General features: G+C 31.6%; 2 protein-coding genes across 8 annotated transcripts in view; one reads left to right on the forward strand and one right to left on the reverse strand.

Moving 5' to 3' along the window:
- The window catches only part of LOC124367045 (zinc finger protein 708-like), a 15,128-nt gene extending 12,674 nt beyond the window's left edge, over positions 1-2,454 (reverse strand). The window contains exon 1 of the mRNA XM_046823716.1: positions 2,197-2,454. Coding sequence (XP_046679672.1) covers positions 2,197-2,294 — 98 coding nt within the window. The 5' untranslated portion in view covers positions 2,295-2,454. The remainder of the gene's footprint in view (positions 1-2,196) is intronic.
- Positions 2,455-23,619: 21,165 nt separating this feature from the next.
- LOC124367061 (oxysterol-binding protein-related protein 6-like) lies at positions 23,620-98,471 on the forward strand. Of its 7 annotated transcripts, none has more exons than XM_046823717.1 (19): positions 23,620-23,772; positions 23,925-24,109; positions 43,559-43,640; positions 45,448-45,590; positions 49,005-49,172; positions 56,906-57,062; positions 57,758-57,930; positions 67,658-67,813; positions 68,218-68,422; positions 71,288-71,505; positions 72,304-72,553; positions 77,082-77,254; positions 77,925-78,137; positions 82,395-82,512; positions 85,295-85,467; positions 91,961-92,108; positions 94,126-94,252; positions 97,006-97,137; positions 98,071-98,471. In XM_046823717.1, exons 2-19 carry the CDS (start codon positions 23,975-23,977, stop codon positions 98,177-98,179), a joined length of 2,880 nt encoding a protein of 959 aa, XP_046679673.1. In that variant the 5' UTR covers positions 23,620-23,772; positions 23,925-23,974; the 3' UTR covers positions 98,180-98,471. The 7 variants fall into 7 exon arrangements, with proteins under 7 accessions (XP_046679673.1, XP_046679674.1, XP_046679682.1 ...); XM_046823718.1 differs by having other exon boundaries at positions 97,006-97,128; XM_046823726.1 differs by having other exon boundaries at positions 72,322-72,553.
- The last annotated feature ends 15,950 nt before the right edge of the window (positions 98,472-114,421 follow it).

Raw genomic sequence — 114,421 nt, forward strand, 5'->3', positions numbered from 1 at the left:
GGGTGACTGTAGATGGGCCACTCTGGCAGTTATTAAAAACTAAATAACAAGGGAATAAATACTAAATAACAGAACAACAAAAATGAAAACATTACTACCGGCATGGCTGTAAATGGGCCATACTGGTAATACCTGTACATCTCAATTTTCTTTTGATATTTTATTTGATGGTGTGAGTAGCCAAATTGAAAACTGCTTTGTTTAGGTGATGTTTTACTAGTTTACAGTAGTCAAAATATTGTTATTATCTCATTACATTTTACTGTTTAACCTAATTTCTAGTGATATTTAATCTTCTTCAAATGGAATTACCCCAAATGCATTTCTGGAGCTACTAGGCTGTATTCATTTGTCTGCTTTGTCACGGAAGAAAACTTTCATATTTTTACTATTTTAACAACTCTTAGGACAACAAAACTGTTACTTTTTTACGTTGTTGTAAAGATTATTAAATTCTACATCCTATGGAGGTTTTTAAAAAATTCACTATTGTGCAAACACAGACTTGAACCTGCCATCTTAATTATAAAGAATGAATAAATTAACCTGTGAAAATAATGTTTTAACAATATGATGCCAGTAAAAAAGTTTATTTGCTAGTTTCAATAATTTTGTAAAGTATCAGCGCAGTTAGGGACAATCGTGATGTTGAAAAACCAACTAAATCATGGTCAATAAAGAAATAAAAACGGATGGGGCCCGGTCAAATATTTTTCCTGGAGCCCACCAAAGCTGAGTACAGCCCTGATGGCGATGGCCATGAGTTATTCGTGTCACTAGCTTATACTTCAAAATAGTAAGGAGTAAGTAAATTTTACATTGTTTTATTTGCTACGTATTTAATAAATACACAGATTATATAGTTTAAAATTAATCATTACAGTTATTACTCTTCTACATAAAAAAGCATTACAGTACTATTGTGATTTGAGACAATTATAACATAATTCGATTCAACATTTTGGTTTTGTTTAATTCGAAGTTTAGATAATCAATGATATTGATGATTTGATTGTCGTGATGGCCGCTTAAATTTTACAGTTTTATTTGTTACGTCAACCAAAGTAACCAGCAATGTTAACCCTTTGAACCCCAGGCGACGAAATATCGTCGCCGAGAAGATATGCGAAGATCCCCGCGGCGACGATGTATCGTCGCCAATGAAGTTGCGAGAATCCCCGGGCGACGTAATATCGTCGCCATGGTATATGCGTTTAATACATATTTATTTGAAGTCGTAAAATACTTATTTTATGAGTATTAATACATATTTATATGTATTTTATTAAAATACTAATTTTTTTATTTATTTTTTTACTAATTTATTTTTTTAGGTAATATCAGTGATTTTTGTGTTGTACGCTTAGAGGTTTTTTACAAGTCACATACTTTTATTAAAAAAATTCAAAAAAAGTTTATTTTTAGAGATATCAATATAATTTTTTTTGTACATACACAAAACTAAATTTAGAAAAATAAAATGTGGGTGCCCATGATAAAAATATTTCTTATTTTTTAATTAAAAAATCTTAAAATCAATTTTTTTGCCTAAAAATTTATATACATATATTTTAAAATTATTTTAATGCTGTTAAACATTTTTTTATACTTCAGACTAATCTTTTTCTGTGTATACAATTTCATTCTGGACATTTTGGTGTGTAATACAAGACAATAGCATAAAAAATAGCAAAAGTATTAATTTTTTACAAACAGTATGCAAAACAGCTGTTTCTGCTCCGGGGATTCTCGGTAGTTCTTAGGTCAAATGATTTTGGTACGTTTTTTCCACCATCAATATTTTGGTCTGGGGTTCAAAGGGTTAACTCAGCTATTCTCGCCATTACATATTACTCTTACTGCAATGTCCGATACTATATCAGAGGTTGTCACTAACCTAGTCATCACACAATGACAGAGTTAGGGTTAGAAATGAAATAAAGGATGAGAGGAAATCAAAACTATCAAGCCATGGCACAATTCAGGAACAGTTACAAATATTGTTTCACTTTATGTAATAGTCAAGGACACATATCAAACTTTGATCAGGATGAAACTTTGGTGTTTGTTGGTTAAGTTATATACTTTAACCTCAAATTATAGTTGGCTCAACAATAGAATTTCAAGCTAATGTTGATAACTTTATAAAACTTTTAAAGATTAGCCTACATAGAATGAATGATATGCAAAACTTACGGTAGTAACAATGAATCTCGGTTTGGGCTATCCGTACATAACAAATCATTTTCCTTCTTAACTTCACTATTTTCAGGGCTCTTATTTGTTATATCCATATTAATTTTATAACAAAAACTAAATAAATAAATATTACGCTAACAAAAAACAGCACATGTTATAATGTAAATTAAAACAACTGATAATACATCTCAACTTTACCAAACTAACATAACCTGAAACGACCTAGACTAAACTCTGATATCTGATTTGACTCTATAGACAGAGTTTAGTTAGTAGTACATAATATGCTAATTGAGATGGCCTTGACGAATGCGGTAAATTAGACTTAGAAGGCATTGGCGAATGCTGCCAAAGAGGAAAACGACGCGACGCTCACACCCACACATTGAACTACATTAACGAACTCTTCCGTATCTTGAAATTCCGAAACATTCGTATTTTATTAAAATAGACAACTCTACAGAATGCCTAAAAGAGCATCAGTTGAAAGATATTGCTTACCCTTTAGTAAGCTACCTATATACAAATTAGTATTGGTTTTTAAACCTAAAATACGTGTGACGCAGCATCCCATTTTAAAAGGCCAACATTTAATATAGATTGGTGAGTGGGGTATTGAATTTAGAACATTGATATTTTGTGTCCGAAATGCAGTATGAATATAAACTTCAGTACAAGTCCGATTAACATATCTTTTGATTCTAAATACTTATACAGCCGCATGTGTAACTATCTGATTCAGTCACTCACTCACTGATATGTAGATACAAATTCTAACATACTTCTAGATGTGCTAGAAACTTAAAATTTGTCATACATGTGCCTTTTGCCGTATAACCAACAGAAAACTTCTGAAAACCGAAAAATTGTACGTTTATCCCCTTTCAACATTTGCGATATTTCGTACATGTATCGTTCCTGTAGGCCTTTTTGTTAAGCCCGATAGCGGGTGAACCGTTAGAGCTAGTTCGAATCGGACGAAAAATCGTTAATGGGGAATGAAATGAACTACAAAAAATGGTCCAGTGACCTTTTGTCCTATCTCTTGTTGTTAAGCGATAAAACGCTCGCATTGTTAAAATTCCGTAGATTTTCGTTTATAATAATGAATTGAGCCAGATAGCGGCCAAACAGTTGGTCGTAGCTCAAATCTACTTTACTCATCAAATAATAAAATGATATTATCTACAGAAAAGGCGCAATAACTTTTTCCCCTATCTCATCAAAACGAGTTTAAATTCCAAAATATATTTTTGTACATTAGAAGTTTGTTTCCGGACGTGAATACGGCCGAACTGATCGCCAAAGTTGAAATCTAAATGACTATAATAGGCATGATGATCCATTAGGCATTCTTGTGCTAAATTTTAACTTTCTGAGATATCGGAAGTCGACGAATTAGTGATGAGTGAGTGAAGGCTTTGTCTTGTATAATATATAAATAGCTAGTAATCCGACTTATTAGCGAAATTCATAATAAATATTCGAACATGACACAACGAATTATTTTTAATAATGTCACATAATGTTGCAAATCTAATTTTATACACGTTTATTATGATATGTATGTTTTCTCAAATATATTTTTTAAACGTAATATAAATGTTCCAGGATATTTGTGCATGGACAAGTACCATTTGAAAGTTATCAACACTAATCCAAAAGGCCATATTTTGAGTTTTGAATTTGCCATTCGATCTATATAGAACAAAAAAAGGTTAAGAAGTAACAAAAATGTACAAAATATTCGATTTTGTAATATTCTTATCAGTTTAAAATGTTAACACATTCTTACAGCAAATCGACACGACGCGAAAACATTTTAATTAGTGACATTAGCAATTAGGGACGGACGTGCAACGCAGAATTTGTATTCGGAAACAAACACATCGGAGCGCTCTAGTGGCATTTTATATAAGTAAAAATCCCCAAGGTACGAATTGTTCAATTTTGTTTTACTTTCATTTAGTAAATGGCAACGTTTCGTCTACAGTTAACGAGTAAATTAATATCAAAGATATTCGAGTGGTCGTTAAAAATAAACGTAATTTTGCCTGTGAAGTTCATCCCGAATGTTCCTAACATATCTCATATTTCACCGACATACTATATTCCAGACTAACTGTATAACTTTGTAAAAACCCAAGAAAAATTATGTAAAGATTGATTTATTCAAATTTGTTTAGACAATTTAAAAAATTCCTCTTCTACTGATGACAGTAGAGGAAATTGTAATACATGAATTATTTGTAACACGTGATGGCAGCATTATATTTTATAACCTATACATTATAAGAAAGTGTTTACCTTGTGTGTGGTGTTGAAGGAAAGGCCGTCTCACCTCTGCTGGGTCTAGGCTGCTGGCTGCTGCAATATAAAATTCAAACTCAGATCGACAGTCACTGCCGCACGCACACTGCCATGTCACACGCACCCTTTCGCACACGCACGTCACCGCTCACGCACGCTGTTTCTCTCTCTAGGTCTTCTAAAGTGGAAAACTCTTTTTGTCAGCAGTTTTGTGTTGCTAACAAGCAACACAAAATAGTTCAATAGCTTAAAAATAATATGACTGTCGATGTAACAACATGTGCAATTATAATTTTAAATAATAATTTGCGTTTATTGAATTCAACAAACCTTTAAAAAAAACATTAATTATGAATTTTTGCTAATTACTGTACCTATTTGAAACATAATAATTACAATACCTTTGTCAGTTATATGTATTCAAATTGTTTTATTATACACCCTTCTAAAACTTAATGAATTCAACAGACCTTTTTAAAATCTCAAAAGCATTATTATGAATTTTTGTTAATTACAGTACCTATTTATTTTAAACAGTTTGATTTAAATTACACTACCTTTGTCTGTTGTATGTATTTAAATTGTATTTATTACACACACATTTTAATACCCAATATTTATATGTACTACAATTAAAAGACTTAGTTTAGTTTGTTTTATTCAAAACATTATTTTTCTCACGTCTTGGCAACTGTTCGTTAGCGATCAATACTACTTAAATTTAAATGTGTAAAATTCAATAAATGTACAGGTATTCTTTATATAACTAACTACATCTATATTGCGCTTACTGTACAGATAGAAAAAATTGAAAATGAAAAATAAAATAAAAAATAAAATATCTTATGAAACAACTTTTAAAAAGGCAATCAAATTAAATATAGTACTGTTACTTGATTAAATTTGTTTTCAAATGTTTTTCCAAGTCCTGTAAGTTAAATATAATCTTTGTGAGGTACATTAAAATAGAGAGGTTAAAGTTGGAAAGGAGTGCTGCAGAAAACAGTATTCTAGAAATATTTAAAGTGATATGCTAAACCAACTAAATTTCAGAAATATATACAATCTGCCTCCCAAGAAGCTACCCCAGACTGAAACAAAAGTGTAACATAGCTTTCAAATAATGTACCAAGCTTGTTGCTATTGTTTGTATGCCCTATCCTCCTGAGTCCTAAGTACCTTGTCTGAGGTACTATTTTTGTACTCATTGAGTCCTGAGAATATTTGTCACAAGTTGGAGATAAGACCTAAATGCCTTGTACAAGGCACATCATGTTGACCACCCTTGAGTCCTGAGAAAAAATAGTGCTACTTTAGAATTTTTGAACTTGTAATGAGTGTTCTAAATACCAATGGTTAACACAAAAAAATAGTTTAAAAAATATTGACACCTGTTTTAACCCGCTTTCTAGATGTCCTTGTACAAGGCACTTCGGTCTCTACTCAGGTAAATGTCAATAATTATAAGACTCCACAAAAAGAAAACTTCCTTTTTATTTATATAAATTATTTATAGTTATAAATATAGTTTTTGAATTCTTAGTTCTAAAAATTACTAAGCAGAAATGATATTTTATAAGACAATTTCTACCTTCAATAAGACATAAGAAAACATTGCACTGAGTACAGTACACATGTGACTTCATTTTGCAGTTTTTCTGAGCACATCGTTTCTGTACACTTGCTACCTCTGGGAGATGATCAGCTCCTTGAGTTCGACGCCGAAAAGATGGATCTTCAACGGTTCTACGATCAGTTAAATGACTGAAAGTTAAGGGATGGCTTTCTCCATGCTCTCCATGGTTTTCGATTTGAACTCCAGCCTTAGTACAAGTACCATCGTTATTTTCAATCAGTGTCTGTCCGAATTCAAGTTTAAAAAGGTACTGTGGAATTAACCTAGTAAGAGTATTGAGCATCTGTTTCGTTTGACGCATTTTGAAGCCAAGCATTAGACATTGGTAAATCAAAAAAATGTAAAAAATACATCGAAACTGTCCACTTTTTGGTCCTAGCTCGAGAGGGGCAGTATGCCATCATACAGTCAGCTAGATCGACTCCTCCTATATTCCGATTTGTATGAATGTATAACCTTGAGCTGATCAATATTTATAAACTGCTTTTGGCTTTTAGACCATGCAGTGCGTGGCTGGCAGTCAATGAGTAAACATCTATTCTCCTGTAGTGTTCCATTATCGTTTTGCATTTGAGTTTCTTACTGAATTCTATCATGAGTGTAAAGTGTGCTTCTTGTTCTGAAGAAATTATGGATGACAATTTTGTGTCCTGCACGTCAGTAAGAAAATGTAAGTTGCATTTTAATTGTGCTAAAAATTGCTGAAAATACATATAAGCAAATGGGGTACTAGAAGGAAAACTTATATATGTATTTTATGTAGAGATGAGCAGGATGAGTTGAGAAATCTAAATCAATTTTTGTCTGATTCTCAGTTTTCTAAACTTGAAAATGTTATTGACAAGATAGTGCAAAAAAGCCTTTTCAGTTCATGTAGAAAAAAATGAGCAAACAAATAGATACAAAAAATTTTCAGAAATGCAAAAAATTAATTGATTTTTTTTCAGAAAAATATGATGAAATGATTAAAAAGTCAAATGAGCTTGTGATGGCAGTTAAAGATGTGTAGTTAATGAAAATGAAAATTTGAAGCTAAAGAATGTTGCTCTGGAAAAACAAATATCGTTCCTTAAAACACAATGTGAGAATTTTGAACAATACAGCAAGTTGGAAAACATCCAGATAGATGGAATACCTGAAGTTAAGGGTGAAAATGTAATGAACATTGTAAATAAACTGTCTATTGCTGTGGATGAGCCAGTTGTTTTTAAATATGGATGTGCAGGCGGCTCATAGAATCCCGACAAAAAAAGGAATCTGCTATTAGACCAATTGTAATTAGATTTAGCAATCGACAAAAGAAGGAAGCCATTCTGAATAAGGCCAAAAAAGGCTGGTTTAAACACATCACATTTTGTTGAAGGGTTTCCGTTAACAAGAGTTTATGTAAATAACCACCTAACAGCATACACAAAAAATTTGCTGTTTAGAAGCTAAAAAACTCAAGTTGGATAAGATGTGTGAATATGTTTGGGGTTAGCAACTGCAAAGTATTTGTAAGAAAAGTCAAGGGGAGCCTGCTGTTCGTATTTCATCCAGCCAGGATATTGAAAAATTAAAAAAAAGTGGAAATGTGTAATGTGCACAATTTGACTTGTATTGAGATTGACTTTGTTCGGATAAGTAAATGTTAATGGATGATAAAAATGATAATTTGAACATTTTTTATGTGAACATTCAGAGTGTAAGGAAACATTTTGATGACTTGCAGATATTCATTGATAGTTGCAGCATGAAATATAAGATTATTATTTTAAGTGAAGTTTGGATCTTTCCTGAAGAGACAAACAAGTTTCAGTTGTCAGGTTATGACATGATACTACAGCCCCAGGATAACTGACAGCTCAGGTGGAGTGATTGCGTATGTGGACCAGAACTTGCAGTACACTTATCAGCAGCTACCACTGATAAACAGCCCAGGCCGTTCAAGTTGTTCTGTCTGTGTGTCTGGGTGGCACCACTATACAAATGTCAATCTATGGGATTTATCGAGATTATAGAATAAATTTTTTGGATTTTTTAAAAGAATTGGAAATTGTATTAGGTAATAAGTATGATCCTTCACTTATAGTTGGGGATATAAATCATAATTTATTGAATGAATATGATAGAAATACGATATTGTATAAAAATTTAATATCATCGTTTGGAATTTAAAGTAATATTAATGAGCCTACGAGGGTAACTACTCATAGTAGCACTTGTATTGACCATGCACTTGTGAGAAATTCTAAAAATATTGAGATTAAATGTAAAGTAGTCCATTGTAACTTTACAAGCCATTTTGGCATTGACGTGGTTTGCAATATAAAGCCAAAATGTGAATTAAGAGCACAGTATGGTACATATGTTGATGAGATGTTATTAAGTAGACAATTATTAATTACAGATTGGTCAGATTTATTAAACTCACAGGATGTAAATAGGGCTTTGTTGATTTTTTATGATCTGTATAATGAATGTGTGTAAATAAAGCAACTAAACTAGTTAAGTATACAAGTAAAAATAGAAGCCGTAATCCATGGGTAACAAATAAGTTAATTGTAAAGATAAATGAAAAAAAAATAGATTGTACAAGTTGTGGTTGGTAAATAGGCAGGATTTTGAAATTTTTAATATTTACAGAGACTTGTCTTGAGAGATTTTCCAGGGATATAAGACAGTTAAAATTAGAGTACTACTCTAGAGAAATTGAAAAAGTAAGTAAAGACTCAAAGAAATACTGGCAAGTTGTGAGGAGAATTATAAAGAAAAAAAACAGAAAATATCTCTTGTATTAAGATTGATGGGTCTTACAGTTCAAGCATGTGATAATCCTAAATTAATTGCTAACGAGTTCAATAGATATTTCACAGAATACATTGCTTATTTGAAGCATGAAAAATTTTTGGTGAGGATGTAATGTTGCCCCCCAGGCTACCGGATGTAAATTGTGAAATGAGCTCAATTAACATAACACCTGCACATGTTTGTAATATTATTAGAAGTATGAAAAATAAAAAGTCAAGTGGTATTGATAGAATAAATATTATTACTATAAAAAAGAATATAGATATTTTTGTACCATTGTTGTGTCATATTTTTTAATTTGTCATTGCAGACAGGTGCTTTTTCCAGGCTAAACTTAAGGACTGCTGTTGTTATTCCTGTGCATAAGGCAGGAGACAAACAAGAAATTTCGAAACTATCGTCCAATTTCGCTCTTGAGCTGTTTGTCAAAAATATTAGAGACCCATGTAAAAAACAACCTTATGGAATATTTTATGAACAATAAATTATTTTTCTCAAAATCAATTTGGATTCATACCTGGAAAGGGAAACTGACCTAGCTATATATCAGCATGTAAGTGAAATTACTAAAGGAATTGAAAAAAATCAGTTATTGTTGGAGTGTATTTAGATTTGGCTCGTGCATTTGATTTTGTTGACCCATATATTTTGGTTGAAAAATTTAAAGGCTATGGTCTGAAGGGCATTCTCTTGAAATGGTTGGCTTCTTTTTCATGTGATAGAAGGCAGGTTGTAAGGATTAATGGAACTATGAGTAATGATTGTGATTTAAAAATATGGTATAGCGCAGGAGGAGTACTTGGTTCCTCTCATGTTCGTTGTATATATTAATGATCTCCTAAAATTGAGGATACATTCAAATATTTACTCATTTGCTGATGATACTGCTATAGTTTGTACAGGATGTAGTTTTGATGTGTGTTAAAGTTCCGATTACAAAAAGACTTAGACAGTATTAGTCATTGGTTAGCAAATAATAAGTTATTGATTAATGTAAACAAAACAAAATGTATAAATTTTTCATATAGGAAACTTGCTTCTACAGATGTTTTAAAGTTGATATGTCATAAGCATAGCTGTGTTTATTACTGTAAATGTGATGCAATTGAGTTGGTAACCAACATTAAATACTTAGGTTTGATAATTGATAGCAAACTGAAATGGGATTTAAACATTCAAAGCTTAAATACCAAACTAAGAAAAATAAATTATCTGTTATATTTCACACAAAAAAATATAAAGTCAGAGTATCTTAAAATGTTGTACATATCGTGGTTTGAGTCATCTCTGAGGTATGGTATTGTGCACTGGGGTGGAACTTATCTGCTATTATGATGCCCTTACAATTAATGCAGAGATTTGCTGTTAGGAATGTATGTAATATGATGACTAGATATGAAAGTGTATCACATATGTTTTATGGAAATAGGCATCTTAAATTTACAGCAACTCTATGTTTTTTCTGTATTAATGTTTACAGTGAAGAATAGAGAAATGTTTGAAAATAAGGTTTTTCTCAGAAATACTCGAGCATCCGTTACAAATACTCTGGTTATGCCATTCTATATAAACGGGGAAATTTCCAGAAAACAACTGAAATTATAAATTGTTAGAAATATTTAATAAATATTCAAATGTTCTGAATGTTGTCGGGGGCGGTGGTACCTTGCCAATTCTGAAGAGGACAATCAAAGCCATGGTTTGCAATGCATAATGATATTTTGTTGTTATTTAACTACACCCATTGCTTGTTTGGTTTACTAATGTTTATTTATTTAAAGTTGCTGTGAAATGTAAAAAAATATTTATTATAATGTTATTAAAATTAAATTCTATGATTGTTGACATATTTAAGTTTATTTGTTATGTATTAATTGTTATTGTTATGTTACTTATATTGTTGATTTGGCTTGTTTGTTTATTAACACTTTTACCGTATCATGAAATTACAATCACTTACAGTATCATCCGGTCTCACAGACCTGAGGAAGGTTTTTGGGCTATTCTTGTTTTTTAGTTCAGATTTAAACACAAAATATATTTACAATTCTTCCCTGTTGATAACAAAACTACAATTAATATTTTTTTAAATTTTTATAATTGCAAAAAATTATAAAATTTAATAATTTGGGGAATTTAGGATGGAAAATAATATTCTAGAATACTTATATAGTATAAAGCTGTTATTTACAAGTATCGGAAATACACATACATTTTTACCAGAGCAATTAAAACTTAAAAAGGCATAAGTAAATACAAAAAAAGTATCCACAGATTTTAGATATTTCTGAACACATGAAATGCACAACTTTCTGCTGCACTCCAACAAGATGGGTTGTCAGCATTTGATACATTTGTAATTGGTTTTTCTTTCCTTAGCAGCTGGGCACTTGGAAACATGTCTTCCGTTTTTTTCCAGTTTGTCACTAGGAACACATTCATTAGGATTTGCAACTTCTGTTTCTCCAACGTACTCCGTGATGACGTGTCTAATGTCTCTTGGCCAATTTTGAATTTCTAGGCGTTCTTGTCATGTGAGGCTTTATAAGTTTTAAGGTCAGACGTTTTATGAATTCAAATCTTGTAAACGAATGGATTTGTTACCTAAGGCTCTTGATCTTGCAGTAGGCCCGGGTAATGGTCCCCTCAAAATGTTATGTTGACGTGTTCTGCGCTGCTTGGGTGGCTCCTTTCTGCACCATACGCTACCATCTTTCCCCCCAAAAAAGATTCCTTGAACCAATTAATTTTCGACACTATAGTGGACGTCATCTTCTTCTTCCAGTTGGGGTTCATCAACAGCAAAACTATCATCACTTTCACTTTGATTTAGTTCGTTATCAGCCACTACATAGTTTGGATCTTCATCCGAATCGTCAACAGGTTCATCGTAACTATCATCGCCTTCAACGTTAAGTAGGAGTTGTAAAAAGTCGCCCGTTAAATCTTTCATCGTTCACTCTTAAAATTTCTGAGTCACTCATGATTATAACAAGTTATAATAAAACATAAAAAACTAATATATACAAACACGTAATAACTATTCTCACACTTTAACCGTATCACCCGGTATGACAGACCGGTTAAAATAGTTACAGTAACCGTATCATCGGTACAGTAGACCGTAGCGCTCACAAAATAACTGGACTGATTCAAGGTTAAAACGCCCTAGACAAACTAAAACCAATCAAAAACGGCTCAGGAGAGACCGGTTAACAGCTACTGAGCGTTGAGGGGGCAATCCGAACACCAGTAGTGCCAATTTCAGAAACATAAAATTCCCCTCCGGTCTCACAGACCGGTGATACGGTAAAAGTGTTAATGCTTATATATTGAAGGGTTGCAATAAAATATTATAAATATTTATTAGAATGTATAAAATTGAGTTCTATGATAGTTGAGTTATAAATTAGTTTATTTGTTATGTATTAATATTGTTATTGTTATGTTAGTTATATTGTTAATTTTTTTGTTATTCCTTCTTGTAAGTTATTATATATGTATAGTTTGTTGTTATAAAGTTATATTGCTTATAAAATACAGGGGGATGGTGGTACAACAAAGACTGCATATATAGCCATATAGAATGAGGTGTATAATAATTAAATTATAATAACCCCGCACGTGCGAGTGCACATGGGGAATGATAAAATGTTAAAAAAATGTTTTTGTTGAATAAAGTTTTTTTGAACTGAAACTGAACTGAACCATCTCTCGTACTTCAAAAATTGGATCTTTGCCTCTTCAGTGGACAGCATTGTTACAGTATTGTTATCCAATCATTTAGTTATAGCCATGACTCCGTCTTGTCTCACAGTCACTACGCTTTCACCTCTAGAATTGTTCTTCTTAAAAGATTTATCATCAGGGAGATCTGATCAGCCAGTCTGACTGTAGTAAAAAATCTATCAATGTACACCACATGTCCTGGAACGAGTGATCTAGTCAGGTGTAGCACTGGTTTTTCACACTGCCAAAATTCGTTCAATGATTCATCAGTGGTATATGTCTTAGGCCCTGCATATACTGTAAAGTCACATACAGTTCCATTAGGATTTGCTAAAACATATACTTTTAGACCAACAGGGTTTGGCTTGTTTGGTACGTATTGCTTTGAAAGGCAAAAACCTGTAAAAGGTACCATCATTTCATCAACACAAACTTCTCGTTCCCTTTTTTGTTTTATACATCCTTCAAGAATTCTATCAAGGAAAGGTTTCACCTTCCAAAGCCTGTCACCTTTTTTTTTGTTCCTCAGAAAACATCATTGTCAAAAAACCACTTTAAATGAGCATCGAATTTAAAAAAAAATCTGTCTCTGGTCATGGCATCAGCAACTAGAGGCAATCTCCACATGTTTTCCCCAATACATTCTAATCTTAGGCAACTGGAAGAGCTGACATCACAACATTTAATCCCTAACCATACTTTAAGCTCTGAAAGTTTCAATTTCAATTCTTTACCTGTTTTTAAAAGGTAGTTTTGGTTACTTTTCTCAACAATGATGGACAGTATTTCATCATCATAGTATTGCTGTACATACTTCTCTGCATCCCAAATCTGTAGAATCTATGGGCAAGTACGCAGGATGTTTCAGGAGGAGCGAACACTTGCATTGCCCAAGGTAAACCAGGCTGAACATATTTCTTCTCTTTCTTTTGCAGTATCTTCTTACGTGAGTCGGTTTTAGATTTCTTCTTTGCCTAAAAAAATCACATTAGCATATTAATCACCCAATAAAAAACATTTAGGAGTTTTTTTAATATATTTTGATTCTATTTAATTTTCAATCTTTTTATGCAGTAAATTAAGCTATGATGAAGCATCAATAAAATATCTGCCCTTTATTTCTTGTCTGACAGTTTTCATTAATAATTTTTACAGTAAGTCTATTTTAAATAACACTGGTTTTACTAAACTGATTCAGACCATTAAGTGTACAAAATATACTTACCACTTCCCTTGTTGTTGAGGTTGAGGGAACAGCTAACAGCTCATGCTCGTCGTCGTCATCACTTCCTTCGGATGGTATGTAGGGCGGATCTACGTCTGAGTCATCGCCAAACAGATCATCAAAATTGTAGTAGTCGGACTCTGGATTTAACAGTGATTCTTCCCCATCATCGTCTCTTAGATAGTCATCTATATCAGAATCATCTAGGTTGAAGTCTTCAAACCTCTTTCTCTTCACTGAAAAAAAGCAAAACATAAAATTTGTGCTGTAATTGGGATAGATAGATATTTTGTACTTGATTATTTTCTTAAATTTAAGGTCAAATTTTTATTTTATTAATCTACTGTAAAAATAAATCAAAATATCAAATTTCTTGCTCCACAGCATGCAACAGTTGTAGTTATTGACAGAAGTAAGTAAAACCCAAGTGGCTTGGTCAAGCCACTGAAGAAAATGGTGATTTTAGTTTGTAGACCTAAGTGCCTCAGTCAAGGTACTCTAAGATTGCCTCACTCTAAGCCATGTGAAACATAAAGCTAACACCATTATAATAACTTTAATAGATAGATTGGTCCTTAAACATGTAATTTGTGAAAGAAATATCAATTAAATAATTATGAATACTGTCTTACCTGAGCGTGTAACACGAGCAGTTTTTTCTGGAAGGGGTGTCCATCTTTGAGACTGCATGGATAAGAAACAAGTAGTGCCATCTATCGCAACTTTAGCAAACTATTAGGATAGTTTGAAACACAATCCATCCAGTGCTGCTATCTTGTGTTGAGTTAATGAACTATTAGAGTGACGAGGTTTTTTCTTGTTTTCGTGACTTGAACAAGGCACTCCGGTCTTGGCTCTATAGGAGGACAAAAACTGTTCAGGTCTCAAAGTCTAATGCATACATGTACTTGTACAAGGCACTTCGGTCTTAGCTATCAAATTCACCCAGGACTCAGGAGGATACCAAAGAAACTATACACAAGAAGCTTTAGTAATTTATAACTTACAAAAAAGAAGAATAATTTTAAACAAAACCTGAGAAAAACTATACTAACTAATGGAGACAGCTTATAATACTAACTAATATCAGAAGTATTACAACTCTGTGAGAAAACAACATTATCTAAAACCACTTTTAAGTTGGTCTATAAGCGTGATGTAATGCAAATTATTTGTTGTGGAAAAATTTTGTTAAAAAACCAAATGAATGATAGGAACAGAAAGAAGAGAGAACCCTGGCCTATTGAGTGGAAAACTCACAGTTCCCTAGCTTTTCAGAAAAAATTACTGATGCAATAGAGCCAACCCCAAAAGAAAACTTAATCTTCAGTAAATGTAGTCATCCATCCTCTTGAAGTAGACAAGAATATGTCACACTACTGCAGACCATCTCCTGGATTAGATGAAGATTTGTTTTTAAAATCTTTAGAAGAGAGATGGAAACAGTGGACTGATATAGAAAGTAAACACTATTGCAAATTACCTGTATGTCATATGAGTTGCACAGTAATAGTTTCAGACAGAAAATGTGTAGTGTGTGTGCTTACAAAAATTGAGTGTACCGGTATATCAACTGTAATGAATTGTGAAAATAGAAATAAATATTTAAATACTGTATACAAATATAATATACTGTAGTATCCGATAAATAGTCCAGGTTTTTTCATCTTTGATCTGTAAGAAAAATAAATTATTGCTTTTCTCTTACGCTAAAAGTAATTTGCTATAAAGCATTTATGATATACAAGGAGCAAACGTTTCTAGAAGACCAGTCTATTTATGTCATCTACCGTTTATGTATGTCCAGTTATAAAATGTTATTTGAAACAATGTACAAAAATATTAATATTATTCTTTTTTTCTTACTATGTCCTCCATTTGTGTTTTTATTACTTAACTTTGAATATAATTTTAACGGTTGAATGAAATTATCTCACTCCTAACTTTTTTGTAAAAAACCATGCTATTTTGGGGTTTGTTATACTACTTATAGTTTGTTTTTAAGTATTTAAAAACTTATTCCCTTAAAATTTAAGTGCATGCGCTAGATATAATCAATTAGACATTTTCAAATGAGAATCTCTATCTTGTGACACATCCAAAAACCAAAATCAATATCTCCAGCAGCATTTGAGTTCAATTTAATCATATAAAACATTAAAGGGTGTTACATTACAACTTATATACGGATTATATACTGCAAATTGTTTGCTGCAGGACAATCAGACTCTGTGAAACTCCTAATATAGTAACTGCAGTGTGAATTTTTCTATCTATAGAATACATGATTTATTCAATCACTTATAAGATTACATTTGAACATTTTAATTTTGGTTTTTATTGGTATCGTATTCAAAAATATTCCAAATTTTAATATGATAATGGACTTCTAATATCTTTATTATCATTATTAGGATCAAGAAGATAAAATAGAATACTTAAGATCAATAATTGGTTTTAATTAATATATTGATAGTTAACGTAACATTTAATTTATGTTTTCTTAAAATTGATGACAAATCAAGATTTTGGTAAATACATATTTTCTCTTGTTTTACCAAAATTGTCCAAATATTACTTATTTAATCTGAGAGCTTTAGTCATCTTAGGTATCTGAAATAACATTTACTTACAATATGCCTACTTCTCTTTCAAAATTATCACTAGTCTCTGTTATATTACACCATAAGTGCTTTCACAAAGAAAGCTATGAATTCTGACTTTAGGATTTCTCTACACTGACCTAAAATAGTTCAGGTTTAGCTGAAATCATTGGAGCTATTCAGTAAAATATCACGGTATGTTGCATATAAATACAAATTGTATCATAGGTGATTATATAAAATGTTTCAGTCTCATCTGACTTCTGGGTCCCAAAACACTGACTGTTCTTTAAACTTAAAGTCTAATTATTTTAAATTGGGTCAGATTATTTAAATATCTTTCAGTGACCATCACTTATCTCAGGAGTGTTTTGTTTGCAATTAAAAAAATGTCTATGATGACTCTGTTATTCAACAGGAAATTGCATATGAAGCTATGGCTAATTTTTGCTGTACAAGATATGGGTAAGCCACACCATGTGTTAGAAAACAGGCTTCGCTGAGATTGCATGCAAAATTTGAAATCTAAAGCTCAATTCATTTTCAAAATATCCTGTGGATAGATAGACAGACAGTCATCAAACACAGAAGAGACAATTTGACATCCCTTGGCAGACAAAAGAGAAATTGTGTCAGCCTACTGAGTGATAGACTTCAATACGTTCAGCCAAATTCCATGGTTTGACATGCATCAATACGTATATGTAGAAATGAAGTTTCAAACAAAATTTATAGTCTATAGATGAAATTTTTCTTGAGGTATCTTGCCACATGATACATTCACATATTTGTTCATTGAGTTAGGTTTCATAGCATTTTGTCTCAAAATTATAACATTCACTTTCCTCTCTATTATTCTTTTACTGTGTGAATAAGCTACATGTGTTAATATGTTACAGGTTAAAATCTCAAATGATTGTACTCATAGTTTACAAATTTATTTATTCTACTATTCCTCGTTGTCATTATGGTTATCATAAGACCAATGTAAAATTATTAACTAATGCTCAGCCAAATTTCATACAGTGTCATGGGCCACCATCAAACTCAATGTTACCTGTATACAAATAAAGCTTCATGCAAAATTTCAAGTACACAGGTCACAAATAGCATAGCTATGGTAGGAAGGATTCATTCAATTTGAATTTTGAGTTGAGCTCCAGTTCACCTTCCATTTATTGCAGTGTCTGGTATCTAACACATTCAATTGTGCACCTGATGAATCAATGAGACTGTCACTTCACCGTCTATGATGTCAAAATAATGTAAAGGTTCATTTTGAGCTTCTTCGTCGCCAACTTTCTTTGGATTTCTTTAGACGAACATGACTCCAGATTCAAGGAGTCAAGTCAGAGATAGCGTCAGATACTAGATGCTGCAATAAATAGAAAGTGAACTGGAGCTAAATTCAAATCTTCTAAGAATCCTGTCACAAGCGATGGGTATGAACTTTCAAGGTGTCTGTCATTCTCAGTAGATTAGTGGTCAACATTGGTGTTTCATAGCATAGTATGATGATAGTCAGATTTCACATACTCAGTTGATTCTCTTGTATAGGAAAGAGAACTGTTCAGATGTGATAATGGTATGTAAGTACTGGGCTTTGTGCTTGTAGTCTAGTGTCAAAAAATGTTTCATACTGAAATTGCGTATTGGTGCTAGGAGAATCTCAATGACTTGTAGGCACCAGACTGCAAGGACATCTTTGCTCTCTAGGTGAAGATAGCCAAGATAGAAGCAAACAAAATTTACTGGCTATTAGCAATGCCACATTGGAGGAGGGATTCAGGGATGAGAACCTGAATAGCTGATTTACTTAGAGCTCTGTCAGAAATTTGTTGGCTTTGGTTCAATTGTACCCATGATGAAATATCTACCTTACTTAGCTCTTGACTTGACATTGATATTGTGGCACATATTCGTACTGCTTGCTTCATCAACTTGCAGATAGAATTGAAGTATACAATATGCAACACATTGTTTTACATGTGATTATTTTGAAATTCAGAGATTGGTACTTCATGTTAAGATTTGAAGTTTCAATCCCAATAGTGTGGGAACCAAGATTTAAGTAATATATTTAAAGTCACACTACACAAGCCGTCAAGCTCTTTCTAATCTTACATAACTTATAATAAACTGAACATGAAAATAACTATGTTAAGAAACACAGGAATTTTGACAACAGTTTTTACAGGATAAATAAATAAATTTCATTAATAAGATAATGGGGAATTAAATAAAGTAAAACACAGTTTCTGCAATCATGATACTAATTCTGAAAATAGGGATATAAAATGGTTTTTCACACTGTTATATCTTTCTAAATCTGATGTGTTGAGAGGAGAGAGCCTAAATTGGCTTGGAAGCTACAGCTCAGGAAGTAACTTCAGCAACAAAACTCTAGACAGTCTTGGGGAAATTTGAAAAACATCGAGTATTCTCTTTCCTGTTGGAAATTGTGGACCTATCACAAAGCCAGTGGTACACCCACACTGTCAGGGTATGGAAACACCCCTCAGATCAGTAGGGCAGCTCCCAGGAAATTTTTGATATATTATGTCATAAAATGGTTATTTTATAGTGCTTTTGGACTAATAAAAGGAGGGCAAAGTGGTGGGTCGGAGTGTATAAAGTTTGCAGTAAGATCACTCTACCACCAATCACCAGTAGCTTATTATACTGGGATAATTAAAATCTTCTGCAACAAATTCAGTTTATATGAAGTTTGTTTGAGGAGAGTCTGTTGTCTCATTTAACTTAATGTTACATTTTTTATATATCGGAACCAATTATTTAAAATCTACTGTAGCCAGGAAAACCAAGCTTCTTGACATGTTGTTATAACTCTCTAACTAGCTGTTATACTTCAAATTTAAGATTTTATACATTTAGAGTTTTGTTATAATATATAGTAAATTCAGGTATACCATACAAAGGAGGTTGAATATCTATTCATTCAACCTCCTTTGTATGGTATACCTGAATTTACTTAATAATAACCACTAAAAAAGTATAATTTCAAAAATATTTAAGATTTAATGTTATTTTTATTCATAACACAAACACACATATACGTTTAACACAGATTAATCTGAGCACGTTTTGTTAATTTACCGCAACCAAGAACTGCTTGTTTTAACGTGTAAATTGTCACACTGCTCAGAGTGGTGATGCCTTGTAATGACAACGAATGACAACAAACTAGTATAGTTCAGAACTGCTTAGAACTTGGTAGCATACTCACTACTGTGACAACTGATCATATCAGAACTATTCCAAAAAATACTTTGTACATGATACTCGTCGTCCTAAGAGTACAAGTCATCGCAAACCGAAAGTACTCTGTACAGGTTACTTTTGCAATACAGATACTATACACATTTACCACCGTTCTTGGTACAAAATATTTGGACTAGTTTAGCAGTAACAATAACTAGAAGCTTTTAGAGGAGTACTCTGTAACGTATGATTTTAAATCAGCAAGTACATTATGAACTCGGTTACTGAAAGTTCCAAGTACAAGGAGAAGCAACAAGAAATAGTAAGAACTAACCTTACTTTCCTAGATGCTGCATGAAGGTGAAATATTTAGCGTTTTGAACTAAATTGAGTATGTGCAGTGTTGTGTATTTCATGAATTAAAATAGCTATAAAGATTGAATTTATATATTTTATTATAATTGATTACAAAGTTCTAACATAAATGTTATTTTTAGTCCTAAATAAACTAATAATGGATTGATTTCTGAAATAAAAAGCTCTTGGGGGTGACTGAACCAGTTCGTCCCCCCTGTCAGTGCGCCCCTGATGATGTCTCAATAAACACAGTGTTTCCTCGTTTCCTCTTTTGGCTTGATTTCCCAAAAATTCAAACTTTCAACTTTAGCTACAGTTTTTCAAAAAATGCTTAATTTTCAACACATAAATTTTTCAACCTCATTTGTATGATATAGCTGAATGTATAGTAACCATTTAAACAGTATAATTTCAAAAGTATTCAAGTTTTAATGTTTTATATATATATATATATATATATATATATATATATATAAAACAATTATTGGAAAGAGGTATAATAAAAAATAATAAAATATTATTATATTTTTTATTATACCTTTTTGAAAACGGCAAAGCCGAAATATTAAAGGAAATTTATACCAAGAAGTCCAATAACTGTTATAATAAAGCAATTCTGCATTTATACACCCAAAGTAAATATATATATATATATATATATATATATATATATATATATGTGTGTGTGTGTGTGTGTGTGTGTGTGTGTGTGTGTGTGCGCACGCACACGCATGTGTATTAAAAATAAAAATCACACACATATATGTTTATTTATTTATTCATTCTGAAAGTAAAAAAGAACTTAAATTTGATATAAAACAGTTATTTAAAAAGTCATTACAACAAATTTAGCTTTCCTAACTATAGCAGTTTTTAAAAACTGGTACTGATATACTACAAATTTAACATTAGGTTAAATGAGACAACAGATTTCCCATTAACAAATTTAATATAAACTGAATTTGCTGCAGAAGATTTTAATTATTCCAGTATAAGTTTACTGGTGATTGATTGGTGGCAGAGTGATTTTACTGCAAACTGTATACACTCTGACCCTCCACTTTTCTCTCCTTTTATTATGTACTTCAAAAGTACCTTCTATAAAATAACCATTTTAGGACCTAATATTTCAAAGATTTCCTAGGGGAGTGCCCCCTTACTGGTTTGGGGATGTTTGCATACCCCCGACTCAATGGTATACCCCTCAGAGATTTCTGGGTGCACCATTGCGTTATGTTGCCGGATTTTGTAACCAGACAACATGTGACCTGTTCGTCTTAGATCATGAGACAGCATCAACACAAATGAAAGTGCCTTCTGTTACAGCTCTCGCATCCCGTTGTTGCTGTCATCTGTTGAGTGCACCATGGAGCACTGTAGAGGCACACTGTTTTGACATCTGTTGCATCACCGACAGATTTTTCATCACTCAGCTAGGACGGGGCCTTAATGAACTTCAGAGTGGGCGAAGGATAAAGAAATAAATAGCAAAGTAAAAATTTTAACTGATAATAATGTTTAATTTAATCGAACAGTACAAGAAGGTGAAAAACACAAAAGGATGATTGGTGAAGACTTAACTGAAAAAAAAAAAAAAAACACTCAATAGGTGATTGTAAAAATGTTGTTTAAAAGGTAAGACATGAAAACAAAATCTAGTGATATACTTCTAAAATATCAGAACAATATGCAATATAAATTTATACTACAGTACTTAATTTAAAATATTTTTTTAATATAAGGGCAGTCACAGAGTTAGTGCAGGCTTGAATTTCTCATTGTGGCTGAAACTAAGGTATCAGTGTATGATTGATGCCACTCACAACTTCATAGCAAGAAAAACAAGAAAAATACGGACTGAAAGCTGCATTGGGCAATTCAATAAATTTAAGCCCTGACAAATTGCTGTTCTTTGTGAGTAAACTCAGTGTTATAATACTTACATTTTATATGGTCAACTTATGTTTCACTAAAAACTCATAACTAGAAGTGCATTACATTATACTTTTGAATGACATTTTTGTGGGTTTATAAAATGTATACAAACATGCATTTTAAAATTTTAAAATTCAAGTAGGTTAAAATTATCCACATTTCTACTAGATTCTAGGACCATTTTCTATCAGTATTTTCATATAATAGTAGTACTGTATACAGAATAAACATAATAATGTAGAACTATCTACACTTAAATATAATTTTTATAAATCTGAAAAAATAAACGTTTAGTACATACAATTTGTGAATCTCTGTAATAGATTACATTAGATTAATTCAGTTTTTTTATTATATTATCAAATTTATTTCTCCAAGTATAGTTAATCCGTTAATCACACAAGTTTGCAACAAAATTATACTTTCTTATATTTTTAACTTCAGTGTGTTTTAACTTCAGATTGTTTATAATGGAGAGTGTTATTTAAGATGTTCCTGGACTAACAACACAAACTTTCCAGATGATTTGGTAAGCCAATACCCATTGGTTTGAAGAAATGAACACGCAACATTTTCAAACTATTATATTACCAGTAACTAAAAAATCTTCAGATGTATTGAAATTACTACAGTTGCAAAGTCATTGTAAAATGATTGACTATTAAAATTCAAGCCCTCAAACAGTTTTGAGTTATTAATTTTATTGTAAAATAAATAAAAAGTGACTTAATAAAGGACATTGATAGTAAAATGGAGGGATGGACTAAATGGTCTCTTATTTTTGTCCTTGAAAAGTACTAAAATTCATCTCATTTAACATTGTCTTTGAAGATACCTCAGAATCATATCTTATTCAATAATACCTATCACAATTTAGGTTAGTGTTTTAACTTTATATATTAGCTTCCTGTAAAATTTAAAATATCGGGTAAGATATCTTTATGTTCTACTTTTTTTATGATCATATTTTTTCATAATTCCCTCATATACATATATCGTTACTATATCTGGTGGGTTAAATCACTTCATTTGAGTGTATAGCAGATATTTAGTTTCACCGTTTACAATAGTACGTAATTTTTAATTCTATTATTATAAATCAATAGTCAGTTTCATAACTACAGACAAATTCAAATTTACCGCCAACACGAATGAAACATCTGGCACATGTTTTCATCATGACATTCTTGCGCTCTTCTTTGATTACGTAATCCTTATTTTGTGTTGCAAAGAGAACCTATGCTCAGTGTACAATGTGAAAATAAAATAAATTTATGTATTTTATTTTATACAATCCAGCACAGAGTTAAAAGCTACGTTATGAAAACACTTCATATTTTGGGACATAATTTCACAATGAAATGAGAAAAATATATTTTTATATACGTACTTTATTATCGTATTATTATCCATATTGTTGTATCATAATAAAAATAAGTTTAGTTGAAATAGTTTATCACTACAAAAACAATAGTGGATAAATATTAATCTCAATTCAAATTTGAATTACATGATACCACTCGGTAATATTTATCTGCAATGCAGACTACAATCAGTGACAACTTGTTGGTATGTTGCGGTCTATTGACACCTTAGAGCCAATCAAATTACGCGAAAATGCAAAGAGGTAACTCCAAGTCATTCTATTTCAGTGAATCATGCAATGACCTAGTAGTGATGTCGAACTTTGCAATAATTTTGATTTTAAATTTTTGTTTTACCATTTAACATCATTTATTGGTGTTAGTTTAGAGCAGGTGTTTCAGGTTAGTCATTTTGTGATAGTACTATTAATTTTAAATAACAATGTTTCAAGGTTGTAATCAACAGTTAAGCTGAGGGACTAGGGTAACCCATTTTTTATTAGGCCTTGAAGCTTTGAGCTGTCAGATTAATCTAATTTTTAATATTATTTTAGAGTGAAGACTGTGCATTGTGGCGCGTGTAATACTAGCTGTGGTTCATAAGATGACCACAGGGCTCCGTCACATCGCAACTGAACCTGCTAACCTAAATCAAAAACCATTTACTGCTATGGATAGAAAACGAAGTCCTCAACTGCGCAACAAAATGAAGTCAGTCGCTGGAACTGCATCTGATTCGGTAAGTCAGTCTGTTATCACAAATCCGCTTTATCGCTTAGAATATAATAGGCTATATGGTATCGATAACAAAATTCCTCGTTTTAACCCTCAAACTAGGCATATAGTATCTCCTGGACTGGCAAGTCCATTTTTGCTGATTTGCAAAGAGATTTTCTAAACTGTTAAGTTAGCCTATGAAATGTGTACACTTGATGCAACGTATTAAAAGACCTACCGTATCTTTCGAAATAGTACCTATCAGGCACCAGAAAGGAATTCAGAGGATTTAATGGTAATGCCTCTGACCATCAGTGTGAGCTTCAGCAGTACACTACAGCTAAAATTGCACAGAGACAACAAAAAAAAACTAAATATGTGGTAATATGAGTTACCGTACTAATGATATAGGCTACATTTAATCATTTTGTTGGTCTATAAAATGAATTCTTAGATATTGTAGAGGATATTTATTTTTGTTATAATATGTTGGGTTTAGTCAACTTAAAATCATAATTCTTTATTTTGCCTAATTTAATTTTTGTTGCGTTTCTCAAATTTAAATTTTACCAATACGAGTTTGTAGGTTTGTAAAGATTTTCTTGCTTGTGCTGAACAACCGAGTTATTATATTTAGTTGTAGTTTCTTTACATAACATTTTTTTTATAATAAAAAAATGTCAACTATAACATTGAAATATACAGTACTAAGTTGTAACAATAAAAAAGAAAAAAATATTCATCAGAAGTATTCAGTTGTAAGTTACAAATACACAATAGCCTACTCACTTGAGATATAAAAAATTGTATTAATAATTATTGTTTTTTAGCCAATATAGCACCAGAGGTTTTCTTTCTCTTGTTAATCCTATTTTTATAGCTAGTAAGAGCTCAATTTAAAGTTTTCTATGGCTTAATCATTTTTAACCCTGTTTTAGTTGCGCTCAGCCTGAAACACTAATTGTTGTGCACAGTGTAAAAGACCAGGTTTGAATAACTTGCATTAAATACTGTTTAAATTAAAAACCAATTGTATTGGATAGAAAAACTTTATTTACAACCGTTTAAAAACATAAAAATAAGTTCAATAGTATGAAAATTATTTAAAAAAATATTGTGTAAAATTATTATAACAAGCTAAATTTTTACTCTGCCTCAGGATACTGAATAATAATTTAAAATAATAACCAATACTAATTAACAAAAACACTCCTTCAATTAAAAAAAGTAACAAAAGAAAACACCCTGAAGTTTACCCAGTTAAAATAAACTAAGCTTACAGCTAATAAAAATAAAATTATAAGTTATAACAATAACGGATATAATTTTACATAACATTAGGCAATGGTATAAACGTATGCTTAGCATGTTCAGAAAGTTCATTGGGTTGATGAATCATCATAAAACTGATCTAATCTGATTCATCAGTTTCTATAATTTCCAGTTCATCTAATGGGTAGTTGACACAAATGAGTCCAGTGTGCTCACCCCAGATATAAATTTTACAATGTGCACTCCTCGCCCTTATGTTCCTGTTCTGTTTCCATGAACATAACGAACATCGTCCACGACTGGTTTCTTCTTTGGTGGCTTCTTCTTGACTTGGAGTAGATACCATAGTTAGAGATCTAATTTGTGTGTGGAACTGTGATGGGAGGTTGCTCATAGAAGCTCTGACTTTCAAGTAATCCAAACACAATTTACGGCTGTTTTTTCAAATACGATCTTCTTGCCAATTCATTTTGTGTATTTGTTCGCCAAACAGTAAAATTATTAATCCCTCCACTGTTCAGTTTTGCAAAAGTAACTATGAGAGGCCACCGATTTGTTATTCTAACTAATGAATAAGACACCATTATTTCATGAAGGGTACCTTCAGTGAACTTATTAAAGAGACAGAATTAAAACAAGTTATCAACAGTATCATTTCTCCCTGTCCTAGAGATTGGCTGTACTAGCCATAGAACAACTTCAGATGGAGAATTGTTCACTTGATATGGGTCTGGAGGTTGTTTTGCACCATATATGTCCATGTTCAGAGTATAGCGTACTCTAGCATCTGTCAAAAGCATATATCTTTATACCATACCTAACTGGCTTAGACTTTATGTACTGCTTAAAGCCACATATGCCTTTAAATGGCTCTAACATTTCATCAATCGTTGTATAAGCATCAGCACTAGTGGGCATTGCAGCACTCATTGAACTTCCGAAAAACTTCTCTGATAACAACTAATTTATCTAGACTTATATATGTTCTTCTCTGCTCCTGTTGTTATCAAATCTTAAGGCTAGTACTTTAAACCTTTTATAGGTCATTTCATTTGTGAAAAAGTCAATACCAGTTCGATCTGTAGTATACATGTCTTCTAGATTTAAATGTGAGGAGTGCAGAACTCCCACCATATACAATAGTCCTAAAACAGCTTTTATTTCTGCCAAATTTTCCAAAAGAGCATCTTCTTTCTCGAGAAAAATTATCCTTGTGGTTCTCAATCTATTGATTACAATGGTAAGTTACCATGCATTCAATCTTACTATCAGGGAAAAACCAACTCATAATTTTATTTGAGTATCAGCATTGCAAGCAACAAAGCAAATAATAGTATTCTGTCATATAGGATGTGAGTACCAGATAGTAGCATTATCCTTTCCTAAAATACCTAGTCTCTTCTTGGATGAGGTATGGTAGCTCCAGGAAGAGGACATTGTGATGGTGGGGTTGTACCATCCTGGTGTTGTGAATGGAGGGGAGGGGGCTGCTCCTTGGTCCACAGCATGATAACAATGGAGTTCGTCTTGAGTGACTTCATCTCCATTCTCTAACTCTCTTTATTTTAGAAGTTGCAAAATTCATTCCTCTTCATTAAAATTTATTTTTAATAATTGTAACCCATACCAGTAAGAGTAAAATCACATATATATATATATAGGTAGTCATGCACTGTCCAAGATTCTGGGATTTTACTGACACGAATAGTCCCAGTCCCATATCGTCTTCGACACTGGGGCAGCAGCCACACAGATAGTTGTGCCGGAATAACAGACCAGGCCATAAACAAACATTTATATTGTGCTCAAGGTCATGACAACTACTGCTTTTAATCAAAATGGTGGATAAGGGGGTTCTAGAATTCAGCTAAACAGGAAGTGAGTGCAGATTGCCAACTCCAATGAAAATAACACTATAAATTCCCTCCTCCCAGAATTACAGACTGTGTGCGATGAACACAGGGCTAATTAAAACATTAAATATGTACATATTTTTAATACTAATTGAAGTTTTTTAAAATTGGTTGTGAGAAATTAAAGGTTGTACATAATTACAGTATTTACTTATTGTAATTACCATTTTTATGTTTATGTAATTGTGGTTAACATCATGTTGATAACAAGTGAAATTATATAGAGAAGTTTACTGCATTGATAAGAGAAAAGTCAAGAAAATTGATGGCTCATATTGTGATGAAATTATGGCTATGAGTATAAAATGACAATGCAATACCTCACTGTAAATCACTGGCTTTTCAGTGTATGCAAGATGTTCAATGTTTTAGTGTATGGAGAATATACACTGATGTAACCAATTAATACATCAATCTGGTTAATGTGCATTATAATTGTATGCAGAATATTTGTATGTTTCCAGTCTGAGCTTTCCACTACCACTTCAATAACAGTGATCAAAGCCAGTTTCTCAAGCCAAATATTATTTTAAGTAGGTAGTTGGTTGAGTGGGGCTAATGAGAAGGCAGGGTAGGCCAAGGTCATGAACGAGGTTGTTTGTGATCAGTCCAACATGACAAGTGCGTTTGTAGACTTATGTCGCCTGTGTTGTTGCAACTGAACCTTAGTAATAAAAACAACCCCGGATGTAACCCAATTAAGACAGTAAGGAGTGCTCTTTGATGTCATTAATAATTGTTGCTCGTGACCATGATAACTCTGATGCCTTCTGACCTGAAGGATCTTGTGTCTGGAGATTATCAGCTGGAGAGGCAGTCACCTATATTTTGAGTGAATGTGGTAAAATAAAGTTTTAATATTATTTCTAGTCATATTTTGAACTGCTTCGACAGAATTATTCTTCCTGAACATACAGTTTGAAATGGTTGTACTGGTAAGTTTGTAATTAAACAGAAGTTTAATTTTGAATAATTAAAAATATTAATGCTACTTATTGAAAGTTTTCATAAAGTTCATTATTGATGTGAAGTTAGTTTCTAAATAAAATTAATTTGAAACTGTCAAAAAGAGAATCCTGCTATAAAAGTTATTAATATTTACATTATATTAATAATGTTTTATGTTAATATATTTAAATTTCAAGAAATCATACGTATAAGAAATCAAATGGTTTTTTTTTATTTAGGCATCATGAGAGCGTATCCTACACTTTTATATAATGATACATACCACGTTTTCATACTGTACAGTCTACCTATGTATATACAGTAGTTAAAAATACTAACAGTTTAAATAAGTTTTATATGGATTAACTTATAAAAGTGAATCTCTTAAAATAAACATTAGGCACTAAGAAACAATAAGTTTAACCTTCCTTGGAGAAGGGCTTATAAAATAAAACATTTCTAAATACATTGGAGTATTTAATATTTAAATTTAGTAATATTTTTACATTATAGCCTCCATAGCAATAATCATAAACCTATTGAAAACCTAACACTTCTCATCAGTGACTTCCATAGTTCTTTTTTAAGTTTGTCATTGGGAATGGATAATTAGAAAGGATAACATGACCATTAAGATAATTTTTATCATAGTCACTGTTCTCTACATACTTCCTTATTAGCTTATTAACTTTAAATAGAAAAAAAACTACATAAATTTAATTTAATATCACTGATAAAACATTTTGTGAAGTTGCCTGATGATTTAATCATTGATTCCGAAAGGCCTTGGATGAATAAAATTAATATTGGAAAGTTTGTATTCAATTACCAGTGATATTAAGTTAAACTTTTTCCAATGCTCCAAGATTCTTCGTACACAAATTTATATCAAAATTACTATTACTACAGAACAGTTAGTTGAAATAAAAACAGGAAAAAGTGCTATTGTAACATTTATGTCTGAAAGTGAGAGAAATAAAACAAAACACTAATTTCAAGTGTTGTACATAATTATATTGATTCTAATATTTATTGACTACAGGTAATTTTTGTATCTACTGTCTTGTCCTCTTAGAAAATCTTTATAGTTCCAATTTTTTTTAACAGGATCAGGATAGTAACTTATTTTAAGTTTAAGGAAGAGATTGAAATCCTAAAATAAAAAATGCCAATGTTAAAATAAAAATAATATCTCTATATGTGTACAAAATACAGTATATTGAGTAATTTCAAGTGTTACACTAGTAATGCACTATCGTTGTATTAACCAATGATAAAAACTATATTGTATTTCATTGTTAAAGTAATATTTTTGTACTGTACACAATGTTATTAAAATTCATTTACAGAATACAAGGAGAATTTGAATATATATATATATATATATATATATATATATATATATATATATATATATATAATATATTTATGGGTTTTTTCAAAAAGAAATTCTCTAACTTTGTTGTACATCATTAACATTGTTGTTATAGGGAGAATCTCAAGGTCATTTACCTCAATCTCAACCATCTATTAATCTCCTTATATGCACATAATGCACAATCCATATGCTGTGTGTGAGATCAAAATGTATATTTTTCAAAGCAAAGTGAACCATATTTTAAATTTAATATGGTTCTCTCTTCAAAATGAATTAAGTCCAATTTTGATTTATTTAACAAATCTTTCATTAACATGTTAATCCTATCTAAGAATAATCTAAAATCAATCCTCGTAATGTTAGTTTTCTATTATTGAATTATGTTATTATTACAGTGTCTAAATTTATTAGACATTTCTGAATACTTTGTGCTTGGAAGAAATGTGCTATTGCTCAGCTTTGAAGAAAGGGATATAACTTGAAGTAGTCTAGTATATTTTATACACTAGACAGGGTGGGTTACTATGAAACTGCTCTTACACCCTTTAGATCTGAGGGAGAGGGGAGGTGATGAGTGCTCTTGTCTCAGCAGATAATCTGTCACCAGTGGTGTTGAAGGGCTTCTCTACTTTGCAGTCCACTTGTTGGCTTGTTTAATGGCTTGTATGAAACAATGTTTATTATAAGTATTTTATTTTTGTGTGTATTTAATAATTAGGCCTATTTTTACCCTAAAGATTTTAAAAGTTAAGTTTAGAAAAATGTCCAAATTTTAAACCTAAAAATAACATATTTTCAATTTATAGAAATAAAAAGTGTTTGGTTGCCATAAATATTTTTGTCATATTTTATAACATAAAATTGTCTTTCACTCCTTAAGAATACGTGGAAATGACAAAAAAGAGTAAAGGTGTCATAGAATGTCTTTTAGGAAAATGTTGAAATAAGCAGGGATGACATGTGACGTCTTTTGTAGTGGCTTCATAAAAACACACTGCATAATAAGCTAACTTTTGCTCTTTAATAACTTGATGAACATCTACATCACAGATAGTTTACTCTAAGGACTAAGTTTCCTACTCTACTTGTAATCTCAAACTGACCAAGTGCATTGGAGTGAGGCCGAACGTGACAGCTGTCAAATCATTTCACACGCATGCTTACATCTCCTTTCCATCACAGCTTGTATTCTAAACGAAGAGTCATGTGAGCTCCAACACACCTTAACGTCTTATGGATAAAAAAACTAAAGGACACGTCTAGTGAGTGCTCAAGATGTTTTATTCCTCTTTCTTTATGCCATGTTATACATAAATGTTTACTCCTCATGGGGGTGAACTTGGGGACATTATATTCTAGGCCACCTTTAGGCTTAGTTACATTACACTACATATTGTGTATATATATCTTCTCTTACAATGTAATTTCATCTATCTGGTGGTTGATGTATATCAGTTAACCAGTTTCTGACCTAATTGACTTTTTTTTATTCTCCACTTCACAGAAGACTTTCCATTTTTAATGGAGTACTCTAGTTATAAAGAACTTTAGTAACATTACGTATAGAGTTATTTGTTTAAATGGTTGCCTTTGTTATAAAAATGATTATATTTTGTAAATTTGTTCAGATTTGTATCTTTAAATATATGTAAAATTATAAGCATACTATAACATTAACAGTGAGTTATTTACTAGTTTTTCTTAAAAAAAAAAAAAAAAAAAAAAAAAAAAAAAAAAAAAAAAAAAAAAAAAAAAAAAAAACGGAATAAACATATAGTTTATCAAAAGAAGTCTTTACAATTTGAACTAATGTAATCTGTGAATAAAATTTGAATAAATTATACTGGTCTTGTTTTGATTAGAATGACCACAGTGAATAATTAGTATTAATAATACTATTTCAATGATCATTAGTATATAGATTTTGGCTTTTTGTACATACACAAATAAAGTCACTTGATGTCTAAGAAAACTAACTTCCACAGACCCAAATAAGTAAATTTAAAATTGAATAAAAATGTGTGAGAAGATCATTGAAACAAAAGAAAAATGAGACTACCAACAGAAATGTTATTTTTCTATGCAATAGCATGTAATTCATAATCAAAGAACATCCCCTACAAATAAAAAGAGTCTTAATACTTACATGGGGCAGAAAAATATAAAGTGTGGAACATATGGTATAATCGTGATATTCATCATTTCGAATGAATATAGTTTTTTGGCTTATCATAACACTCCAATAAATAATCAAAATTACCTCATAAAAACTCCAATGAACTCACATAGGACAAATATTTAATTTGTACGATACAACATGCTTGGAATCCTAAGGATAACACGTGTTATTACAAACTTGATTTCATTTTGGTCAGCATAATTCTGTTTTTGTTGAAATAATGAAAAGTATCCCGTAAGAACTAAAACAATGTATATAATATAGAACCAACGTAGTGTGAAAAGTTTATATTTAAGGGCCACTGGTGTTCTATATGTCATTAAATAGCAATATTCCCACAAATTTCATGTTATATTTTCTAGTGAATTCATGTTATAAATGATAAAAAAATAGTCTTTCCAATATCCAAAAAAGTGTTCTTAGACCAATTTAAAGCAAAATTCCAACATATAGGACACAGGATACTTTTAAGGATGAAGTTTATAGCATAGATGTAATTGTTATTCAGCTAAACTATGTAATAAATGAGCTAGTGCAAAATCTCTAAATGTCTATGTATAAATCTTGTGATAAAAAAATTGGAAACTGTGTTCCGATCAGTTTATCAATTCAGCCTTTAGTAAGGCTTTTCATGTAAAAGTAAAAAAAAGTAAAGTAAAAATATCTTATTTTATCAGGCGAAGTTAGAACTAAGAAACCCTCTCTAACACTTAAGCTGGGTACAATGGCTTAAATGTGACTTCTGAACCACCACATACGGATATGAATTGGTATTTTAAAATTCTGTTGTAGAAACAAAAGATTTTTATGAAATTTAGATAGTAATTGACATACTTCTATACCCAAGCATGTGGGGTAACACCTTAGGCTATATTGTAGGCAAACACTTAATAAAATAGTAAGAATTAAAAGTAATATTAATGATACAAATGAACAGCAGCTTTCATCTCCTGCATGAAACGTTCATTGATTCATTAATTAAAAATTGTTTTTACTATTGAATTAATTATTTTGTAAATCATGCATCTCAAAGTGTAGGGGCTTGTAGATGTTTGCTAAATTCTGAAGACTGATATTGGGAGTGTCATAAGTATTATGTGCGAACAGTTAGACAGACAGACAGCTGATTGTAAGCTGGGTGTGTTATCTATAGTGTCTGCAAGTGCACAATCTATCCTCAGTTATCTGCTCTCATAGTCTCAGATCACATCACTTGCTCTTCAGCTCTTCAATCGTTTATGTCCATGGTGAGATTCTGTTTTGTAAGTTGCAAACAAGCTTATTGTAATGTTAGAGTAGCAAGATTTTTTTTCACTTTACCCTATATATTCACAAAGGGCCCTTACTTAATTGTTTGTATTCTGAAAGAATTATAGTGTTTTGTGAGTAAAAAGTAGTGATAGTGTTAAGTTGAGTTCATCACTTAAGATTACTGTACACTTCTGCAATTGGTCCGTTTATACCAGGAACAATATACATCTCTAATTAGTTTTCACTCCATTCAGTTGTGAATGTATCTTTATGGTTTAATATTATTTTTAACCAACAGTACAAGTAAATTATATTGTTATGTTTCAGTAGTGTCTCCTTCAAAGTACAATTACCTACACATTGAGTGGTTAAAAGAATATAATAGTGAGTGTCCAACTTGTATTTTCGCCAGGTTTATTTGTTTGGATATTTATCGACACTCGATATACACCCTACTGGCCATTGAAGCCATATATTATTAATTTAATATGAACCCTCTTATTTACTTTGCCTTGGATTTCCTTATATGCACCAGACTAGTAGGAGTGGGGCTCAAAATATCTCTAAGAGACTAGTAGCTTATACTGCTTAGCAATACTGACATGGTACTGATGTGTATATAAGGCTCACTTAATGATGTAGACAAGCTGGTAATTGCTACTTGTCTGTTAATTCAGAGTTAATGTTAACCTGTCTGGAATTGGGGGACATCTACAGGGTTAGACAGTTCATCCATCCAATGGATCTCGTGGTGAATTAAGAGGAATATTATGGATATCATCACTCTTCCTATAATTTCTATCCTCTCCTATTATCAATTTTCTTGTGTTTTGTTTGTTTTACGTTGTTGGTAATGTCAAACAAAGATTGAATTTGAGAGGCTTGTATCAGAAATAAAACATCGATTTCTGATCTAATGAATGATGAAATAAACATTTATTATCAAAAGAATTGCTGCATAAGAATTTTGTTGAACCAAGTACAAATAATATTCATTTCTTTAATAACCTTCTATAAAATTACAATTACTAACAATTATTTTATAAAAACCTTGTAATAGGCTTTAAAAATGTGTGTTAAGTGATGCCTTGATTATTAAAGATAATAGACCTCACGTATATATGAGGACTGTGCGGCAAAAAATATTGTGCAGTGACAGGTGAGGTGTTGCAGTATTTTGTTGAGGGCAATGCTGTTCTAAACTTTTCGTTACTCCTTTTTGTTTTTTCTAATGTATAATTCTGATGAACTGAATTGAATTACATTATAAGTTTGTGCTATTATCATACGTGTACTGAAAATAAAATATTTATACTATTGTGTAATATAATTACAATTGTTTCCTTTGTTTGTTGTTAGATAGCTTACAGACGGAAAGTTTCAGTGCGATAACAGTTTACCATTGGATGTCATATCTCTTTTCATAAAAATTTGACATTCAAATGAGATTGAATTTGTCACATTGTGTATAAACAGCTGTTATATACAAACAACTGTTCACGTACCTCAGCTGTGGTTAACCTACAATAATGATATTAACATTTTCTATCCCAATTTTCTCATGACCTGTTATGACTTATATGCACATGATCCAACATTCTATGTTTAGGATTTCACATCAGCATTTCCGTATGATCCCAATTATCTACTTTTAGAATGTTTACAAAATACAGTTTAAATAGAAATATACAGATTGTTGGCTAAGCATAAGTGAGGTGTATCACTAAGGAGGTATGGAAAAATGTTGCTTCTGCCAATCAAGACTGTCTACATGACATTTTGAGAAAAAAATTGCCTACAGACTTAAAATTTTGTATGTTTCTACGCAGGCAACATCCAGTTCGACAATGGTGTTTATCCCCTTACAAAATTAATTCTGCTGAGCGTTAGTAAATATATCCACAGGTATCTTGAGAATGAATTGAGCAATGGACTTATAACTCTTGATATATATACACACCTAGTGACTTAAAGCTTGGTACATTCTTCATAGTTTTAGGAGAAACTCTATTTATTTTTTTATAACAAACAGTTAAACAAACTGATTAACACTTACATTTGACACATTTTATCATGTAGCATAGTAATACTTATAATGCATTTACTTTGTTGGTATGACTTTTGTTGTGTTCTGTCGGGTCCTACCATATACTCTGTTGTAGTGGTCTTTTTGTATATAGATGATAGAGTTCATTGATGTTGCAAGTTCTTTCATTATTTGGCTGAGCACTAGCAAAACCTATAACGAGTGATATCTCGAGAATGGATTAAGCTATAAAAATGTAATTTTGTATATTTTATTATTAGTAAGGGTTATGGGAAAATTCGTCTTCTATCTGTATGTCAGTTTCGGCTAAATATCTCATAAACAAATTAAAATATGGACTTGTTAATTTGCATGTAACTTAATTTCTAATGAGATAAGATTGAGTATGATGGTGGTGCATGTCCCTCCATAAGATTTGGCTGTATGTCATTGAAGAATATCACTCAGTAAGCTGGTAAAGATTCCCTGCTGTATGGCTTGGGGCTGTTGAAATTTCTTTTCTGTCTGACTGAAGAACATCATGACATTTTTCTACAACTTGAGCGAAGCCTATTAAGCGACGTGTGGTCTAGCATACTCCTACCTTGTATATATTAGAGTATTTGTATATAAAACAGAGAGTTGGATACTTTTGATTTGACATGTTTTTAATATTTTAGTTTTACTTAGCATGATTGAAGAGCAAAGTGAAGGAGGTCTGATAGATTATCAATCAAAAATAAAAAGCTAAAAATTGCTGCAGATACCTTGCAGACAACACCAAAATGTAAAAAAATATCAAGTGATATACAAAAAAATGCTAACACACAAAGAGCTACTTGCTTTTTAAGTGTTAATGCATGTGTACCACAAGTTTTATATAAGGCCATTAGACGTGATAAAACCATTACATGTAAAGAATATTTAAATTAAGTCTCTTTCAGTATTTTTTTGTAGTTATTTTCACAAAAATACAGTATTATGTTACCTTTTGGTAAATTTTTGTTTTGTTTTTGCTATGTTCTTCCCACATAACAAAATTCATATTTGTGTAACTTTATTTTTATCTTAGCTATTTGTACAGTCAATTATTTTTAACTGTTGGTTCAAAATTATGTTTAAGTTTCCTAACAACAATAATTTTGTTTTAGATTTGAACTTTGTTTTTGTCTTCTTATTCCTAACCTTTAAAAAATTCGGAAAATTTAATTATGGCTAAGTAAAAATTTCCTCATAATTTATATTGTGTAATTGGCTGGTCATCAATTAAAAAAGAGATATATTTCATTTAATAAATTATAGAATAAAAATTGGTAGATATTTTGAAAATAAAGTGTTCTTTTAAAAATTCCATCATCAATAAAATATGCTATACAATTTTTAGCCAACTTGGAAATGTACAGTGAAATGTGAAGAGGACACAAGCATCTATCTCACAAGCAGACACTGGGGCTTCAGATTCTAGAAAGGAAAGGGTTAATAAAATTCTTGATAATATAGTTTATGGTTTTATCAAGCTAGTTATTCTGTATAGAACAGTTAAGCCTTGTACATTATGGCTGTCGTGTAAACAACTATTCAAAAGGAGAAACAAATTTATGTATGTTTTTCTTAGAGGTAAAGGTAACTCAGATGTTTGGATAAAAAGTGTATCTTTTAATATATTAAAAAGATTTTAAATCTGAAGAACTCTAATGGAAAAGTAAATGAATTCTGTTGTTAGCTTTAGGTTAATGTTTGGTGGTTACATACATTAATTAACTGATAAGACTGTATATGTGAGCCAAGTTACATGCTTAAGGCTTGCACAGTTATCTTAATCTATTCAACACTTGATATAGGAGTCGTAAGGAAGTATGACTACCAAAGTTCATTGTTGAGAAATAAGAAGTCATCAGATCTGACATCGGCCTTTATGAAGGACAATAAAAACTGAATTAATCCAATCACATCCATTCCAGTGGACCTTCTAGGTACTGAACGCTGCCACTCTAGTATTGAAGTTCTCCTTTTATAATAATGCAATTTACTACAAAGAAGTATGAGAAATGAGAACTCAGTTGTAGTGTGTGTTCAAAGTAATTATTTCTGTTCTTGCAACGTTCAGCATTACATATTGCTTAAAATATACAAAGATATACCTATACAAAAGACATATATAACATATACATATACATGATAGGAGTATTTAAAATGTCTGATGACGTAATTGTTTATTAGAAATTGTATAAATCTTTACACATTGTATTGTAAAGAATCATTAAGCTAGAAATGTTAAATTCAGAATTTTTCTTTATCTTTAAAGCAGAAGTCTGTAAACTCGTTCATGACATCAGTGTTTTTCTTGACTTTTTTATTTGCCTTCGAATTTTTCAATAATAGTAGCAAAAAACCTTAATCGGTTTTTCTGCGTCAAATGTATAAATGAGAAAGGTATGTAGGCTTCGCAATTTTTGCACAAAACAATTATTTCATTATGTTGTTTCAATTTTTTTGGATGTACTCCAAGAGGTACCTAAAAATATTAATTTACCTTAAAAATTAAGCAATAGTGCACCCGATGGGGTATACAATAGTCTGAGGTATTTATTTAAGCACAGGATCAAATTTAAAAAACCACAAAGACAGGTAAACATAAAATGGCAATAATGAAATGCATAGGAACGTGTACCCTATCGGACACACAATGCACTTTACAAATCCCCCGGTGTGTACCTGATCGAGTACACGATAGCAGTTGTGAAAGATCGCGTGAACCCAATCGTCGGCGTGAATGTGTTAATAATGTATTAAGATCTCACATAATCAAGGAGTCCAATAAGAGTCAGAGAAAAACCCTGATATAAACACAGATAAAGTAATTTCATCTATACTTTTAAATTTATAAATGACACAAAATCAATAATTCAAGAACAAATGTATACGGGTGACCCTTATAAAAATAGTAGGGTCACCCTTTGACACTAGTCATTAGATGCTAGTGTCCCATGCAGGTTCAGTTTGGTTACTACAGAGTCAATATTTTCTGTGATATAGAACTAGAATATAGATGCTACAATAATCTTCATTTATTCTTTTTTTTTAGTTCTGGTTAGATTAAAAGTCATGAATATAAACCCCAAAATACAGCTATCCCTATATTACTAGGCAATCTCTTGATGTCCCCTCTTTTTCCCTACCAAAAAGTGTTGTTAATTTAACCAGAAGCTCAGTTTTGGATCTATTTTTTCAATTTACTCTTAACTAAATAAATTTTCATTAGTGTTAGATGATTTGGTTCATTTTTTTCATTTATGTTATTCTGCGAAATAATTTTTTTCAAGTAGTCTAAAATAAATACCTTTCCTAAAGGCATTTTTTCAGTTGAAATTATTTTTAAAAAGTTACTTGGTAATTTTTTTGCTGCTATTCATCTTTTTTATAAGAACAGGTCACTAGCATAAATTAAATGTCTGAACAACATATACAATTGCACCCTGAAGTAATTATAAGCCTAGTGAAAAAACCATGTGATCTACAGTTAGGGATTGTTTTATATACTTAAATAATTGACAGGCTAATTTTCCATTTTTGAACTTCCTTACTTAAACTTAAACATAACTGACATTTCTTGTAGAAACATGTTTGACTAGAAACATATAGCTGTCAATCCCAATGGTTAATCAAATAATATCCAACAGTATTGTAATTATGTTGAAAGAGTTATACAATTTGGGACAAAAAGATAGCATTTCCAAAAAATAAGGAAAAAGTTTAAAATATTTGGCTTTGTTAGAGGTGCGGTGTGGTGGCAGTGAGGTGTGAAAAGACACATAATTGTCCTGCTGTCTGGAGACAGGCCAAGGAGGCCAAGTTGGCTGTGTTTCTCGTTACTACTAATGCAGGCTACTGGTTCATGCTTGCTATATTTGTCTATGACAGTTACAAGCCTTGTCGCGTCATTTGCATTAGCTTACTGTTCCATTGTGATGTGCCAAACCTACAAGGTTTAGATAATTCAATTGGATAAAGATCAATCTACTTATAATTGATAAACATACATTTTTAAGGTTGTGCTGTTCAAAGATATTGTTTGGAAGCATTTTTGGAAATTGTAATTATTATAATATAATTTTCACTGATGTAGTGAGTGGGCGTTTATGTCATACTGAAGGTCTTGAGGAGCCTAGATGTATATCTTCAAGTCGGTTTCAAGCTCTTATTGTCATAGAGTCGTCATTGTACGAGTCGTGTGTTTAGTTCAACATTTATACATGGAAAAGGCCATTCATTATATTTGCCAAGATGGTTCTATTTATATTTTATAATCAAACTGTTATTAACTCATGGTTAATCTTTGAAATAATGTCTTTGATGTAAACTTACATTCAATATTTCCTAGCAAAAATTCTTCATGGACCATTCCTCTAACTAGATAATGAGTTACTAGTGACATAAAAAATGTGTAGGTCATATGTTATTATGTAGAGTTTCAACATGGAACCAATAACAGCTATCCAGCCATCCCAAAACTCTTGCATGCAATTCTTTATATGATTGGTGTGAATACAATTGAAGGCTAAAATACAAACTAGGGCACCACATTACAAAATAATTTGATTAACAAAACAACCGAACAGTGATCTTATTTGAACAGGGACTGCCTTAAATTTGTTTATTACTTTAAAACATAACTAATTTTTTAATTTTATTTGGGAATACATTATAATATGGGAATACATTATGATATTTAGTTTCAAAATGTTAAACATGGTTTACTACTTTAATTTTCATTTTTATTATTTCTCTGGTAGTAAGGATTTTAAGCTGTATTGGTTTGTTCAAGGACATTTTTTTCAGCTTCCGATCTCACGCTATGACAGTCAAATATGTGGCAGGTCCGCTGTGTGCAAAGTATAATATTTCCCTGCTACAACATTTGTCACTGCCATGTTCAAGTAGCTCGTTTGCACTGAGCTGCAGTTACAAAAATGGCTGCCTCTACTTATTTTCCTGCTAAATGTGAATTGAGGATTTATTTTTCTGCCAAATGTGAATTTAGGATTTACTTTTCCTGCCAAGTGTGAATTAAGGAGTGTTATTCATTTCCTGCAAGCAGAAGGGAATAATGCAGCAGATATGCATCAGAGAATGTGTGTTTACAGGGAAAACATTATGAGTGACGGTGTTGTACATGAGTGGTGTAGAAAGTTTAAAGATTGCCAAACTGACATGCGTGATGAAGGAGGTCAAGGACCCAAGTCTATCACTATATATGGCCCTGTTTAACAAATTGACAAAGTGCATAGAGAAAACCATAGAATCACACTAAGTGATGTGTTTTAGGCATTTTTTAAAGTGTCAAAATCTTCTCTTTACCTTATTGCCACAGAACATTTAGGGTAAAAACGATTTGTGCTCGCTGAGTGCCCAAAATTTTGACTGACATCCACAAAACTCGCCGAATGGCTTCAGCTTTAACGTTCCTTAAATTTTCCTTGAATTTGACTCGGCTATCTTTTAAACTTTTGATGCACTTTATACACAACACCGTCACTCACCATCACTGATGTTTTCTCAGCAGGGCATGAATTTCTGTAGCACCATTCCCTTCTGCTTACAGAAAAGGAATAACACTCCTCATCAATTGGGGCGGCCAAATTTATGTGACTGCAGCTCAGCGCAAACTGACTACTTTAACTCGGCAGTGACAAATGTTGTAGTGGTGAAGATGCGATCAACTACTGCGCACACCTTGGAACTGCCACATGTCTGGCTGTCATGGCGTGAGATCGGAGGTTGAAAAATACACACCCCTCATATTTTTTATTTATTTTAATATGAGAAATTACAAAAAATTACTTTTGTTGTTTGGAATACAAGTACTTAGTCAAGTAATACTATAAATGTAGAAAATAGCGCAAAACAGATTTTGAAGGTCTTTACTTCTTTTCTACCGCTCACAAGTATATGACACATAAAAAAATTTTGAAACTTTGAATTTAAGCAACTGGTTATTAGAATGAGAATAAACTGATACAACAGAGTGTCAAAGAATCCAACAGAAGGTACCGAAATGATAAATACATGGTAAACATTTTTTTCTTGGACCAAGATAAAACAAGGATGTATTATGTTTCAAGTCTCTAGGGCATTGGCACAATTTTAAGAAGAATTTATCTGGTAGTTAATAAATAATGCTCATGCTAATAACGTAAGATACATCATCTAAACAAATCAGATTGTTTTCCTTAGCAAAAAACTACCATATTGGCATTTCAGATGTGTGCTTATGTTTCAAAGACTAAGTCAACCTTATGTTTGTTGTAAACTTTGTATAGTTCCTTTGAGGAAATAAACCATGTGTGTAAAAGAATAAAACAACATGTATTTGCTCTTATTTATGTATAAGGGGGGGGGGGCGACTCAAGAGTTAAAATATTACAAAAGTAAGATTTGTAACATCAACCATGAAAAGGTAGTAAAACAAAAAATAAACACTGGTTGTAACCTACCTAACAGTTCAGAGCATGGAAACAAGCTAATTGTGACAGTTGTGTTTTCAACATATAATATCTACAACATATAATATGTAGACTTTAAACTGACATTGCATAAACTCTTTCCAGTTGTGCAGCCCTATTTATTCTCATAACTTGGTATAAGAGCCAATAAATCTAAAACTGATAAGGTGTTTTCTATTCTGTTTTTTTCAATGTAAGAGCTAGAAATTTCATACTTGGAATAATATTTTTAGAAATAGATATTTCCATCTTGACAAAATAAGGTTTTTATTTATAATATGAAATATACGTAGTGTGTAAATAAAATACACACTTTCTTCTGGAATTCGTTTGTGAATATTGCTAGAATTATTTTATTGTATTTTTAATGTTTTCAAATTTAAGTGAAAAAGAACTAAAAGTTATTGAAGTTGATTGACAATAAACAATTTCTTTTTGTGTTTTACCTCCTCTACAAATATAAATTTTTCTTTAACTTTGTAGGAAGAGAAATATAAATTATGCTAACTAAAGATAAATGAAATGAAAAGAAAAGTGTAACAAATAAAGTCTCCTTAAATTTTATTACTCGCACTGCAGAGAGTTATTGTATCTTAGTACATTGATTGTGGCAGAGCAAATATCAGTGTTAATATGTTATAAAGTGTATCATGCTTCAGTGGTGTAAATAAGATCTGTACTAAACTGATATTTGTCACTTTTACTGATCATACTCGATGGTACCATCAAAACTAAGCTATATTTTGAGATATGTCTCAGTGAGTTGGAGAGGTTGATGTATAAGCTGAAGGAGAGGTTGATAAGCTACAATCATTTTACTACTGCCTTAAACATTAACTTCAAGTTAACTGTTTATTTTAAATATTGCTCTGGTAGTAAAGTTTTGAAGGTGCAATATCTCATTGTGTTGAAATGTACTAGACATCACAATATACATTTATTCCTTAAATGATGTTGATTAGTTTTAAAAAGATAAACTGTTTTGTAGTAACTGTATTACTATACTGTGACCAGCTTGCAAATGTTCACACACTTAATCTTTGATGTTTATTTATTTTGTAACTAAAATTACTGATATACTATTGAACTATTGAGTTTATTTAGGTTTACTATTCCTAATAAATTCAATGTATTTGTCACAATAATCACACAGTATTTTGTTGGAACTTCTTTGGAACATTTTAAAACTAAAAGTAAAGGTTTTTTTGTATTAGTTTCGAGTTTATATAGTAAGGAGGTGGCAATTTATGTCATTGTTCTACCATTTAATTCACTTATATGACAAAGCTTATTGTAACTTGTATGTTATTTAACAGCAATAAACTAATTGAATTTAATAGTAGTGTTGAACAGTTGACTATTTTTATGTGGTTTTTGCCTAAGCCCTGCCAAAAATCTTGCTCATGCTTCCAAAATACTTGGAAGAATCCATTTCAACAGTCATACTCCATAGTAAACTAGACCTGTCAATCAGCCCTTTCAAATGAATATCTCTACATTTTTGGTTGGTGATGTATCACTCCTGGATGTAACATAATTGTTTTTGTTATTCTCAGTGTAAATTCTACTGGCAGGGGAAGTGATCCTCCTGGGAGATCAGTAGGCCTAAGTGTTTCAACATAATTGACAAAAAATTTCTGTCATTATTGATCTAAACCAAGTTTAGTTGCCAGTGACTTTTACTCATTCAATATTTCATTTTGTTAATAATAAGAAAAGAAAATAGGTAACCTGCTTTTGGTATAAATCTCACTTCTATCCAAGAAACTATATATCTAAAATTTATATGGCTATACATTTATAAAACATGGTTTTAAAACTTGTAGTTTCTAGTTCCACTCTACAATAATATGTCAGTGTTTCTTTTAAGTTAGAATATCTTGACATAATAATGAGCTTTTATATAACAATGTGAAATTAATGCTTTGTACTATTCTAATTTGTAATGAAAGTCCACACAAATATGTTAATTGGTTTGTAACTGGAACTGTTCTCTTCTAGGATGGAAGTGCAGAAAGCAACAGTCTGTCTGTTGATTCAAACAATGACCAAGTTTCTAAAATTCCTTCATCAAAGGAACCAGGTAATCGGAGATATTTATTTTAGTTTTGCTTTAAATATTGATTCTAATAAATATATTAATTCTGTATATTTATTTATATACATTTATTATATATTTTATGTATATTATGTATTGTCTGCATTTTAAACATGCAAGAATTATTGAAAAATTGTTGAAAAAAGTGCTGATTACTGGAAGAAAACAAATTGAACTATTTTCTAATTACAATATACACACTATCACATATTTTGCAAGTTTATTTTTTCTTGGAGAAATCATATTGCGATTGTTGCAGTTAATGTTGGTATTAATATTGATGCATTTGGTACTGAGAATATAACTATCTGGTTGACACTGCTCAAGGACAGTTGGAGAGTGAAATGTGATTCTCTAGCTGTGGTGTTATTTTAGTTTCATTAACAAGGTATAAAAGAGATAGTGAATTGTGTTCTGGTTTCAAAAGTTTACTGTGATTCTGTCTCTGAATAAAGTACATTACACCATTCAATGTCTATTTGCCATTGTAGAGCCAGCATTAGGAGTTGAGTGGAATTGTTAACACATTTTTAACCATGACTCCATTTTGTTTTAAATCTCAACCTGTTTAATGTTACTTGTTAATATTAAATTATAATAGTAATACTATTTACAATTTCCAGTTTAATACAGTCAAATGGCCATTTTAATTCTGCCTCTAGAGACATCACAGATACACAAAATATCATTGGTTTTGTGTTCAATCAGATAATCATTTGGAATAGATTTTTTATACAATAACATTAGATTCAACAAACGAATTTTATCAAATTAATTTGTATTTCTTCTTTATTCTCAAAAGGGTTAATTTTAACCACTAAAGTATGGTGTTTATCATATTAAAAGTCAAGCATAAAAAAAATTTGAGTTTGAGTTTTACCCTGTAAGATGAAATTCAAACTTTTCCCGAAAAATCATGAGTAAAATTTAATTTTGCACTAATACCTACATTATATCAACCTATTGAACTGATAAGTAGTATACATTTAAAATTATATTTTTAACAGAAAGATGAACTCGTGGGCAATAACTTAATCCCACAACTTTGACTAATTTAATTCAATTTTAAATCTACAGTTAACCTTCTTCAATCCAGTGATGACTCCCCTATTCTATTTGGGGTAAATAAGATATAATTTATTTACTTATTAATTTACTTTATTACTATTTATTTATTTTCTTAAAGATTTTATTTTTACTTTTCAGAAAAATTTTTTGGCCACTGCAACATAAAAACTGCACTTAATATATCACAATACAGTAGTGTAAAATATCTTATACTACATGATTAGTCAATTAAATGTATTGAAGTTAAATATACATATAATATAATTAAAGCACACTATACAACAGATTGCAAGATGCAGTGGAAATAGTTGCAACTGAAATTCGATGAAGCAGTGACTCTCTACTAAGACATCAAGATGTAAGGACTTCAAGACAGTCAATTAAGTCACTTTACATACTCACCATTAGGGACTATTCATACTGACATCCTATTAAAAATAGAGCTTTGCTACATAGTTTAGATGAATGTTATGTCACTGCTGTGTAAAGTAAATTTTGTTTTTATTTTGCTAGCACAGCATTGAAGGCTAACAGAAACTAACAGTTTAAAGGGTGGTGGTTAGAAGGTTTTACTTTAATATACATCAGTATATACAGAGAATAAATATGTGTCACATAATTGAGGCCAGAAACTTGTTTACTAAATAATAATAAAACTGTGATATTATTAACATGATGTTAATTTAGTTGATATTTAAAAATGATATGCAAATTATATTCACAGTTCTAAAGCGGATAAACCGCAGAGGATCAGAGTGGGAGATTGTTGAAGGCCTGAAGGATGGCCAGAGATTTGACAAAAAACCAGAGGTCTTCACGGGATACTTGCACAAGAAGCGGAAATGGCCTCTCAAGGGTTGGCATAAGGTACGATGTTTGCAAATACAGATAATTCTTTTTAAGATTATTTGACCACCCATATTATTTGGCTTAGCCAACTATGAGGAGGAAAAAATAGTGCATTACATTGGGTGTTTCAACTACAATAGTGCTTCTTTTTGGTAACTCCACTTCATCATGATTGATGATAAATGTCTTCATGATAAATTGTTTGTTGAACTAGCTGTTAGCAATGATGTGAACTTCCAATATGTAACTTGCATATATAGGAAATGAAAAGTCCTGACTCAGCTGGTTTCATTATAATTTTGTAATGATTTAACTTTAAAAATTTAAACTTTTAGGATGGGGACATTATAGGATCATTAAAACATTGAACATAAAACAATAATTTTTATCTACCACTCCCTACCGTCACCTCCTATAACCAATATATTCTTCCTTTTCATGGAGATGGTTGGACGAGGTGAATGAAATCTAAGAAAGTCAGTTGCAATCTTAAATTTAAATATCATTTAAGTTAAATAATTTTTTATTGCCTTCTATATTTTCATAATAAAATATTAATAATGATTGAAAAATTAAAATTTGGTAAATTCTGCAAAAATTGGGTATAAAAGATTGGATTTGCTAAATTTGTTGCACAATTTTTATAGCGAGGTTAAGAAACTAAAAGATGAAATTAGTATAAAGATAGTTAATCCATCTTATGCCTATGTCTCTTCAATGGAGGGCCCTAAAAAATATTTTCGTACTTAAAAAATTTGTTTTTAAGACATTTATTTGTGATTTATTTGAATAATTTGTAACTTTATTTATCTTAATTAAGTTGTAATTTTCATTTATAATATGCATTTATTCTGTTGAAAATGGTACAGAACGTTTAGTATCCTTCTTAAACTTTTTATACATGTCCACTATATTTTCAGATTTGTTCAAGTTTGATTTTTCTATTTAATTGTTGTTATCTCACAATAATGTGTAGTACACAATTTGACCTATATTCCCATTTAATATTTTTCACTGTCTCCTTGTGTGTTAACCTCCCCTGAAGAAACAGTGGTGGTCTATATGTTGATGTGGACAGTTTAAATTTCAAAACTTACACTAGTAATCCCATTACTTTCTGGCATGGTCTTCATCTCTGTTTGTTTCATAAGCTTTCCATTTAGGTGCAATCTTATTTTACGAGCACTAAAAACAACCAGAGATAAGATGTAGATATACATACTTGTTTGAGACCTTGACAGCAATTTTGTTTCAAGGAAATATTGATTGTTTTTTAACATTTTTCTGTAGAAAAATAAATAATTTTTTTTATATACCACTATTAAAATAACAAAAATACAATTAATAACTTTTTATAAAAATATTAAATGTTAATTCTAATCACAACGATAAAAAAGGTAGGTTTTTTAAACTTATGTCAGTTTTTCTTGTTATCAGTAATATAAATGATAATTTTAAAGGAATGAAGCAATGAAGAAGTTTCAATTCTGACACCACTTATGCACCTCTCTTTGAGTAATGGAGCTCAGATTTACAAGGCTTTGAGAATTTTTCTATGTCTGGTGTTATTTCATGTCAAAGTTTTTGAACTTAAGTAGAGATTTTTCAGAAAGTTCTTTAACCCTTTTAGCCCCGGCGTCCGATATATCGGACAGAGGTGGTCTAGCTAAAATGCCCAACGTCCGATATACCGGATGTCTCGAGAATTTAATGTAGCTGGCTAATAATATGTCCAAATGCCATCAGTTTCGGTATAGTAGTCGGTGAAGAAACGGGCTACATGAAAAAACAATAAACCTTCCAATTGGCATCGTATTTCGTCGTCATTGAGCGTAGTTTATTTGTCGATGTCAGTTGTCAGACGACTTCAGTTGCATTGTTGTTGTATGCTGACTTATAACCTCAATTAGTTTGCGTGATTGAAAGCGGTTGTTTTTCGTGTGATTTATTGTATTATTAGTAAAAAAACATGAGTAAACGTCGTAGAGAAAAGTTACCAGTGAGTGAAAACACTTTGATAAACACTGGTACTTTGGGATTATACCGGCCACACCCATACATGAATCGTTATTTGACATTTTGCTTCTACTGATTACTAGATTAGCGTAGAACAATATTTCGTCAATATAAAACAGGAATTGTCTTATCGTAAACCCCTCCCCATCATCAGACAGAGGTCAAAGTCGAGCGGTCTAGTAGATAAGTGATTGCAGAGTCCCGCCGCGCGGCCTGCCGTAATCGGGATTCTCGAGAAAGATAAGATAACAGCGACAAAAATACCGATCACGATACCTGGAAATGCTTGTTGATTAATGGAATGTTAGTTCTGTTACTCAACTACATCGTTTTATAACGTTCTAAGTTCATTGAAAAAGGTTTAAGCGTTGGGGGCATATAACGGAATCTGACCCCATTCCCAAAGTACCATAAAATGTATATATTGTAAATATTATTTCTTTTACTTTTTTGCAAAATTAAACAAGTTTTAGGTCTTACAAACCATTACAATCAGTTTGTGTTATTTTACAATTGTTATTATTTCAAAAGTGCAAAAACAAGTAAACATATCTGTATACTTCTACTGACGTGTATGGGGAAATATATGAAGAAGTGCTTATGCAGCAATACAATTAATTGGATATATCTCCTGCATTTATCAAGGAAAGTTCTTAAAATTTTGTGTGTGTAGTAAGAAATATGTGTACAACAAAATTGCTTCATTTTTCAGGGGCTACAATTTTTTTTTTCTACCGTTTATGTATGTCCAAACTATAAAAAATAAAAAAAATTTTATGTATAAATACGCTAAAAAAAAACAAATCATTCTGCAAAAGTACTTTTTAACTATTACATCTAAGAGTACACTTATTTGTGAACAATTTAAAACAAAAACCTAAAAATTATCTTCAAAAATAAGAAAACTAGATGAATTTTCCCTCAATTCTGCACTACGGTCCGTTATCGCCATGGGCTTTCTGGCAAGTCCATGGAAAAATGGCTGGGGTTAAAAGGGTTAAACTAAGAAGGTTTAGTGGAAATAATATCAATTTACCAAAATATATGCACAAACCTTTCTTCAAAGTCAAACCTTACAGATTAGTTTTGATTTTGATATATGATCAAAGCTTGTTTAAATGACTAGAATAATTAGAACTTTAATGATTAGAACATTTTGTATAAACAAGTACTTGGTATGATATTAATATTATATAAATTGAGTTGAAAAAAAATCTTTATTCATCAAAGTACAAGAATTGTGTCAAGTTCTTTTGTCCAATATCCGTTTTTAAGAAACTATAGAACATATATAAATATAGTAGGTAACATAACATATATATCTTAGTAGGTAAAAAAACTCATGACTAAATAATCTCTCTCTATATCATGTTGATTGCTGTAAATACCACTGACAAAGTTTGGGTGATTGGACAGAGGTATTTTGTGCTGGACAAGGGGATTCTGGTATACGGCAAGAGTCCGGGAGATGTGGCCAGAGGCAAGATCCACGGCTCAGTTGACATCGGCCTGTCTGTAATATCCACAAAGAGCAAACGGAAACGGCTAGACATTGACGCAGAAGAGTTCATACATCACCTCAAAGTAAGTATCTGTAAATAATTGATTTGAAAATGGATAAATAATTTTTAAATAAATGGATTTAAATTTTGTAACACCAACAATAAAGTGAAATATATTTGAGAGGCCAGAAAACCACACAGATTTTTCCAAATTAGATAATAAAAGTGTTATATTATTTGTTTACTTTACACTCATCCAGTGACATCCTTAATCATCAATTAAATAATTGTTGTTAAGCCTTGTCAACATTTACTGACTTGTGCAGAAACATTGTCGGCCGACATTCTCCATAGTGTTTCATTTTGCATCTGGCGATGTTTGCAGTCTACCAACATGTATGTGTTTATTTGAATACAAAATACAATGTTTTCTGTTTTCTAAACAAATGAGGAACACGAATACAAGATACAAGTATTTTATCTCATGTATGCATGTGTGGAGGTGTTGGTTAACAAGAAACCGGATACAACCTGCAACTGTCCTGCACAGCACAGATGTCATTTGTCAGTAGGAACGAACATTGTACGCATTTTGTTTTATGATCTGTCAGTTGGTGATTAATTTGCACTGTAATCAGCTTTTTTAAATTCACTAGTTTTATTTGTTAAAATTACCATATGAAATCAAGACTTGACGATGAAACCGATTGATGAATTGCATTCCCATCTATTGTGGGATGTAACCCTTTCAGAATACAATAATCAAAATAAAAAACGCGACGTGTTACACTTATTTGTTATCTTTGGCCCAACAAACCGTAACAGAAGCTCAAAATCTGTAGGGATCAGTCTTGTAAATATTCTGAAATCTGCACCACCTTCTAATCGTAGGTCCAATAGTACGTTTTTACAATAGTGCGAACTTCAAGAAACTTGCGGGTCCACCATCGCCTCTTTCACAGTTTAATAGCCACATGGTTTAGGAAGATAAAGCATGCACAAGCTAATAAAACCACATCATTTTCAGTCATTATATTGTCAAACACTGGTTGTCTAGTGTGGACGCAAAACAAGTCAGAAACTTGAATCAAAAACTGTGTTGGCAGACAATCTGCAGACATATCTGGACAACTGGCAGACAATCTGCAAGTGTGGATGAAGATTAATATTACACTGTTCAGTCAAATATTCACTTTGTAAATATTGGCAGAAGTGTCTATCTGAATCCATAGATCTTTGTACGAATAATTATACAATTTGTATACTTTATCATGCTAAAGGACGGTTCTGGGGATTAAAAATTTTGAGTTCTTTAGCCCAAGAACTGGCAACTAAATTAACTCTATTGGCAGACCACTTTTCTAGGTTTTGCAAGGGTATTAAAAAATATGTATAAGAAATACTAAAAGTTACTTGATTATGCATTGTTTCATTTTTTCCATTAAAATGACCATATTTTACTATGCATACTTATATAAGTAAAATTATTTTTGATTTATTTGAAACTTTTTACCTTTTCTTATACGAGGTCTGTCCGACCAGCAGGCGGCCGCGGTGTAACCGACTGGCTCAAACCGGTTATTGGAGGGGAGGGGCGAGCCTACTCCTTCCCATATTAGGCATTGAATACGATCCGGTCACTCAGTGAGTCATAGCGCTCTGTTCCATACAGTACTGCCGTGTGTGTGCGTTGCATTTCAATATGACTGAACGTGTTGAGCAGCGCATTAAATTTTGACAAAAACTTGGCCATTCAGCATCAGAGACGATTACTATGATACAGAAAGTTTATGGTGACGTGTCTATGGGCGATACACAAATAAAAGAGTGATTTAGGCGGTTTAAAAATGGCCACATATCAGTGGAGAGTGATGACCGATCTGGCAGGTCTTCAACGGCCAGAAACACTGAAAATGTTGAACGTGTTTCGTGCAGCAATTAATGAAAACCGTCGATTGACTGTCCAAGAGCTGGAAGAAGATTTAGGAATACCAAAATCGTCAGTTTGTAACATCTTACACGAATATTTAAAAGTGAACCGTGTTTCGGCAAAATTTCTTCCTCGGCTGCTGACAGAAGACCAAAAGAACTGTCTTGAAATAGCACAGGACAATCTGGATTTGATGAAAAGTGACCCATGGCTATTTAAAAAAGTTATTACAGGTGATGAGTCATGGGTTTATGGCTACGACCCTGAAACAAAGGCTCAATCTTCACAGTGGAAAACTCGCGAAGAGCAACGGCCGAAAAAAGCAAGACAAAGTCGAAGCAATGTCAAAACAATGCTGGCAGTTTTTTTTTACCAGGACGGTGTTGTTCATCACGAATATGCTCCAAGAGGCCAGACAGTGAATAAGGGGTATTATCTTGAGGTCCTAAGGCGGCTACAAGATGCAGTGCGAAGGAAACGACCTGAACTGTGGACTGGATCCTGGACCACGACAACGCGCCAGCTCATTCCTCAAATCTTATTCAGCGTTTTATGGTCAAACAAGACATCAACCAACTACGACAGCCTCCCTACAGTCCTGACATAGCTCCTTATGACCTCTGGCTATTTCCGAAATTAAAAATTCCTAGTTTCAGTTGGTGCACTGAGATTTTACACTAGGCTTAATCAGTTTCACCACCACAGTCATGGTTTACTGGTTCACTTTTTAACAACTCTTTTATATCACTAGATCACTCTAAATAATTCCTATCCATTTCAAGTGCATATAATGTTAGTAAAATTCAACATATAAAATAAATAAAACTTGGTAAAATACAAACTTGACACTGTTAACCTAGGGCTACATAGATTATGAAACTTGGATTAGTTTGAAACAAAACACTAATTATTTGTTTCATTACATCACTCCCTTGAAAAAGAAACACTTTTCAAAACATGTTTATAACATTTAACTAAATAATAATTTAAAATAATACATACTAGCAACAATAAAGATAAAAAAAAACTAACCAATACATAAAAAACAGCAAAGAAATGACAAGAGTGGAAATTAAATACAATATCCTTTTTCTCTCCAACTGGTATAAAAGATCGAAAAGTATCAAACTTCATATTAATCGATACATTTAATTATCTGATATTGAATGCTCCTATTACTTTCGTCGAAAAGTATTATAGTTACTTTATAAAGTGGTTTTTTCGCTGCGATGTTTGACCGTCGCTACAGCAACAGTCACCAGTTATTGAGATTGTTAGACCATCGCTGCAGCGATTGTCACTAGTACCTGGGTTAGTTTTTCTGAATTTATCTATTTGATTTTATTTACTTGCCATGATTTAGTAGTTAATCAAGTCTAGTAAAAACATCAAAACCAAAGCCTCAGATTGGTCAGAATAGCACATCCTAACCTTATCAGCCACCCAAGGTTAGAAATTATATTTTTTAGTAAAAACTAGTGGTCTACAAAAATGTAAAATAGTACACCCAGTGGATTTCCCAAAAATTATATTAAACAAAGTTTTTGTCAAGACTAATTAATTTACAAAATTATCAAAGTTAAAAAGTTTACCAAACCCAATTCAAGAGAGCAGTAAAAAGATAAATAAACTTTCCCTGTTAAATACCTAAATGTTTTAATATAATCAAATAATATTTAAATTTAAAATCAAATATTTTTTTACTAAAAAAGAGCAATATATAGAATTTAGTTTGTATTTTTTATATTTCTGTTGTGCATGTTAAATACTTTGTATATTTTTATTTTACAAATAGGAAAATTAAGCAAATATGTATAATATCAGGAACATTTTTTGTTGTGAATAATGTATCTTGCTTAGTAAAACATGTGCAAACCTCTGAAAAATAAAAGTGAATGGCATAGGATGAGCCTTGTAATGTAAAGGCCTTTTGTGCCTTAGAATGACCCTCAGCAGTCTGTTGGGTTAGATTGAGTTATGAATATTTAATGGGACACTTCATCGTTTAATTTTTTGTCTGCCTATTAGAGACTGCGCCAACTAGAAAGGCATATCTGCCAAACTTGTTTCACTGTCTATGTCAAGTGATATACTTATAAATTTGGTGTGAAAATCTAGTGTTATTATACAGGGTATTGAATTTTTGTGTGTGTAGCTTTTGACATATCAGAATAAATAGGAAATGGAAATTGAACATTTAGAATATTATTTATTCTCTTACTTATCATTACTATGGTATCAATGTTTCTCAATATAATCATTACGATGGGGAGGGGGATGTTATCCCTAAAGACTCTTCTTATAAATTTTGTTTGCATTAATTTTATTTTTATAATTTAGAGCATTCAAAATAGTTACTGCATTCAAATGATTTTCTTTTCAATTACATTTGACCTTTATTTCTAATATATACTTCTGTTTACTATGATTACTGAATATATAAATAGTGATAAATACAGATTAACAGAATATTCTTAAAATAGCCTATAAATATTGATTGGTTAACAATTTTCTTGCCTTGACCATTAAAATTTTAGAGGTGAAATTATCCAATGAAATATCACTCTGTTAATTTTATTTTATACCAAAAAATACTTCCGTTAATACTTGTTTTAATATGTTTTGACAAATAGTTGAAAATAGTTCTATTCAGAACTTAGAATACCTATAATTAACTCTCCAAAGGGCTCCTTGTATGGACACAATTTCTTAATCAGTGTTTTTTTTTTTTTTAAACATTGTTATATATCACTGAAAATTCAACTACTACATGACTTATTTTATCATGTTATTTTCAAAAATCTCGTCATATTATTATCCTAATCATTGATTTTTAGTTGAAAAGTTGATTGTTAATATGCTTGATGAGGGTATATTATAACTTTCGCCATCTTCATAGGATACATTTGTTAAAGATTTATATAATAAAAAAAATGTACAAAAAAGCAGACTTTTGTATTGGTAAAAATATATTTAGATTAAGTGTGATATAATATTTCTTTTTATTACCAATTTTGTATTTTTGAAAAAAAAGGTATTGATTAGCATATAAAAAGAGCATTGTGTATGTAATGTATATGGTAATTACTACAAAAAATAAATTTACATAAAATAATTACTTTGAACAAAAGATTTGTACAAAAAGTATTTGTTCTATCGAAAATATTTGTAATTGATAAAGTGGTTACATTTGATATTTATCACAAAATTACAACACATTGTTTTAGATTAGAAATTAGGAATATTGAAAGTGTCCAAGGGGAGTAAAATAAAATAACTAAAAACAAACAGCTATGTCAAGGTCATTATTATTATACAAACTTTAAAATTAATAAAGGTAATTTATCTCAAAACAAAATCAAACTTTAAAAGCTTGTAAATAAAGTTAGCCTGAACCTGGGCGGTTTGATCAATCTAACATTGTTGTCCAAACAGTTAAATAACTTACAACAAGATACAAGATACAAGTCTAACACAAGGTCAGCAAAACTAATTCTCACTTGAAAGAAATTAACTTTCAAATCAGTTATAAATAATTTTTTAACTTTTATTTTGCATTGTAAATGCCTTGTGTAAAAATGCATTGCACACTTCTAATTGAGGATGTTAATTTAGTAATTTAAAATATACAAGAAGATTACATTTTTTTTTGGACATTTATTACTGTAGTCTTGAATGTTATGTTTAGTAAACATATTCAAAATATGAAGACTTTTCTCTGATAGTTGAAGTATCTTTTCAAATAAATTTACTTGACATGGTTTAGTTTTATTTTGCTAAGTTATTTAAAGCAAGTGATCTACTTGTATGTGTGTAAGAAATCAATCATATTTTTTGATTATTTTAGATAATAACCTGTATAGTATATTATTGAATTGATTATTTACCTTTGTACAAAGTAGAAAGTGTTTTTATGGTTAGTCGAAGAAATTGTTTAGTATTGATAAATTAATATAAATCAAAAATGTGTTATAGTGGAATCTTTATAATCCAAGCTAATTAGAATTCAGGTTAGTTCAAAAGTGACCACCAAACCATTTTTATACTGTGTTTTCATTCAAATTAATTTTAGAAATGCATCCTGAAAGGATATTAAAATACCTTTAAGGTGGTGTATTGGTAGTTAAATAGTACTTCTGGAGATTTGGATAACGCCAACATATCAACCTGCAATTTTCAAAACTAGTCAGCTGCAGGGCAATTTAGCAAGAGGGTTGTGGGGAGAGTCTATGTCCTAACAATGTTCGAGGGTGCTTGGACCTTGCTAACTGTTCAGCAGTCAATATAAGCTCATCTCAAAACATAAACGAGATAGTGATAATTTAAATTGAATGGATTGATTATTCCTTGGTAGCTCAACCATCATGGTAACTCATATATGGTAGTATGGTGAGTACAAACAGAGGTGTTGTAATAATAAAATGTTCCTTTTCTTTTGTTATGCTTCTCAGTTTTTGTTAAACTAAAAATGAAAGTTAGACTGTTAGTCAATAATGAAGAGGTGAATTTAGAACAAAGTAATATAATGACTGAATCTCCAAGTGAATTAGATGATTCCATTGACTCTGGCATTGCTCCTGGAAACTGATTCTTTGTACAGTATTTGTACAAATCAATTAATAAACTAGTTAAGACAAGCTTTTTCAAATTGTAAATTTGTTTGAAACCACTAATTTTGGATGTAATTGTGGTGATCTGTCCATTACATAAATAATTCAACATAATCCAGTATCAAATATTCAATCTATAATAATACATAAGATAACAACTGTTTTTTTATTTTTCTTTCAGTAGCAAATGAGTATTGCAAACCCTCTAATTCACTAATAGAAAATACGATCTAAAAAGTTAGTTTTTCATTAACAAGACTACAAAACTTACAATAGATATTGTGTCTAAAACATTGTAGCTAAGTATATATATATATATATATATATGTAGACTTAGCTGCGGCTACAGTGAATCAAATTATAATTTCTTCCACAGGTGTTGGTTGGAATGGGGTAACTAACCAGGGCATATACCATATCCAGAGTCATGCTAATCCATCAAAGCGAGATATCATTCCTCTAATTTCGCTCCTATGCTAGAGCCTTGCTTGTGAACGCTTCTAGCTACTCAACACTGAAAGTTTTCAACTTTTCATTGGCATAAGACATGGTCACATATTCACACCTTTCTGTTTACATATTCATCGACATGGATTTGAGGCTTCATAATTTCCACATGAATACAATCCAACGCTCCTAACACAGTAGGTATACAAAAATGATGTTGACAAAGAACATTTGCCTCATTTATTTCTTGCACTGTTGATGGAAAAGGATCCACCAATGAGCCCTGCCAATAATTTTTCCATAACATATTTCACACATAACGTAACTATTATAGGAAGGATTGAATCAATGTTATACAGTAAGCACTCACAAGATGCTTCAACTTAGGATCAGAAAGTCAAACTAACAATATGTAAGAATTTGGTGAAGTCCAGTAAAGACGGATAATTTTAATGCTGGTCTAAATAACACAGACAAATCCAACTTGTGCAAAGTTGAATAACGTAATAACTAGGTATAATGTGTTAAGTGGTTAATACATTTTAAGATTCAAGATTTAAACAAAAATAACATTTTCATTAACTAGTAAACAGTGTGAAAAGTATGTTTTCAATCTTTAATTAATTGCAAGTGTTTGGCTGTGTAATCAATCCATTCAATTTAAATTATCAGTATCTCGTTTATGTTCTCATTCATGTTTTGAGATGAGCTTATATTGACTGTTGAATTGAAATACAATTATTCGTGCTAGAATAATTTTGCCTTTAAATTTGATAAATGTGAATGTGGACAGTTTTCAAATGAATCTTTGTGTGCTATGTTCTGTAGGCGAAGCAATATGACGTATTCCAACAATGGGTACAGCAGCTTAAGCAGCACCGTCTGTATCGGCAGCACCTGCTGACCTATGGTACTCGGGAGGCATTGCTGAGGAACACAGATGACGAAAAGAATACCCCCAATAATGTCCACCGCAACAATCACAGTTAGTATCTCATATTAGGTCATAAGTAGATAAACCGAACATATAGATCGTGCGTGATACACCGAGCATACATTTACATGACTTCAATTCATATTCATGGCCTGTGTCAAGTAGCATATTTGTATATATGTCATGTTATTTTGTTTTCATACCCTGTTTGTTCCGTGTCAAGACTAATAAGAACCAAATACTGATACTTCCACATATTTTTCAAATAAAGCCAATTGCAAAATAAATTAACATTATATCAATCAGATGTAATGTTGATGAAAAGATAATAATATGTGATTATTGCGTACCTCAACTAGAGTAATGTTTTATTTATTGCATTTCACAGCTATCAAGTTACAGTGAATTTCAACAGTTCCTCTAATTTAAGTGTTAATTTATTGAAACATTGTTATTGTAAATCAATGACTGTTTCAACATTTTTAGTCGACCGCAATCCTATAGAAGCCACAGTTAAGCATGATTTAATACGATTTCGGTATACCTTTATTTTGATGAATTTAGTTTTTAATTATTTCATTATAAGATATATTGGTAACCAATAAATACTCTTAACATTTTTTAAAATCATGATTTTCTATTCAACATCAAATTATCATCCAAGTTATATTAAATGCAATAATTGTCATGTCAAAGGTCTGATAGATGCAGCAGTAATAAAATCATGTATATGTTTGTCATGGCAGAATCTTCGGAAGTGCGCACACCTCCACCATTGCCACGCCTGGCTGCTTGGTTACTTGAAGCCAGTCCACCCCTGGAGCTGGCTGCACGAGACCTCACACAGGCACAGCAGACTCTCGCGCAGCTCACAAGACTGTTAGAGCAACTAGAGACCAGTTCCCAACCGGACTCAGAGGTAGAATTTTTCTATATGCTATATATATATATAAATATATAAATATATATATAATGTGTATTATATATATATATATATATATATATATATATATATATTTATTTATGTTTTTTAAGAAGGTTTAAAGTAGGTGTATTTAAATAACAGACCTTTCAACTATCGACAATAAAGAGTTATTATATAACATTCACTTATTAATTTAAACTCTTTTTCAATTCACTGATTAATTTTAACTCTTTCATTTATTCACGCATTATTTATTAATATCCGTTTCTTTCAATTGGAGTGTTAATTTTCCTGAAGAAGCTTATTGAAAACACAAGACCAAGACATGTTATTATACTTCTGAGCAGTTAATAATATTGTTATAGTTTTTCAGTCATGTTAAAGCTTACAAAATTCCAATGTAGTAGATTTTGATCTATTTCCAAAGAGTTAAAACAGTTGAGAGTAAAAACACAAATTTTTAGAGACAAAATAACCATGCTCATAATATATATTATAGTACTGTACTTTATATTTATATTCCATGAATTATTTTGTATTGACATTTATTTTAGAAGGTGCTTGTATTTTTAACCTACAGACTTCAAGTTACATGATATTAGACCTTTTTATCGTTCCAAAAATGAAACAGATACAATGCAGTTAAGGATCATTTTTATGATGGTTTTTCCAAAAATATTGTCATAGAGGCAAACTGTTCCTTTTGCAGTAATCTAATCAAACTTGTCTGATTGTCCGAGGATTACCAAGTTAGTACTCAACAGCATTATGGGTATATCAGTTTACCTGTGTTGTCAGTGTGCTAATTTCAAAGTCATGAATTTCTTAAGAAAGTATCACAAGAAGAGTACATAAAACATTTCAGTCAGTCTGTGGGTGTTGAGACAAGATTGTGGGAAACTATTTTGGTAGTATTCTGAATTTTATAATTCATATAGGTTGCATTTTGCCATTAATCAGGAACATGTGGATTGTGTCCAAACTATGATTTAAGAGAACAGAAACTGCACTTACACTATATTCAAAGCTTCAGTAAGCATTAAATCCACAGCAGTAAACAAATATTGCAGAACATTCAAGAATGCTGGTGTCATCTGACCATTTCTAAAATTTTCATAGACGATAAGACCCACGTACATATGATATTATACGGTTTTCTTCGAGAACTGGACTAATGAAGGCTATAAAGTTGGAAAAAAATTAGATCATTGCAAGGTACTACACTCAATAAGTGTTAACTCTAATTATTTTGTAAAGTTTTAACATTCCTCATTGAGCATTCATATTCCAATACAAAATTTGAGATATTTTCGGAAAAGTGGCATCAGTAATAGAAAATACTGATCTGGCTGTATGGTGTGACAGGCATTGTGGCAGTGAGACCATGCACAGCTGATGGTCCCTATGGGTTCCCTTATTCCACAGTTTTTCAGGCGAAAGTCACAGTCATTATGAAATGTGCTCGTAAGAATCTTCGTCTGCAGTATAGGAGTAAGATGATTAGCATTTTCTTCACAGACAGCCAGGGAGCATTTAAGGTATTGGACTCTTGTGTGTTCAACTCTGGGATTGCTATAAAATAATTTCTTCCCTTGGCAGAATCAACAGTGTAATGATTTTTTGTGTTCCTGGTCATGAGGGGGTCTATGGGAACGAAAAAGCTGATGCCCTGATCAAATTTGGCTCAGCGTCCAGCATGATGGGGCCTCAGCCGTTCTGTGGTATTTCTAGGGGGTTGCTAATCCTTTGGGGCTGTCTCGAAGCGGGTTCATGCTAAACATGAGAGAAGGTGGAGACTGCGTCCGGGTCTGAGGATGAGCAGAGTGATCCTACAGTCGCCTTTATCCAGAGTAGTCTGACCTTCTCTGTTTAAGTAGTTTGTTGTCTTTTCAGGTTGTGGGTCTAATTATGGGACATGGTCACCTGAAAAAGTATCTTCCCAGAGTCGTCAGCATTATGTACTGAATTGTATTATCGCTCTGTAGAATGTGTGATGGGCAGGAGGAAATTACTGAACACTCTTTGACTGTCCCGTAATAGCATAGGAGCACCAAGCCTTCTTTGGTTGTCTGGACAAAGGTGGTGAATTCCCGAACAGGACCTGATTTTTTTGTTTCCAGTGGTTTATGGAATTGCTGAAATCATAAATTGGTTGGTCTCATGGTATTCTTCCGGGTCATGCAAATGGCCCTTGGAACTTAAGTGCATGGCAATAAGCCGCCCCTTAGAAGAAGAAGAAAATTTGAACACTATCATCTCACATTCCTGCAAAAAATTACTCTGCAGGATCTGGTTTTCGTTTACTCTTCAACTTTAAAACAAAACACTTGTGTGGGTTTTGCTTTTCTTCCTGCTTTTTATTGCCATGGAATTAATATTTATACAATTACTAGATATTATGATTCAACAAAAGAAATGTGACTGGGTGCTTACAGTACATGCATTATTCTATTTCATAATTATTTATTTATTGTAGATGATTACTCTGAGCACTTATGAAATTTCATGTATCTAGTAAAAGCGTTATTCTTGTACTTAAAAACTCTACGTAGTATTACTGTGGTGTACTCTTGTACTGATTTGTACTTTTTAGCTTACTATCCTTGTTACACCTACTCTTGTCAGTAGGTTGTGGGGAAAAGGCAAAGCAAGATAGAGAAGGAGATCATAGATTCTACAAGATATGAAATTAAGAAAATACAATAAGAGATATAGTTCAGCATTTTGGACATTTTGATTAGCTGGATATTAAAGAAAAGAATAAAACTACTAATTTTAGCATTTCTCCTGGTAATAAAATGCTATATGCATATTATTTCTTATTTAAAACACTGGACTTTGAATTTAAAAGTTGTAATCTCATTCCAATTCAGATGCCATTTAATTTAATTTTCTTTGCTTATTTTGGTATTAACCCTTAAAACGTGGAATATGTCCATACCATTGAAATTGCACTAAACTTACATATGGGAATCATCCATGTTGTCTTTTTTTGGTTTATTCTGTACATTATTATTATAACTCATGAAAGTGCCACTGATATGTAGGAATGCGAAAATCTGATAGATCTATGACCATCAGGAAGGAAATTTGATGCGTGTCACACCAAAAATAAATACATTTTTAGTACCGATAGAGCTTTTAATAAATAAACAATTTTGCTTAATAGTTCTCCTTTTAAGAGACAGAAAAAAAATGAACGTAAGCAAAAACAGACTTAATTTAAAGAAATCTCTAAATTTGCGCTAATTGAACCCAAGTCAAATTTTCTTCAGCACTTTAAGGGTTAAGAATTTACTAACATTGTGCAACAGTAATATCTTCATAGGTAATTAATATATATATATATATATATATATATATATATATATATATATATTATATAATATATAATAATTAATACAGTAGTAATTATCGACAGCCAAACATATCAAGAAAAAGATTGAAACATTCATTGACAGCAAACAATCTTAAAAAATTAAAAAAGGACCCAACCCAAGAATACACAAAGCTTATAAATTCCACAATAACTAAATGCAAAAGTTTAACAAAAGCAGAGCAATACCAACTCAAAATGACAAATCCAAAAGCTCCTACACTAAAAGGTCAACCAAAGACTCATAAACCGGATATTCCAATTAGACCAGTAGTCAACTTTCGTAACGCTCCTACTTACAAGGTATGTAAATTTTTTAAATAACAAAATAAAAACCAACATGCAATTTGAAGACAATTACAGTATATTAAATTCAAGTAATCTGGCAAATCAAATTAAAGACATTCAAATTCCCATTAAACTCGTTCTTCATTTCCTTTGATGTTAACAACATGTACTCGAACATTCCAAAACAAGAAACAATGCAAATTCTAAAAGATAATCTAATAAAATACAGTCAACTTGAAATGAATGAAATTGACGATATTTTATCATTGACAAAGTCTACTGTTTAATCAAAATTATTTTCAATACAAAAAAGACTTTTACAAACAAGAAGATGGGTTGGCAATGGGATCTCCTCTTTCAGGCCTTCTTGCAAATATATATATGCAACATTTAGAAAACAACAAAATAATGGAGTGTTACTAATCCATTTAAAGATAAAATAATTTACTGGTTTAGATATGTTGATGATATCTTATGTCTTTTCAAAGGAGATGAGAAGCAAGCAGACCAGTTTTTAACATTCCTCAATTCTATATCCCCAACAATTAAGTTTTCAAAAGAAATCCAAAAAGTCAAAATTAACTTTCTTGATATAAGCCCCCCCCCATTTCTAATCTTAATGGAAACCACTCATTTGAAATTTATAGAAAAACAACCCAAACAGATCTTCTAATACCATCAACCTCTAACCATCCATGGAACACAAATTAGCAGCATTTCACTCAATGATAAACAGAATGTTAAATATACCAATGAGTGATGAAAAATAAAACTAAGGAAATGGAAATCATAAAATATCTAGCTGTCAAAAATGGATATCAACCCCATATTGTAGACAAAATGATTCAGAAAAAAACAAGAAAAAATCAATAAAAACCAATACAATACGGCCTAATCCTAATAATAATGAAATTCAGAAATATATATGTGTACCTTTCAATACTAAAATAAACAAAGCTATTCGAAAAACCTTTCAAAATTTCAAAAATTTTCCATCAGTTACCAAACAAGAAATAATACGTTTAAACTAATTGAAAACAAAATAAGCCAAAAAGATGACAAACAAGATTTATACAAACAATGTGGAGTATACAAAATTAACTGTAGTGACTGTGAAAGCTACTATATTGGACAAACTGGCAGAAATTTTAATAAAAGGTTTAAAGAACATATACAAGCTTTGAAAACAAACAACATGTCTACAATAAAATCAAATTTCGCTGGTGAACATTTATTAGAAACTGGACATAACTACAAAAATATTGAAAAGAACATGGAAATTTTTGGATATCGAAAGGAAAGGAGAAAAATTAAACACTAAAGAAGAATTACACATTTATCTAAATTATAAAAAAGATCCTCACAACATATTAAATAGCAATTTAAAAAATAAAACAAATCCTATCTTTGAAAAAATATCAAACACAGAATCTTAATCAAAATTACAACTGTGTCATATAAGTTTAACATCTGTTTAAATAGTCGACAGGTGTATAATTTATTTGTTTTGTTTATAATTTAATTAGAGATTATTGTTCACAACTGAAGATGTTTATACCGAAAACACGTGTCTGAAATAAAAGAATTTAAAAGGGTTTTAGTTTACGATTTATTATTCTAACATAAAGATAACCCTATAATGTGGAGTTCATAATATAACAGATATGACTAACAATCAATCCATTGTCCACAAATACAAATACCTCTCACTTAAGTTGGCAAAGGTAAGAGAAGATATCCAGTTTAATAAAGATATGCTCTGAGTGAAAATATTATTCCAAATTATGTTCAATTAAAAACTAAATCTACATCAAGAGCTGCGCTAAAAAGCATTAAAAAGAGGGAAAATAATATGGATAAAAGAAGAAATTAACAGTTTATATGCAAAAATGAATCTAATAGTCAGATCAATTGAAGATATTAAAACAGAAATCAAATTAACGTTTCACCAAGAGAGCATTGAAGAAATTGATATTAATACACAGCAATGGATCAAACCTATTATTTTAAAGAAAAAAAACAGGTTCATCTTAATAAGATTAATAAATTGATTAACTTACAGGAAGACAATAATTCAAAACACTATACATTGGATGGTAATCCAGATTTCTGCCCAAGAATTAAAAACTTATCATCTATTTCAATTTAATGATGATGAGATGGCACTATTAGATAAAATCCCTCAAATATAATATAAATCTGGATCATAAAATACCAATAATCAAAGATGACCTAATTAATTTAGAAACAGCCATAAAGAAAACAGACTCAGAACTCCAAGAACCTTTCCCGATATAATCTTGTCCATGAACTAAACAAAAGTAATTTAAAAGTACAAATTCCCAAATTAATTAAAACGTCAAATAATGATATGAAATTAGTATCGTCCATCTCAAGAAAACTAAAAGATAATAACTGTATAATATCAAAAAGCCGACAAAGGGAATACAGTAGTAATTATCGACAGCCAAACATATCAAGAAAAGATTGAAACATTCATTGACAGCAACAATCTTAAAAAATTAAAAAAGGACCCAACCCCAAGAATACACAAAGCTTATAAATTCCACAATAACTAAATGCAAAAGTTTAACAAAAGCAGAGCAATACCAACTCAAAATGAACAAATCCAAAAGCTCCTACACTAAAAGGTCAACCAAAGACTCATAAACGGATATTCCAATTAGACCAGTAGTAGTCAACTTTCGTAACGCTCCTACTTACAAGGTATGTAAATTTTTAAATAACAAAATAAAAACCAACATGCAATTTGAAGACAATTACAGTATATTAAATTCAAGTAATCCTGGCAAATCAAATTAAAGACATTCAAATTCCATTAAACTCGTTCTTCATTTCCTTTGATGTTAACAACATGTACTCGAACATTCCAAAACAAGAAACAATGCAAATTCTAAAAGATAATCTAATAAAATACAGTCAACTTGAAATGAATGAAATTGACGATATTTTATCATTGACAAAGTCTACTGTTAATCAAAATTATTTTCAATACAAAAAAGACTTTTACAAACAAGAAGATGGGTTGGCAATGGGATCTCCTCTTTCAGGCCTTCTTGCAAATATATATATGCAACATTTAGAAAACAACAAAAATAATGAGTGTTTACTAATCCATTTAAAGATAAAATAATTTACTGGTTTAGATATGTTGATGATATCTTATGTCTTTTCAAAGGAGATGAGAAGCAAGCAGACCAGTTTTTTAACATTCCTCAATTCTATATCCCCAACAATTAAGTTTTCAATAAAGAAATCCAAAAAGTCAAAATAACTTTCTTGATATAAGCATTTCTAATCTTAATGGAAACCACTCATTTGGAAATTTATAGAAAAACAACCCAAACAGATCTTCTAATACCATCAACCTCTAACCATCCATGGAAAACACAAAATTAGCAGCATTTCACTCAATGATAAACAGAATGTTAAATATACCAATGAGTGATGAAAATAAAACTAAGGAAATGGAAATCATAAAATATCTAGCTGTCAAAAATGGATATCAACCCCATATTGTAGACAAAATGATTCAGAAAAAAACAAGAAAAATCAATAAAACCAATACAATACGGCCTAATCCTAATAATAATGAAATTCAGAAATATATATGTGTACCTTTCAATACTAAAATAAACAAAGCTATTCGAAAAAACCTTTCAAAATTCAAAATTTTCCATCAGTTACCAAACAAGAAATAATACGTTTAAACTAATTGAAAACAAAATAAGCCAAAAAGATGACAAAACAAACAAGATTTATACAAACAATGTGGAGTATACAAAATTAACTGTAGTGACTGTGAAAGCTACTATATTGGACAAAAACTGGCAGAAATTTTAATAAAAGGTTTAAAGAACATATACAAGCTTTGAAAACAAACAACATGTCTACAATAAAATCAAATTTCGCTGAACATTTATTAGAAAACTGGACATAACTACAAAAATATTGAAAAGAACATGGAAATTTTGGATATCGAAAGGAAAGGAGAAAAATTAAACACTAAAGAAGAATTACACTATTTATCTAAATTATAAAAAAGAATCCTCACAACATATTAAATAGCAATTTAAAAAATAAAACAAATCCTATCTTTGAAAAAATATCAAACACAGAATCTTAATCAAAATTACAACTGTGTCATATAAGTTTAACATCTGTTTTAAATAGTCGACAGTGTATATTTATTTGTTTTGTTTATAATTTAATTAGAGATTATTGTTCACACTGAAGATGGTTTATACCGAAACACGTGTCCTGAAATAAAAGAATTTAAAAGGGTTTTAGTTTTACGATTTATTATTCTAATATATATATACCTATGAAGTTTACCAGAGGTGTAATTATTGCTTATTTGAAAACTTTTACTAACTAGGCAACTTTTATCATAATGCACTTATTATGAATAGTGTAAACACAACAAAGTAATTGGTAGTTTTCCAAATTTCAACAGTATTAAAAAAATTAATAGTGTTTAATTGTGATGCAGCATAAAACACATTTGCCACGAGCTTTCAACAGTTTCCGAGTCGAGGCTTGGAGCAGAGTGTCGGGTGGCTTCCGTTCCACCAAGCGTAAGGCATGAACCTCCCGAGCAGAGTGATTTCCCAACCCTGTTGCTAAAGTAACATACCGGTACTTTTACCAAATATGTTACTTTTTCACTTACACCAAATCGTTTCTGAATTTATTTTGTTTGGTTTTGGTTTTTCTGTATGACAGTGGCTTTTTCAACTCATAACAGTCTCAGAGTGTAAATTATTATTATTCCTTTTTTTTTAAAATATGTGTTTGTATTTTCTAAGTCTTGTTTGAAGTAATATTGAGATGTAAAAATAATAATTGTGTTTTGTGATTTGTTATTGTGGGCTTCTTGTTGACTTATATAGTTAAAACTTGCTCGGTGTGTAGACGTGTCATTGGATTGTAAAGTAAAATATAGTTTTTACAGGATTTTAATTTTGAAAGAAATTTTTATATTATGTTAAGATAAGAAAGTTTCAATTCCTGATCTATAACAACAATATGCTGTATAAGTTTGTGTTTAATATTTTTTAATATTATATCTGAAATAATATAACAGCTTGAAATTCAGACTTGTTACTAAGCTGAGACATTACTTTATTTTCCACTAAATAATTAGATTTTATTATAAGCAAATAGCTTAAATTAAATGAAAGTTCCCTCTCCGAACTGTCATATTTTTACATAAAAAATACCATTAAGAGGCTTAGGTAGAAACTTACATTTTCTTTCCAAAAAAGTTTTCCTTTTAATCAATTATAAAAACAAGCTTGTTGTATCATGGTCTGTTGGCAAGAATCCAGTCCGGTAATCCGTTAATCTTAGATTTAATTATGCTTTTATATATTTTTTCACTGCTCTTTTTTAATTTTATTTCTGTACAATAGTATTATTATTACAATTGAGTATTTTTTGTGTGTCTTCTGTTTCTTTCTCTCTGCAGGATTGTTTTGTTTATTTGACATTTTATTAAACCATTTGTAATGAATGTAAATGATTTGATTACAAAAGCTGTGTTTGTTGTAGGGGAGGAGGGGAGAGAGGAGTTTTGACAAACATTGGCAGTTTTGAAACTAAAGAATGCTTTTAACAGTCATTACCGTTATATAATTAAAACATATACTAAATGTTTGTACTCATCCACAGTTAACCAGTTTTAGGCTAAACCGCAGATCAATTTGTTCTAAATTATGGTGATTGATCTTCCTACATAAAAAAAATGAATAATGGATTGAATTCTCATAACTTCAAACCCTTTATGGATACAGCGGTTACCTTCCAAACAGTCCTCAAATTTATAACTACAAATTTAATCATAGTACAGTTATTGAAAAATAAATATACTTTCAATATCCTCAAAAGCAGTAGTGCCTTTAAATTTGGTTTTTTTAAATTTGACTCTAAAGGGTCAATTACAATTTACTACTTTACAATACTATAAAACACTTCAAATGCTTTAGAACTGGTAAGAAGATGAGGGCGGGATGTAATGGTCAGTTCTTTCTGCAGATGTCTGTGGCTGATGGGTTCTCTCCTAATGTGAAGAAGGATCGTAGGAAGTTCGGACTACGGAAGAAGAAGAGTGGGAAGGGTAGTTCGGTAGACCTCAACGCCAGCAGCAGCCCCAACAAGACTGTGGATAACGAGTCCTCATCACCTCTCTCTGTAAGTGTAAAATAAATTTAGAATTTGTATAAAATATGCAACTCTTTTATACTTTACAATTTTTGTACTAGATTACATCTTTCCACTTTATCAAACCAGCACATAGTGTACTACCTACTATACTTTTTATTTTTGTCTTCTTTCTCCCATTTTACACATGCTCCACATCCTCTTGTTTTTCTTTTCTCTTGTTCGTCTCTCATATTTAAAAAAACATTCAATGCATTAATCCTTAAATCTTTTTATATGTCCAAATCATGTATCCCATATCTTTATTTATTAAGTTATAGTGGCTCTTTGTTCAGTTTAGGTTGTACTTCCTTATTTTGAAAAAAATACTTTTACTTTATATCTCAACTTAATTTAATATAGTTTTAAAAGTTAAAATGAATATGTTGTGGCAGACTTGTTCGTTCAGCGGTGGTCTGTCCATTTCACCTGCTAGTGCTGTGCTGAGCTGTAGTAACCCCTCACTGCCCACTGCGGGGGTAGCTCGGCCACAGTCTCTACCTGCGGGAGACCACTTGTTCCCTCCTCTGGCCCCCACAACCTCTGCTCCCCCGCCTGACAACCAGCTCCATTCTGACTTCACTGTGCTTGCCAGAGAAAGTGAGTGTGTTTTGTTTACAAGAGAAATTAAGTTTATGCAAGTTAACTGTAAAATAACAATAAGACATTGTTGGGTTCTGTGGTCTTTTTGTATGAGATAAAATGGTAAAGGATTGTTTATAATTAATTGTTATACTTAAACTACTTATTCTCAAGTCATACTTGACATACTTTTGTCCTCTGTTCATAATCCTATAATTTTTTCTGTTTTATAATGTTGGATTGTAGTTTCACTTATTATATATCAGTTTAACTAAAAATATCCTTTTCTCGAGAATGTGTTACTAAAACAATGTTTGTTAGAAGTGTTGCTAAATATTTAAACTTATTTTAAAACATTATAATTATATTTAATAGATTTTACAGTATATCATTAAAGTGCCAAAGAAAAATCAACAACTACTAATAATTGAAATTTTAAGTTGGTGATTGATTGATTAGTAAAAACATTAATTAACATAGTTTATTATTAGTTATTTTATGAGAGTAAAAGTCAACTCAGCATTGTTACAGGTGTAAATAGTACATAACATTATAAAGCTTAATTTTATAAAACTCATGTTGAAATTAATTAGTTGTAACAAGGTATTTTAAAATTGATAGTAATCTCTATGTGAGGATTGATCATTATAGATTTTGTGTCGTAAAATATTATAGAAATTATCAAGAAAATTGGGTTCATAAATTTGTCAGGAAAGAGATTATTTGAGAATCAATTGAAGATATTCAACAGTCAAATCTGCCGAGATACAGAGTCATTAATTATTGGCTGATAGGGAATACACAAATTACTGATCGCTAAAACATGTTTTGTTATATCTTGTGTATGTAAAGGAGGACGATAGATAACCAAATTAACAAAATGTTGTAGTTTTATATTTTATTTTTATGTTCATGTATTGCTATGCATCTGCTGTGTCTTTGTGTCATCTGCTCATCGGTAAACAAAAGATGGTTAATTTTGGTTTATGTTGTTTTAATTGTTGTGTTGTATATATGTTTTCTCAGAATATTAGTATATAATAACAGAATATTAAAATATAAGCATACATATATTTTATTAATATATTTTTATCATAAATAGAATTGGTTTGACTTTTTTTCTAATTAAAAAAATTCAAAATGTGTTTTTTGTTAATACAAATTTATGTCTTCATTTTTAGTAATTAAGGAAGATATATTCTGGAAGCCCACTTTATAATTTATTAAATTACAGTAGAAGAAGGTAGAGGGTATGATATAATTGTTAATATATGCAAGGTGTCACAAACTTCTGCGGGTGATAGTATTCATCATTTCAAGTAAAAAATGTCCTTTAAATATAGATCTCAAAATGTGTCGTTTAGTCACTAGCCGCCATAAAAAACTAATATCTCTAGATCTAGTTAACCTAAAGAAACCAAATTTGGCACATATGTTTGAATAAATAATTGGAAAGTAAAAACAAATAATTGTGTTATTTTCTGTAGTATTAACAAAATGGTGACTTGTAACAATTTGGTGGCCTCATAAAAAATGTACACCTTATTGCTGTACTTAGCCACCTATTAAATAATTACTATTGTAATAGAATAAATAGTGCCAGTGAACGCCAATCAAAGCCAAATTTAAAAGAATACTTATGACATGTCGTAGCCTTAAAATGAAACAATCTTTAATACTGTTGTTGTGGAAACAATTGTTAATATTTTATTATTTGATAGAAAACTCTTAACGATGCAATAAATAAAAAAAATATTTAGGATTGAAAAATATTCTTTCCACATGTAAGAAAGCATAAACACTAACCAGTTAAAATTAATGTAATTATCAACCAATTTTAGCAATGTTGGTATTGTTAGCTTTGTAATTAAATTTACAATAAATAATTATTCTTGCAATTTTTCCATTGGATTAACAGTTTTTGGGATATCAAAGTTTAAAAAATTTAAATGTTGCCATTTTGAAATGAAAAGTGATAATAGGTATTTCAGTTTTTTTTAATTTTCCCTTTCATTAGCTTAACATAACTGCCAAGTTTCATGTTATTTGCTCCTACAGGTTCTAAGATACAATTCAAAAATTAAAAAACATATGTGGATAGCCAGACTCTAAACAAAGCAAGGTAGGACATATGTTGATATGAACTTTTTGTTTGTTTTTGTGTCTACTATGACATCCTGAAGTTGTGCCAACCTCTCGTGAAACACTCTTTATTAATTATTTAATATTTGGTACAATGTAATTTCATAAAAACAGTGTTGTAGTTATTTTAAATTTACTTTGATCATTTGGAAAGCACAAAATTGGAACAATCTTATTGGTAATTGTGCACTGAAATCTGCACTTTCAAGTGATACCACAAATTGAGTATTGTTCATTCTTAACTACAATATATTAGTGAGTGCATGTTAACAGATTCAGGGTTGAAAGGTGAAATATATACTTGTCTCTTCTGTATTGTACTATTGTTTTTTTTTTTTTGGGGTTGTATAAAGTGTATTCTGTAAATTAAATTTAAAATTTCAGTGTACACTGTACAGGTTCTGTCCATCTTCCTGTAATGTTCCAGTAATGTTTTTATAAATGTAAACTTTTGTTATTCTAGCAATAGTTTTTGCATTACATTTTACAAAGTTGAATTAGATAAATAACTTTATATATAAGTATCCATTCAAAGTTTCAACCAGGCTCTCCAGTTCAGGGTTAATTAGGGAAACTTCTCGCCTGCCAAAAATTAAAAACCGTGTTAAGAGCATGTAGAAATCATACATTGAAGAATACCAAATATAACAGTTAGAAATTAAGAAATAATGATTTATTTGTTTTACTATTCATATGTGCCTTTAGTTAAAAACAACATATGTAGCGTGATTGTTTTTATAGTCCACTCGAGTCTCAAGTCCATCCTGTACACATTAAGCACAGAGAGAGAGAGGCTTAAGAGTGCTCTCGAGGCAGAGGGAGGAGGGGGAGGAGGTAGCAATGCAGTTATTGCAGCGTTACGCAATACCCTGCACCAAACGCTGCAGCAAAACAGTGACCTGCGCGCGCGACTAGGCCGCATCCACGAAAGCTCCGATCTCAGCGACATCTCTGAGACTGTGAGTTCGCTTAACGTCTCTAACCTTCCTTCTTCCTTGCACTTCTCTATCTTCAGTTTTCTAGTCTATAAAACTTCCGTTCTAAGAATGTAAAAAACTATTCAACTTTCATTTTCTTTATCATTGTCTAACACTTAAAGGAAGTATTAGAATTGTTCTTCTATTAAGCACAGTACATTATGCTGATTTTTTTAAAGTGGTAAAGATATCTTGTATCAGCACAGCTTTATATTCTATGAAATTTGTATGTTACTGTAAACACTGCCAGTTTTTGTTCTGTTCTGTTAAATGTTGACTTCTATGTCTACATTAAATACAATGTCGAATTAGGAAAAGTGGTTCCTGATTTAATCCTAAAAAAGTATGTAAAAATTTCAAATATATGGTGTATTATCAATTTAATTTGATTGTTCATGTAATTTAAATCACACAATTTCTTAGAAAGTTAGGCATTTAAGTATGTAATTCATAACATTAATTATTAATACTTTTGTATATTATGAAATTCCAATTTGTACGTATTTCAGTAGGTGCGTATTTATCCATTTCTACTTTGTATATTTCTATTCATGGCTCAGTTAGTATCTGATAAACTGTAGTATTATTAACTAAAAAAGTCATGTACAATTTTTTTAGTACTGTACTAATATGGAAAAATCATGGTTCTTTTCGTTGTTTATTTTGACTTTAATTTCATATACCGTCCCTTCTATATCATATCATATTGCTAAACGTCACAAAATGCTATATCTCTGTTTTCTCCCTGTAATTGTGTACTAACATTATAATGTGGCGTAGGTTTATGATTGCTTTCAGAAACCGTTGCACCAATCACTATCCTACAGCTCATCCTGCATTAGTGCCTCAGAGTTCTTTGATGCAGAGGAGTACCAGAGCAATGGGGTGGGTGGTGGAGAGGGTGGGGCCGGGGCTGGAGGCGGTGCTAGTGACACATCTAGCGAGGCGGGCTCACTCACCAGCGAGGAGGGCTCTGTGTCCAGTGAGAACAGTGAGATGGGTGGCTCCGAGTACAATCCCACACAGACATGTAAGTATCTAACAGATCATTCTTGTCTGTAATTTGTAACTTGAGAGATTATAAATACTGTAGACCCTGTTTGGTTTGGCTTCTGAAGGTTCAGCCACTGATTGTTTTTACCTCTGCTTGTTTGATTTTTCGGTTCAATCAGCCTCAAGAGCATTTATGAAGAAGTCTCCTGTTACTCTTGTTTCATTACATTTTAGTTGTAAACAATTTAAAGTGTATACTCATTCTAAATCTGATGTTTTGCCTAAAGGAATATATTTTTGAGTGTTTCTGGTCCATTATGGTATTTATTTCGATATGGAAGTATGTTTAATGGTTGCCTGAGAAATAATTATTCCATTTAGATATTTTGAAAGGCCTCTAATAAGATATCCTAAACATGATAAATATGTAAGACTAACAGTACAGTTGTTTTAAATTTCTTTAAGATTCTAAAAATATTAGATTTCTTTAATTATACTGTTTATATTGCAAAAGCCACTTAAGATACAAATCTTGTACAACTGTATTATGAATGTCCACAATCTTGAATATTGTTATGAAATGAGAGTAGTTTAATGAGCTTATCCAACCAAGACATGTATCCAACCAAGACATGTACAATTAGTATCTCACACCAAGTTTAGTTTCAGTGAGATAGAAATAACAATTGTGTTTACTATCACTGGGAAATAAATATACAAATTTTCCAATATATATTTTTTAATTGCTAGGCCTTTCGGAATCAATGATTCTATAATCAGGCACTTCACAAATGTGCCTGTTGATGGAATCATTGATTCCAAAAGGCCTAGCAATAAAAAAATAAATATTGTAAAATTTGTATGTATTTACCAACTATTGTAAAATAACCTTTTTTCCAGTGCTCCAAGATTTTTCATTCAAACAATTGTGTTGTTTTTCTAAACCCATGTATGAACACATAACCTTATATATGCATGAAAAAATGTTTTAAATCTTATTTTGGTATCTGGGGTATATTTGGGATAAGATATGCAACCATTTTCTAGAAATTGTGTCATGAAGATGATTGCAAAATGCAGATTTCATTTCAGACTACCTAAAATATGTTATGCTATTAAACAGCTGTTTCCAACTAGTGAAAACATAATAAATAATGTTTAAATCAACTGCTTGTTTTTGTGTCAAAATTGTGTTTATTTTTAACAACATAACCTCCCAGCACATTATGTTTATTACATTTGAATTTAATTGAAAATTATATTTTTAATGAAATGCTTCTCATGGTTCAAGCGGAAACGTAGAAATTGTAATGGTGTCTTTTACGATCCTCATTGTCCATGTATGTATCTACAATCATTTAGACATTACTCAGTTTGTTATGTTGATTTTTTTGTTAATATTAGTCAGACAAAACAATTTCTTTTAACTTAACTTTATTTTTCCAAAGAATTTAAGTTGTCATACCAAAGCTACATGACAACAGTGACTTCAACATTTGGATTAACCCTTACATTGACGTGAGGTTGAAGTGAGCTGTTGCATATTGTAATACAGACACCATACTAGATGTTGGCATTATGATAACATTGGCCAAGAAAAGTAGTGTTTAAGTGTTTAAGCCTATTTTACCCATTGTGTGCGGCCGGCCCACTTATGGGCCGGCTTGGCTGCGCACGCAGTGCGGCCGGCCCTCTAGTGGGCCTGGCTGTAACTGTTTCTCCCATGTTTCAGTGTAGCTCAGCTACTCGTCCGAGACGGTTGAATCTTTGCCGCATTTTCCAGTGGTAGTCACATTCCGTTTCGGTTGTTTTCGTTCTTAGTTCCCGCGTTGCGGTCTTCCTGTTCTAGGCCCATTGTGTACTCTAATATTTTTGTGTTTTGTGTTGTGTTATTATGTAACTGAGGTGATTGTATATATTCTACCGTGTTGTCTGTAGTGTTATACTTATTGCAATGGATTCTGCAGTGCCTAGTACCTCCGGTCTCAGCACCTTTGTAAGTAGAAATGTTAAAGAGGAACATGACAGTGATGGCTCTGTGGACGAAGTTCAAAGACTTGTTGACGATTCGTCTACTGATTCTTCATCACATGATAGCGACGATGATGATCAGCATGAAATTGTGTGCCCGACTTGGAGCATTTCCACCGCAGGTATGCGCCAGATTGAATTTCTAAGAACTGATACTTTGTTGGTGCCATTCCCGGGTAACGGTACTCCAATGAATTTCTTTAATCTTCTTGTTGACGATATATTTCTCGAAAGAATTTGTCAGTTTTCCAATTCTTATGCTTTCAACGAAGTTTATGCTAAACCTAACTTGACCCCTCATTCCCGAATTAATGCTTGGAAGGACATTACAGTGCCAGAGCTAAAAATATTTTTGGGAATTTTGCTGCACACTGGAACAATCAAAATCAACCGTCTTCAGCATTATTGGAGAACGGATTATCTTTTTAACTTTAAGTGTTTTAGCACGTTCATGTCAAGGGATAGGTTCCTGGTAATTTTGCGTTGTTTGCATTTCTGTAGACACAATCCTAATGATAACGACAATGCTATTAAAAAAATCGAATTAGTTATAACCTATTTCAACAACAAAATGAGAAGTGTTTATTACCATCAAAAAGAATTGTCTCTTGACGAGGCAATGGTACTGTGGAGGGGTAGACTACATTTTAGACAGTACATAAAGGGCAAGCGACATAAGTATGGTGTCAAACTATACACCCTAACAGAGCACCAGGGTTTTATATTGAGATTTCTTTTATATACAGGAAAAGCAGACAATGTTGTCGGTGGTGTTGGGCACACCGAAAAAGTGGTTCTCCATCTGTTGAAAGACTACTTGGGAAAGGGACATGCTGTATATATATGGACAACTTTTACAACAGTTACTCCCTAGCCAGCAAATTACTCTCTGAGAAGACCTACTGCACCGGAACATTGCGTGCTGGAAGGAAACATACACATATGGAGGTGACAAACACAGTTTTGAAAAAAAGGTGAAACAATTGCGCAGTACGCAAATGGAGTTATGATTGGCAAGTGGAGAGACAAAAGAAATGTTACGTATATCTCAACTGAACATGAGAACGATTTAGTAGATTTTGTAGACAAACGAGGTCGTGCAAAGAAAAAACCCCTCCCGATTGTCAGGTATAATGCTCACATGAGTGGAGTTGATCGCGCCGATCAAATGATGGCGTACAACCCTTGTGAACGCAAAACCATAAGGTGGTACAAGAAAATATTTATACATGTACTACAAATGATACTTGTAAATGCGCACATCCTTCACAACATGAATCAACAAAAAATGTCCCTTTACGACTTCAGATTGGAAGTTATAAAAGGCCTTTTACCTCAACCAACTCACACCCTTGAAACACCTCCTCAAAAAAAGAAAAGGGTTGAGGCTCACAAACTTGGAAAGATTCCTGGCAAAGACAGCAAAAACAAAACATTGCGAAAAAAGTGTAGGCAGTGTACTAAAGTGGGAAAACCAAGCACTAAGACACTATACCGTTGTGAAACATGTCCGGAAAACCCTGGTCTGTGTATGGGTCAATGTTTTGAGACCTACCATGATTCCTTGTACTAACAAAAACATTTGGGTGGGAATGTATGTAGTGTAAATATCGTAACTAGGAATAATAAGGAAAAGGAATAATTACTAATATTAGACTAAGTGAAGTAAATTTAGTAGTGGTTGACTTTCAAGGAGGTAGACAGTGCAGAACTAACAAAAAGTGCGGCCGGCCTACATGTGGGCCGAGTGTATATAGTGTAAATAAAATTACAAAAAAAAACCAAAAACAAGGAATTATAACTGTTGTTAGACTAAATAATACTGTAAAATTAGTGGTTGTACGCTTTTGAGTAGTTCGAAAATAACAACACTTTCAAGAAATGCGGCCGGCCCACATGTGGGTCCAAAACTGTGACGTCATTATTTCACCGAATTCAACCGGAAACATCCTATAGACCATCGTTCCTGTCTTTCAACCACCAAAGGTAAGTTATTCCACAATAAAAATATTCCCGCATATGACAAACCTAATTACGGATTTTCCCGCAGCGAATGTGTTAATATTGAAATATGTTTAGTCTATTTTAACAATACTTATTAACTAACCCTGAAGTCTGTGCGATAATTCTTTCGTTTATTCTGTCAGGTTCTTTGATACTCCATTCTCTTGGTTTATTATTAATAGATGTTTTATTGTTATTCATAAATACTTCTTGCTTAAACTGACCTTTTTAATGAAAACAAACTTATAGGCTTAAGAAGAATAAATTCACTGTGGAGTAATAAAGCAAAATAAATAGTTAAATTAATATTTTGCAACCAATTATTTGCTATGTATTGATACAATCATTTCTAAATACAGAGATTTGACTCAAGTTTTCGTCGGTTGAGAGAATTTAAAATAGCCATAATAATTATTGGGAGAAAATACACAAAATTTGATTTTTCACAAGCATAGCCCTTAAGTTAATTAAACGTGCAATATTCTGAAATATCTAGTATCATATCTTGAATAGGGTATGTTATGTTCCAGTGAGTGTGAGCTCAGGAGGGGGAAATATGACTGGGCGTCGCACCAAGTTGCCGGCTGCAAGACCTAACACTGAAGGTCTTTCCTTGTGGAATCTCTTATGTAAAAACATCGGCAAAGACTTGTCACAGGTGTCAATGCCGGTAGCGCTCAACGAACCTCTCAACATGCTACAGGTTATTTACTATACATTTTATCGTTTCTTAATTTTAAACCTCTAGGTGATGGGTCTATTTTGATCAAAGGTGCACATGTCAAAATACATTTTTTAAACAGGCAAAAATTGTATTATAATACATTGTTTTATGTATATATTATTATATCTATACTTTCTAAGGTATCAGAAAATAGTAGTATAAGTTATTATCCTAATCTAATCAGATCACCTTTTGTCGTTTTCTATTGAATGTTAAAGTTTACCATTCAATATAACCACTGTTTCACTATTAAAAATAATAATTGAAAATGGGAAATAGCCATTTTGTTTACTTTTTATGTACATTCAGAAAAATTACACATGCGTGGTTCAATTAATAAAAATACTCAATCTGTGTACAGTGTGAGTTAAAAATATGGATACACTTTGTTTAGTTTTTGATGGATAAAGATAGACGGATGTAACTCAGGACACCTTTCTAGGAAATAGAAGTAAACTTTATAGTCACTCTTACAACTTTGCCCATTTCCCCAAAATAAGATTTTGGGGGTGGGGAGAAGGGGTGGGCGACTCAAAATTTTGAAATGTAAAGACCCATTAGGTGACACCTCATTTGAAATGTATAGATACTGTCTAGTTATTAACCCAGTATAAACATTTTCCACTGATAACATTGCTCTAACATGCAGAGATTGTGCGAGGAGCTTGAGTATAGTGAACTGCTGGACAAGGCTAGTGAACTGTCGGATCCATACGAGAGGATGGTGTACGTGGCAGCCTTTGCTGTCAGTAGCTATGGTTCATCATACTTCCGTGCAGGCTCCAAACCTTTCAATCCACTGCTGGGCGAAACGTATGAATGTATCCGGGAGGACAAGGGATTTCGTTTTGTAGCTGAACAGGTGACTAGCTGCCAGAATTATTAAGCTTTACAATTCTGAGATTAAATTGATTTAATGTATAACATAGTTAGTAAGTAACAGACAAGAGAACTATTGGCTAGAAAAGTTAGTAGTTTGATTTAAAAATAGACAAGTAAACAAATGAGTCACCGAAAAGAAAACAAGTGTTTTGCTTGTCTTTGCTATGCAAGAAAAAGATATACAAAACACAAATTAAGCCAAATAAACATTTTCTGTATTATTTAGAAATTTCATTCCAATTCTTCCAGTTTTAATTTTTTTGTAAAATATTAAGATATATACAAGGGCTGTCTGGAAAGTATCCTACTCGTATATTTTGATATTACTGAAAGATTAGTTTACCGATCATAACCAAACAAAACTTTGGTCTCCTTCAAAGTACTCTCCATTGGACATGATTCACTTGTTCAAACCAAACTCTCACTTTGAGAAACAAGTTGCAAAGTCTGCCTTCGGGATTGCCATTAGCTCTTTTGTCTATTCAGTTTGCCTTGTTCAACTGTTAGAAGTCTGGTTTCTTTGAGTACGGATTTTAATTTTGGAAAAAGCCAGACTTTGGGGCCAATGGTCATGGCTTCTTCTTTTTTTTTCTTCCTGAGGGAAAAGGACAGTTTGTCCCCGCGCTTAGTCCTAAAAGGACCTTTGCGCCTCCCTTACTTTAATTTTGTGTCCTCAAAGTCCGAGGCTTTTGCAAAAACCGATCAGATTTGAGGGCTCCTGATCTCTTTGGGGCTGAAGAGATATGCTCCCAAGAATCTTTTCTGAGTTTCTAAGATGGCAGGACAATCTAACCAAATATGCTCTGCAGATTCCTCCTCTTCTCCACAGAGTCTACATTCGTCAGTCTGGCTAAGGCCCACCCTCATAAGATGTTTCCTTAGGGGGCCATGTCCTGTCAACATTCCTAATATTAGTCTTATATCCTTCTTATTCTGATCTAATAGAGCTGTCCACCCTTTAACGTAAGAAGAGATAGTCTTAATCCTGAGGCTCTACTCCAATTAATGTTTCGTATTCTCTTTTCCCAATCTTTGACCAGAGCTTTACTGTTGGAGAAGGCTATCCTGCAACCTGGTTCAGGCCACACCATTATGGACTCCGCTCCCTTTTTGGCGAGGATGTCTGTTTTTTCATTACCATGAATGCCTTCATGACCCGGCACCCAACCGAGTGTGTTATTCGTTGCCAGCTCAGCTAGAGCATTCTTACATTCCCAGACTGCTTTCGAGTCAAACGAACAGGTATCGAGTGCCTTTAGTGCAGCCTGACTATCAGAAAGTATTAAGTATTTTAATCCTTTTCTCCTCATTTGTATGAGCCTTCTGGAACATGAGTATTGCCAGTGGTCATGGCTTAACACAAGTATTGCGCTACTTCAAAATGCCAGTAAACAATTTCCTTTTGATCTTTGGTGAGCAATTTTGGGATACATTTTGCAACTACTTGTTTCAAACCCGTATCCTCTTACTGAATTTTGGTTTTGGCATGTCCAAGTTTTCCGCTAACTCACACACTGATAAGCAATTGCCCATTTTGATCTCTTACCACACATGTTAGATGTTTTTTGGGAGTTCATGTCAATGATAGAAGAATAGAGTGCAGATCACTTTCAATCTATTTTTTTTTTAATATTGGCCATTTTTAACCATGACCATTGACCCCGAATTCTGGCAGTTCCCAAAATTTAAATCTCTGCTAAAAAAAACCAGATTTCAAAAAGTTCAACAAGTCAAACTGAATGCAACAGCGGACTTTACAACTAGTTTCCCAAAGTGGGAGGTTGGTTTGAACAAGTGCATCATGTCCAATGGAAAGTATTTTGAAGAAGACGAAAGTTTGGTTTGGCTACGATCTGTAAGCTTCCAGTAATATCAAATATCCAGCTACTGAGATTGCTTTCTATCAAAAAGTAGCACTAAACTAAATGTTGTAGATGGAGCTTATATTGGTTACTGTTAACTTAATTACATTAAAACATAAAACCAATATTTAATACTTTTATTTTTTGTGAGGCCTTGCTATCGAAAGGCCTCACAAAAAATAAAAGCATTAAATATTGGTTTTTTTTTGTTTTAATGTAATTAAGTTAATTAAACTAAACTAAATGTTTTATAAAAAGCATCAATTAATTGTACTGTAGAACTACAATAAATAATTACAATAATGGAACACTCATTTAAATTTAGCAGTACCAATATGATCCACCATCTTTGGCTCCAGTAAATCAGACAGTGTTTTCACAATAAATTTATTTGCTAGTAAATCTATTTTGCGAATGGAATTATAATATAATATTATATTTAATTATTGCTTGATATTTTCTAAAAAGAATCACTAAATGATATAATTATCAAGAAAACAATTATTTTAAATGAAATTTGTCAAATTACTTTTAAAATTGTACATTGTTATGACACATATTATAACTGTTTGATTTGTGTAATAACTAAATAACTGTTAGAAATGTTAAAATTTTATGTACAAACCATATACAAGGCACGTCCAGAAAGTAAGTGTACTGGTACTCTTACAGCTGTAGGGAACACTTTTTCAACATGTTGGCAACACTGCCGCGTAGGCTGAATCCTTCTCTTCAAAACGAGACCAATCCGAGGTTAGTGTGTTGAAAACTCTTGACACAGTAGCATCTCTCGTGAAAAATGTCGATCATATCTCCCGCCAAGTGCGAAATTCGCGCCGTCATTCGCTACCTCGTTGTGAGGGGAAAAGCTCCGGTTGAAATTTGAGGTGAAAACTGTTTAGACTGCCTCTTAGTTTCAGGCGTGTAGTGGGCAACCCAAGTTTCGTCTCTAGTGACAATAGAATAGAGAAAATAAACGCCTTCGAGTTCGTAGCGTTCCAAAAACTCTGGAGCTCTGCACTCGATTCATCTTGTGCTGTTCTGTCAGCTGTTTTGGGATCCACCTCGCAGACAATTTCCGACAACCGAGAGTTTCTGTGATTGTTTCGTGTATCACGGATCTGGAGATTTACGGAAACATCACAGAAAGTTCATATAACGTCAATCTCTGATCGTCACGGACCGCATTCTCGATTTTTGACGAAGTTCGTCAGTCACAGTTGAAGGTCTTCCGCTCCTCTGATCGTCATGCATGGAAGTATGGCCATTTTGAAACTCGTGACACCACTTGTACGCTTGTACGATTCATAGCTCCATTACCGTAAACAGTTTTCACCTCATTATAAATTCCAACCCGAGCCCTTCACAACGAGGTGTAACGAAATGACGATGCGAATTTCGCACTTGGCGGGAGATACGATCGACATTTTTTGTGAGAGATGCTACTGTGTCAAGATTTTTCAACACACTAATCTCGGATTGGTCTCGAAGGGGAGGATTCAGGCTACGCGGTAGTATTGCCAACATGTCAAAAATGTATTCCCTGCAGCTGTGAGAGTACCAGTACACTTACTTTCTGGACGTGCCTCGTATTTACATTTCATTGTAGGAGGAGCTCTTCTTATAGGAAAAACAAATTATTTTCTTTAAAAGAAATACACAATTGTCCAATAATTTTTAATTTCTTGCACAAGGCCTTTCGAAATCTAAGATGCCATCATCAGGCACCTGACAAAGGCCTTGCATATGAAATTAAAAATTATTAGACAATTTGTGTTTCTTTTAAAGAAAATAATATATTTACATTTTTTATCTTGTAATAATAGAGGTATTGTTTTTATGAATGGGACAGAGACTGAAAACATCTGTTATAAATGGCCGGTAATATAATATTCAAGTGAAATATGGACTTATTTTAACGATTGATCTTTCTACAGGGTAATGTGTGTTTTAAATACTTACTTCATTTATCACAGAATGAAGTCTTGGAAATAAAATATTGTGACTACCAATCATAGTTTAAGCACTTGATTTTATTCATTATTTTGTAGTGGAATGCTATAAAGGGCTGTGGCATTGAGTATTGGAATTGACCAATCCTTATTGTACATATAAGATGTTCACAACCATGTACAATAGGTTCACATGTGGATATACATTCTTTTCGTTTAAATAAAAAGTCAGTCAATAGTAAAATTTATGTACATGTCTGTGAACACTGGGTCTGAAGTGATCAACACTAGACTATATTGTAAAACTGAGACAAAATGGGAGGTAACAAGTAAGTCTCATATAATAGACTTAAAATATATTGATAAAAAATCACTGATATTTTCTATTGCACTGGCATAATATTCTGATATGCATATCTCCAGGTGAGCCATCACCCACCAGTAAGTGTATGCTATGCAGAGAGTCGGAATTTCATATTTTGGCAGGATGCCAGGATTAAAACAAAATTCTGGGGAAAGTCCATGGAATTTCAACCAACAGGTAAGTTTTCAACTTTGTATTAAAATTTATTTGAAGTAGACAAAACTTTTTCCCATTTTGCTGACAATAAAAATCTTATTTATTTCTTATAAATTTAACTTGAAAATTTAAAAAATTTGCACCAGTAGTAATCCCAATAGCTGTACGGGAATCAGTATGGTGCTTAATAGTATTCTTTAAACTGTTTTATAGTTAATATTTGTTCACCCCGAATTGATTCACCACTACCGGATTTAGGAGTTTTGAGGCCCAATGTATCATAGATATACCAGGATTTAAGTTGTGATCGCATTTATCGCATTTCTGAAACGAGCTGAGAAATGTGACACTATTGAGTAAAGCTCTCGCAATATTGCCACGAAAGTGACAAAGAACTAATGCGAAAAAAGTATATCGCATTTTGAAAATCAGTTTACAGCATTAAAAATATTGTTTTTCAATGATACTATAAGATCATACATTTTGTCATCACCTTTAATGTCATGTATATAAAATATTAAGACACTGTTTGGCGCCGCTGATCGACAAACTGTCTTTTAGAAGATGCTTGCCTACTCTCGGATCAAAAAGAAAAGATACCCAAGTTTGAATGTCAACCACAAACTAACAAATAGAGCTAAAAGTACAGGAGTTGCATTAAACTTAAGCTTGTATATTTCTGCATCTAGACGCATTAAGCAGATTATTTACAAACAAGTTATGTGTCTCTAAGAATTAAAAAAGGTAATGTTTTTAGTGCTTTACTACTAAACTACAATTTTTAAAGTTAAATTATTCATTGTTAAACCTGTTATTGGAGGCCCAGAGCTCATATGAAAATAGCTGATGGGTAATCGTCTAATATATTTAAACAATTTTTAAGTTATTATGCTCCTTCTCGGAATTAAAGGCCTCGAGTCGACTGTGCATGATCGTTGAAACATCGCAAATTAACAAAATCTGTTTAACTGAGTTAAAGTGGTGTTAAAAACTATAATTTAAAATTGTGTTTACAAAAATAAATTACCTTTACAACATAAATAATCTCAATAACGTGATTAATGCCGATTCTTTTAACCGAACTTGGTTGTGAATGAAAGTTAAAATGGTTTAAAAACAACAGGTTCGACAACAACTTTTGTCCATATAATTCAAACATTCTAAAATTACATATTCCAAGTTAGTACTCTTTTACATATCTTGTATAAAACTTTGGTCTAATATGATTACAAGTTTTCTTGGTTATAAATGTTCCAAATTGTAATTTGGTTAAAAAGCACCAAAAGAGGTACCATTTTACATTCTTACCAACATAAAACTTAAATTTAATGTTTTTGTAAACAATTTGGTTTATGTCTAGACTCAAAAATACACAAGTTACATTTTAATTTTACTTCCGTCTAAACATCTTGTCTTGGCATCTTTAACAGTAATGAGATCTTTTGAGGTTATGTTATAGTCTGATTGTATTTTGAAATGACAGACATTCATAAAGTGTTAAGTATAACCAATTTAAACAATTTGTTAATAATCTCTATTGAAGGTAATAATAAAAAGCAAACCATTTCAATGAGGTTTAAACATTGGTGTTTACAAAACAAAGAAGGCTTCAGATTTAATGATGTTGGTAGGGCCTAATTATAGTTTTTTAAAGATAAATTGATGTTAAAAGTAATTTTTTTTATAAAAAATAACCATACTGTGTATTTTAAATTAAAAAGAAACTTTTTTTGTATATTTTTACAAATAAATGTAAAATTTTATTTTATAATTATATGGTTTTTAATAAAATCTCTTTAAAATATTTTAATTGTTGAGGTTCTAAATATTTTTAAGAGATTTTATTAAGAACCATATAGTTTATATTATATTGATTGTGGAGTATAAAGTATTATAGAATTTCAGACTGTTTTTCGATAAGTATTATTGTAATCTCCCGCGGAATAACAATGCTATCAATAAGTACTACAAGACAAATATTTTTGCTACATTGTCTGAAGAGCTTGCAGCAGTTTTGCTAAGAAATCTTTCATCTCAGCTTAAACCCTGTCCTGTACACTACACTTTTAGGTTTAATTTAAAAATTGTATTGACGCTATTTGATGTATAATTGTGCAGAATTAATAGATTTATTAACTGATTGATTTATTGAATACACAAGCTGTGCAATCACATGCACATGTCAAGTTATTTCTCTTAAACAAAATACCATAAAATCAAGAATGAATTTTCGTTGACTATTGTGTAACTTTTACTCTTTATTCTGATAATTATGTATAAATATTTACAGTATAAATTTAAAAAGAATAGAAAACTGAGTCGAGCAAGAAAGATAAACAGCCTAGTAAACACAATACATAAGCAGCTGATAGTTCATTAAGTTTTAAATGAAAACAATGTACAGTACAATCTCGTTTATCCGAATTAATTGGGACTAAAACATAATAGATAATAGATTTAAGATAAAAGAGGTTATACTGTATAGTTTATAATAACGATAATTTAAATTTACTTAAAATATCTTGTGAGATATAGTAAATCAGAATCAGACTGCTCTGCTACTGAGATCACGGAGATGATTGATGTGTCGCCACTGGACCAGTAAACATCAAAGTACAGTACTGCTTTTATATTTAGTACATTTCTTATTTAAAACTTTTTTAAGAGATTATGAAAAGCAAGTTTGTATTTTTATTTTAATACTATCTGTAATACAGCTTAGAAAAAGAAAATATATTTCGAGGAATGTTGTTTCTGACAGTTATATGCATTACAACCATAAAGGTCAATAATTGATGTGCAGGCTATGTCCATGTGAAGTTGGTGAGGCCAGGTGGTGAGGGACATGACTGGTATCGCTACAACAAGGTGACTACCTGTGTACACAATCTGTTCAGTGGGCAGCGATGGGTAGACCAGTACGGTGAACTCAAGATCAGCTCTGGCAACATCACCTGCAAGCTGACATTTGTCAAGGTGACTAAACATTTTGTGTCTTATTTTAAGAGAGCAGAATTCTCTGACAATGTTAATATCTCAAATTACATTTATCTCAATTGTCCTCAAGGTAGCACTTGCTGCAAATTTCTTCATGACTTCACCGACCACCCCTCATTCAAAAGTTTATATATATAAGCTAGCTTGTACAATTTTTATAGCTGATTAAAACAGCTGATGCCTATCAAAAATCAAAGTGATGCTGCTCCTAACTTGTAAAAGTGTACATTTAAAGTGGTCATGCTCGCTTATGCATTGACGGATTTTGTTGAAACAAGTACCATTAGAATTGTAATGTGACTTTTCAAATGGTTGGTGTTTAGTAAACTTTTTATAACTATACTGACACCCTTTTGAGAACACCCAGTGTATGTATATATATATATATATATATATATATATATATATAATATACAACACAGCTTGTGGAAGCGATAACTGTCCCAAAAATTTCCAAACAAGTTGAAACTTATACAAAAATTGATTTCATAAATATCTCGGCTTTTCAAATTTGTTGGTCAGCTTTGTACGCCATTTTGTTTCTATATGGTAGCCATTCAAACTTAAAAAAAATTCACAACTCCTTTATTTATAAGCATGTAGAACAAAATCAAAAGCGTTCTTGATTGCTTATTAAATTTTATAAACTTTTTGTTTTTAAAACAATATTTTTGTATCAAACAATTTTTGAGATATTGAGTACATGTAAATCCTATGTGAATAAATTATTATTTAAATTGTACATAATCGACCTACTTCTTGTGACTGAGTTAGAAAGACTATTTATTTATAATATTTTGTTTAAAGACTTGTAATCATTTGGACTCTGTACGTTATTCAGGGAAGAGTTAGTTTTTAGAATTTTCAGCCTGTATTCAAGCAAGATTTCTCAGCACATAAAACCCCTTTAAGCGTCATGAAAAATTGGACCTGATCTTTGATTAAGTTACAATTTTTTTAAATTTCCAATGTGTAAAGTTAAATTTATTTTTGTTTCTGTATGTCAAAATAGAGTTATTTAACAGTAAATAAAATTTGTTTAGCCCTTTACGGATTTGCTAGGCTAATTTTTAACTTTTGGGAATATTGTAGAATAGCAGTATAGTTGTCACTAATTTTTTTATCATTTATTCAGTAAGTAGGGGAATGAAACACACTTTTACAGATAAACATATACTATATTACAAACTAATAAAATTAGAAAATTACAAAAGTAGATAAAGAGTGTTTATTTTTACTAAAAGTTTTGTTTAGTATGATAAACTTCAAAACACTCATCTGGGTGGAGAGCAGGTTCATTAGGACAGGTCTTGCAGACGTAGGTTGTTTCTCGACGTAGCCCCTTCTTCTTACAAACAACACACCTGTTCCATTTCTTGTCCCTTTGTCTGAGAAAATGCCACCCGGTTAGCCGTTCCTCTTTAGGTCTTTTTGCAGGGCGCCTGGACTGCCTTTTGTCTGGTCTGTGGGCCATTTGCTCGGATACAAGGTCACGCACAAGGCTGCGTCTAAACTCCACAAGTAACATCGGCTTCAAGTCTTCTTTTTTTGAACTTCTGTGTACATTATATACGAATTCACAACTGATACCTCCAATAGCCAGAAAAATACTTTCCTGTACCATTTCCTAGTACGCCTCATAAATTGGTACGAGGAAATAAGATGATCACTTCGATCGACCCCTTCCATATGCTTTATGTAGTCTAACACTACATCTGGTTTCTTTGTCGGGGGTTTGTTAGGCCACTTGCTTGGCACATCAGTCATTTCATTTACGCTTCCTTTTCCTTTAGTGCTCAACATGTTCACTACTCTTTTGTCTCGCCAAGATAAGTAAATTGTTTTTCTCTTCCGATAAAATTTGTCCTTTTTTTAGGTGCTTTCCTTTTTTTTGACACGTTTTTGGGGATTATAGACCCTGAAACTGATTTTACCTTTGAAGGATATTGTAGATTCATCCACGGCGACGAAATCCCCAGGCGTGTAAAACAACTTGCAGACATCTTTCATATAACTTACTATTGGTTGTATAAGGTAACTTTTGGGTCTATTTCACTCTTGACTGTGGTTGAAGTGAAGCGTCCAAAATATATTAAAAAACTAATGTTGCGAAAAGACATCACCGAAGAACGGAATCCTTGCCTCCTAGCTTTTGGAGAAATAGGACTCAATGTTTGGAAGTTAAATAATGCCCATGTTCAAGATTGTACCTAAAATGCTTTTACTTCAGTGTCGGTAATTGGGGTCCAATGTTTCCATCGAGAAAAAGGTGACAATAGTCCATTTATTCGCTTGGTAGAAAAATGGTTTGTTTCGTCGAAAATGTACTGCCTGATCTCTTCGTTAACACATTCAGCGCCATGTGTATCATAAATGATACACACTAGCACTAACGTTGTGGGCCATGTGTATCATTTATGATACACAAAGCTGTTTAGGCAGGGGCCGAGTTAAAATTTTCATTTTTACCGTCAGGGGCCAAGTGCGATTTAAGATCAATAGTGCTTTTAGAAAACACAGTACTACAATTCTTTTTGAAATCAGACGAAACAGTATTGGCAGTACGTTAATTTTTCATGTCTGTGCAAAAATGATACACGTGGCCCAGACTGTGACAATCAACTAAATTTTGTTGGTAGGAGCCATGTGTATCATTTTTGCACACTTAGTAATTTTTGTATTATTATACTTGAATTTTACAAATAGCCTTGTTTTTCAAGTTGATATGCTGATTTATTAGTGTTAGAAAATGGAGGAAAATAATTCTACAAAAAAAGACGATGATGTATGCAAAGGTGACCAATTTGACTCCAAGAAAAAATTGACAGATTTTTACGAGAGCCAAATGAAGACGATAGTGATGTTGATTTGAGTGGGGAAAGCGAAGTATTTGACTCTGATCGTGATCCGGAATATCATCCAAGTGTGATTATAGTGACACTCGAAAACCACGATTCAGTCGACTATTTGAAAAACGATTTGAAAGACAAGGTGATCAAGACAATGTAGCTGGACCTTCAATTACAGCCACAGAGGATGTTAGTAGTGAAGATAGTGAATATGAAAAACTACTAAAAAAGAAAAACTACGGAAAAGAAAGAAAGGTGTTAAAAATGGGGGCAACTGAAAAAAAGAAAAATTCAAGCAAGAAGTATGAAGAAGAAACATAAAGTTGACCACAGCAATAAAAAAGAAAATTTACATGACAAAAAAAAATAATAACAGGAAAGTTACTGAGAACGAAACTGAACAAGACAAAGATGAAATAGACCAAAACGGGTGACACTAGCGAGGAAGAAAATAAAGAAGAGAATTATTGTGAAAAAGATGAAGATAATAATGGCAATGATGATTTTGATGAAGATGACGATGACGAAGAAGAAAAATTATCAAGAGTCTCAAACAGAAGGAAAGGGAAAAAATAAAGAGAAGAAAAGGAAGAGGACTGCAAGGGAGCATGAATATAAATTGACAGTTTTTTGGAACAGAAAGGGTTATCACATGGGAAGATTGGCAATGAAGACAAAAAAACATTCGCTTTTACTGGGCGGGCAGGAATAAATCCAGAAGTTAGTGCACAATTAGCAAATAAAAATCCAGTTGATTATTTTTTGTATTTTCTTGACGATGAAATAATCAATTTGATGGTTGACCAAACGAATCTTTATGCTATGCAAACTATTGTAAATGAAAGTGATGTTTTACCTCAATCAAGACTCCATGACTGGGAGCTGACAGACGCCGTAGAAATGAAGAAAATTCATAGGTCTTCTTGGCTGGATGGGATTAGTCAAATTTCAAAATTTACGTGACTATCAAGTATGTGGCAAAAAAGTGGGAAAGCTGAAAACCTGGGTGAAAAAAGACAGTGAAACAAGTTTACATGGTATGTGACACTTGCGAAGGAAATCCCTACATGTGCCGAAACAAACACTAGTTTTCTAATTCACGAAACTTACAGTTTTTATTTTAGCAGCTCAACTAATGATCTTTTATTTTATAGGTACCCATTTTTATATTCATTTCATATTTTACCAGTCGTATATAGACATTTGTATAATAAAAACATGTTTAGAAATAGAGAGTATGTACTTCATTACCTGATGATCTGAACAGTAATCTGACGTCCTGGGCCTGCGGAACTGGCCGGGTTCTGTGGTAGGTCTGGGCCATGAGATTCAGTCTATAGTGTTAAAAGCATTGTAGAAGAGCTCAGTTTTGATACATATGGCTCAAACTAGAAACTGACGTATGTATCAGAAATGATACACGCGGCCCACTTGGTAACATGGGGCGTGTATCATTTTTGATACACATGCCCTGACCGTTAATATATGGAAAAAACATAATGGCCCGTGCTAAATAGATTGTGTCATATGCCCTGGCGCTGAATGTGTTAAAAAACAAAGAAAAATAATCAATTGGAAGTGTATCAGAGTTGAAAGATTCGGGTAAATTTATACCTTTATTCAAGTTGAAAATCGCTATAGATGTCTTTGGATCTGGGTTGTTGTGAGTGACATCCTTGTAGCCATCATCTGGTTTCTTCTTCCCTTTTTTCTTATATTGACGTGTGCGTGTAGGTGCAGACCCAGGTCTTGGTTGTATAGGTTGGGCATGTCTACGCCGTTTACATGGAGTGAGTGTGAGCGTTACAGATGTGGTTGGCTCAGGCGCCAACTCTTGCTCGGACAGCTGAATAGGACTAAGAGCAAGATCCTCCACCTCCTCCATACCACGTGATGGATGTTCATCATCATCACTTTGTTCACTATCAGTTATATTATAAAACAAAATGTCTTCATTGTCACTTTCCATCCGGTCTCCGTATTCACTTACCAATGTCTTGTCCATAATACTGGTAACAAAGTCTTCAAATTCCGAATCGTCTGGATTCGCCATTGCACACGAATAATGGTAAAAAACACTAAATAAACACTGGACACTGCTGTATATAATGTATTAATAATTTACTTTAAAAAGAATAGGACACAACAGAAAGTTAGTGATAACCGAAATACATGTGCGTGTACCGGACGCTTCTCACTAACTAACTGGCTAGATGCCTTGAAGGGAGCTCCCGTCAATGACTTTGTGAATGGCACGGGGCCACGCCCGCTAGACAGTGTTTGGCCAATTAGAAGTCACTGCCACTCCCATTGTAATAGAATTCGAGGCAGGGCAACCCATCTGTATGTCGCATGACTACTAGAACCATCTGGCGGCAAAATATTCAACTAACAGCAGTAAGAAAATAAAGAATGCAAAAACGTGGATCCACGGCAATAACGTTTTGAGCTTGTAGTGGCCCTCCGTGGATCCGCGACAATAACGCTGGAAAGGTTAACCTCCTGCAGTTTGCAGCATTCCTGGCAAACTGACCACTTGAAAAAAATGTCAAGCTGGCTGATTCATGTGCCAGCATCACATTTAGTGTTTGGATACAGCATCACCATTGAAATGCTGAAGAAAGTAATAAAAATATTCAGTAAAGAAATTTTCATGAAGGTTGCAATATAATTGATGATTACCTTTGGAGTGAGTTCTTCTTGGATTGTATCACATGACTATGTTATCAAATTCAAGAGAGTTGTTTTCACAGGGAGTAGAATAAATAACTATTAATGTTATGGACTCTAATGTTGGATTGGTATGTCTGATGAAGATATCAGTTTCAACATTGTTACAGGTGATGGTGATACTCTGTGATCTCTTTTCAATTCTCAGTCAAAGTGCCAATCATTGAAATGTAGCAAAAAATTCAATGAATAAATGAGCTCTTGTTAGAAAAGACCTACACGTTTTGACAGCAGTAGTACAAAAACATACCAAGTGGTGTGACACTAAAGAGAACTTTTTCCTTTAGCCAACCTCTGCTTGCATATATTTACCATGTTACTCTAAGAATTTTGACTCTACCTAAATACTAACACATGTAGATAAATTCATTAATACCTTTTTTACCTGGCAAGTGGGATGTATATAATATAATAACAAAATTAAGATAACAATACAACAGATTAGTTTTTTTGCAAGGTATTAAAAGATTAATTATTTTTACATATTTTACATTAGAACCAAGGATTAAGCACCCATGGTGCTTGGTATGGAAGTGGGGAATTATTATTATTTTCTCTTTTTTATTGAGATTCCATCATGTTCAATATATTGTTTTCAAATAATGACATACTAAGTATGACCTTGTGTCACCTGAAAGTTCTTTTTTAAGGGCTACAGGACAGTTTAATTTTGTCTTCAAGTTTTCTTTGCAATAAACCTTTACCCTTTTGTAAAATTTTTCGTTTTACTCATGAAGCTATAACACGTTGTGAAAATTTTAAGTTTTTTACCTGATGTTTTTACAAATAATAAATTAATTCTTGTTCTCAAAAGTTTTGTTTATAGTCTTGTCACTAAAAGAAGCTTTCATAGGCTTGCTGGAAAGAAAAATTGAATAATGTACCTGTTGCAGGCTAGCTACTGGTCAGCTAAAAGGCACGAGGTACACGGAGTGGTAGTGGATGAGGATGAAGGCAAGGTGGTCCGTAACCTGTTCGGCAAGTGGAGTGAGGCCTTGTACTGTGGAGTGGCCCCATCTGCCAAGTGCATCTGGAGACCAGGTGAGTTTTTTCCAAAACTCTAGGACCAAGCTAGGCTAGGGCAGATTAAATGAGTAATTTTGTTGTACAATGTGAAAATGAACTACTCACACTGATAACTTTTTTAACAAATGAAAATTATAAAATCCGGACTAATTTTATTCTTGGTTGTTGTTGAATAAGCACCATAGTGATCATGAAACACGATGTTGTCATTCCCAATGTGGTTGACATGGTGATAAGAGGGAGAGTTTGGTGGGGCACCATCTACTACTATTATGGCTATACCTCAATAACCATTACAGATAAAACATTGCTACAAAGCACTTTAGTAGGAAAAAATATTTACTTTTGAAGTGTATTGAACAATGATAAAGACAAAAATGATGTAAGACTTTCAATACTTGCGCAATGCACTAAATGCCAGACTATAGCTGGCTTGAGTCCTTTGTGGGTAAGTCAGTTAACCCCACACTGAGGGGCGATATTGTGTTTCATGAGCATCATAGTGCATTCAATACTTGCGCAATGCACTAAATGCCAGACTATAGCTGGCTTGAGTCCTTTGTGGGTAAGTCAGTTAACCCCACACTGAGGGGCGATATTGTGTTTCATGAGCATCATAGTGCATTCAATACTTGCGCAATGCACTAAATGCCAGACTATAGCTGGCTTGAGTCCTTTGTGGGTAAGTCAGTTACATGGCACCCTTTGACCACACTTGAGCATTATAGTGCATTCAACAAAAATCGAGAATAAAAATGCATCTGATTTCAGCACATGCTCAGTCCCTATTGGCTTCCGCACTATACTGGTAATAATATACCTTGGGAAGGGTGTTACTGGTATGTTTAATACGTATTACAAAGTGATTAACTATATTGAATGTTCATAATGAAAAACCCTTGTACAAAATACTCGTCACAATTGTTTTCCCAATGATAAGTGCTTTCAAAATACTCCCGTGAGTATTAAGAGAGTAAAATCGGTGGAGAACATTTTACAAAAAAAGGCACATTATTTTAAAGGGATTTGCATTGATTTAAATAGATGGCTAGAATTAAAAATTACATGTAATTCCCTCTGCCTTCTACTTTTATTTTATAGTTAACTACAACAAAATAGACTTTCAAAATATTTGCATTTTACTTAAAAAATCTAGGGGTTTATATTTGATTTATTCTATTTATATGTTGTAAACTTAAACATACCTAAACATTTTTGGACGAACAATTTCAAACCATCTCTACCTATGCTTGATAAAGAAATATTGAATATTAACTTCCATTTATTTTTACAGGAGATGTACATCTACAAAAATGGGATGTAAACAACAACAGTAAAAGTCATCTGATTATTTACTGTTGAGCAGCTAATGTCCACCTATAAATGCAGGAAATATGAGGCCATGCATGAAGATACAAAGTAGATTCAAAACGTTTCTGCAAATGATCATTTACAATTTATTGAAAATACGTATACTGATTTTTACTTTATTTCCAACAAAGATTGCTCCTTCTGCATTTACACACTTGTTCCACTTTTCAATCGTAATGTAATCAATGTTCTAAACCTCTCTCAGTAAGATGAACATATTTTCCACCACCTCATCTGAGTAAGCACAATATTGTCCTTTCAATTTCATTTTTAATTTGGTAAAATGTGCTAGTGCCAGGTCAGGAGATTAGGGAGTTAGGGAGTGTGTTCCAGGGTTGTTACCTTTTGCTTGGCTAGGTAAAGTCTCATATGCTAGGCACTATACAATGTAGTATCCAAAATGGTGGTGAGAAATTTCGTGACTTGGTAATCTTTGGTCCTGATCCCAAACGGGTTAATATTGTTAATATTCACAAATTCACAATTTAGTCAAGTTTGAACTTCATGAGTTGTATATCTGATAAGATGTAATTTCATAATTTCATTTTTACGAGTAAATGACAACTCTCGTTATTCAAAACTTGTGTCACTAATCTTTGAAGCCAAAGACCTGACTCATTGTTTGCTACATCATTGATTGATGCTGTCTTTCTTCTGTCAGGTACAATGCCGGAGGACTACGAGTTGTACTATGGCTTCACCAGATTTGCCATGGAATTAAATGAACTCAATCCTGAAGCAGCCAAGTACTTGCCCAACACTGACACTAGGTTCCGTCCTGACCAAAGGTAGTGTGATGGAATATACAGAATGTCCCAAGAACCATTTTCGTTAATTTTTTAAGTATTAAGTTGTTTAAATAAGACCTTAAGAGCTGGCTGTAGTGAAACAACCTAGAGTTTTAATCCATAAAACGTTCCCATTCCCCCTCCACTCATAGTACTACTGAAAAATTGTTTTATCTTTGTCCCACCTGTCTTTTTCTCTTAGTCCTCATGACCAAAGATCTGGCAATTTCTAATGTAGCAGGGCACGATTTTATGTTTTGCAAGCATTTTCTTTTAGAGATTCATTAGAAATATTTTTATACTCAATCCATCAAGTATTTGGTATTGCTGTCTTTAAAACATTGTGAAGTTTATTTATATACCAATAAATATACTCACTTTTCCTGTGTATATTAATGTTATAAGGTTGGACATATAGTTTTAATATTTTTAAACAAAAACTTGTTTGAAAAAAACAATGTAAGATAGCAAAATGTTGCTAAAATTGGTTTTTACAACTTTACAAAATAAAACATGAATAAAAAAAGAGATATAATGTTCTTTTTCCAAATTTTGAATGGCCTTCAATTGTAAAGTTTAACCCTTGCCGAGCGGCATCCGTATATATGCGCCAGCCGCCAGCTGCATTCCAGCTGGCTGTCGCCACACGTTACTTTCAACGTCACCTACGTAGCAGCACTTGTCAATGTAGCCCTGTACACTTAGTACGCCTTTCTGTTTAGTAGGTAGCAGCATGTATCAATAAACCTGTGTGTTATTTGTTTTCCCGCCTTTTCCAATGCGATCATTGTAAAGTAAACAAAACAAATAACTCGTGATCAGTGATTCTGAAGTAACCTTACATTTACATTACGTTTATTTCAGCTGTGTTTTAAGTGTTGTGTTTTTAGTTATATATAAATAATGTAGAGACTCTAATGTAGGAAATTAGTGACTAATATCGGACATGTGTCGTGCCGCGCCGTTCCCACGCCTTGGTGTCGTGACCCCCGCCAGTCCAAGGACGCTACATTACACGTTCACCACAGTCATTTCAAGATAATATATTTGAGTTATATTGACAAATAATATTTCTAAACATAAATATGGGTAATATACAAGTATTTTACTCACTAACAAAATATAGGCATTGTAACTTATTCATATTATTGATTGAAAAATATCAAGTTTTAATTATTAATTTTTGTAAATATTTAATTAAAAAACATTTTATATCTTTTTTCATGCAGTTATGTAATTATAATGTTACAACAAAAAAGAAAATTTAATAAAAAAAAATATACAAGATGCCGCTCGGCAAGGGTTAAGAGAAGTTGTTAAAGTGTAAATATAATCAAACTTACAAATTATTACATAATATTTCAAAAAACCGTAATATTGTGTATGTATTGGTATATAGTTGAATTAAAACGGTACAGTATTGAATAATATACAGTAACATTGTGTAAATAATGGAGAAATGTCATAATTTCTAGCCAATTCATACTAAAATTGGTACTGAAACAATACTTACACATTACTTAGATATGTCCTCCACCAAAATTGAAAGTTGAGAAAGTCGAATATCTCAACCAATTTGAGGTTTCAAGATGACAGTTATTAACCATATTTGTACAAAACCAAAACGTAATACAATTTTATGAACATACATTCTATAAAATATTAAGTTTACATTAGTGTCTAGACAAATGACTAGTTATAATTCTATTACAAAAGCATCGAAATCCCGTTATCCTTTCAATCTTCTATCGACCATAGTTAATAATAACTTTTAAACAAACCATTTATATGCTTGTTTTAATCTTTTAATGTTTTAATTAAATTTTTTATAATTATAATTTTAGAAAATGATTTATTAGTTATTCTTTAAGATATTAATTATTTTAATATAAAACACACGTTAATCCTTCGTCTAAATGTATATTTCGCCTATATCCCGTAAAAAATCTTATATTTAACCATTTTACTTTGAGCTTAGTTATAAGATGCATCAAATGCATACCCTCGTCGACTGATAAATTTCTAAGGGGTCCAATTTTCCTGCATCTACATTTATAGATAGATAATTAATTATAGACAGTTAGACTATTTATTTTGACCTGTCACTTATTCTAATTAGGATAGTGTGTTTTAATTTTACACTTTAAAAAAAGTAAAATAAAAAGTATATACCTCAGGTTGCGCAAAGAACCCTTGTTGCCCAGCACTGATGTTCATTGAATCCATTGTAATTTTCACATCTAACGATGTTTTGAGTGGTTTATTTATTTTTTATTATATAACATTCTATACATATATCTGGAGGAGGGTAGGAAGGGATGAGCCGATATATCATGACATACAAGAGGGATCCAGTGGTTAAATATATACTGAGTAATCTTACTAACAACAGTGTAGTGTAGAGTGCACAGCCAGAGTACTGGAGGAGGGTAGGAAGGGATGAGCCGATATATCATGACATACAAGAGGGATCCAGTGGTTAAATATATACTGAGTAATCTTACTAACAACAGTGTAGTGTGGAGTGCACAGCCAGAGTACTGGAGGAGGGTAGGAGGAGATGGGTCTATACCTCATGTCATATGAGGGGGATCAAGTCGTTAAATATACATTGAGTAGTCTTACTAACAGAACCATCAAGACAGTTTAATAATTATTTCAAGAAAATTCTGTTGAAAAACTTGAAAAATCTTTGGACTAGTTATCTAGCATATCCTCCAGTCATCTGATCTGAGCATGGGGGTGTATTACAGGTTGCTTGAGGAAGGTAATCTGAATGGAGCCGAGGCCATGAAGATGCAGCTGGAGCAGGCGCAGCGTGACAGACGCAAGCGTAATGAGCAGCAGGGAGTCTCCCACGAGCCCCAGTGGTTCACGTATGTGTTGTGAGTCTGTTCTAGATACTTGTAGTGATGTCCCTCTCTGAAATGGAGCCTACACAGACATTCAAGTATTACAAAAGTATATTTTTGAAAGAGCCGCTGGATGGATGGTCAGACTTGAGAGAGCTCAGGTTCGAATTCTGTCTGTGGTTAGGACTTTTGAATTGTAGTTCTCATTTTGGAACGCTACTGTAACTGTGCTTTGCTTTGTACAAAACTTTCCCTTTTTACAATAAACATAGATGCCATTATGTAACTTTCCTCTTTGTTTTGTTTGTTAAGATCCTTACATATGCCATTAGCCCTTGAGAACAACCACAATAAAGCTAAAAAGAAACAAATTTCTAAAAATTAATAAATGTATGTACATTGAAATTTGAAGGCTTAGACTGTATAAAGTTCAATGTTCTGAGCTTCATTTGTGCCATCTGTATAGCATAATTTTGTGTAAAATAACGTATTTTTTTTAGATCTGACTGTTAATGAGTAACGTTGCTAGAATTTTTAGATTCAGAATATATTAAAGTAGTATTTTAATTGTTATAGATACGTGACTTTAAGAGATATATCATACATGAAATAGCGAGTTCTGTTCTCTAGCTTTAGATGGGTATTCTTGTACTTGCATTTGGAGCAATATTTGACATGAAATGTTAATAGACTTGAGCAAGGACAATTTGAATGTCAATTAAAAAAAAAGTAATTAGCTTGCTGTTTTTCATTCAAAGTTAATTGAGATAAATAGGTTTCTGAATTTCTACAAATGGAATTACTTGAAATATTGTACCTAATACATGGAAAACTTCTCAACTGTATTTGGGATGCTCCTAACTCTGTGTATCACCTTGTTTCTTACCTTGCCTTTTTGTATAGTCAAAATAGAGACCATTTCATAACATATTAGAATAATCACTATTCAATTGTGTCTGTGTACAGGAAATCTGTGGACAATGGTGGTGAGGAGACCTGGGAGTTCAACCACAAGTACTGGGAAGTGCGCAAGTCCCCGGGATTCGTTAATCTCAATATTGAGCCTCTCTGGTGACCCCAGTTGGTGCTCTCGTAGTCGCATTGTAACATAAGTTCCAGTATTGTAACTTGTAAATAACTACTCAATAACAATGTCATAGATTTTTAATTCTTTTCAATCCATCTAGCTAGCAATATTGTAAATGAAATCACATATCTGCAATTATTTTCCCCTCAACTGCGTATTTTGTTTAGAAATCATTTTTGCTCTGCAGCTTGAAAAGAAAATTTGATCTGGGAATATTTTATAAATATTTCATGTGATGGTTTGACATAAATTAATAGACAAATTTTTGATATGTGTCGAATTGTGTCTGGTTCAGTGACTCATTTCTGTAGTTACCATGTGTTTGGTGCTTTCTTTAATTGCATGAGGTAAGGCTGATTCATTCAGCATTTCAGATGCATTTTGAAGATGTATAACACTTTTGAATACTCAAATTTTATTAATTATTAAGGAAAGATAGTCATAAATTATGGTACTTCATGTTATAAAGTTTTAAAAACTGCTCGCAACAGAGCAATTCAAAACGGTTCTTTGGAATTTTATGGTTATAGAAATATACTATTTTGGTCTATTATCATAGTTCTATGGCTATGAATTGGAATGGTAAGGACGTTTTTAGAGTATGGAGGGAAATAAATAATAAAGAATAGGCAGTGTGATTTATTTCTCATAACAAGGTTGTTGGTACTCCGGTTCCAAGCATTACAAATGAGGATATTGGTATTCAAATTTCAAGTTTTACAAACTAGATACGTTATTCAGATTTCAAGATTTCAGGTGCTTAGCAAATTTTTTTATTTGGTAAATTGGGTTTTTAATTTGCTTATGATTATAATTATAATCTAATATTTCACTGGTGTTATTTACCAATATTAAAAAATCAACCCTGAAAATTCAAGGAAAAGATTAAACCATTCATACTAATAGAAATAAAACTTGAAACTAGTTATATGTTACTTTTTTCAGTTATGTGGGTCTGATGATGTGTTCATTGAACACGAAAGGCCTTACAAAAATAAAATTTCATAATTACTGGAGTGTTTGTTTATAAATTAAAAATTTGATTCCAACAAGAAGAAGCTGGTATAATGTTCAAAATTTCAAAACCAACCGAGGCCTAACCAATGGGAATACATGTGAAATATTGAAGCATCTCAAAAATAATACCAGCAAGATTGTATAAACAGTTTAATATTTTTTTTAATATACAGTTCTTGATTATCTGTGATTGATTTATCTGATTTTTAATTTATTTTTTGTGTTCACGGTAAAAAATATGCTAAAAGAAGGTTTTAAATGCCTCAGGATAAACTTATAAAGTCATGTAGTAAGTTTTTTGATATTATAATTTATTAAAACTGGTATAAAATAATAGTTGAATAAATTGCAACATTTTACTGTGCATATTTGTTGCTTGAGAAGTTTCAGACTTGATCAGCAGTAATGCATAGGTAAATAGAGCATATCTGTTTGGGTAAGTTATCCAGATTTTTTAATTGTTTGTACAGTTATTTGTAATGGTCAACTCTTCAGATAATTGAGTCGTTAAAGTATTTACCAAGTATATTTTAAGATAATTTTTAAATATTTTATGTCTCCACAGTAAAAAAGATTGACACAAAACAGATATGGTAAGAAAATCTTTTCAGCACAAGTTTGAAGTTTGTGAACAAGGAAAATAGTTTACTTTAGTCCCTCTTGTTACATTTTTTTCTTCACATGAATATTACCATGGCCTACAAATTTTTTATGAATCAATTATGTTTTTAAACCATCAGCAACTATCTCCAGCTGGCATATTTTAGTTAGTACTTTCATTATGTTAGTTATTCAAAATGTGTTTTTACTAATGATTTATTTATTTCATTTGGTTTTATTTTTTCAAAAATTTCAAGTAACTTACAACTTTTTTATTTTCAGTTCAAATTGGATTTGTGTCTGAAAGAGTACACACATTTGTATGTATAGGATTTTATGAAAGGAAAATGTATTTATGATACTTGTGTTTTGTTGTATAAGGTTGTAGATGTTCCAGTGGATAATAGTGTCAATGATATTATTTATATAAATAAGCAATACCAGTGCAAATTAGTCCATCTTTACCCCTTCCCTTCTAGATATATTATAATATCATAATATTAGACTTTGGTCAATCTATAGGGTACGATTCAGTTATGTGTGGATTAGCGTAAGCCCAGTAAAAACAGTTGTGCTTGGATATTTTGATCTTGAATGTTATATATTTAATTCTTGTTGTGATGATTAAGTGATATGATGAAACAAATAAATTTTTAAACATTTCATTTGTTCTATGCTTGATTTTAAAATATTAATAAACACACTGTTACGAATATTTTGCCTTTATATTATGTCCAATGTCTGGTCCATAGTCCAGTGATATATTGCTTTTATTAGTTTTTAAAATTCTATGAGTAATATTTTTTAGTAATTATCTCATTAAATCATTGTCTGAGATCGTCTTTGCTGATTATGAATAAGTCTGTTCTTCACAGTTGCATCAGTAGAGGTGTTTCTTTAAAACTTTTGTTGCACTTTTTACTCACACTTTTACTGCACTTTTTGTTAGTTATTGTTTTCCAAATTCCATTTGCCAACATTTTTATACTTCATTCTCAGATTCTTAGTTTAAACCCCAGTTACCGAGATCAAAGGATTAAACTTGTATCCGATTTAATTAGAGAAGTAGCAAGAATGATTTATATTTGATAATGCAATAAATAAACAGATGCAGGTAATAACAAATAGATGTATTCATTATGATAATACAAAAGTGTTTAAATTTGTTGAGAATTTCCGTATAATGCAAGTGTGCACTCACACTGATCTGTTTCATAAGTGTGTCATATATTTTAAGAAATAGTTCTTTGAATTAAGAAAACAAATTACTTTATAAACATAAGTATTAAATGCTGTTTTCTGTCTTTCTCAATGTAAGCTTTTTTACTTGGGTACGTTTGTCTATAAACGCATAAAATGACAAAATTAAAACCTTGCAGTTTAACAAAAATGTAATTTATTTTTGTTTTGCGAGAACAAAATTAAAATAACATCCTTCATCAGTTTCAAAATTGTTTTTAAATTAAGTATCTCAAAACCAATATTTTACAAAAAATACACAATTAAGAACAAATAATAATTAAAAATTACAGTTTTGAAGAACTAATAGTTTTAATTAAATTTAAAAAATAACTGATTCACTGACATTTAAAAAGCAATAATGATTGTTTTTTAATTTTGTTTTTACATACTATCTGTTATTACCTTGACAAGTTTTATAATTTAAATTTTGTTTTTATGTATAAATTTGAAAATGTACAAGCAGAGTACCAAAGAATGATTATCAGTTTCAGGCATATGTTCAGATGGCATTTTATGTTTGCCCATAGAGAAGATGCAATATCTCAAAATATTTAACAAGATTAATGGAATATATTGTATGTGTAAATATATAACAATAAATATTGCATGGGTTCTCATCTCATATTAGTATCTAGTCTTCAAGTGCGTTATTAAAATTAAATTTGTATGTAATACTATTTGTGTTACTACTGTATTGATTGTACAAACTTCAAGCTTGTGCTATAATATCTGGTTTTTATAAACTTTTAATATTACTAGTTTAATATCAGTAATTCTTTAGTTATTCTTTAACATTTTTTATCATTATGATAGTTTGTTAATGATTGTTCAAATGTGATGATTTCACATTGTAATATGGTTTGTAAGATTTGCCTATGGTTGAAAAATATTTCAAATCGGTACTTTTTTTTAAATAGAAACGATTTTAAAACAATACAAATTATTATAAATAATTATTTTTGGGAAAATACAAAAAAAAACTTAACCATTACAGTGAAGAAACTCCTTGTGAATCTGCCCAAATAAATTATATTGGAAGGAAAGATGTGTAGCTACTTCACAAGGTCAATTAATTTGACAACATTTCGCTAGATTTACTTCTTTAGTTTACTTTCATCTTATTGTTGTTTAGTATATCTTGTGTAAATAAAACGTAGTTTCATAAAGTTAAACAAAGTTCTCTTTTTGTAATATTTTTACCTGTTTTGATTTTGAAAACATACATTACACTCATTTTGTATAATTTAAAGGCTTTATATCTATGTAGTTATAATTTATTATTAATTTTGTTATTATTTTACACGCTTATTTTATGCTACTAAATTGTTTTATACAATTAACTTGTAATATATTTAACTACCACTTTTACAATTTTTTGATGGTTGTTCATAAGTTTTCAAAGTAGCTACTCATAGTAGGCTAATTTATTTCATTATTTCAATTAAAAAAATATGGTCAGCATAGACTAGCCAATTTGCTGTTGTATCTCTGCATAAGCAACATTATAGAAAATGTTTTTCTTTAAAATTAAGTGTGAATTTAAATTGTTATGGATGTTGGAGTGCTGAGTTAATTGAAACTGTAAATAGACAAAATTTGGTTTCAAATAGTGTAGCTGATGTAAACTTGTTAGCGTAGAAAATCTTCATCGTCGAGGCACATTTTGTATATATATGCAGTTTACCGAATACGATTTCCTTGTTAATTTACTCAAAATCAATGGCTGCTGTCTTATTCTGTATGATTTTAGTAAAACTTAGGTTGGTAACTTATTAATATGTTTATTGTTGATAAGATGCAAATAAACAATCCCCTGTTTATGGTGCTCATGTAAAAATGAAATTGATATGTTTGTGTTTATTTAGTATAATATTAAAAAAAAAGAATAAAAAATTACATTGAAACTATTAAAATAAGGGTTTTTATGCTTATTCTGACAGATATATAAACGTTTCATTACAAATATTCTAATTTCATTAATTGAGTGCCACTATGACAAAAGTCTTTATCACCAACTGTATAGGCGAGAAATGGTTGGTAGATGTTAGTGTGACGAATCTTGTTTGATAGAATCCAATCCTGAAAAAGTATAAAAAAGAACAAATTTATAATATAGTCTGAACACATATAAAAATATAAGTAAACCGTTTTTAACTGCAGTGTCCTTATTTCTTGTGGATCAGAGCTTTTATAAAGCAAGTAAATTTACTAAGTACTCTATTTTATCTAGACTACCCATACAAACTGTATAGACTTTTAACAATAATTATTATTTTCGATTTTACACAGCACAATATATGAAATGTATTAAAAAAACAGTGTAACTTAATTAAAACAAACATTTTAAAACTGTGTTAACTACCTATGGAAATGTCAATAAAGATTTTTACAAAGTTCTTTCATATATGTATAATATTACCAGGTCTAATACTTCAGGTATAAACATTGAATATAATATAAATGGCAAAAAGTTCCACAACAGAATAGTTTGTGTGGCACTCAAAAGATAATGTAATTTTTTAATTTACTATTTTAGTTCTAAAACTTTTTCTTGATTGTAAAATTTTAGTCTTGATTTCAGTTTCTTTACAGTACTTTTAAAATAAACACTTACTGAGTCTTTGATGGACGATGAGAAACCATCTCAATATTCCAAAATCAGTAATAAGCATTGATTGAAAATGAATAAATATTTATTGCAGTGATGTTCCTTATCCTAGACATGTTTATTGAAATAGTTTATTTGTAATGTAGTAAAATAAAGTTGAAGCTTTGGTCCTGTAATAATAAAATTGCATGTCGAAAACATATAACAAAATGTATGTATTCCTAACAAATCTCAGGCTATATAAGGTTGAGTTGGGATTACTTATTTTGAAGTAATGATGAATAGATCCTTTTGTTTTGTATAAACATGCAATAGATAACATAGGAAGTATTTCTGTTAAAAAGAAACAAATTTAGTATGATTATTATTTTATCTTGTTAATAATGGTTTGGGAAAATATTAAAATCTCCATGCTTATTGAACTTTTTTAGCATAGAGAGATGATGGTATATGACGTGTTGTAATTTTATGAGTGTGTCATTCTGTGATATATTAATCCAAAATGATCCGAAAAGTTTTTAAGAGGTTTGTGAATAATAAAATATTATTTTTCCAAATGTTGTTGCATATCCCTAGGTCTAACTCAAACTGCAATGTTCAGTTCCTGATTTGCAATGTAAGCTTCTATACACACCAGTGAAAATATAAAAAATCTGACTAAAATATGTTCATACAGTTTTTCTAAATTGAAGTTTAGTTTATTTTTCAATAGTAGATGATCACTTTAACATTTCGACTGCAGCACTATCAACCCCCACCAGCACCCCCCCACACAGACACCCTTGAGCACTTGGTGTCTTATTAGATTGTCATCATCACTCAGTATAGAACCAAGGTGTTAAGAACCAAAATGATAATGAATATAAACAACACTTCAAGAAGTTATTCAAAACCATATCTTATAATTTTTATGGTTATTACTATGCATTAGCATTCTAAACCATTTCAAAGTGTGGCATTTTCAATGACATACAAACATTAGTTGATAACAATAGTAGACTGAAACTATTTGAATTATGGTTGCATAGAGGAAGATGTGGTACATCATATCCAATGTTGCTATCCTCTCTTATTTCAAGATCTGGATTGTAGATACAAAGTAACTTACTTTTTAAATTATTTGCACTTTCGTTGACATTTATTGGGGTAGCTGAATCTGGGAAAAAATTGATTGGTGTAACTGAACCTGATTTTCTCTTTACACGCACTTCACTTGCAGCTAATGTGTTCTATTGATTGTAAGCATTATTTATGTCTTCAGGTGGTAGTTTTATTGATAAAGTATAAAATAGTTTGTTAATTTAGGAGCTCTTAAATGTTTTTGTTAGATAATGTTAACCAAAACAGAATTTTTACAAACTAACCTAACCAAAATTAGAATGATTTTGAGGTCTGTTAAACCTTAAGTACCTGTTTATGTTGAAGATGAAGCTTGTATAGGTTATTCTTAATTTCAATCACTACATTGAAAAACACAAGAACCAATATTTATAACTTTTTATTTTGTGAGGTTTTTACTTTTGTTACCTTGTTATCAAAAGGCCTCACAAAATAAAAAAGTTATAAATATTGATCTTATGTTTTTTTCTGCTGTATGTATAATACGACTCAATCATGATATACTGTATAAATTTACGTTGAAGACTGCATGTACTGCACTATTTTACTCATTATTTAGGTTAATTTATTTTCTGTACTCTGTTATTTTTTCTGTAACTTTTTGCTATTTACAACATGCAATTGAATCGTGGTTGCTGCTGTCTAATTATTCTAGTCCTATGTGTTGTTGTACATCTGTGTTATGGTTTAGTTTCACAATTTTATATTAGGCGTAGGTACTGAACTTTGTCTTAAGTTTCATATAAATATTTTCGTCTCAATTGACACATAGTATAAAGCAAGAATCGTGTCTAAATGTTAAAGGCATTAGTAAGAGTTCAGATTTGTTTGGAATATATAACACTAATGTATATGTTCAAAGACACAGTTACTAGACTATTACTTTATTCTACGACAATGCCATGTTTGCTGTGTTACTAATGTAAGTTTGCTATTAGAGACAATAATTTTGTTATTGCTTGAAACTTTTTACTCCTCTTATCCAGTGTTAGCCTTGAGCTAGGCATCTGTAATCATAGACGTAAAACCGAATAGTTATTTTGATTTAGATATTAAAATTAATACATTTAATTCATCAAAATATTTAAACTGTTATTAATTTAAAATAAAATGTAACTTTTTTGGAATTGCTTTACTGTAATGATTTTGTGGAACTTATTTCTCTCTCTTGTGGAACTTATTTCTCTCTCTTGTGGAGTACCTTATATGCTATATACCTCGTCCGCGTAGGAATGGTGGTTGGGAAAAAGGCATCCTTTTGTTCATGACAGGTAATTTAGAATAGATCATGACAATTTACCAGCAGCATTAAGATAGAAAATACATTTCACAGCCGTGTATGAACAAGTCTTATTAAATTTTGTAACTCTGCGTAAGATTAATATTTTAATTTAATGCGTTTTTATTTGTATAATATGTAAAAGCTATCATAATAGGTGTAATTGTATTCGGACTTGTTTGACATAATGGTATAACTAGAAACAAATACAATAAGTATTATGTTCATCACTGGTCCTGTCATCTCGCGTGTTAACCTATTTCCCAATCTCCAATAGGTGGACAGAGTGTAGTAATAACAATGTGATGATTCTACAATCAAAAGAGGCAAGATTAAATAAATATCTATAGTGTAACTTTTTATGAAGAAATAGGTAATTTTTTTGTAATACTGGAAGACAGCTTATTCGTAGAGAGCCATTATAGAGTCAAATCAAAACATGGATTATTCTGGAAAATGCTTTTTAAGTAATATAATTTGTGTTTAATATACGTTTTATAGACTCTTGTAAATAATTAACTTCTTATAATTGACACTGGCTCAATTTCTATATTTTTCATCAGTGTTTGTAATACTTTACTTGTAACTAGAGTGTACATTTATTTTATAACTGTTTTTATCATTGTACACATGCTACTACAACTTGCTACCTTGTAACCGTAGCGACAACACAGCTCTCTTGACGAATGGGGGAGCCACAGTGAGTGCAGTTCCTACGTTGTTGTTTTGTTGTATAATGTTCATAAAATCTTGTTTTGTGTTAGAAGTAGACAAATTTTATAAAAGTCTTCTATACTCGCGGGCTTTGATTCTTCTTGTAAATTGAATTCATCGCACGTGTTTTAATAATTTGAGTCATTGTAAACGTAAGACAGAGTTTATCGCAGTATAAAATACTTGCTTGTTACGCTAAGTGTAGAGTAGATCACGGTTCTCAGAGACCACCATGGCCTAACCTTGCATATTTCTTGCTATTTAGAATTATTTACTTTTACAATTTTGTTTTTCAAAAATTTTGTCAGCCCCTTCAGTGCCATGATTTTGGCAGAAAATGGTAATTAATTGCAGACTAAGTTTTTTCTGTGTACTATAATCTTATTTATGTTTGTACATTCAAATTTGAAATAAGGCTGTGACTTCAATTTTGGTGAATACATTTGATTCAGTGGTTATATTCTTCTTGTAATACTTCTATGTTTGGCCTTTATTATTAATCGAGTGTAAAATTAAGTTAGTAATTGGAATACAATGATTTTTGTATGCATTGAAAAACTGTAGTTGCAAGGTTAAGCTGGGTGTCTCATTCCTCCCTGTTTTGTGGGAGGGCTGCCTTCCTGGCCTCAGGCCTAATTAAGCCACTTATAGCCGACGGCCTCAGGCCTAAATCACTTCCATATCCTTCTTACCATTGCCATTAAATTTCTATTGCTTGTTATATATATTCGCTCTATTAACTTGTATGGTTTAGGGGCTGGATTGAAAAATAAAACCTGTAAAACAAACTTTCTTTTTCTCTTACCTGTCTCCTTAGCAATAATGTTGTACATGTGTAGCAGTTATCAGGTGTTTTTACATTTCTTTTAGTTAAGCTTAAATAACTACATTTATTTATTTATTTACACAGTATCTGACAGAATTGAGTTTTATTCAGAATCTTTGATATTTAAATAGATATATCTATATCTTGTATACTAACAAATAAAAAGGTTGCCCTAAAAAATAAATTTACTAAATTAATTAATCAACAAAAACCCGGTGAATCTATTATCTTATACGATTTTGATTTTAACCCTAGGACAGTAATAAAAACAAATTATTTTTGGCAATGAAGAACTTCCTGTGCTAAATAAAAGACTAAATTAAAACCTACAAAACACAGGCATGAAAGGTATCTTCAGTTAATTAATGAATGCCATAGAATAAAATATTATAAAATATAATATAATTTTATTTATATTACAACATGAAAATAGCCATAGAAAAGCCATCTCTAACGAAGATAAAAGGAATGCCTGCAGATGTCTATTAATAAATAAAATTAATAATAATCATAAATGCAACCAACAGAGTCGTTTAACTGCTCAACAAGCATGAGAGTATAAAACTTTGAAAAGGATCAAAGATAAGCTTGCCATGTTAATGTGCCAGATAATGATGCCATGTGACGTAGGGTCCAATAAAGCCCAATAAAGCCTATACAATCGTTATCATATACAACAAAGATTATGTAACTAAAGTTAATGAATTTATAAATAATAACAATAGTGAAGCTCTATTGAAAGATCTTACTAAAGTCTAACAAAAAATCATAAAAAAGTTTAGTCGATAAAAGTAAAATACTGTTTACTAAAGATGAAATTAAATCCATGTGAGTAATAAATCTTCTTGTGGACTATACATCTGCCCTCACTTTCAAAAGCTAGAAAAAGTCTTAAAATAACATATTGTCTCAGATCACTATTTTAGTCTCCTACAATTTGACAGAAAAAAAATTCCAATGTATTATCCCACCAAATATTTGAAAGGTTGCGATGTGTTCACCTTTTATATCAGGAATATTGTTTGATATTTATCTAAACCACATTGAAAATGAGTTTATCATCTCAAATAAGAATAAATTCTGTGAGAAAACTCTGTTCTACCATAGATATGTGGATGACACACTAGTAGTCTTCAATAGTACCCAGCAAGTAAAATTGCTTTTCAACTATTGGACCAAAATATCTCCTATGCTAAAATTCACAAGGAACTTGAGAACTTAATTAAAATACATTTTTTTGGATCTCACTTTAGAAAAAAACAAAAAATAAGTTGAAATAATATATATTCAGGAAACCCACTTCAGACTATACCATGCACTCCACGTCTTTCCACCCATATTTACAGAAATTAGCCGCCTACAATTCTATGGCTCATTGTCTTTTGAATGTATCATTAAGTTACAAAAACTACAATATAGAAGTCAATATTATAAAAAATATTGCCACATCTAATAAATACAATAGCAACTTGGTGGTCAGAATTTAAAGTATAAATATACTCATAAGGAAGACAACAGTATGAGCAATAACGAGGACAAAACCTGTGTTCAGTATTGCCAGACCATACTGCATGGACTCAGAAACTCATTGAAGGATTCAGATGTACATTTGACATTTAAAACAAATATCAGAGGTACGTAACATCCTGAACATGAATGGGAACAACCACGACCAGCCAAACAATGGAACTGACTACCCATGTAGAGCACTTAACTCTTTTTTAACCACCTGTTGATGGAACCTCTGTAATCTGACAAAAGATATTAAATATTTGGCCAGTTTAATATGCCTTGTATTCAAACACCAAATAACAAACTGAATCTTACAGGTTACAGGTGGTTATTTGTTTTAATTCTTACAGGATCATTACTTGTTTTAAATGAACGAAATAACACAAGACTAACCAACTGTACTGGCATCAGTGTAGAGCTGATAAGCTAAGGGTAAGTACTGGAGCCGGGATTGTCACATACAAGTTGGTTACATCGCAAACTCGCTGGTAGCCTACCTAGCCTGGCATGGTATGGAAACATTGGTGCTGTTTCAGGCCCTTGTTGATACTGAGGATATTTGTGTTGATTTAATATTTAAGGAAGTAGTGATGAAAAAGAATTGTTTCCTTTTGAAAATACAGCTGTCAAATTATTTTTGTTATACGAATCAAGTGAACATGAGATTGTTCAACATCTAGTTAACACTTAAAGAAGAGAGTATGGTAATTTAAGGATGACCATAAAAATTGTTGGATAAATTAAAGACTTAATATTGCCAAAACTAAAAAAATCTTGGTGTTATGTTTAGACGAACCCAATAGCGCAGGAAGTATCTCATTAACAAACATTGAAATCTAATTATAGTTTAATTGTAAAGATTTAACAAAATTAATAATTACTGTCGCAATGCATTTTTGTCAAGACCTGGCCTGTTTTGTATATTACAGAAACTTATGTTGTATACCTAATTCGTTTCCAATTTTGATCCACTCCGTGGTATTGTGATGATATGGATGTGTTTGATTCCAAATAGTTTAGGAACCAAAGGCCAATTTACTCTGTATAAGCACACAACCTTAATTATAGTGGAATTTTAACTAAAAAAGAAATTGATCGCCAGCCATGCTATAAATACAGTACGAAAATACATGTTCGTAATAAAAATTTTTTAATATAAGTTTTAGACAACTATAATTAACAGTTCCAGTGCAATATAATAACACATGGTTGGCTGACATAATGTAGTACTACGCATTCATTGATGTTCACCACTTCTCTCTGAGAGCTATATAACAATCGAAGTAGCAATACTTCCAGTGTTCATTTAGATAACATGTAAAGTTCCAGTGTACGCATGCACGTAAGCAGCTGTGGGACAATTTCTACATAACAGCAATCTAGTATGCTATCATTCAAGCTACCAGCACCCATCCTGGCTTCGATTTGTTCGTAACCTAATTAAACAATTGCTTAGTGCTGATAGTAAAGCTACACAACATTGGACTTTCTTTCTGATTGCCCCTCATATAAGCATAGTTACATTGCTATGTTGATTTTACTTATCTCCTTATCAGTGTCCTAAATATAAATCATAGTCATACAGAATGTTTCCAACAGCTTTAAACTTACTTTCCAGATGCTACTTGGATAAGCATATTTAGTAAATTGCTGTGATGATCTTACATCTGTCATTGTCAGTGTACTAAATATAAATCATACTCATAGAGAATATTTACATCAATTTTTAACTCACTTTCCGGATCCTTCTTGTATAAGCATAGTTACATTGCTGTGTCTTACAACTCTCCTTGTCAGTGTCCTAAATATAAATCATACTCATAGAGAATATTTACATCAATTTTCAACTCACTTTCCGGATCCTTCTTGTATAAGCATAGTTACATTGCTGTGTCTTACAACTCTCCTTGTCAGTGTCCTAAATATAAATCATACTCATAGAGAATATTTACATCAATTTTCAACTCACTTTCCGGATCCTTCTTGTATAAGCATAGTTACATTGCTGTGTCTTACAACTCTCCTTGTCAGTGTCCTAAATATAAATCATACTCATAGAGAATATTTACATCAATTTTCAACTCACTTTCCGGATCCTTCTTGTATAAGCATAGTTACATTGCTGTGTCTTACAACTCTCCTTGTCAGTGTCCTAAATATAAATCATAGTCATACAGAATGTTTCTATAGCTTTAAAAATGGGTTAAATTTACTTCAATCACAAAATTAGTCGTGGAGTGTTGCCAAGGACTATACACCAATTTCTTGAATCTTTACTTTTTCTAAAGAGCAGAAGTTATACTAAGAGACAACAAAGGTACCCAGTTAACAACAAGAACAGTTCAAGAGCAACATGATTAACTAACAACTATTCTGTTCAGAATAAGCATATTACTTTTGAAATATTCAGTCTAAAGAGAATTCAGTTTTTTACAGTTTAGCACCTACAAATGTACAACTGTTCTTAGCCCATTTGATTAGCATAGTAGTAAACAGTACTATTTAGTGCTGCACTTTATCCATGTTTGAATTAAGAGTAAGATATATCCAAGCAATCTTGGATATAGAGGACAATTATTCACAATTCGGCGTCCTAGACGCTGCCCCACAGTTAGTTGTTTTTCACTCACAAAGTAGCTCGGCCGTGGTCACTGTAAACACACTCACGTATTAGCACACCACACTCCCAGTTTTCTTGGCCTCTTCTCATTGAAACAAAAGTCTGTTTCAAAGTCCCTTTTCATAGTACTTAATTTAGGGTAGCCAGCATTTTTACCCCTGTAAAAATAGTGACAAGGGCTTGATACTAGTGCAGGTCTTCAACTAAACAGTTTGATGCAGTTCACGCTTTCCCAATTATATGGAATGACTCTCAAATTGCATAGTACCATGAACCTGTACCTCAAAATATCTCTAGTCAACCCTTGGACAACTCTATTCACAGTCCCATTACTCATGAGAAGAGCAGTGACTGGTTCTCCATCAACAAATAAAGGTACTCTACTCAAATTACCAAACATTAACCACTTTCCATTTAAAATTTTGCAGATTCAATACATAGTATGGTTTTGTAAAAGACAAATTCAAATCTGCTGTAATTGTTGAAGTGGGAGAATTTACAAGTCAAATCCTTTTTTAAAAAAATACACATTTAACATTGATATTAAATCATTTAAAAAAATTTCAAGTTCCTTCTAGAAATGGGACAACTCATAAATGTCATTATGCTTGATTTTAACACAGCCTTGGACTACCTGGAACACAATTAAAACTTTGAGACCAGTTTCTCCACCTAAAAGTAGTTGAGTTATGTATATAATGATCCTACAAACAGGCTAAGCCTGGGAGGTTCAACATGTATTTCTCCTTTTATCTATTATATACATTTCTAGGTTTGTATCTGTTAAGTCTTGTAAGATAGAAAATCATGAAAAAATTATACAATTAGTTAAGTTTGTTTACTGTTATACTTAATGTTACATGCATACAGTATTTATTTGACAATGTACTGATTTTAATATTTGACACCTAGGTTTCCTCTTATGCTTTCTTGAACCCAAAACTAATTCAATACTTCGGTAGAAGTTCAAAATTAGTATTTATTTATACTAAAATTAATACTATCAGTGAAAAATTCCCATATCAAAATAAAATTTTTTTTATTTTAACGTTTAAAAATGATCATACCCATAGCAACAAAGTTAGGAAGGTACCACCACTTTTCAAAAATACAAACAATTATTATATCATCACACTTTATCAGTGCAATCCCACCACTTAAACAAATTTAGTGTAGTTATATATTTTTACAGTTTATACATAATGTTTTTATACCATAATTGTCTCCATATTCTCCTGAAAAAATAATGTATTACAAATATAGGTTCAAAGTAAAAATGTATTTTTTACAAAATTTTTAAAGTACGGGTACAAATCACGCAAAAATGGCCTACCATATAGGGTAAAAAATGACTGCCAGTTCCAGGATTAAGCGGCATAAGGGCCAAAATGTAATGTTTTAGAAGGGTGAAAAAATAAAATGTGCCTCATAGAAATCTTTTTAATGTGCAACAATTTTAATCATGGATATGCTGACATATGTTTTTCATTCATAACATCAGATCACATGGTTAATTAAAACTTATTTCCAAAAGGGTTTAAGGGAACCAGGTAGTGAAATATTTTAATTTAAAAAATTTTTTTTTTATTATTTATTATTGTTGCCAATCTTTTTCTGAACAATTTGATACCAAATATATGCAAATCTAAGCACTAATTCATATTAATTTTAATTTTTTTGTGCGGGAACGCACTGAGCTGATACACATATCAGTAGGATTTCCCATTTGTTTCCCCTAAAGTTTCCCCTACACCCACTAACAATTTACCAATTGCTGTGATGGAGCACATAAAACCAATATATAAAGACTTGGTTTCCGCAGACCCAAATTTATTAAAAAAATGTGTTCACGGAAAGACACAAAACCAAAACGAGTCCTTCAATAATATGATTTGGACAAGGATTTCCAAAAACAATTTTGTTGGACTTTCCACTTTGACAATTGGAGTGCAAGATGCAATATTGTGTTACAATGATGGAGCTCTTGGGAAGATAAAAGTTATTGATAAGTTATGTGGCCAAGCAGGAACTAATTGTGTTGTAGGACTCAAGCGACAAGATGAACTCCGCATATTTGAAGCTGAAAAAGCCATGAAAGATATAGAAAAAAAGCAAAAGAAGTCAGAAAAACAGTGAAACGTAGAATACTTGAGAATGAGGAAGACCCAGATGACCCAGCCTATGGCTATGGTGCACACTAATTATGTTCAAGTAGGTAGGCCTATACACATTTGTTAGTTTTAGGGCAGAGTAAAATTAAATGTTGGTTTTCCGAAAGTTTGTTTTTTTTGTCATTTGGTACCATTATTTTGCAAACTATTGAACCAAATTTGACCAAACTTGCACACATTCTTTGTATTATCACAATAAACAATAATAAGATGTATTATTACATGAAAATAAAAAATAAAAAAATTATAACACTTTTATGCAAAAAAAAAAATGTTTAAAAAATGTTTTAAAATTAAAAAATCTATAAAAAAAGTTGTAAAAAATATATGTTTGAAAATCCTTATTATTGTTAACAGAACAACAAACAAAATAGTGTGAAAGTTTCATTGCAATATCTCTTTTAGTTTTTGAGAAAAGTGTACCTAAAAAAGGTAAATTTTACATGGGCGAGATTGCCACTACCTGGTCCCCTTAAGTCAAAGTCAAGAAAAATAACAATTTAAAACTATAGCAGTTACACT

The sequence above is a fragment of the Homalodisca vitripennis genome, chromosome 1 (assembly GCF_021130785.1).
Source record: "Homalodisca vitripennis isolate AUS2020 chromosome 1, UT_GWSS_2.1, whole genome shotgun sequence".
Taxonomy (NCBI): Eukaryota; Metazoa; Arthropoda; class Insecta; order Hemiptera; family Cicadellidae; genus Homalodisca; species Homalodisca vitripennis.

Bases quoted from the DNA above. Each gene is read 5' to 3' on its own strand.
- LOC124367061 (XM_046823717.1), top strand. From the start codon at position 23,975: ATGACCACAGGGCTCCGTCACATCGCAACTGAACCTGCTAACCTAAAT. The intron at 77,255-77,924 runs GTTATTTACTAT...TCTAACATGCAG, and splicing joins AACCTCTCAACATGCTACAG to AGATTGTGCGAGGAGCTTGA. The intron at 92,109-94,125 runs GTGAGTTTTTTC...TTCTTCTGTCAG, and splicing joins CAAGTGCATCTGGAGACCAG to GTACAATGCCGGAGGACTAC.